At 43.6% G+C, this 110981-nt stretch overlaps 2 protein-coding genes across 2 annotated transcripts; both read left to right on the forward strand.

Moving 5' to 3' along the window:
• The first annotated feature begins 6331 nt into the window (after positions 1 to 6331).
• mvda (mevalonate (diphospho) decarboxylase a) lies at positions 6332 to 47198 on the forward strand. Its single transcript, XM_078400828.1, has 10 exons — positions 6332 to 6527; positions 10690 to 10760; positions 13907 to 14021; positions 16772 to 16918; positions 17205 to 17404; positions 20577 to 20651; positions 22596 to 22811; positions 39184 to 39299; positions 44135 to 44243; positions 45854 to 47198. The coding sequence occupies exons 1-10, from the start codon at positions 6458 to 6460 to the stop codon at positions 45926 to 45928; spliced, it is 1194 nt and encodes a 397-aa protein (XP_078256954.1). The 5' UTR covers positions 6332 to 6457; the 3' UTR covers positions 45929 to 47198.
• Positions 47199 to 54667: 7469 nt separating this feature from the next.
• On the forward strand, positions 54668 to 79003 carry cyba (cytochrome b-245, alpha polypeptide). Its single transcript, XM_078400829.1, has 6 exons — positions 54668 to 54931; positions 55996 to 56065; positions 66328 to 66402; positions 66625 to 66708; positions 68022 to 68103; positions 75611 to 79003. The coding sequence occupies exons 1-6, from the start codon at positions 54874 to 54876 to the stop codon at positions 75782 to 75784; spliced, it is 543 nt and encodes a 180-aa protein (XP_078256955.1). The 5' UTR covers positions 54668 to 54873; the 3' UTR covers positions 75785 to 79003.
• Positions 79004 to 110981: the final 31978 nt, after the last annotated feature.

Here is a 110981-nt window from a genome sequence, read left to right on the forward strand (position 1 = left end):
GTCTATAATAAAGCAAATGGTCTGGCACCCGGACTACAACATTTTTCTTGAATGAGGGGTGGATGATTTTTTGTACAGCGTAGAGTGCCTCCCGGAAATATCTCCCAAAAGTATATAATTTCTGAAAAAAGACATAATAATAAAAGTTAAATCTAAAAAAAAAATCAATATCTAAAAGGTTAAAAGAGTGCAGGAAAAAAGAAGAGACAACTAAAGCTACAACTACAATTAGTGCAGTTAGTGTTAGCCACCCTAAGGTGGCAAAAAATCTAAGGACTTCCGTAAGATGTAAAAAAAAATTAATACTAGCTCCGTTTGTTAACACAGTTATTATTTGTTTTTTGTTTTTTAAAAAGAGAGATAAACGGGGCAGGCCCGAAACTAATTAGTCTATATTAAATCAATTTTTCTATCTAAAGTGTATTAATTAAGTATTCAAAGTAAGGTTTACATAAATCAAATATTACTTATACTTCTTATTAGTGATGATTAATAAAAATATACATGTTTTTTTTTAAATTAATAATTATTAGTTACGGTTAATATACGTATAGTATATACACTAAACTTAAATCTTTGAATTTTCATATTTTTAAAGTCCAATTAAATGTCTGCCAATTAAGATAGCCATGAAATCATAATCAAGCCTTCAGCGACCTTTCGATCTCCCGAGCAAATTCCAGTGCTTTATTATAATCAGTAAAAAAGGATTCTTTTTGATTGTAGGTCACTCGGAGTTTTGCTGGATACAACATACCAAATCTGAGCGCTGGGATCTTCTTAAGAATAGATCTTGTCTCATTAAACAGTGCTCTTTTCTTAACCACCTCAAAGGGATAATCTCTGAAGATACGAATCTCATCGCCTCGGAATGATAAAGCTCTGTTACTAGCAATTCTTGACAACATATCTTCTAAAACGTGAGCATTATGCACCCTCAGAATCAAATGTCTTGGAGGCGCATTAGCACCTGGCCGTGCTCTCAGTGCTCTATGGGCTCGATCCAGCAAGGGCTTTGAATCCATTTTCAAAACTTCCTGTAATAACTCAGCAGTAAAATCACGAACGTTTTTATCTTTTTCTTTGCCTTCTTTAACACCAAGGATTCTTAAATTTTGTCGTTTTGAATGACCCTCTAAGTCAGTACATTTTTCGGTTAATCTCATCACTAAATCAGAAAGACGCTGAGTCTCTGACAATACTACTTTTGTAGTTTCAGCACTCGTCTCGGCTAAAATTTCCAAGTCACCTATAGCCTCATCATGTTGTTCTATTGACGCGGTAATGTGGTTCAGCTTACCAGAAAAATCAGAGTCCAACTTTTGTAACTTGGAGGTTACTTCCTCCATGTGTTCATTCATTTCAGCCTTTGATTTATCCAACTGCTCCTTAATAGTAGATAGTATATCCCCCTTCATTCCTTTAAGGGAAACTAATTCAGCTTTCATCTCTTGTAATTCAACTGTCATATTTACCACTTTAGACTTCATATCTGAAAGCTCCTCACCCACAACGCTGCGAAATTCTTCCAATCCAATTTTTTTAGGCTGTGGATTCCGGGTTGTTCGTTTGGCAGTTTCTTCCTGACCCGCTGCTGAGGTTTGAGCTGTAGCAGAGGCTTCCATCTGACTTGGTTCTTCTTCTTCCACGGGTCTTGTTCTGACCGTTCCTTTTTTAACGATTTTTAACGGGGGGGTGCGACTTGTCGAAATTCACTTTTAAAAGTCGCGATCTGATGATGTCACCCACCCTTCGTTGAAAATTGCCGGTAAGTTGCAACGGGCCCGACCCGTTCCTCTCTTCCTAAATCGGAATATTCACGGAGCTAGTTGACGTGCGACTTGTTCAGTCCATAACGCCACCGGAAGTCCAGGATATTGAATTATGTGAGGTAAGCGAAACAAGTAGAGTAGTGATGGAAATTAGGAGGATTAAAGAAGAGGAGGTACGGACACTTTTGAAGAATATAAAAGTGGATAAGTCTCCAGGTCCTGATAGGATATTCCCTAGGACATTGAGGGAAGTTAGTGCAGAAATAGCAGGGGCTATGACGGAAATATTTCAAACGTCATTAGAAACAGGGATGGTGCCGGAAGATTGGCGCATTGCGCATGTTGTGCCGTTGTTTAAAAAAGGTTCTAAAAATAAACCTAGCAATTATAGACCTATTAGTTTGACGTCTGTGGTGGGAAAATTAATGGAAAAGATACTTAGGGACAATATATATAATTATTTGGATAATCAAGGCCTGATTAGAAACAGTCAACATGGATTTGTGCCTGGAAGGTCATGTTTGACTAATCTTCTTGAATTTTTTGAAGAGGTTACCAGGGAAATTGATAAGGGCAAGGCTGTGGATGTTGTCTATATGGACTTCAGTAAGGCATTTGACAAGGTTCCACATGGAAGGTTGATTAAGAAGGTTAAATCGTTGGGTATTAATAGTGAGGTTGCAAGATGGATTCAACAATGGCTGAATGGGAGATACCAGAGGGTAACGGTTGACAATTGTATGTCAGGTTGGAGGCCAGTGTCTAGTGGAGTGCCCCAAGGATCTGTGTTGGGTCCACTGTTGTTTGTCATTTACATTAATGATCTGGATGATGGTGTGGCAAATTGGATTAGTAAATATGCAGATGATACTAAGATAGGTGGAGTAGTTGATAGTGAGGTAGATTTTCAAAGTCTACAGAGAGACTTGGGCCTTTTGGAAGGGTGGGCTGAAAGATGGCAGATGGAGTTTAATGCTGATAAGTGTGAGGTGCTGCATTTTGGTAGGACAAATCAAAATAGGACGTACAGGGTAAATGGTAGGGAATTGAGGAATGCAGTGGAACAGAGGGATCTGGGAATAACTGTGCATTGTTCCCTGAAGGTGGAATCTCATGTGGATAGGGTGGTGAAGAAGGCGTTTGGTATGCTTGCCTTTATAAATCAGAGCATCGAGTATAGAAGTTGGGATGTAATGTTGAAATTGTACAGGGCATTGGTGAGGCCGAATCTGGAGTATGGTGTGCAGTTCTGGTCGCCAAATTATAGGAAGGATGTCGACAAAATGGAGAGGGTACAGAGGAGATTTACTAGAATGTTGCCTGGGTTTCAGCACTTAGGCTACAGAGAGAGGTTGAACAGGTTGGGTCTTTATTCTTTGGATTGTAGAAGGTTGAGGGGGGACTTGATAGAGGTTTTTAAAATTTTGAGAGGGACGGACAGAGTTGACGTGGGTAGGCTTTTCCCTTTGAGAGTGGGGAAGATTCCAACAAGGGGACATAGCTTCAGAATTGAGGGACAAAGGTTTAGGGGTAACATGAGGGGGAACTTCTTTACTCAGAGGGTTGTGGCTGTATGGAATGGACTTCCGGTGGAAGTGGTGGAGGCTGGCTCGATTTTATTATTTAAGAGTAAATTGGATAGGTATATGGATAGGAGGGGATTGGAGGGTTATGGTCTGAGTGCAGGTAGATGAGACTAGGTCAGGGAGAATGGTCGGCGTGGACTGGTAGGGCCGGACAGGCCTGTTTCCATGCTGTAGTTGTTATATGTTATTGTTATATGTTAACTGCAGATGCAGGTTAATACACAAAATGACACAAAGTGCTGGAGTAACTCAGCAGGTCATGCATGCAGTGTCTGTGGAAAACATGGAGAGGTGACGTCTCTCGGAGTGCTGGAGTACCTCAGCGGGTCAGGCAGCATCTCTGGAGAACATGGACCGGTGATGTTTTAGGTCAGGACCCTGAAGAAGGGTCTCCACCTGAATCTACAACAATAACCAGTCTGACAGCGAAGGCTGGCGTAAGATGTAGTGTGCAGGAAGGAACTGCAGATGCTACCAAAGGTAGACACAAAATGCTGGAGTAACTCAGCGGGACAGACAACATCTTTGGAGAGGAATGGGTGACCTTCATAGAAGGATCTCAACCTAAACGAAGAAGGATCCTGACCTGAATCTTCAACAATAACCAGTGTTACAGCGAGGGGGCCATCGGGCCCTTCTCAACATGGCGCCGCACCGCATTCCGCTCCAAAGATACTAGAGGAGCAAGATAGACCACTCGACTTTAAAAACCGTAGTAGGTCATGGGTAAATTTCAGCGCCATTTTAGTAGGCAGATTCTGTGTGCTAGACTGGGCAGTGTTCATAACTCTCTGCGATTTCTTCGTATATAAATTGTTTGCAAACATTTATTTTTGTCCAACTTCTTGGATAAGTTGATAGTTGACATTTATAACTATTTCTTGAAGAGTTGCTGCTTCGTGATCTTTAAACTTTGGATGTTACTGATTGAATATTTGCACTAGAGATCCACTCTGTATCAGGCCAATTGATCATATTTAATTAACTTATCAGAAAACACTGTTTTTCTTTGCTTTCTCTGTTAATTTTAATTTCACCTCCACGAGCTGTATCTCGTTTTGTTTTATTTTAAAAAGTCATGGAAGCAGAGATTAGGCATTTGCAAACAATAGAACTCTACTGTATCCACAATATAATTGAAAAGACATTTAACTTTATACTTAGAGCCAAGAAAATTTGAACTGGTTAATTGATTAGTTAAAATCCCTTGACAGCCACTAAAATGACCAATGCTGTCTGATGTGGTACAGAAGCATGAATCCAATTCAAATAGACACCGCATCTCTGGAGAAAAAGGATGGGTGATGTTTCGGGTTGGTATTATTCTTCGGACAAGGCGGGGGGGGGAGGTGAAGAGCTGGTATAAATCAGGACCTGATCTTTTCATTGGTTAGCTGATATGCGAAACAGTGCAACCTTGTATATCTTGCACACAAAATGATGTAAATCTTACCATGAATGATGCAAAATTGAAGGGAGTTGGTGCAATATACTCCTAACCCACAAATGTGTCGTTATGAGATATTCACATTTGAAAAATCCATAAATCACAAAAAAACCAGGAAGATGCCTTTGTTATTGGATCAACTTATCGGTTGAATTTAAAATAGTTTTTACAGTTTGTAGAGTAGTGGGTAAGGATCCTGTTAATGCATGTAACTAATTTTTCACAAAAGTGAGGGTTAGCACTATATTGCACCGTCCCCCTCAATTGTATGTTAAATTCAAAACTAAACTATGGTAGTAATGTACATTATTCATGTCTAAAGCTGGCACTTCTGTATCAGTGTAGGTATGTATGCATTACATTTTATTACACTAATATAGAATGAAAAGAATGAAGAAATATCTTGACATGTATTCATAGTTATTTTATTCACAATATTAGAATTCCTGGAAATAAGTTTGATGTCACTGATTGCGAATGTGTCGACCCTAATGAAATGTATGTGAGAGAACAGTGATCATGATAGGGAGAACCATGTGTTGAGAAGTGTGTGCATGACAGATTTTATATATATATATATAGAGAGAGAGAGAGAGAGAGAGAGATTGAAAGAAATTGAAAGAAAAAGGTTACTAAACAAATAATTAGAGGAAATCACAAGAAATAAACGATATATATATATATATGTGTGTGTGTGTGTATATATATATATATATATATATGCATGTATCATATGCATCATACACATATACATCATGTGATAAAATAAGATGGAAATAGAGCGTTGCATTAAATCAAAGATGCTTCTGATCCATGAGAGGGAACTTTGAGATCTATTTATCTCTACCATGCCTCTCAAACACACACACACATTCATATATATGTTACATTTGTGCAGAGTGTGTGTTTGAGCAATACAAGGGAAACTGCACAAAAGTGGGGGCTGGGGAGGAAGAATGGGAGGGAAATGGGCAGAAACAGTAAGAAACAATAAAATCAGGGAAATTAAGCAGGGGAAACATTAAAAAATAAAAATAACAAAAAAATGTGAGTTGATAGAGGAGATATTTTCTGCATTTTAATGGTATCATCATACATACTGTTCCCCCACAACACTGATTACACTGCGAGAGGCATGGCGAGCGGCGGGTTTTGCCTACTAAAATGGCGGACGTTCCGCTCCTTTGCGTGCTACACTTCAGTACACGCGCATTCAACGGAGTGGTCCATCTTGCTCCTCTAGTATCTGCTCCGCTCGACGACGATGCCCGATCAACGGCTGTAAAAAAGCCACGTGATGACGCTTCCCCGGTTCCTGATTGGTTGATAGCCGTTCCGTCCGATGAGACGTTATCGCCTATTGGTGAGTGGTCGGCATGGTGCGAGCCCTCAGCCAATCGCCGTGCAGGGAACCGGCGAGGAGGCGGGATGGCGTGACTGTGACGTGTGTGGGCGGTGCCGGGTCCCCACCGGCAGCCAGCGTGAGGAAGGTTCTCGACCCTCCCCCCCCCCCCCCCCCCCAAACGTCACCCATCCCTTCTCTCCACACAGATGATGCCCGTCCCCGCTGAGTTACTCCAGCATTTTGTGTCTATCCTCGGTGTAAACCAGCATCTGCAGTCCCTCCCTACACAGCTGTGGCTGCCGTGGTGATGGCTGAGGACGGGAACATTGCGCGGGTTACCTGCGCGGCCCCGGTGAATATTGCTGTGATAAAATACTGTGAGTATAATCCACGCTGAACCTAAGTCAGTTACTTGTTCCCAACATTTCCTATTGCTTCCTATTTTTTTTTCTTCTCGTCAGCGCACCTGCTGTGTGTTAAGGTGCTCAAATTATAAACGTGGGATTAAATGTGACACCTTTTTCAAACCGAATGGCCATCTTCCCTGCATCTGTTGCAGGAACAAGGAGCTCCAGATGCTGGCTTATTTCAACAAAAGTATTGGAGTAGCTCAGCGGGTCAGACAACATTTCTTGAAAACAGGGAGGGATAGGTGATGTTTCGAGCCGGGACCGTTCTTCAGACTGTATAAGAAAATAACTGCAGATGCTGGTACAAATCGATTTATTCACAAAATGCTGGAGTAACTCAGCAGGTCAGGCAGCATCTCGGGAGAGAAGGAATGGGTGACGTTTCGGGTCGAGACCCTTCTTCAGACTGAGGGTCTTGGGTCATGAAGAAGAGTCTGAAGAAGGGTCTCGACCCGAAACGTCACCCATTCCTTCTCTCCCGAGATGCTGCCTGACCTGCTGAGTTACTCCAGCATTTTGTGAATAAACCGTTCTTCAGACTGATTGCCTGTGCTGTGGTGAAGGAAACCTGAAGAGAAGAAGGACAGGACAAAGTCTGGCATGTAACAGGTGGATACAGGTAAAGAAGGGCGGAGGGTTGATGATGGTTGGACCAAGGCTAGAAATGGAAAGACAGAAGATGCGAGACAAAGTGATTGAAGAGTTGCGAATTGTGAAGCTAGTAGTGGACTACATTTTATCTCTGTACCGCCCACTCCCCTGACATCAGTCTGAAGAAGGGTCTCGACCCCAAACGTCACCCATTCCTTCCCTCCAGAAATGCTGCCTGTCCCGCTGAGTTACTCCAGCATTTTGTGTCATATATACACAAAAAAACAAAAACAATAATAGTGTAATAATAACAATAGTCTAGTGTAAGAAAATAACTGCAGATGCTGGTACAAATCAAAGGTATTTATTTCACAAAATGCTGGAGTAACTCAGCAGGTCAGGCAGCATCTCAGGAGAGAAGGAATGGGTGACGTTTCGGGTCAATAGACAATAGACAATAGGTGCAGGAGTAGGCCATTCAGCCCTTCGAGCCAGCACCGCCATTCAATGCGATCATGGCTGATCACTCTCAATCAGTACCCCGTTCCTGCCTTCTCCCCATACCCCCTCACTCCGCTATCCTTAAGAGCTCTATCCAGCTCTCTCTTGAAAGCATCCAACGAACTGGCTTCCACTGCCTTCTGAGGCAGAGAATTCCACACCTTCACCACTCTCTGACTGAAAAAGTTCTTCCTCATCTCCGTTCTAAATGGCCTACCCCTTATTCTTAAACTGTGGCCCCTTGTTCTGGACCCTTCTTTAGACAATACCAATAATAGTCTATGTAGTTCAGAGCGTATTTGGAGGTTGTAGTGGTGGAATATAAGGTGCTTTTCCTTCAGATTGTATATGGCTTTGCTCTGGAAATGGAGAAGGTCCAGGACGGATGAGTCAGTATGAGAATGGAAAGGGGAGTTAAAATGATTAGCAACCGTGAGATTCATTAGGCCTTTGGCAAAACGGTCACAAGTCTATGCTTGGTCTCGCTTCTGTACAAGAGGCCACATCAGAAACACCGGATGCAGTAGATGAGGTTAGAGCAGGTGCACATGAACCTCTGTCTTACCTGGAAGAACTGTGGGGGTCTCTGAATGCAGGTGAGGGAGAAGATAGAGGGACAGGTGTTACATTTGTGATTTCATGGGAAAGAATTGATTGATTCCACGTACAAATTGTATAGTGCATAATCTGAGCTTTAAACATGAGAGCAGTTTCATGGCTAACAAGAAAATAGTTGGGGTTCATGATCGATGTACTCCAATATAATCTGAAATAAAGTGAATTTATCATATGTAACATGAAAAAAAATCTTGAAAAGGTAAAGCAGTTAGTCTGTTTAATATTTGAAACTTCATTTTCATTCAAATCAGATAACTAACTTCAGTGTGCAAATTTGTTGTGTTGTTATTTTGTACAACTGACACCAACTTTGGAAATCTGCAGAAATTCATTAAAACGAAAATCCAGGTGTTATTGGTGATCTTCTGCATTTACACAGAGGTGCTGGAGCTATTTATCATAATGCTAGCTCTTGCAGCAGGATCTTGATAGCTGGACAAGTGGGCTGAGGATTGGCTAATGGAGTTTAATTCAGATAAGTGTGAGGTGTTGCATTTTGGGAAGTCAAACCAGGGCAAGATCTTCAGAGTGAATGGTGAGGCCCTAGGGAGTGTTGTAGAGCAGAGGAGTGCAAATACATCATTCCATGAAGTGACATCACTGGGAGATAGGGTCAAGAAGGCTTTGGTATATTGGCCTTCATATTGGGATATTATGTTTCAGTTGTACATGTTGGTGAGGCAGCATTGGGAATAATGTGTTCAGTTTTGAGGAAGGATATCATTAAGCTGGAAAGAGTTCAAAGAAGATTTACGAGGATGTTGCCAGGACTCGAGGGCCTGAGCTATAGAAAGGGATTGTGCAGGCTATGACTTTATTCCTTGCAACGCAGGGAGATGAGGGGTGATCTTATAGAGATGTATAAGATCATGAGGGGAATAGAAAGGGTTGCTGAATGTTTTTTACCCAGAGTACGGTAATCAAGTGCCAAGCATACGTTTAAGGTGAAATGGGAAAGATTTAATAGCAATCTGAGTGGCAGCGTTTTCAGTATTAAACAAGCTGCCAGAGGAGGTAGTTGAAGTAGGTACCTAAGCAACCCTTAAAAAGCATTTGGACAGATACATGGATAGGAAAGTTTTTAAAGAGATATGGACCAAATGCAGAAAGGTAGGACTAGCGTAGATGGGATATTTTGGTAAGCATGGACAAGTTGCGCTGAAGGGTCTGTTTCCGTGCTGTATGACTATGAAGGTACTGGCGCAACGGTGCAGTTGCTATCTCTCGGTGCCAGACACCCATGTTCGATTCGGCCTACGGGTACTGTCTATGTGGAGTTTGTACGTTCTCCCTGTGACTGCGTCGGTTTTCTCTGGATGCTCCGGTTTTCTCCCACATTTCACAGACTTGCAGGTTTGTAGGTTAACTGTTTGCTATAAATTGTCCTTGGTGTGTAGGATAGAACTAGTGTATGGGTGATAGATGGTCGGTGCGGACAGTGGGACGAAGGGCCTGTTTCCACACCGTATCTCTAAACTAAACTGAACTAAATGACACCGACAACAGAGCAGCAACTTTGTTTTTAGTGAGGTGCTAGTAAGAGACAATTGTGAGCGAATTCAGTGGGATAAAAGGCATTGGCAAGATTGATCCCTGGATACTGCAAGGATAGAATGGGAAATGTGGGTTTGGTTAGGTTGTTTATGTTCCTCCATAGTCCATGAACAGGATATTAATGAAATACTGAGGATAGTGATCAGATTATAGCCCAGGTTATTGTGGGGAGATGCAAGGAATTTTGTATGGAGCTTTTGCCCATGAGCCAGGAGGTTTGGAATTCCTATACAACCTTCCTGCACGAATGGGGATGCCTACAACCTCTTGGAGCCGTTAGTCAGTGTTTTTAGAGTACACACCATCACTCGACCAATTCCCCACCACTTAACCTGGGAAATCTGTTAGCACGACCAATGCCACATTGGATGAACAGTCAACAGCTGTAAGGGATTAGTTTAGTTTAGAGATACAGGACAGAAATTAGGCCCTTCGCTCACTGAATCCGTGCCAACCAGCGATCCCCATCTACTAGCACTCTCCTACACACTAGGACCAATTTACAATCTTTACCGAAGATAATTAACCTAAAAACCTGTACGTCTTTGGAGTGCAGGAGGAAAGCGACGCACCCAGAGGAAACCCACGCGGTCTCTGGGAGAACATATCAACTCCGTATAGGCAGCACTAGTAGTCAGGATTGAACCCAGATCTCTGGTGCTGTAAGGCGGCAATTCTACAGCTGTGCCATTGTGCTGCCCCACATAAAGTAACAGTATTTATTATTTTTTAATTGTTAATGCGTTTTTAAATGCTAAGATTCTTTTGGTATGGTCCATGGCTAAGATTTCAATACTTTTGGGGTTTTTTGATTAAAAAAATATATATCATGAGAACCTAAAACTATTTTATTTCTTGCACATAGGGGGGAAACGAAATGCAGACTTGATTTTACCAATTAATTCCTCACTGAGTGTAACTTTACATCAAGATCAGGTAAGCTTTGAGGTTACAAGGATTTTGAAGGTGGTTGAAATTTTACACGACTAAACTGAAACCATTTATATCTATATTTTTGTTCTTCACTTCATTGTCAATCAAGTGGTCCTCTGGAGATCTAACTAATGAAACTATCGCAGTGGTAAACCAGGCTGACAATTTCTTGGGTTTGGCCATGGCACGATTTTAATTGACCGCAGCTAGGGCACCAATTGAAATGCGACTATTGCTTTGTTTCCTCACTGAGACCCATTCTGTCTTCTCTGTTCTCTGCATGTTGCTTTGGGCACTCCACCACTCATCCCCTCTACTGCTCACTACTCCCTCAATGGAAGACGACTCCGGGGGAGAAGGAGAAGCTGGCGGTAGAGGTGGGAGTGGGTGGAGTGAACAAAGCGATGGCTGACATGACAAAGCGGCACTGAGCCCCACAGTGACCAAGTGTGTCCTGTCTAAGGCGGTGGCCTGAAAGCGCTGTCAGCCAGGGACTGTGAGCCTATTAGTTTTAAGGTGATTCAGTCTGAACAAGGCTCCCGACCCGAAATGTTACCAATTCCATGTTAAAGAGATGCTGCCTGACCTGCTGAGTTACTCCAGCAATTTGTGTTGTTTTGTGTATTAACCAGCATCTGCAGTTCTTTGTTTCTACATGGTCTTACGGTGATTCTGACTTGTGTAAAATCTGACTTGCGTAAGGCTTTACGCAATGTAACTCTTGCGTAACATTGGGAACTGGCAACTGGGGCCCCTGTGAGTATAATGCAAGTAATGATAGTAATAGAGCGCGTGCAGGTGAGACTTGCCAAAGTATAGCTTGGAATGGAGGGCTGTGGTTATCAGGAGACATTATATAGACTGGATTTATTCTTGCTGAAATATGAGGTTGATGGGTGACTTATAGAAGTTTACAAAATTGAGAGGAGCTAAAATAGGGTATAAAGATTTTATTTTTCATCAAAGGTTCAAAGGTCTGTTTATTGTCACTTGTACCAATTAAGGTACAGTGAAACTCGATTAGCATACAGCCATACTAAAAAAGAGCAACAAGACACACAACTACATAAAAGTTAATATAAGCATCCACCACAGCGGATTCTCCACATTCCTCACTGTGATGGAAGCCAATAAAGTCTAATGTTCTTCCCTCTTTATTCTCCCGCGTTGGAGGCAGTCGAACCATCTGCAGTCAGGGCGATCGAAGCTCCTACAGCCAGCAATCAAAGATCCCGCGATTGGGGCTGTCGAAGTTCCTGTGGCCTGCAGCAGCTGAAGCCGGTCCCAAACCAGGGACTGCAAGCTCCACGGTGTTAAGTCATCAGGCTCCCATGGTTGGAGCTCCCGAGGTCGATCCCCCACAAAGATCGGCAGCTCCACGATGTTGAGTCCGCAGACCCATGCGGTTGGAGCTCCCCGAAGTCGGTCCCCAGCATGAGGCCGCCAGCTCCATGATGTTAGGCCGCAGTGCGGATGGAGATACGATACGGGAAATAAATCGCATCTCCGTCGAGGTTAGAGATTAAAAAAAGTTTTCCCCAACCACCCCTCACCCTCCACATAAAACAAGCTAAAGAACACTAAAACATACATTTAACACATACTAAAAAATCAACAAAGAAGGAAATGGATGAGATAGACTGTTGGCGAGGCAGCCACTGTGGCGCCATCTGGTGGTCAAGGGAATCCGGAGATGGAGGGCACAGGTTTAAGGTGAGTGGAGACATTGAAAGGGTAAAATTTGTCAAACGTGGCAGTGAATATTTCTAAGGAACTGCCTGAGAAGATAGAGGCGGCAGATGCTTTTGCAACATTTATCTGGCATTTGGACAATTACTTGAATAGGAAGGGAGTAGAGAGATATCAGCCTGATGTGGGTAACTGGAATTAGCACAGATCAGTATCATATTTGGCATGGTCAAGAGGGGCTGTGCTGCATGATTCTATGAACATACACAATAAGTACTTGAAAGGTTTAAAGATAATCTTCATAATCAAAATTGTTTTTTAGAAGGTGAACACTACAATGTTGCTATCATTTCAATGAAAAAAAAAGTTTGATTTGGCAGAATTTAACTTCAAGTTGGCTGTCTCCATCAGACAGTTTCCTATGTGTGTTTGCTGCACTGATCAGTCTGAATATAATCGTTAAATGGTGCCAAAGTTTTAACACGTTTCAGTCCAACAGATTGAACACCTTCAAATAAACCCAGTTTTTGAGCAATTTAATATCTTGCTTCCTGCATTTTCTAAGATAGACACAAAAAGCTGGAGTAACTCAGCGGGACAGGCAGCATCTCTGGAGAGCAGGAATGGGTGATGTTTTGGGTCGAGACCCTTCAGACATGCATGATCTAGTCTTTAACTGTTGATATTGATTGTTGAATTCTAAATCCCAGCCTATTTTTGCAGTACTTTTATTGATGGGAACACCATACAGGCTGGTCAGATGTTAGGAATTTATTTGAAGGTGTTTAACCTATTGGACTGAAACGTTAAAACTTTGGCATCATTAAAAATAAAAGATGGTTTCAACGTTGTCATCGAGTTGGACAATACAGAAACATGAATTCAATCCACTGCATTCATGCCAAACCTTTTGCCCATCTCATCCCTTAGGAAGGTATCCTTCCATCCTTGTAACTGCCCGTTTTCTTACTAACAGAAAATGGTCATAAAAGGAGAGGATTCAATAATTCAGATTTACCTTTATACTATCACTGGTTTAACAACTCAGATCAGTTTATCGGATACTTTTATATAATGGTAATTTTCTGTGTGCAAGTTGTCTGCCACGTTTTCTACATTGCCATACCAATGCTTAAAGAAATTACTAGGATAAAATACAGTTTGAAGGTTTTGGGTTTTGAAAGCACTGTCGAAATTCAAACCTTTCCCCTGTTTTTAATGAAGGAATGATAACTGAAGGAGCCTTTAGGGATGTGTTGATCAATGTTAAACTAATTAATTCTGAGAATGAAAATCACTTGAACAAATTATTGTATTAATTGGTATGGAGTTCAACATTCTAACAAATAGCAATGTTAATATTTGCTGTAAAAATCTGTGATGGATCATATCCAGTTGAGATCTTAAATGCTGTTCAAATGATTTAATTTGCATGTCCTTTCTGATTTCTGTCATTTCAGTTGAAAAGTACGACGACAGTTGGTGCAAGTCGACATTTCAAGGAGGACAGAATATGGATAAATGGAAAAGAGGAGAATATCAGAAACCCAAGACTGCAGACTTGCTTACGAGAAGGTGTATATCAATCTAAGTAGCCTGTCACATTAGAATATGTTCTGCTGGTGCTTGCTGTGTGTTGAGTGTTGAATCTTCTACATACTACTGCTGCAATATATCTCACCTTTTCCAGTTCAGTTTTTTGGGGATAAGCAGGTATCGATGTTTGGTGACAGAAGTAAAATTATAGTTCAATTTCAGGAAGGTGGGCCTTTTTGTACAGAGAATGGAGTAGAAGTTGGAAAATTGTGCCTCAACTGTACACAACATTGCTCAGATCACAGCTGAGCTTTGGTTTTATGAATGCAGGAGGAATCAATTTAGATTGTTGTCAGGATAGCCAAAGTAAATTCCCGTGGTAAGTACTAAGGATGGCACTTCACTGTTAGATGTTCCAGGTTTAGCAACAGACCTGCCCAAGATAAGAAATTGCAGCGAGTTGTGATTTGGTCCAATCCATCGCACGGCCCAGCCTCTTTTCCCCGCTCCCATTGACTCCATGTACACTTTGCGATGTCTCGGGAAAGCAGCCATCATAATAGAGGAATATTTTAATCCGTAGCATGCATGGAGGGTTTGTTCGGTGGATTACGTAAGTGAAAGATTATGAAAGTGATAGCATCGCTCAGCAGATTCAACCCAGAAACCCAGTGGCCCGAGCTTCGAGTTCTTGTATTAGTGGCCTGTCCTGTTGGGCGGAGAATACAAAAATTTGAAAGCACGTACCACCAGATTCAAGAACAGCTTCCCCATTGTAATCACACTACTGAACAGTCTTCCCATAAGCTAGGGTGTAGTCCTGATCTTCCACCCTACCCCATTGCAGACCTTGCATTTTTTTAATGGCACTTTCTCTGTACTTGTAATGCTATAATGCTGTAATATTATAATTTACACTCTAGCATTTTTTTGCTTTTTACTTTTCTACTTGAGCATGGCTGATGTATTCCTGTATAGTTTAATTTGACTGGATAGCATGCTGGATAGCATTTGATTAAGCATCAAATCTTAAGTACATATTACAATAATAAACCAACCTTAATACCAGTGGTTATTCAGTAATTTGTATCTGTCTTCAGAGATGCGCAATATGCAGCTGCAGACTATACCCTCAATCATGGAAATCTGTAATTCAGTTGAATTAATATTTTTCAAATTGAGTGACAGTCTGCAGAATGTCTTCATTCAATCTGCACAGGTAACCTTGTGCTTTCCACTCACACTTAGACACCCCTTTCCATTGCACCATTCCAAAGAAACCTTGAATAAATTCACCAAATCGCATCCCGCATTCCCTTAGGACTCTACATTAAATTCTAAAATATAGATGTCTTTCTGGCTTGTATCGGTCTGGATGAAGAACCTGCATTCTTAATTCTGTTTCTTTTTTTTCCAGTTACACTGTGGCCTGTTGATTATTTCCAGCAACTGCTGTGACTGAATCTCATGGTTCTTGCAATTATTTTGTTCTTCTCCATCCTCATCCATCTTATACAGACAGTTCAGCTGTGATTAACAAGCCTTTACCACCTCATAGTCGACGCCATCGCCACTTTTGCCATTCAGCTTTTGTTGGTCTCTAGCCTGTCACAAGTATTCCCTTAAGGGCCTGTCCCACTTAGGCGATTTTAAGGCGACTGCCGGCGACTAGGCTGTTGCCGACAGTTAGCCGGGTTGTCACGGGCATGATCGTGAGGAGTCTTCCAAAAATCGTAGTGGATCTCAGCGCATCGCTGAGAAATCATCCGATTTGAAATTTCTTGGCGACAGCTGGCATGTCGGCAGGTATCGTTGCTTATTGCGGGCGCTGTCGCATGCTGTCCCCAGGTTTGCTAGGTTCTCTTAGATGCATTTAGAAGCACATAATATTAAAATAAGTAAAGTCATTTCAAAATACCATAAAATGCTTGTGTTTAACCAATTTATTTACCGTCAGGACATTTGACAGGTAGATTAGAGGCGACAGTTTGACGGTCAGGTAAGCGTGGGAATTTTCGCGATGTTTATGGCCATCAGCCATTACATTTAAAGTGGGCTCCAAACCCAGATATGCAACCCAGAAACCAGATATGCATCTCCCTTATATTTTCAAAGAATGCCCACACACTTTTCACAAAAATCCACTTAACCACTTTTTAAATTATTTTTTCAACTGGAAGTAAATCCAGTTTATTCCTTGTTACAGTGAAGCTTGGTTTTTAAGTAATCCATTCAAGGTGTTATAGTTCAAAACTCAAGCACTTACCGACTTGTCAGTGATTTCAGCGAAAATCAGGATGCCGGAGAAGCATTGACAGCGTGGGAATTTTCGCAATGTTTCCGAAGACGGTGTAATCTCGACCTGACTCGGCATGTCGTGGTCATTGTCGTCGGGTAAAAGAAAATTTTGGCGATCTGCTACGACTTTGACAGTCGCCGACAGTCGCCAAAAAAATCGCCTAAGTGGGACAGGCCCTTTCGTCCTCTACATGCCTCTGTCTTTGCAACCAAAACATTTTCCTGAAGAAAGGTCATTGACCTAAGAATTTGTCTCTGCTGCCTGACTTGCTAAAACATACTATATCTGACTATTTCCAGCAATTTTTTTTTTAATTCACAATTTCCAGAATGTGCCACACTTTGGTGGTTTAATTATCTCATATTTGCATGAATAACAATTTCAGACATTGTTGATTTCTGGCAAGGTTCTGAAGCCATTAAAACTCTGTAGTTGCATAATTATTTGGGTTTGCAAATATGCATGAATTTGGATTTTCTTCCTCTCCCAGTCCGTCGTCTGGCAAGAAAAAGAAGAAACAGTGGTGACGAAAATTCCAATACCTTAACTCTCAACTATAAAGTTCATATCTGCTCTGTAAATAACTTCCCCACAGCAGCTGGTCTGGCATCCTCTGCAGCTGGTTATGCTTGCCTGGGTAAGTAAGTTGGAAATTCTTTATAAACATTTTAGCATGCAGTAGTCCATTGTTTTCTGGAAATTAGATCATGGGCTTTAACTACAGTTAAAGTACAGTTACAGTAAGGCCTATATAAGAAAATTGAATTTTGGGTTGTTATCAGCCATACTAAATGCACAAACTGAGAGAAAATGATTAAATCGTGTGGTGCTTTTAATACTTTGGTACTTAAATATTGCTGACATCCATCCATTCCTAGTATATTATGTCTTGTACATTACGTCATGTTACTTTTGTTTTGCAGTTTATGCACTTGCCAAGTTGTATGGTTTAGAAGGGGAGCTATCAGAGATTGCTCGCCAGGGCTCGGGAAGTGCATGTAGAAGCATGTATGGAGGGTTTGTTCAGTGGATTATGGGAGTGAAAGAAGATGGAAGTGATAGCATCGCTCAGCAGATTGAACCAGAAGCCCACTGGCCCGAGCTTCGAATTCTTGTATTAGTGGTGAGTGCAGAAACTGAGTAAAGAACTTCTGTTTCGGGAATGCCTCTATTGACTCTAAATTTTGCTGACACTGCATCTTGTAACAACTGCATCCTAGGTATATTGCTTTATTCTTCATGCAGGATGGACTATGTCCATACAGTAAGCTGTAGGCAAGTAGGATTTCTTTTTGAAGATAGACACAAAATGCTGGAGTAACTCAACAGGACAGGCAGCATCTCTGAATAGACGTAATGGGTGATATTTCCCTTAATGTCACCCATTCCTTCTCTCCAGAGATGCTGCCTGTCCCGCTGAGTTATTCCAGCATTTTGGCTATCTTCAGTGGAAACCAGCACCTACACAAAAACATTTTTTTTTAATGTGAAACTTTTCACCCACCATGTATGAAATTAAAAGAGGCTCTGAAATAACACAACTTCAGAGCTTTAAACACTCAACCAGTCCAGAGTAGGGGGACTGGCTATATGAAGATTGGTCTGTGATTTGGTTGATGGGCAGATGCATGACAGAATCACAAAATGGTGTAAAAGGAGACAACAAGTGGAGAAGTAAAAGATAAAGTAAATGTATCACGGAGTAGCTGTTGTATATCTACAATGATGTGTGGGAGCGAGTGTTTCATTAAAGACTAAACTAGTCATCATTTCTATAGCATAGTGTAGTTCTGTTCCACATGTGTGGTGAACACAATGCAGCAAAAATTTTGTCAGAAGGAAAATGTATGATGACATCTCTGCTGTGCATTGTTATTAACATGTAGATATGTGGCACTAGAAACCATTAGCCTCTCTTTTCTATTAATTTTCTCTAAATATTTCTGTAAAAGATTGAAGTAGGACTAATTATACATTGCGAAGGATGGGGTAGAGGAGGCAAGTGTTTCTGTGCATCTCTATTAGTAAAAGACCCTTAAATGAGGCATGATATAAATTATATGTACTCTGACCATATTCTGATGAGTAACCGCAAAACATCAATATTTTTAAATGATTCAAAATTAATTAATTTGCATTTAAGAAGTTGGATTGTTACATTGCCAAGGTTTTCAAATTGGGAGATGGACCACTCTAGAGGTCATGGTAATGTTAAAAGTAAACAAGTGCACTTATGCAGACAACTGCCAAGAAATCCATCCCCAGTTGGTAGTGTCACATGCACCTTGTCGAAGAGACAATTTGCTGTACTCTGCCTCCAAAATGTCTGTTCATTTCAATAGAGTTGAAGTTTGAAAATGTTCCAATGTGTGTGCTTGTTTGGAGTTACCAACAGGTGAGGACTTTCATTGTAGTGTATTACCAATGTCTCTTCTAAAGAAACCAATAGACCTTCGAGCTACCACCACCATTCAATGTGATCATGGCTGATCATTCTCAATCAGTACCCCGTTCCTGCCTTCTCCCCATACCCCTTGACTCCGCTATCTTTAAGAGCTCTATCTAGCTCTCTCTTGAAAGCATCCAGAGAAGTGGCCTCCACTGCCTTCTGAGGCAGAGAATTCCACAGATTTACAACTCTCAGACTGAAAAGGTTTTTCCTCATCTCCGTTCTAAATGGCCTACCCCTTATTCTTAAACTGTGGCCCCTAGTTCTGGACTCCCTCAACATTGGGAACATGTTTCCTGCCTCCAATGTGTCCAATCCCTTAATAATCTTATACGTTTCAATAAGATCCCCTCTCGTCCTTTTAAATTCCAGTGTATACAAGTCTAGTCGCCCAGTCTTTCAACATACGACAGTCCCGCCATTCCAGGAATTAACCTATTGAACCTACACTACACGCCCTCAATAGCAAGAATATCCTTCCTCAAATTTGGAGACCAAAACTGCACATAGTACTCCAGGTGCGGTCTCAGCAGGGCCCTGTACAACTGCAGAAGGACCTCTTTGCTCCTATACTCAACTCCTCTTGTTATGAAGGCCAACATTCCATTGGCTTTCTTCACTGCCTGCTGTACCTGCATGCTTCCTTTCAGTGACTGATGCACTAGGACACCCAGATCTCGTTGTACATCCCCTTTTCCTAACGACACCATTCAGATAATAATCTGCCTTCCGATTCTTACCACCAAAGTGGATAACCTCATATTTATCCACATTAAACTGCATCTGCCATGCATCTGCCCACTCACACAACCTGTCCAAGTCACCCTGCAACCTCATAGCATCTTCCTCAAAGTTCACACTGCCACCCAGCTTTGTGTCATCTGCAAATTTGCTAATGTTACCTTGAATCCCTTCATCCAAGTCATTAATGTATATTGTAAATAGCTGCGGTCGCAGCACCGAGCCTTGGGGTACCCCACTAGTCACTGCATGCCATTCTGAAAGGGACCCATGTATCCCCACTCTTTGCTTTCTGTCTGTCAACCAATTTTCTATCCATGTCAGTACCCTTCCCCCAATACCATTTGCTCTAATTTTGCCCACTAATCTCCTATGTGGGACCTTGTCGAAGGTTTTCTGAAAGTCAAGGTACACTACATCCACCGGCTCTCCCCTGTCCATTTTCCTAGTTACATCCTCAAAAAATTCCAGAAGTTTAGTCAAGCATGATTTCCCCTTCGTAAATCCATGCTGACTCGGAACGATCCTGTAACTGCTATCCAAATGCTCCGCAATTTCATCTTTTATAATTGACTCCAGCATCTTCACCACCACTGATGTCAGACTAACTGGTTTATAATTTCCTGTTTTCCCTCTCCCTCCTTTCTTAAAAAGTGGGGTAACATTAGCTACCCTCCAATCCACAGGAACTGATCCTGAATCTATAAAACTTTGGAAAATGATCACCAATGCGTCCACGGTTTCTAGAGCCACCTTCAGCAGATAAATATTATAATTTGATCAAGATCATTAATATTAACCCATCATTTCGATGTTGGTAAAGAAAGGAATGTACTAATATGTAAATGCTATCATGAATATTAATTAGAAAATAGCATGTTGCTCTTTCTTGCTCTATGCTTTCTGTTTCTGTTAGTCTTTGAAAGAAACCTTCTTAATACTAAACTCAGTTTCTGAAAAAAAGTAATCCTCAAGTGTGATATTCAGGCTAGCCTATGAATGTTAGTATGAGCCTGAAACCTAATTCTTGCATTATACGTCTCCTTTTGAGTGTTTTGCTCGCTTGTGGTAGTGAATGGCTGATCTTCTGGTCCACTTTTTTCAGGTTAATGCAGAGCGAAAGATGGTTAGTAGTTCTGCTGGAATGCAAAGTACAGTCAAGACGAGTCCTCTACTGAAGGTGTGAAATTCTTACCTTGGAAGTATTCTCTGAATTTTTGTTAAACCAAAATGTTATTCCATACAAAACCATAAGGATTTATTCTGTGTCGATTGTGGCTCAATCAGTAGACAATAAAAAGTGGATGACTGAATCAATTCTGCACTCTGTATCATTCCCTTCACTCTTTAGACTTTAGAGATACAGATCCCCATTTCTTCTCCCCAGAGATGCTACCTGTTTCGCTGAGTTGCTCCAACATGTTGTGTTTATACCATATTCATCAATCCTTCTTGCAGCCAGTCATTATGCCTAATCTCAACTGGTGACTGCATCCTCCTCTCTGTCCTTTGTTATAAAAAATATTATTTTAAATTACAGAATGTAAGAACAAGGAATTTAAGTGGTACCAATGCAACATAAGCTAAATTTGTAGTACATTTAATGGTAGTTGAGGCAAACTCCAGATGACTCGTGGTGTTTGCATTATTGTATTATCAGTCCAGAGATCATGTCAAATTTTATTGTGGTAAACTGAATATTTGAATTTAATAAATCTGGCAGCATCTATGTTTGTAACAAATAGATCATTTTCACTCAATTTTCAAATTGGCATTGATTTAACCATTGCATCTTGTTGGTAAAACTGAAGTTGTTCGGCTGCACCAATGGACAAGTGGTCAGTTCAAAAGTGCAGGAGAACGACTTCAGTTTTGCTCATTGATGAATGACCTATTTGATTTAATTAACAGTTAACCTGTTGTGATTTTGTGAATGATTGGTGCTGTGGTTTATCAACTGTGTTGTGAAATGTGTAGGGAAACATGATTTGTGTTTATACGGCTCCTTCCATGGCCTAGGGTTATACTTTACAGTGAATTAGGTATTTTTGAAGGCTGGCCCAAGGTAAGAACTAAGGTGATTATTTTACACGAGGTATTACGCAACCGAATAATAATGACCAGTTTTTCTGTGTTAAATGTGAGATAAACGCTGGCCAAGGCATCAAATTTTGGCTCCATTGCTGCTCTTCAATCTCTCTGCTATGAGATGCCTTGTATCAACCTGAGAGGACACATGATTCATGCACACTTCCTCATTATGCATGCAACCATAATGGATGCACCCATCAGACTCTGAGGCAGCCACAATCCATGCAGGGTTTGTTCTGTGTCGATTGTAGCTCAATCAGCAGATAATAAAAAGTGGATAACTGAGTCAATTCTGCACTCTGTATCTTTCCCTTCACTCTTTAGACTTTAGAGGTACAATGTGGAAACTGGCCCTTCGGCCCACTGAGTCCACGCCGACTAGCGATTACCCATACACTAACACTATCCTACAACTTACAACTTGGGGATGATTTACAACTTATAGAAGCCAAGTACCCTACAAACCTGTGTCTTTGGAGTGGGAGGAAACTGGACCACCTGGAAAAAAATCCATGCAGTCACAAGGAGAATGTACAAGCTCCAATGTACCGGAGGATCTAATCTTCTGACACAGCAGCTCCTCTACTGTGTTGCACTCTACCTATTGTACATGAGTTTGGCTTAATTGTTTTTATGTATAGTATTATCTGATTTGTTTGGATAGCTTGCAAAACAAAGATTTTAATTGTATAGGTGACAATAATAAGCTTAAACTTGAGTTGAAAAATAGTGGAAAACATTTGGTAACCGAAAGGATGTGAACTTTTATATTCTATGGACCTTCAAGCTTTAAAGCTGTTTCTCTTGGAGGGTCTGGTGTGGAGGGAACACTGTGAAGGGGGGAGAACAAAGGGGGAAACTGGTGTGGGGGGGGGGGGTTGTAACCTTTTGGCAAGGTATGCACACAAAGAATTTCACTGTGACTTGTCACATGTGACAAAGTTTTCATTCATTTCATTCATTTGTTCCAAAGATGTAGTTGGTGTGTATTTCCAGTGATTGCTGGTTGATGTGTGCGTTTCTTGTTTTGCAGTATCGTGCTGAAATTGTTCCAAAACGAATGATGGAAATGAGTGAAGCGATCAAACAACGAGATTTTGAAAAGTTTGCTCAGTTAACCATGAAGGACAGCAATCAGTTTCATGCCACGTGTCTTGATACCTTTCCACCAATCTTCTATCTTAATGAAATTTCCAAATGTATCATTAATTTGGTACATAGATATAACTCTCACTTTGATGAGACACTGGTACGTTGACCACTGTTATCTCGATATTTCTGACACTGATATTTAAAAGGTACTAAACCAAGTGGGCCCATTCCGCGTAGAGGGGGGGATAGGGAAGGGGAGAGGGTGTCACTGATTGAGCCCTGAACCCAAAGCCTCTCCTGTAATGTAGCACCCTCAACCCCCCTACTCAATCCCCCTTATCCCCCTCTCCTCCCCCCACTGACTCACTCCATCCCCCCTACCCACCCCACTTGCCCCTTCCCTGCCCCCACCTCCACTTGCCACTCCCCTACCCCCACTCCCCTTAGCCCTGCCTCCACCCCCATTTCCCCCTCCCCACCCCTATTCCCCCCTTCCCCTACCCCCACTCTCCCTGCCCACACCCCACTCTCCCCCCACCGCCAATCTTCCCACCTCCCCACCCCCACTCTTCCCCACCCCCACTCTTCCCCACCCCCACTCTTCCCTTCTCCCCACCCTGCCCTCCTCCCCACCCTGCCCTCCTCCCCACCCCTACTCTCCCTCCCCCCCCCCCCCCCCCATGGATGGATGGATATAGGCCTGTGGTGAATCCAAAACAAGCATTATTATCCAAAGGTCTTTATTCATAGCAAAAACCGTAACAAGCTGCGCACTTACTTTGGACACCACTACTTAACTGCTTACATAATCTAATCTAATCTTTTGAGTTTGGCGCCAGACACAACTATACCTCGTGCTCCCGCATCCCGTGACTCGTTAGCCCAACCGAGGGTTCGAGACCCCCCCCGCTAATCCGTATGACCCCCCCCCCAGAACCCTCGAAACCACACCTCACGGGTGCCCGGACCTCCCTCCCGGAACGCGTACGGAGGGGGGAAACCGATACCGCCAATGTGACGGGAGGCGGGGAGGCCGCCGCCGCCGGAGGCGATGGATGGGCCACGTAAGCGGAGGGCGTAGGCGACGGAGAGCGCTTGATCGGGGGCCCGGGCCCAACCATAGGCGGCGGGGGCAAACAAGGCGCCGCTGGCGCCACCAGGGGGGCGGCTGGGCCACCGACACAGGGAGGTCCTGGTCCAAATGGGCCGGCTTGAGCCGGGATACTGAAATGAGCTCCTGGCGATTACCCACCTGTAAGGTAAAAGTGACAGCCCCTCTCTTAAGTACCTGAAACGGGCCCTGATAAACCGGCTGAAGAGGGGGGCGGTGGGAATCTTTCCGCAGGAACACGAAATCACAGTCCCGCAAGTCCGACGGGACGTGGACCGCCGTGCTTCCGTGCCAGGAGGTCGGGACTGGAGCCAGAGAACCTACCCGTGCCCGGAGGGAACCCAACACCGACGTAACGGGCGGCGGCAAGGCGGGGGCGGAAGGGAGGATGTCACCTGGTACCCGCAGGGGCGAACCGTAGACGAGCTCGGCCGAGGACGTGCCTAGCTCGGCCTTTGGGGCCGTACGAATGCCGAGGAGGACCCAAGGCAGCTGGTCAGCCCAATCGTGGTCGGGCACAGAGGGACGCCTTCAGCTGCCGATGGAAGCGCTCAACCATCCCGTTGGATTGGGGATGGTAGGCGGTGGTCTGCTGTAAACGAGACCCATACAACTGCCAGCGCGGCCCAGAGGGAGGAGGTGAACTGGGCTCCCCGATCTGTGGTGATGATAGCCGGTACGCCGAAACGGGCCACCCAATGCAACGCCAGGGCCCGTGCACAGGAGGCCGCCGAGGTGTCCAACAATAGGAGCGCCTCCAGCCAACGTGTAAACCGATCCACCACCGTCAGGAGATGAGTATAACCCCTGGAATAAGGCAATGGACCCACCAAATCCACGTGGATGTGGAAAAAACAGACTGGGGGAACCTCGAATCTCTGGTATGGGGGCTGGACATGGCGATGAACTTTGGAGGTTTGGCACGGAATACAGGCCCGTGCCCAGGCCGCCACCTGCTTCTGCAGGCCGTGCCAGACAAACCGGGCGGCCACCATGGCCGAAGTCGCCCTGATGGACGGATGTGCCAGGCTGTAAATGGCCTCAAAAACCTTACGCCGCAGGGCGGCAGGCACCACCGGGCGAGGGCGTGAAAGATAAACGTCACACCACAACTTGGTACCTGTGGGGCCATACGTCACCTGCTCCAAACGCAGTCCCGAGGCTGTGGAGGCGTACACCTCGGCCGTTTTTTCCAGGCGCTGAGCCTCCGCTAGCTCCTGGAAATCCGCCTACCACGGCAACGGAGGGAATGGCCGGCTGGGACAGGGCGTCAGCGACCGTATTAAGCCTACCCGCAATATGACGGACATCGGTGGTAAACTCCGAAATTAGGGTGACGTGCCGCTGCTGGCGAGCTGACCATGGATCAGAAACCTTAGCAAAAGCGAATGTCAGAGGTTTGTGATCCGTGTAGGCCACTAAAGAACGGCCTTCCAAAAAATAGCGGAAGTGGCGGACTGCTAAATAGAGGGCCAGAAGCTCCCTAGCTCGGCTCGCGAGCTGCCGGCTGAAAAACGGCAGGGGCTGCCATTGACCTTCGACCTGCTGCTCCAAAACCCCACCCACCGCCACATCTGAGGCGTCCACCGTCAGCGCCGTGGGGGCGGAGGAGCGCGGGTGCACCAGCATGGTGGCGTTGGCGAGGGCCTGTTTGACCGCGACAAAAGCCGTCTCTGCAGATGCGGACCATACCAACTCGGCGGGGTTACCCGCGAGGCATAGAAAAAGGGGGCGCATGACCCGAGCTGCTGCAGGCACGAACCGGTGATAAAAGGTCACCATGCCCACGAATTCCTGCAATCCCTTGATGGTAGGACGTGGAAAAGAGCGGACCGCCTCCACCTTAGCTGGCAAAGGGGTGGCTCCGGCCGATGTAACCCGGTGACCCAAAAAATCTACCACCGACAGGCCGAATTGGCATTTGTCCGGGTGCAGAATCAAGCCGTGGTCCTGCAGCCTCTGGAATATAGTGCGGAAGTGGACTAAGTGCTCCTGGACCGAACGGCTGGCAATCAAAATGTCATCGAGGTAAATGAACACGAACGGCAAACCTCGACCCACACGGTCCATGAGACGCTGAAATGCCTGAGCTGCGTTTTTAAGGCCGAAAGGCATGCGCAACCACTCAAACAACCCGAACGGAGTAATGGTAGCCGTCTTTGGGATGTCCGGCGGATGGACCGGGATCTGATGATATCCCCGCACCAGATCGATCTTGGAAAAAATTGTAGCCCCCTCTAGGCTAGCTGAGAAGTCCTGTATGTGCGGAATCGGGTAGCGGTCCGGCCGTGTTGCCGCGTTAAGTCGTCGGAAATCCCTACATGGTCTCCATCCCCTAGATGCCTTGGAAACCGTATGCAAGGGGGAGGCCCACGGACTACTTGAAGGCCGCACAATTCCCAGCCTCTCCAAGTTCAAGAACTCTCGAGCCATGGCCAGCTTTTCGGGTGGGAGGCGCCGTGCCCGGGCAAAAACCGGCGGGCCCTCGGTCGGAATGAAATGCACCACCCCATGCTTCTCGGAAGGTGCATCGAACCGCTGAACGAGGAACTGCGGGAACTCCGCTAGGACCGCATCGAACTGACCGGGGGCCGTGATGGCCTGGATCGCTGAACTGGGTGGGGGGGCGCTTGGAGGGGCCGTTCGTCGGCCGAGGGCTGCAGTCCGCTACCGTGGACGTCTACTACCAACGAAAACGCCCATAGGAAGTCCGCACCCAAAATGGCCTGGCCCACATCCACCACGATGAAATTCCAACGGTAGGTCCTAGACCCAAAGGACAGGGACATAGTCCTCTTACCGTAAGTGCGGATGGCGCTACCGTTCACTGCAATAAGGGGCGGCCCCTTCCCCCCCGCTTGAACTTCACAGCCGTAGGGGGGCACAATACTCACCACCGCTCCCGTATCCACCAGAAACACGATCCCGGTCTCTTGGTCCGTCACATAGAGGCGGCGATTACGGCCAATCGAAACTGCCTCTACGTTCGATCGGCCCATGCATTTCCCAGAAACGTACACGGGGCTCTGCAACTTCGGGCGTCACTGCCCCACCGCCGATGGAAGAAACACCAGCCGCTTTTATTCTGCCGTGCTGGTTGTGCTCGCGACCAATAAACATGTTCTGCAGCCCCTTCTTGCCTGGCAGACTGCGAAATAGCGGCCGAGCCGTCGCTCTACCGGCCGCTCCCCCGACTGCCGCTGGGCCTCGAGACACGATTGACCGAGTCGTCCCGGATGTTCCGCTCCCTGACGAGCACGTCGGCTTTCTCGGCGAACGTTCCCGGGTCGTCAAACGAGACGTCGGCCAACACCAGCCTGACGTCCTGGGGTAGCTTCTCTCGAAATGCCGCTTCGAAAACCATGCACGGCTGATGGTCGCCCACCAAGGTCAGCATTTCCGTCATCAACTCGGACGGCAGCCGCTGCCCCAACGCTGGTAGATGGAGCAGCTTCAGAGCCCGCTGGTTCTGGCTCCAGCCGAATTTCTTCAGTAGGAGCCTCTTGAGCCCCACGTACTGCTCCGTTTGGGGTGGACTGGTCAGATATTGACTGACCCTCGCAGCCACCTCTGCCTGCAGACAGCTCACCAGGTGGTGGTACTTCTGTTCGCTCCCCACCTTTTTTATATGGAACTGCGACTCCGCCTGTACAATCCACAGGTGCGGCTGATGGGCCCAGAACGGCGGTAGGTGAACCTCGCCCACGCTCGCTCCCACTTGCGACATTCTGCGTGTTCTTACGTTTGGGTCACCAATGTAGTGAGTCCAAAACGAGCGTTATTATCCAAAGGTCTTTATTCATAGCAAAAACCGTAACAAGCTGCGCACTTACTTTGGACACCACTACTTAACTGCTTACATAATCTAATCTAATCTTTTGAGTTTGGCGCCAGACACAACTATACCTCGCGCTCCCTCATCCCGTGACTCGTTAGCCCAACCGAGGGTTCGAGACCCCCCCACTAATCCGTATGTCCCTACAGGCCTAATCAAATACCGCCCTCTCTTTCCTAAACCAATATCAATACTTGATTTTTTTGTGTTTGGAAAATTGTTGTAACTAAAAGCATTTTACTAATTTAGTGCATGTTCTGACTGAATTGCTCTGAGAACATTTAGATGATGTTGTACTGTTCTTAAAGCTTTAGTCTGAAAACCATTGGACACTAATTGGACACTAATTGCTAACCTAGCATTAGCACAGCTGCACTCGGCCATCAGTAAGCAGCAGGATGCCCACCCCAACGGTGACTTCAATCAGGTCGACCTACGAGCCTCGCTCCACAAATTCCATCAGCATGTGCAGTGCCCTACCAGGGGCTCAAACACACTGGACAAGGTGTACACCAATGTAAAGGACGCCTACAGAGCTCTCCCCTGCCCACCCCTGGGACAATCCGATCACTTCTCACTGTTTTTACTGCCCGCATACAAACCCCTCATCCGCAAGACCAAACCCACAATAAAGACGGTCAAAATATGGCCCGAGGATGCCACCCTACAACTCCAGGACTGCTTTGATCGCACCGACTGGGACCTGTTTGCACAACAGGCCACCTACGGTTCAGAGATAGAGGTAGACTTGGAGGAATACGCATCCACTGTGCTCTCCTACATCAACTGCTGTGTGGAGAATGTCACGGAGGACAAGGTGATAAAGATGTTCCCAAACCGGAAACCCTGGATGAACAAGGAGGTACAGAACCTGCTGAGGGCACGCAACAATGCCTTTAAATCTGGTGACACTTCAGCATACAGTGTTGCCAGATCACACCTAAGCAAAGGTATTAAAAGGGCCAAAGACACCCATAGGCAACGGGTGGAAGACCACTTCAACACCACGGACACCAGAAGCATGTGGCAGGGTGTCAGGGACATCACTGGCTACAAGAGCAGCCCTGCCTGTCCCCACAGCGATATGGCACTGACCAACGAGCTTAACACCTTCTTTGCCCGCTTTGAAACTGGCAAAACCACCTTGAGTGAAAGAACCCCAGCCGAGGCGGTGGGACGGGTCTTGCAACTGAGCACACAGGAGGTACAACGCGCTCTGCAAAGGGTCAACCCACGCAAGGCTGCAGGACCGGATGGTGTTCAAGGAAGGGTACTGAAGGACTGTGCTGAACAGCTGGCTGAGGTATTCACCAGGATCTTTAACCTGTCATTATCTCTGGCTACGGTCCCCAAGTGCCTGAAGTCGGCTATCATAGTTCCGGTGCCGAAAAAAGCAAAGATCTCCAACCTGAACGACTACCGCCCGGTTGCCCTAACGCCGATAGTCATGAAGTGCTTTGAGAGGCTGGTCCTCTCACACATCAAATCCAGCATCCCTGACTCACTGGACCCACATCAATTTGCATACAGGGCAAATAGATCTACAGAGGACGCCATCTCTCTGGCTCTTCACACTGTCCTGACTCACCTAGAGAGACAGGGCACGTACGTGAGGATGCTATTCATAGACTATAGCTCCGCCTTCAACACGGTCATCCCCACCAAGCTCATCACCAAACTCCACCAGCTAGGTCTTAGCTCGTCATTATGTGACTGGATCCTGGACTTCCTGCTGGAACGACCGCAGGCAGTGAGAATGGGCCCGCACCTGTCCTCCACTATCACCCTGAGTACCGGCACACCACAGGGCTGTGTTCTGAGCCCCATGCTCTACTCCCTCTTCACACACGACTGTGTTCCTGCATTCGACACCAACACCATTGTCAAGTTTGCAGATGACACAACGGTGATCGGGCTGATCACCAACGGGGATGAAACAAACTATAGAGCGGAGGTGCAGAACCTGGCGGACTGGTGCTCGGATAACAACCTGTCCCTAAATACCACCAAGACCAAGGAGCTGATCATCAACTTCCGTAGGTCACATAACGGGGAATATGCCCCGATCTCTATCAACGGGGTCAGTGTGGAGAGAGTGTCCAGCTTCAAGTTTCTGGGCACTCACATTTCGGAGGACCTAACATGGTCCAATAACACTGCTGCGCTGGTCAAGAAGGCACAACAAAGACTGTTCTACTTAAGAACACTGAAAAAGTCTGGTCTACCCCAACAGCTGCTGACGACCTTCTACCGCTGCACCATAGAGAGCATCCTAACGCATGGAATCCCTGTGTGGTACCTCAGCTGCACGGAGGCAGAAAGGAAAGCTCTACAGCGGGTAGTCCATAGAGCTCAGAGGACCATCGGAACACAGCTACCAGACTTGGAGGGCATCTACAACACACGATGCCTCAGAAAAGCCACCAGCATCCACAAAGACTCTTCACACCCCTGCAACAGTCTGTTCGAACTCCTTCCATCGGGCAGACGATACAAGGCCTTCTATGCCCGCACCTCCAGACTCAGGAACAGCTTCATCCCCAGGGCCATAGCTGCTATGAACCGGTCCTGCTGAGCCGGATGGCCACAACGCATAGATCAACTTGCACTTTACCCTGTCCAAAACTGTTACAACTGTTCGTTTCGTTGGGTTGCTGCTGTCTAAATTACCTAAATTATTGCATCGTATGGGAGGCGCATTCCCAATCTCGTTGTACCCCTGGGTACAATGACAATAAAGATATATTGTATTGTATATTGTATTGTATTGTAACAAAAATGTCTTTGCATTCCTTTCTTCTAACTGAGCTTCAGGGCATGAAATATTAGTAGCCCATCCTAACTCCATGTACACAACTCAAACAACTGCAATTAACCGATGCAATTTAGAATTTGATCGCTGCAAAATATTTAAGACATCTGTTAATCAGATTTTCCATTGAGCAAGAAAAAACAGAATTTGTGTTATTCTTACATTCCACTTTTTGCCCTAGATTATTCCCTAACCTTTAAATAACATTGCTTTAAAGTTAAGAAAAATGATCTGAATTTGAGGATCAGTGCCAAGCTGTTCTGTTTTTCATAACTGTTCCTCATTTTATTTTAATATAGAGAAGAATCAGCATTTGCTAAATATAATGTCAACCTTTGCCAAACTCTGTCTTTCACAATGTATGCTTCCTGGGGCTGGATGACAAGACCTGTATGCAATACCCTGACTCTCAGTCTGAAGAAGGGTCTCAACCTGAAATGTCACCCATTCCTTCTCTCCAGAGATGCTGCCTGTCCCGTTGAGTTACTCCAGCATTTTGTGTTTGTCTTTGCAGTACACCAGGAATATATTGCGTTTGTCTTTGCAGTACACCAGGAATATATTGTGTGTAGAAAAGAACTGCAGATGCTAGTTTAAATCGAAGGTAGACACAAAATGCTGGAGTAACTCAGCAGGACAGGCAGCATCTCTGGAGCAAAGGAATGGGTGATGTTTCGGGTCGAGACCCTTCTTCAGACATATATATGCGTGTACAGGAATATATTGTGTACAGGTCTATAATTGAGCACGGTGCTCTTACGCTTCGTGCAATAAAGACCAACATACCACTTAGGCATGTTATGATTTGTGTGTAAAGACAATCTGATTCCTCTTAATATCAACACTTTTCTATTAAATTTAAACTTTCCATTAAATTCAAGGTTGTCTTCGCTGCTCTTGTCCTTGTCGTTGTCCTTGATGATCTATCCATTACTGGATTTAAACAAAAATTGAAATCTCCCCCTATCAATATATTTTCATGTGCTTCCGCTAGATTTAGAAAAGTATCCTGCACAAACTTCTCATCATCTGTATTTGGTGCATATATATTCATTAAAGTCCACAATTCTGAGAAAATTTGACAATGTACAATTATAAATCGACCTACTGGGTCACTTACAATATTTTGTATCTTAATTGGTAGCGTTTTCTTAAATAGGATAGCAACCCCTCTTGCTTTTGAGTTAAAAGAAGATGCGACCATACTTCCTACCCAATCTCTCTTTAACTTTTGATGCTCTTTTTCCGTTAGATGTGTTTCTTGCAAGAAAGCTATATCTACTTCCAATTTTTTCATCTGTGTTAAAATTCTCTTCCTTTTTATCGGTCCATTTAACCCATTCACATTATAGCTTAAAAAATTTAATGTGTTATCCATTCCTTCCTTTTTTTTTTGTTTCCTTACCTTGATACCTCTTCCGGTATTTACATTGTGCCGTATTTCAGTGTGCTCCCCTCCATAGTCCAGGTATAAAAACAGAAAAGAAATAAGAAAGATAGAGAAATAGACCCTCCCTCTAATGTTGTTAATAAATAGATTAGCAACATTACCCCCCTCTATTATACGAGGTGTGGTCCGCACCACACTTGTGCCCATGATTATGGTGGAGCATCCACATTCTCCAACCCCCCCCGATATATCAAGTACTTCTAAAAATTAACAATCCTTAATACAGTTAATCCCCTCTATAGTATACAGATATTATTAATAATCAATCATTCATGAATCTTCTTAAGCATTTCTCGATGGCAATTCTTCCGCATACTCTTCTGCTTTGACAAAGTCTTTAAAAAATTTATTTTCTCCAGTGTTGATCATAATCTTCAAAGTAGCCAGATGCAGTAAAATGAACCTATAGCCTTTCTTCCATAGAATATTTTTTGCCTTATTAAATGTTATAGATGTTTGGAGGAAAAGCCATCCCAAGGAAAGAGATTACTCTTTTTATTCCAATAGACATGATACGTATTCTAGAATAGATCTATTTTTGATTTCAGCTCAATTAAGCGGTAGAATAATACAAATAGATTACAAGGCTAGATTGTTATCGGATCACTCACCATTATTAATGAAAATTACGATGCCAGATAAAGAACAGTCAGTGTATAGATGGAGACTCAACTCTTTACTATTGAAAAGACAAGACTTCTGTGATTTTATTCGAGGACAAATTGAATTATATTTGGAGACAAATTTAAATTCAGTGGATGATAAATTTATTGTATGGGATGCAATGAAGGCTTATTTGAGAGGCCAAACTATAAGCTACTCATCTAAGATAAAGAAAGACTATAGGAAGGAATCTGAAAGATTAGAAAAAGAAATCACCGTATTAGAAAAAGACTTACAGAAAACTTCTTCAGATACCAAAAAAACACAACTTGCAAATAAAAAATTTCAATACAATACTTTACATACTCACAGAACAGAAAAACTAATATTACGAACTAACCAAAGATATTATGAATTAGGAGAAAGAGCGCACAAGGTATTGGCATGGCAACTGAAAGAAGAACAAATATCAAGAACAATAAATTCAATTAGAACAGATCAGAACATTATTACTTATAAACCTAGAGAAATCAATGAGGTATTTAAGCAATTCTACACTAATCTGTACCATTCTGAATCTGAAAAGGATGAAATTAAGATAAATAATTTTTTATCCAAGATACAATTACCAACAATCTCTAATGAGGAGCAGATGGGACTAAATGCCTCCTTTACTTTGAGAGAGGTGGAGGAAGTATTATATTCTTTACCAAGTAATAAATCTCCAGGGGAAGATGGTTTTCCGCCTGAGTTCTATAAAAAATTTAAAGATTTGTTGTTACCACTATTTATGGAAGTGATACATCAAGCGGAAAAAACTTCTACATTACCAGACTCCTTCTCATTGGCAATTATAACTGTAATTTTTAAAAAAGGGAAAGACCCTTTAAATGCATCTTCTTATAGACCAATATTATTGTTGAATGCAGATTATAAAATAGTTGCTAAACTTTTAGCAAGGAGATTGGCAGAATATTTACCGAAGCTGGTTAAAGAGGACCAAACTGGATTTGTCAAAAAAAGGAAAATATCTGATAATGTAGCAAGATTTATAAGTATTTTACATTTAGCACAGAAAAGAAAGGAATTGAGCGTAGCAGTTGCTTTAGATGCTGAAAAGGCGTTTGACAGGTTAGAATGGGATTTTTTATTTAAAGTATTAGAGAAGTACCGATTAGGAAATGGTTTTATTAACTGGGTAAAAGCTCTTTATAAACAACCTAAAGCCAAAGTGGTGACAAATGGCCAATCTTCTCAATCATTTAATTTGGAAAGATCTAGTAGACAGGGATGTCCCTTGTCACCGGCTTTATTTGTATTGGCCATTGAACCTCTGGCAGAGCTAATAAGAGCAGATTTAGATATTAAAGGATTTAAAGTTAATCAGGAAGATCACAAAATTACTTTATTTGCTGATGATGTCTTAATTTGTCTTACTAGACCATTGGAATCCTTAAGAAAATTATATTTCAGACTGGAAGAATATGGGAAAGTATCAGGATATAAAATTAATAAAGATAAAACTGAAATAATGCCTCTTGTTGAAGGCAATTATGATCAATGTAAAAGAGAAAGTCAGTTTAAATGGCAAAAAGAAGGCATTAAGTTTTTAGGAGTTAATGTAGATAATAAGTTAAATAATTTGTATAAATTAAATTATAAACCACTAATAAAAAGAATAGATGAGGACCTGAAGAAATGGATGAATCTTCCAATTACATTGATAGGGAGAGTGAATTGTATTAAGATGAATATTTTTCCGAGGATACAGTATTTATTTTCAACACTGCCTATACCTTTGCCAAATAAATTTTTTCAAGAATTGAACAAAACTGTGAGGAATTTTCTTTGGAAAGGTAAAATGCCAAGAGTGTCTGGAAAAATTAACATGGAAATTTGAATTAGGTGGATTGCAATTACCAAATTTTAAAAATTACTATCTGGCAGCACAAATGAGTTTTATTTCATCCTTTTATCAAGAGGGTGGAAAAACAGCATGGGTTAAAATTGAAATGGATAAAATAAAAGAATCTTGTCCAGAAGAATTTATATATAAATGGGAAGCGAAGCTATTAGTTAAGGATAAAGAGTCACCTTTGCTAAAACATTTAATTAATACATTGTTGAAAACAGTTAAAGTTAAGGATAAAAGATTTTTCTTAACAGCTAAAACTCCATTAGTAAAAAATGGATTATTGCCGTTTGCTTGGAATAATCAAATACTACAACTCTGGGAACAGAAGGGTATTAAAAATATAGGAGACTGCTATGAAGGGAATATCTTTTTGACATTTTCGCAATTGAGAAATAAATATCAAATTCCAGGGAATAGTATTTTTTTCTATTATCAATTACAATCTTTTTTAAGGGAAAAGTTAGGTAACTCAATGTCTATTTCAGATTAAAGGAATCGAATCCTTGATTCAGGGCAAGGGAATGAAAAAAATTATATCATCAATGTATAAACTACTACAGATATCTAGTCCATAGATAGGAATTCATAAAGCAAGACAAAGATGGGAAACAGATCTTAATATTATTATTGATGAACCAAGTTGGGAAAGACTGTGTTTAGATAGTATGAAAAATACTATTAATGTGAGATACAGCTTAGTACAGTATAATATTTTGCAGCAACTATATTTAACCCCGGAAAAATTAAATAAATTTAAACCAAACTCATCTGAAAGGTGTTTTAGATGCAACCAAGACGTGGGCACTTTTATACACTCTACATGGGCATGTCAGAAGGTAATTCCTTTTTGGCAAGACCTAAAAAAGTTTTTAGATCAATTGATGAATAAGATCATACCAATGGATTCAAGGTTGTTTTTGCTAGGAGATACAAAAGGAATAATACCAAAGCTAAGTTTGGATAAACATCAGGAAAGATTTCTCAAAATATCATTAGCAGTAGCAAAAAAATGTGTTGCGGTCACATGGAAAGAACAAAATGAAATAAGATTTGAAAGATGGCATGCAGAAATGCGGAGTTGTATCCCATTAGAAAAAGTAACGTATAATCTGAGAAATGGATATGACTTCTTTTTGAAGGTGTGGAACCCATTCATGGCAAAGCTAGGATTAAGAATAGGAAGTAGTTAAATTCAGGATTGCTTTGATACCTAACAAGAATTTAAAAAGAAATTACTCGGAAGTGACTCCCTCGGGACTCCAGGTTTTTCTTTTTCTTTCTTTCTTCTGCTTTTTCTTTTTCCTTCTTTTGAACTGGGGGGTGGGGGGGGTGGGGGGAGGGGAGAAAATACAGAACAATACGTGTATAATCGAAGTTATAGGTCAGTGACTATTGTTTACTAAGGAATGTAAAATGTATAACGTATGGGTTCTGTTAAAACTTAAATAAAATATTTATTTTTTTTAAATTTAAAAAAAATATCAACACTTTTCACACACTAACCATTTTGAAAAGTTGCTCTGCGGTTCTATTTTTTGTGTCAAGTAGATGACGTCACAATTACTCACATAGGACATGGCAGATGGAATACATTAATTTCACCTAAAAAAATCCCTCAAAGCATCCTATTCAGTCCATATAGCAATCTGATGCGTGCCACAAACAAACCAGATCCCTGATCACAATCCTGTTAATTGATTTAGAGGAGCTGGGGCTCAATATGGATTCCACGGTCACCCACTGCTCACAGCTTTCCAACTGAAAAATAATCTATTTATTCTTACTGTTTAGTCCATTAACCAAACCTTAAGTCTATTAACCAGTCCATGTCAGCCTATACCTCCAATATTGTGTACCCTATTTTTGTTTGGTAATCTTGAGTGCGAAGTCCAAATATACCATATCGCCTATTCACCATTCTGCCAATGACGACCTCAAATATGATTTTCATAAATATGTTAATTATCTAGTTCTTGAATATTGGATTCCAGCATTTTTCACCTTACAATGTCTTGGAATTGTTCTAGAATCTAAAGCATTTTGGAAGTTGACAACGGGACAGTTGGCACAATTCAGTTAAATGATTTAGAGCAGCTGGGGCTCAATATGGATATCTGTATCATTGCCATCTTCAGTTCCTTAAATGCAGTTCATTAAATCATGGACATTTATCACCATTTTGTCCCTTCAATTTCTCCAGGTTTTTTAAACCAATGGCAATTTATTTTGTTTCCCATCTATTATTTACCTGTAGTGCTCCATTGTTTCTGGGAATTTTGTATTGTCTTTTTTGTGAAGGTGTGTGGAGAATATTTGTTTAATTTCATTTCCCTTTCCTCATTCCCCAGTGCTGAGTTAATCAGTGGGGACAGTTAATCTTCTCCATTTTTGTATATTAATAAAGATACAGGGCAGCACAGGGATGAAGCGGTAGAGTTGCTGCCTAATAGCGTCAGAGACCCGGGTTCGATCCTGACTGCAGGCGTTGTCGGTATGGAGTTTGTACGTGCTCCCTGTGACCATGTGGGTTTTGTTTGGATGCTCCGGTTTCCTTCCACACTCCAAAGACGTATAGGTTTGTAGGTTAATTCGCTTCTGTGAATTGTAAATTGTCCCTCGTGTGTAGGATAGTGCGAGTGTACAGGGTGATTGCTGGTCGGCGCAAACTCGGTGGGCCGAAGGGCCTGTTTCCACGATGTATCTCTAAAGTGAAATAAAGAGACAGCAGGCCCTAGCTAAATAGTGTTACCTGACAAAAATAAATCAATACCCGGAAAAAAAGATACACAAAATGCTGGAGTAACTCAGCAGGACAGGCAGCATCTGGAGAGAAGGAATGGGTGACGTTTCGGGTTGAGACCGTTCTTCAGACTGATGTCAGGGGAGTGGGCATGACAGAGATAGAATGTAGTCGGAGACAGTAAGACTGGTGGGAGAACTGGGAAGGGGAAGGGGACGGAGAGAGGGCAAGCAAGGGCTATCTGAAGTTAGAGAAGTCAATGTTCATACTGCTGGGGTGTAAGCTACCCAAGTGAAATATGAGGTGCTGTTCCTCCAATTTGCACTGGGCCTCACTCTGACAATGGAGGAGGCCCAGGACAGAAAGGTCAGATTGGGAATGGGAGGGGGAATACTCCCTGAAAAGAAATGTCCTTTGTTGCTTGGAAAGAAAAGACAGTAAAGTAGTTAACTCTGAAATTCTCTTGTTTTGGAGTGAATTGAATCAAAATTTAAATATGGTGAACAACTGCAGCCCAACTAAGTTTAACATTTAGCAATAACAACTTACATTTTAACCTCTCTCTTCCACCCCCACCCTCTGTGTTTGAGAGTGTACATATGATTTGCCACTCACCGCATTTACATTGATTACTGGCAGGATCTTGTTCCTGCAAAAGCAATGTAATTTGGATTGGTATACCAAATTGTTGTAGATCCAAGATGTACTTTTTAATCAGGTATTTTATTTACTGCAGAAAAATTGGACAAAATAATTATTTTCAGAAAGCTTACAACTTTTATTTAACTCAAAGGGCTATCTATTCCATCTTCTTCTTCTTCAGCCCTTGGCTCCTCTAGGGAGCATAGGCAATTGACAAATGTCCTCCACCTCACTCGGTTGTTGGTGGTTCTTTCAAGATCTCCCCAGTTGAGCCCACTCTCAGACATTTCTGCCTTCTCCAGCTGTTCCTGGGACGACCTCTTTTCGTTTTTCCTTGGGGGTTCCATTTCAGGGCTTGCTGGGTGATGTTTGTGGCAAGTTTTCTGAGGGTGTCCAATCCAACTCCATTTTCTCTTTCGAATTTGTAAGTCAATGGGATCCTGGCTTGTTCTTTTCCACAGGTCCACATTGCTTACTTGGTCTCTCCTCCAGATGTTTAGTATTCTCCTGAGGCAGGTGATAATGAATGTTTGCAGCCTGTTGTGTGTTTTGTTCTCCGTGTCTCTGATCCATACAGCATTATCTGCTTCACATTTGAATTAAAGATGCATATTTTGGTCTTGATTGAGATGTATTTTGAGCTCCAGATCTTCCTGAGCATGTTAAACGCCACCCTAGCCTTATTAATTCTGTTTTTTATGTCTGCATCTGCCCCTCCGGTGGTGTCCACAACACTGCCTAGGTATGTGAATGTTTCTACCTTCTCCAGGGCAGTGCTGTGCATGAGGATAGGGTTGCTGGTTTTGGAGTGGATCTTCATCACCTGTGTCTTTGCTGTATTGGGTGTAAGACCAAGTTTTGTTGCAGCTTGTAAGAGTCTGTCCGTCTTCTCCTGCATTTGTATCTGTGTATGTGAAAGGAGAGCTATGTCTTCTGCAAAGTCAAGGTCATCTAGCTGTTCCCACATTGTCCACTGAATTCGATTTCTTTTCCCTTCCGTTGTTTCCATCATGATCCAGTCAATTGCCAAGGAATGGTGACAGTTCTATTCCACCAGCTAAGATATTTGTATGGAGGAATTGATCTAACAATCCAAATTGCATATGTTTCAGCATTACTGTTACCTCTAAATATAACTTTATTCCATTTATGGTGGTAAAAGGCTGCTGCCTGATTTATTAAGTATCTAATGGTAGTTTATTTCTGTTGCATTATAGCATTTGCTCAATCATTACAAACATTTGCATGTTGATGCTCCCTATTGTTACTAAAGTTCATTGAAATGAACAGCTAATAGTTGAAAGACAGCCTTCTTTATGATGTGCACGGTTCTTTAAACTGAACGTATATAGGTTGTCTATGGATTTGAAAAACTTTGAATTGCACCTGGAAATATAATCTGCTTCTGATCTACTTTTTAGGTAGCATACACGTTTGATGCTGGCCCCAATGCAGTCATTTTCACACTCGAGCAGCAAGTGGATAAGTTTGTGGAAGTTGTGAAACATTATTTTCCTCCAGAAGAAAATGGTGAACAGTGAGTTGTATGTTGTTAATGTGGATATTTGTTAATGAATGTGGCACTCTTCCCACTGTGCATGGCAGTCTTTTCAATGTACTGTCTAATATCCACTTAGAGAAACATTTACTATTTTGGGGAGGGTGGTTGTACATCTGGAAGTGAAAGCTATTCTATAGTTGGCAGTTTCAATATTTATCATATATATCTAGCTGCCTTCTTCCTCAAATGGTAAACTTTAATTTTAGTGTTCGATACACAGACAAGTAGAGTTGTCTTTGTCTTTGCATTATGTGCACAAGCTATGTTCAATTTTACTAAAATTAATGGCTTCATTTTCTACTGTATTCGAGGAAATTGAAGTTGCATGTGAGATTAGCATGGGTGTTTGGTTATAGGGAGAAGGCAGGAGAATGGGGTTAGGAGGGAGAAATAGATCCGCCATGATTGAATGGAGGAGTAGACTTGATGGGCCGAATGGCCTAATTTGTGATTTAAAAAAAGTAGTATTTCAAATTGGTTAATCTTGTTCATCTAAATTATATTTAAAGTTTCAGAAATATAAAAGGTTCCTCAATTCTAGAGGGATATTTGTAAGTGAATATCTCCAAAGACGTACAGGTATGTAGGTTAATTGGCTGGGTAAATGTAAAAATTGTCCCTAGTGGGTGTAGGATAGTGTTAATGTACGGGGATCACTGGGCGGCACGGACTTGGAGGGCCGAAAAGGCCTGTTTCCGGCTGTAGATATATGATATGATATGATATGATATTAAATGCGTAATTTGGCAAACAGCCATTTTAATTTGCCTTCACCCAAAATAAATGCGGAAATAAAGGGCTATACTACTATTCACTTCCCTGGCACGTACCAATTTTTTTTTGCTATTTGGCAACAGTTAGACAAAATCTAAAAAGTCCAGATGGCTGTCTTTTAACGGTAGATTCTTTTTGCAAATCAACAGTGTATTTAAGGAAAACTGTTCTGTAGTTTTATTTTTAATGTAGAAGGGAAGAGGCAGTTGTGAGATATGACATTACCAATTGCCAAATATGCAAGTGAAATATTTACTCTTTCTATCGCACGCTTGTCACGAAAGAAATTGTTCTATGGCCCAGATGAATACAAGAGTTGTGACACAATGTTTCAGCTGTGTAGGTTGTTGGTGAGACTGTAACTGGAATATGGAGCACGGCAACCAAAACTGCAACAAGAAGCATGTGAGGGTGCAGAAATGATTAACAAGAACGTTGTGGGGATTGGAGGGCTTGAGTTATAGAATAGGCTACAGCTAGACAAAATCTGAAAAGTCTTAACTGTCCAGGTGCTTGTCTTTTAACAGTAGATTCTTTTCCCAAATAAATACTGTTATTTAACTGTTACTGTTATTTAGCTGTACAGAATAGAATACAGAGCTTTATTTGTCATTCGGTACCAAGGTACCGAACGAAATTACATAGCAGTCACACAAAAAAAAAGAACACATGACGCATGACCCCAACACAAACGTCCATCACAGTGACTCCAAACACCCCTTCACTGTGATGGAGGCAACAAAACTTCCACTCTCTTCCCCACGCCCACGGACAGACAGCTCGTGCCCGACCGACCCGCACAGTATGGACAAATAATTAGGAAAGAACTGCAGATGCTGGTTTAAATCAAAGGTAGACACTAAATGGTGGAGTAACTCAGCGGGACAAATGATTCCTTGACTGCAATGTTTGCAAAGCAGAAACTTGCATCCATACCAGAACTCCATTAATTGCAGTAGAGTATGTAATGGGATTAGATGTACCACAAAGAATTATGCACAAAAAAACAGAACACGACTCTGAGCCAGATAGCCAATCAAGTAAAAGTACAAATCAATCTTATTGTTACATGCACAAGTACGGTGAAGTTCAGATACAATGAAGATGCAACACAACCACATAGATTCCGATAGCACACAAAAACAGAAATTATACATGAGTATCACAAATTCTACAACTGAAATGAAAAAGATTGCAAAAAAACAAGACATTTAGTGCAAAGATACATAATTAGAAAATGGGTCCATGGTAATCCAAGAGGTGTTCTGTTGCCAGGATAGGATTAGGGTCAGTGGCTGGTTGGAAAAGATAAAATATTTGAAGGAAGATAGGGTTGATGGTATTATGGTAGGAGAGAGAAAGATGCCAAAGTTTTTGTGTCAACATTGGAAGAAAAAATTGTACAGCAAGGAAACTGGCCCATAAGACCATAATCTGCCCTGTCCAACAATGACCATTTGCACTAACCCTATGTTAATCCCATTATTTTATTCTCATCAATTCCCTAAGCCTACACATGGGGACAGTTTACAATGGGCAATTTACCTACTAAATTGCATATCCTTGGTGTATGAGAGGAGACCAGAGCACCCTGAGAAATCCATACGATCACAAGGACAACAAGCAAACCACACAGACAGCATCCGACAACTGGATAGCACTATAGGCTTTGACACTGCAAGGCAGCAGCTGTACAACTTGCACCAATGTCATCCTTTTCTCTTCAGAATGTGAATATTCCATGGACAGTTATTTCACAGTCCATTCAAAAATGTCCTTGAAAGTTTTTCCTTGCCCTCCCCAAGCTTCATCTCTTATTGCCTCCTCACACTCTATTTTCATTCACCTTATTCCCTCGCTATAACTAGCTCACCTCCAAACCTCACCTTGCCATCCATCGGTCCTTTGCCTTATGCATATCATGGCAGCAAGAGTTGACGAATTTAACTAAAATCTTGGAGATTAGCAGGCCATAACTGGCAAGAGATACAGCACTTCCACCACTGAGAGGGAATGTAAGGAGTCCAAGGACTGCTTCCACACCAGTCAGACCACAAAGACTGGGGTCCAAGATTGGAGGAGTTTTAGTCCAATGGGGCTGGGTGGAGCACAGACAGTAGGGCTGGTGAGCTCGACGTCCGAGATGGCCTGGCTAGCCGAATGGTGCCCTGGCTGATAGTGGACCCATAGTTCGACTATAGCAAGACTATACCTAGGTGTTTCAGATGGATTCAAAAAAACTTGTAAATTGATGTATACTTTAATTAGGAAATTGTCTTAGTACCATGATACAAGTAGCTCGACCTTAACCGATAAGGTTACAGAAACCTAATTCTGAAATTTCTAGGGATGTCAGGGTTGTGTGTATTTGTATATATTTTTTAAAAAGCCAAATGAATCTGCTATTTCTTCCATCGAATCAACAAAATACAATATGTTGTGTGAGGTGATTTATAAAAAATTGTTTGTCATGAGAATCTTCAATTCAAGAAATTGCATCTCTTGATAGAAGAGGATGGTATAAAATCCCTTTTAATTGACTAGGTTTGTTTGAATGTAGGGATTTCTGAAAAGTACAGTAGTAAAGCAAGTCAAATCGGTGAGTTGAAGTGAATACATGTGAATAAATTGTAGATTTTGTAAATAAATGGGGCTTGATCTGAAGTAGAGGGAATTTAATGAGCTGATATTTGAAGGGATTTCGCAGTTTGAAGGAATTGGAATAATCAGCTGAGTGAACAAAATATTCTTTATCTTGAGTTGCTATGAAGAAAATTAGGAGAGGGAAAACTGCCTCTACACATAAAAACAAATTGCAGCAGAAATGATACAGATAAATTAGTTACCTGAAGTTGTAGAAATCAGTAACAAGACTGGAAGGTTACAACAATTTCAGACAGAAGTTAAAGTGCTGTTTCTCAAGCTTGCATTCGGCCTTGTTAGCCTAGTACAGGAGACCACAGACTAGTCAGTGGAATGGAGAATGAATGAATGGCAAGCTGCAGGGAGCTCTCATCTGTGTACTGAATCAGATGCTTTAAGTAGACACCCAATCTGCATTTGGCCTCCGCCGTGTAGAGGAGACCACATTGTATACACTGAATGCAGTATCCTAGATTGGAAGAAGTACAAGTGAATTGCTGCTTCACAGAAGATTTTTCAGCTACCTGAAGAGGAAAGATAGTGGGAAGCGACGAGGTAAATTATAAGGGTTGCATCTCCTGTATTGCATGAGAAGTCCTATGCTCTTCAAAATAGTGCAATAAAAACCTCCATTTGTTTGAGAGGAAAATTGTGGCACTACTTTAATGTCTCAACGGAGAGCAGACACCTATCAGTGCAACGCTTGCAAAATATTTGCTTAGCATGTCATCCTGGATTTATTGCTTAAATTTCCAATTTGGGACCTGGAGCCGGGCCTTCTGATCCAAGTGAAATTGGTTCCAGGAAGTCATAGTTGACATTATGGAAGCAGCCCTTCGACCCAACTCGCCCACGCCCCATCTACACTAGTCCCACCTGCCAGTGCTTGGCACATAACTCTCTAAACATATCCTATCCATGTACCTGTCCAAATGTCTTTTAAATGCTATAATACCTACCTCAGCTATCTCCTCCGGCAGCTCGTTCCATAAACCCCACCACCCTTTGTGTTTATATTTTTAAAAGGTTACCCCTCAGGTTCCTATTAAATCTTTCAAAAATGTATTTCCTGTTAGCTGGATATGTCTGCGTTATACATGCAAATACTAAGGAGAGAGTGGGGTACTTTTTGCATTGCGAGTTCTAGAAAAGCTGGGAACAGAGGTTTTGTCAGATTGAAGATTCATGTTTCAGCAATTGCAATCCTAACCTACAATTCACTTTCTTGAATATTTAATTTCATGCATATGGCTTTGAAAAATGCAAATAACTGAAATATGGGGTGATTACATTTTTATATAGGTGGTGGTGGGGTGGTGAGGGGGGGGGGGGGGGAGGAATACCAAGGGACGATGTTTTTTCTCTTTACATTCATCGCAACTTTTGTTTTCTAGGTTCCTGAAAGGTTTGCCTGTAAATTCAGTCCCTCTATCAGAGTCACTGAAGTTGAGCATCCCCATGGATCCAATTAAGGGTGGCATTCGATACATCATTAATACTCAAGTAACTCTTTAAAATATTACTTCCTCTCTCCTGCTTTTTCCCCGGTTTCAGGATTCTGGCTGCATGAAAATGTTTTATTTTGTCTGCTCTTTGTGTAGCAAATCCATATCTTAAGAACATGGCCTTGCCTTCTGATTTAACTGCTTCAGTCCGTGTTGAGTTGGATTCTGTGATAGCACCTTTTTGTGGTTTGCATCATTTGATTCCTTTTTTTTAAGCATTGTAGGGGGGCATGATTGTCAGTCTTAATAGTGAGGAAGAAAGTTGCAGGTAGCAGGAGCACACTAATGGACTGGTCAGATTGGCAAAAGAAGTAGCATCGGAAGTCATTGCAGGAAATGTGAGCTAATGCACCTGGGTAAGGCATGAAAGCCATGAGGATTGTGCAATAAATGGTTGGGTGCTGAACACAATACAGAATTGGGGGGAGGCTACGTCTACAGATCTCAGAGCGAAGGATGGGGTGGTTTAGAACGGATTGGTATACCATTGATTAAAACTAGGGAAATGTAAGGGGAAAAACTGAACAGTTAACAGTTGGACAACTGTTCACCTCATTGTAGGAAAAATGTGATAACGTTAGAGGGTGCAGAGAAAATTCACAATGATGTCACCTAAAATGAAGAAGTTTAATTCTAAGGTGAAATTGATTAGCAGGATTGTTTTCTATGTACACGGGTGATTTCTGCAAGGTGCATAAAAGTATGAGAAGCACAAACAAAAACCTGATTTATCTGAGCAGAAAGGGCCAAACTAGAGGCATGAATTTAAGATAATTAGCACTTGGAGTCGAGGATAGTTGAAGCAAAATATTCATGATCAGACTACTGGGTTCTGGAACTCGATCTGTGAGTACAGAAGCCCTGAATATAATTTTTTTTAAATAACCTTTATATACAAATACAAAAGGTCAGCATGTATATACAGCAATTAATTAGAAAGACTAATGGAATGTTGGCCTTAATTGAAAGCAATATGCAGCATACAAATTAGGGAAGTTTTAATGTAACTTTACAGGATTTTGCTGAGTACTGCTTATGTATTTGAAGAAGAATTTGTATGCATTTGAGGCAGCGCAGTGAAGATGCACTGTTGATTCCTAGAATAAAGGGGTTGACATTTCAAGAACATTGGACGTATACTCATTTGAGGGTGGATGTATAACATGGGTGCTAAGAGGGTGTTTGCCATATCTGGCAGAGCTAGCATCAGAGGGCGCCTTGTTCCAGAATAAGAGTTCACCGATTTCATATTACTTTACTAACTTTAGAACCAGTAGAGCTGTCTCTTTGTTGAAATGCATTTAGAATCTCCCATCTTGTTCTGAATAGATTGTTTTGTATACAATGATATAGGTTAGATGAAATAACATTAAAATTGTTTCTTTTGAGAGAATGTTTTTCCTCCTTGGGATTGGAATGAATTTCAAAACTTTCTAATTTGAAGGCTGCCGGTATTTATTTCTGGAGATGATTTAAAGTAGAATGATCTTTATACCTCCTTCAGAAGCAGAGTATCAATAGTTAAATGTTTCTTTGTCCATGACACATGACACATTGTTCTTTTTTGAATTTAATATTTGCTCTAAATGTTTGTATCTTCTTATAAAGGCAGGACCAGGGCCACAGCTCATAGAAGACATCAACCACCATCTCATTGGAGAAGATGGACTTGCCAAGCAATAGTGACTGAAGGACAGCTTTTTGCAAAAAGTGAACAAATTGCAAGACGTTCATGTTAACTAACAAACTTGACCTGTATGTACAATATAACTCATACGTTCAAGACATCCACTGCTTCCAGTCTGTATCAACAAAGTACAAATGGTTCTTGGATACAGTCCTAACACCATGTACAGGTAGAAATGTGAAGTATGGATTTCAATATATTATTTATTCATCAACTCATTCCCCTTAGAACTCGTAGCCTATTATTATAATTTAAAATTTGTATTCCCGAATCCTGGTCAAATCCACTAGTTAAAATAAAGAGCACAAAATCGCTGCGAGTACAGCAATAATAACTGCTGTGTTCAGCAATATCTTTATCCAACATTTTCTAATGTAACTTTACTTCTAATGAAATCCCAGTCAATATTCTTACTAAAACTCTCATTTGCATCCATTCAAATTCAGGATCTAGAATCAGGTGAATTCTGCTGATGTGCAAAACAATTAGCTGCACATCTGGAAAATCACTTGGCTTTAACAAGTAGGGTGACATTCCTGTGTCTAATTAGTTAACTACTGTATTTCCTTTACATACACATTGCAATAACTGATAAACTGCAGGATTTGAAATTGGAACTATAAATGGAGTAGATTTTGCTCTTTTCAAAAAGTTAAATTGCTCATATGTGCAATCATAATAACACTTTTTCCCAAACAACATACAAAACGTATTAAATGTAGAAGAGTGAGAGGTGCCAGAGAATGTTTTGAAATAGTATTACTGAACTAAATCAAAATCTAATGGTACTTTTGTGGGAAAAGCTGTGCTTGCAGAGGTGACAATTGTTATTCAAGTACATGTTTAATGGCAAATTGGTTATCTATGCCCATTTCTTTTTTTTTACAGTACACTTTCTCAGGATTATTGGCATTTTATATTTATTATTATTTCTGGTCATTTACAAAGAAATGGTTTTATTTGCCATGCTTTCTTCCCCACCCACAAGCCAATAATATATCAGTCCACTTGATGTGGCGGGATGGGTGTCAATATGTGTAACTTGAGTTCATATTCTGATTTACACCATGTTGAAAAATCATTTACCTCTTTTATTTTGTGTAAGGTGATTTATGGTGATGAGCCACCATTCTACGGTGAACTATAAAACATTGTTATTTTGGATACTTTTGCTGATTTTGTATATATCTGTGCTAGATCCAATTTTAGAGCAGCTGTACATGCCAAACAGTATTTAAATAAACTGATGCGATGCAGAAGTTACAGTGAGGAAAAACTGATTTTGTATATAATTAAATCAACAGATTATGCTATTGCATGAATAATTTTAGTTTAGTTTTTTTAGTGTTGGGATACAGCGTGGAAACAGGACCTTCGGCCCACTGCATCCGCACCGACCCCATCACACACTAGGGACAATTTAAACTTGTACCAAGCCAATTAACCTACAAACCTGTGCATCTTTGGAGTGTGGGAGGAAACTGAGGATCTCGGAGAAAACCCACGTGGTCATGGGGAAAATCCTAGTTTAATATCAAGTAAAGCACAAACTAGGTGCATTATTATTTTCAACATTTTAATCAAAATTTCTAATGTCTGAAAGGTCCCAGTATCTTGGCTTAAAAAATGAAGTGGAAATGGGTGTGTGGAAGGAATGATGGGAGAGATGAAGAAAAGTCAGTGATGGGTGATTGTGTGTGGGAGGGGAATACCAAGGGTGTGGTTTACCTGAAATTGTGCCTACTCTGCTGCTTTTCTCTCCCACACACACTCGCATATCCACCTAGGTTCCTTCCCCCTTTGTTCACCTCACCAGCTTTTCTCCTGCCACACCCCTGCCTCACCTGTTTCCATCCATCACCTGCCAGCTCTGTCCCCTCCCCACCTGGTTTCATCTGCCCATCATCCCCTATCACCTGCCAGCCTCTATCACAACTCCCACGAACAAGTAGTTGTGCTAAAATATGTTAGTTGCATTCCTGAGAAACTTTGCGTTTTAGAAAGTTATGTTATAAAAACAAATGTCAGTGGTGAAAAGAGGGTTACGGGTAGAGTTCCTGGTCAATAACTTGCTCCTTCATTTTGCTGACATTGAGAGAGAGGTTACTGTCCTGTCACGATGTTACCAAGTTCTCTATCTACTTCCTTTATTCTATTTTGGAAATGTTCATGACCTGGCCCACCAAAGTGGTGTCATTTGGAGCCTAATTTGCCCGCAGAGTTGAGAGTGTATGGGGACTGAGAACACATCCTGGTGGGGCATCAGTAGTGCAAAATATCGTGGAGGAGAGCTTGCCACCAATCCTATCTGATTGTAGTCTGTTGGTCAGAAAGTAGTGATCCATTATCAGAGGGGGAAGCTGATTCCTAGGACGATGAGTTTGGATGGGATAATGGTGTTGAAAGCGGAGCTACAGTCAATAAATAAGAGTCTTTATGTCGAGGTGTTCCAGGGATTAGAGCTGGGGAGATGGCATCTGTTGTGGAGCTGTTGTGACAGTAACCAAAGTGAATCATGGGAGGCTGGAGTTAAAGTACACTATCACCAATCTCTCGAAGCACTTCATGATGTAGATGTTAGTGCCACCGGACAGTAGGCCAGTGAAAGAGAATGGGACCCCTCAGGAATCAAAGCGGTCAACTTGTAGAGCCACAGGAGATGGGTAAGGTCCTCAGTAAGTATTTCTCCTCTGTTTTTACTATGGATAAAGATAAGAGGACCAAGGAACTTGGGGCAGTCAATGGAAGTGGCTTGAGAGCAGTCAGTATTACAGTCAGAGGTGCCGAAGTTCCTGATACATATGAAGATAGACACGTCTCCCAGGCCTGAGCCGATATATCCAAGGACATGGTGGGAAGCTAGAAAGCAAATTGCAGGTGCCCTGGCTGAGATTTGTAGGTGGCCATTAAATACGGGTAAGGTGCCCGAAGACTGGCGGGTGGCAAATGTTGTGCCTCTATTCAAGAAGAGCTGCAGGGGAAAGGCTGGGAACTACAAGCCTGTGAGCCAAACATCTGTGGTTGAAAAGTTACTAGAGAGTATTCTGGGGGATACGGTATATATTAATCGCGATGGACAAGGGAAAGTCAGGATGGTTTTGTACGTGAGAGATCGTATCTCACGCATTTCAGCAAGTCATTTGACAAGGTTCGGCATGGTAGGCTGCCCTGGAAGGTTAGATGGCAAGGAGAGCTAGCTGACTGGATAGAAAATTGGCTTCAAGAATGTGAGAGTGAAAAGTTGTTTTTTGGACTGGAGGCCTGTGACTAGTGTGTGCCTCAAGGTTCAGTGCTGGGGCCCATTACTCTGTCATCTATATCAATGATTTGGATGAAAACGTACAAGGCATAATTAGCAAGTTTGCCACTTTGGTGGTATTGTAGATAGTATAGATGGTTGTCAAAAATTGCAGCAGGATCTTAATTAGTTGGGCAGCTGGGCTAAGGAATAGTTGCTGGAATTTAACACAGGGAAAATGTGACATGTTGCATTTTGGGAAGTCTAACAAGGGCAGGACCCACACAGTGAATGATGGGGCTCTGGGGAAATGTAGAGCAGAAGGATTCAGGAGTACAGGTACATAGTTTTGTGAAGGTGTTGTCCCATGTAGATAGGGTGAAAAAAAGGCTTTTGGCACTTTGGTCCTCGTCAGTCAGAGTATTGAGTATAGAAATTGGGAGGTCATGTTACAATTATATAAGACATTGGTGAGGTCATATTTAGAGTATTGTCTTCAGTTTTGGTCACCATGTTACAGGAAAGATGGTGTCCAGCTGGAAAGGGTGCAGAGAAGATTTACAAGGATGTTGCCAAGGCTCAAGAACATGAGCTATAGGGAACTGTTGAGCAGGCTAGGAATGTATTCCTTGGAGCTCGGAAGCATGAGAAGTGTACAGAATCATGGGAGGTAAAGATCAGATAAATGCACCGAGCCTTTTGCCCTGAGTAGGGGAATCAAGAACAGGAGGACATAGGTTTAAGGTGGGGGGGGGGGGGGGGAGAAAGAGAGTATTAAATAGGAACCTGAGGGGTAACTTATTTACACAAAGGGGGTGAGTGTATGGAGCGAGCTGCTGGAGAAGGTAGTTGAGGCAGGTATCACAATGTGCAAGAAGCATTTACATAGGTATATGGATAGGATAGATTTAGAGGGAAGCGGGCCAATTGCAGGCAGGTGGGACGAGTGTAGATGGGGCATGTTGGTCTAAAGGGCCTACTTCCATGCTGAATGATTAGTTATTAAGGCATGCTGTCTTGCTTTTTGGTACCAGGATGACGGTTGTCTTGAAGCAGTGGGGACATCAGAATGGAGTAGTGAGAGGTTAAAGATGTCTGAATACCTCTGCCAGCTGATCCGTACAGAGCCAGGGCGATGACATCTGTGTGTTGTGGACCTGTTGTGATGGAAGGCAAACTGCAGAGGGAGGCTGGAGTCAACATTCACCATCACCAGTCTCTTGAAGCACTTGATGATAGCAGATGTTGGGGCCACTGAACGGTAGTCATTAAGTTTACGTCAAAGACAGTATGGAAACAGGCCCTTTGGCTCACTGAGTCCACACCTACTATTGATCATCTGTTCACTGTAGTTCTATAGTTATCTCACTTTCTCATCCACTCCAGACACATCAGGTGCGATTTATAGAATCCAATTTTGGAAAACACTTCCTATATCATTAGTTGGTCGTAGTAATGCTATAAAGATGATCTTTCTTCCACAGCTACTATACTTATTTCAAGCAATTCCGATCTATCTTCCAAAAAAGTTTTTTTTTTAAATTGATTCAATTGTTACTAATTTTATTTGGGACTACAAGACTCATAGAATAAATAAAAGACATCTATGTAAGTCTAAAATTAATGGAGGAATTGCTTTACCTAATTTTTTATTTTATTATTGGGCGGTTAATATTAAAAATATAACCTGCTGGTTGGATGATTCTGATCAACAACCGGATTGGTTAAAGATGGAGAAAGAGGATTGTTTACCATTCGATATTGGTGCGATCCTCTTAGCTCCAATAAATTTAAATAAAAAAACATATGGAGGTAATCCCATTATACACAGTGTTATCCGTACCTGGAAACAATTAAAGCTTACGCTAAAATTGAGTAAATTATCTGTTTTCCTTCCTATTGCGAATAATCCTTCTTTTAAACCGTCTGTCTTAGATAAAGGCTTTGCTCAATGGAAAAGTTATGGAATTAAAAGGGTGGGAGATCTTTATCATAAGGGAACTTTTCTTTCTTTTCAGGATTTACAGCAGAAGTACGGATTACATGTTAATAATTATTTTAGATATTTACAACTTAGAGATTATGTAAAATCACACATGCAAGAATATAAGTTTAGAGGTCCAGAAACGCTTGATGTATGCCTGAATCGACATTATAATTCAAATAAATTAATATCCTTTATTTATAATACTCTCCTTGACACTGACATTCCGTCATCAGAATCTTATAGACGAGCATGGGAGGACGAATTGAATCAATTTATAATGCAAGATATATGGGATGAAAGTTTACAACATATACATCAATGTTCATTGAATACTAGACATTCCTTAATACAATTTAAAATAATACATAGATTACATTATTCGAAGACGAAATTAAATAGGATTTTTCCTAGTATCTCTCCTATTTGTGATAAATGTCAATTTCAAGAAGCTAATTTAACTCATATTTTCGTAACTTGTATAAAAATGCAAAACTTCTGGTTGGAGATTTTTAAAATAGTTTCTAAAGTTATTAATAAAAAATTAGATATGGATCCAAAATTAATTATATTAGGATTATCAGAACATACTACAAATTTTACAGCAAGTCAGGTACATTTTCTTGATTACAGTCTAATAACTGCGAAAAAATTAATACTTAAATTTTGGAAAAAACCAATAACCCCCACAATTAAAATGTGGACTACGGAAATGACAGAGACCCTGCATTTGGAAAAAATAAGGTTTGCCTTAATCGACAAACCTGAGTTATTTTTAAAAATATGGTCTCCATTTATTGAATTTTTAGAAAAGTAAATGGGTTTGGCACAGGACTAAAATAAAAAATTTAAATTAAAAGTTGAAACTTGAGTTAGGGGTTGGATGTACAACTGTGGTTATTGTCTCCCGGATCTACTCCCTTTAATTTTTATTGTTAGATTATTGTTTTTTAACCCTCTTATTCTCTCTCCCCAAGTTTATAGTTTTTTTAAAATTTTTACTTTCTCTCTTCAAAAATTTAAAAATTGAAGCTATGTAAGAACTTTGTAACAAATGTGGTTTTTAAAAAAAAATTCTATTTGTACATATGCTTTTCAAAAATAAAAAATATTTAAAAAATAAAAAATAAAAAATAAAAAAAGAAGCCAAATAACCTACAAACCCACACATCTTTGGAATTTGTGGAAAGAAACCGGAGCACCTGGAGATCACGGGCAGAACTACACATACAGATCCTCGTGCTGTGGGGCAGCAACACTGCCAACTGCACCACAGTGCCACCCTTTTGTGTAATTTTTTAATAGATGTAAGCATATTTTTCCCAGTCTTCTAAGTGTATGATGCAGTTGAGTGTGATCTATCCCTAAAGTTTCCAATATTGCATCATGATTGCAAAGTTCCTTGTTAATATGATACTTGAGATGTTGCAATTGAAACTGCTTGTTTTAGCTAACTCATATAGAGTGATACTGTGTGGAAACAGGCCCTTCGCCCAACGCCCACACCAATATGATCTTCAGTTTCCTCCCACACTCCAAAGACCTACAGGTTTGTAGGTTAATTGACTGGGCAAATGTAAAAATTGTCCCTAGTGTGTGTAGGATAGTGTTAATGTGTGGGGATCGCTGGGCGGCACGGGCTCGGTGGGCCGAAGGGCCTGTTTCCACGCTGTATCTCTAAATCTAAAAAAAATCTAAATCTAAAGTCCGCAGGCAGTGTTGGAGCGTCGATCCCAGGCAAGGGATCGCCCACTCAGATGTTACGTCCGTGCTCCGCAGGGGCTCAAAGTCAGTCCCAGGCAAGCTCCATGATGTTAGAGCGACCGGAGATGCGATCCGGAAAACTAAGCAGGACGACAGTGAAACTAAAATTAGTAGGATGTCTAGGTTGGGGAGGGACAGAGAGGAAAAAATGCAACTGTTACTTGAAGTTATAAAAATCAGAACTCGTACTGCTGGGTTGTAAGCTGCCCAAGCGAAATATTAGGTGCTGAAATGGATTGTGGATTCACCAAAACCCATTTTGTGCATTGCACTTTTAACATTACCTCCCCAACCAAAATCGAGTCCTTTCTACATTCAGTCTACATACTTTGTAACAATCTTTAAGTTAATAAGACGGCCTCTCATTCCTCTAAACGTATTTGCCCTTATCAATCCATCTCTCATGACAAACCTCCACTTACTTAATGACAAGTGAATCCTCTTAGACAAAGGATCCAAATCTGTGCACGTTAGTCCACGTGCAAATTCACCAAGGTCCTCCTATTCAATTTGCAGTTAGACTTCCTTAGTCTGTTATTCAAATTTTATTGTTTTTTTACTTTAAAAAAAGCTCCACGTATATTTTTTCTTCCTCATCACTCGCTGCACCTGCAAATTGGCTTTCACGCTTTGAACAGCATCACATTACTATCTAATTAAAAAAATAAAAACATAGGAAAATTCTTGCAATACCCAGCAGCTCGGTCTCACCCGCGGAAAGGGAAACAACGTTTATTTTAGGTCGAACGTTTCTTTTGAACGTTCGTCTTTGGAAAAGACAGTGCTTCTCCATTTCTGACACCCAAAAGTTAATTTAACCTATTTTGCACGTCACATGATATCTCCATATTTGTCCTCACCTAACTCGCAGTTTCCTTTATCATCGTGACTTTTTTTGCATATCTTTCATTCATCTGTTCTCTATCTCTCTACATCACCTCTCTATATCTCTCGTTTCCCTTTCCCCCTGACTCTCAGCTTGAAGAAGGGTCTCGACCCGAAACTTCACCCCTTCCTTTTCTCCAGAGATGCCGAGTTACTCCAGATTTTGGTGTCTATTTTCAGGTACCCAGTGCTCGCGTAACATTGAGCCCCTTGCCCACCCCCCTCCTCCTGACTTCAGAGGGCTGCACTGGTTCACTAACCCTCACGGGTGGCAGGAGTTTGAGAGCAGACAAGTTGAACGCCATGGCGTGCAAACACCTCTGGAGCCAGAGTAGAGAGGCTGCCTGTCCCGCCGTTACTCCAGCATCTTGTGTCTGTCTCAGCTGAACGACACCCAACTCTTTTGCAAACTGGAAGACCCCTCCCCCTCCTCTGTGCTGTGCCCCCCCCTCTGTGCTGTGCCCCCCACCCTCTGTGCTGTGCCCCCCCCCCCCATGTTGCTCACCATTGGAGACAGTGTGCAATACTGAGAGGGACGACATGAGGAAGTGGCTGGGACTGAGCGGTGGCCAGCTTGGCGGCCAGCAGTGCATGTGTGTGTGTCGGTGTGTGTGGGTGCATGTATATGTATGTGGGTGGGTGTGTGTATGGGTGTGTGCATGCGTGTGAGTGCATGGTATGTGTGTGGGTGTGGGTGCATGTATATGTATGTGGGTGTGTGTGTATGGGTGTGTGCATGCGTGTGGGTGCATGGTATGTGTGTGGGTGTGGGTGCATGTATATGTATGTGGGTGTGTGTATGGGTGTGTGCATGCGTGTGGGTGCATGGTATGTGTGTGTGCTGCTTCCTCTTTCTGCTGCCTCTCGGAGCCGAGTGTTGTTGGGTTGACAACGCCCAGGTGTAGTCGCTATTGGTCACGTAGAGAGAGGGCAGAGGGGGAAATGACGCCGAGTTTCAGTGAGCTGCTGCTGTACAGCATCAATTAGCTCAGCTCCGCTCCGCACCGTCGCTACAGGGCTGCCAGCTTCAGCCCGGGATCACATCGGACCCACCTAAACCCCAGGCAGCCATGGGGCAGATCGAATGGGCAATGTGGGCGAACGAGCAGGCGCTGGCCGCCGGCCTCAGTGAGTAACGCGGACACTCCGCCAAACTTTGTCTCCAGTCGTGAACCGAGATGAGGAAAAACTTTATTTATTCACAAAATGCTGGAGTAACTCAGCAGGTCAGGCAGCATCTCGGGAGAGAAGGAATGGGGGACGTTTCGGGTCGAGACCCTTCTTCAGTCAGAGAGTTGTGAATCTGTGGAATTCTCTGCCTCAGAGGGCAGTGGAGGCCTATTCTCTGAATGCATTCAAGAGAGAGCTAGATAGAGCTCTGAAGGATAGCGGAGTCAGGGGGTATGGGGAGAAGGCAGGAACGGGGTACTGATTGAGAATGATCAGCCATGATCACATTGAATGGTGGTGCTGGCTAGAAGGGCTGAATGGCCTCCTCCTGCACCTATTGTCTATTGTGAACTTCCCCTCGCCTCTCCTCCAGCGCGGGGATCCCTGGGGTTGTTGCTGTCTGAGTGTAAAAGGGCCATGTTCCCACTGCTTTAAACAACAACACTGGCATTATTAATCTGCTCACCTTGAAAGTCAGAATTTGTCTTTTGTATGAAGCTGCCAATTCCCAGTGCAGTAATTCCATCCGTAATCTCAACAACCCCCGGGGTTTGAAGATATTTGGGTCTGCGGATGTCATCTGGCCTTTTCCCCCCATGTTTAACCCTATTTACAAAATTACAACATTCTTAAGGGGTTGGACTGGCTAGATGCAGGAAGATTGTTCCCGATGTTGGGGAAGTCCAGAACAAGGGGTCACAGCTTAAGGATAAGGAGGAAGTCTTTTAGGACCGAGATGAGAAAGTTTTTTTTCACACAGAGAGTGGTGAATCTGTGGAATTCTCTGCCACAGAAGGTAGTTGAGGCCAGTTCATTGGCTATATTTAAGAGGGAGTTAGATGTGGCCCTTGTGGCTAAAGGGATCAGGGGGTATGGAGAGAAGGCAGGTACGGGATACTGAGTTGGATGATCAGCCATGATCATATTGAATGGCGGTGCAGGCTCAATGGGCCGAATGGCCTACTCCTGCACCTATTTTCTACGTTTCTATTTTCTTTTTCATTTGCATTTCCTTATTCTAGTTCTGGTGATCGGCGGTGTGGTAGGAGTGGCCGGACAGTTTAAAGGCTGGCAGTTTGCAGCGTATGCCATGTATCCTTTTTCTCGTGAGGGGGCCACCATGCACAGCAATCTTCAAATCCTCCCGCCCCATCACCCAAATCCTTTCCCCTCCTCCACCCGCTCAATTCCCACCCCTTCACAGTTTTCCCTCCCCCCTCCTTTGTTACCCATCCTCCTTCCCTCTGCTTTTACATTTCCCTGCCCACCTCCCTTATCTCTGCCAGCCTTGGCGACTATCTCCACCCTTCTATCCCTCCCTCTGCCAATCAGCCCCTCCACCTGAATCCACCGATCCCTTGCCAATTCTTGCCTCACTCCTCCATCAGATTCCACCATTTGCACAGGGTGGCACAGCGGAAGTGGTGCCGCCTCGCAGCGCCAGAGACTCAGGTTCGATTCTGACTACGGGTGCTGTCTGTGTGGAGTTTGTATGCGGTCTCCCTGTGACCACTTCGGTTTCCACCCGCGTCCGGAGTTTTGCGGTTTACCTTCCTTCTGTAAATTGCCCCTGGTGTATAGGATGTGAAAGTGGAGGGTATCACAAAATGCTGGAGTAACTCAGCGGGTCAGGCAGGATCTCAGGAGAGAATGAATGGGTGATGTTTCGGGTCGAGACCCTTCTTGTGATACCTTCGATTTGTACCAGCATCTGCAGTTATTTTCCTACACACGGATGTGAAAGTGGGATAACATAGAACTAGTGTGCAGGTGTTCCATGGGTTTGGTGGGCTGAAGGACCTGTTTCCATGCTGTATCTCTATACTCCAATCACTTTTTTCACCTGTGCTGTATGACTACAGTCATAGTAGCAGCCCTTTAGACCTAACTCATCCACGTTGACCATCTAAGCTGGTCCTGTTTTGCCCAGATCCCTTGAAACTTTTTGTATCCATGTACCCGTCTTCTCTTCCTCCAACCTTGGTTTCTAACTTCACCACTCTCTTCCCCCTCCTCACCCCGTCCCATCTATCTTTTATACTGCCCATAAATCCCACTTGCTCTTTTTGACCTGTCCTTTTTATTTGCTCCCACATCAGTGCTCTTCCCCCCTTCAAAACGGGAATGCTTTCAACAGTAACAGCATGTTGTAGCAAAATCTGTTCATTGATTTTTTTTAAAGTTTCAGAAAAAGACCAAAAGTTCGTTTTGTCAGAATAACGTAGAAATCAAATTTACTTTGGCATAAGAGTACACTCGAGCTGATGCTGATTTCATGAAAGGTGTGATCGTTTTGGTTTCTGTTGGTATGAGAAAAAAGCTATGTAGCTGCCCCATTTATCAATCCATGTGTGATTCTTCTGGTTGCAAGCACATAAAACTGGCTAGATATTACTGGGCTTATAATTTAGAGCAAACGTATATCTACATGAAATGAAAGCTGGCAGATGATTTGAATTCCATTGTGTGTTGGAATGGAGCAGCAGGGAGTTAAAATGTTTTTGTCCCTCCTTGTAACGTTGTACACCAGGATAATGTTTACACCAAGTTTATTAACAGTTCTTCACAATGGTCCAATGAGTTACTCGCTTCTGTTAAAATCTGTGCTGGACAGTGGTTCAAGGAGGATGGATCCCAGCTTCTCATGGGCAGTAGCTGTTTGCTTTGGCAGCAATGTCCTTAGACTATATAAAATAAGACAACAGAATTATTAGTTAGGTTCCTATGATGTGTATAAAATCCTATTGTTATATTGACATTTTGAAGCAGTGACTTACATTTTAATAGCACCTGTTTAACATAGAGAATTGTTCCGAGATGATTCATGGTGCATTATCAAACAATAATTTAACATTGAGTAAGAATGATCCAGGATATGTGCGAAAAATATTGGTTACAAGGGTTACTCTAAGGAAGGCATTAAAAGTAAGGCTGAAGATTTTAGGTTTTGTTCTAAGCAGCTGAAGGCAACGGTCAGGGAGTGTATAAGCATTCAAAGTGGAGAAACCATCAACCAAAGTGCATCGATACTGGCCAAGCTGTAAACGCTGAGCATCAGTATCGGTACACCACTCGATGCCTGTGTGTTAGTGGGGACATCATGTCAAATTGACTTGCATTGCCATCTATAGGTCAATGTTTTATACCACTGAAATATAACTGTCTCTCTGTCATGCTCCAGGTTCTTTGAGATACCAGCATTTAATAAGAATTATTAGAAACAAAGAACTCCAAATGCTCATTAATAGATAAAATGACATAAAGTGCTGGAGTAACTCAGCAGGTCAGGCAGTATCTCCGGCCAATATGGATCAGTGATGTTTTGGGTCGAGATCCTTCTTCAGACTGGAGAAGGGTCACATCCCAAAACGTCACCTATCCATGTTCTCCACGGATGCTGCCTGACCTGCTGAGTTTCTCCAGCACTTTATGTCCATTTCAATAAGTATTGTTTTTATTTATTTTTTCGGTGGTTATGTAAACTTATGTTTTCTCCACAGCTCTACATTTTTCAATATTTGGAAAATGCCCTGTTTCCTCATGCCTTAATCAAAGTGATGTCAGGCTTCCTCTTGGGATCCATTTACTACACTTATCTCCTCTTGCTTAATTTGCCAGGAGATAAGAACAATCAACTTATATTTACACCATTTACTATGCGTCTCATTTTAGGATTATTGCAGCTTTGGGTATACAATAGATTTCTTCATTCATGTCATTGATAAATATTGTGAAATACTGAAGCCAGAGATTTGTGGATAGTCACACCCTGCCAGTCAGTGTTTGAATCCTTTATATCTTCTTTGTTTCTGTAGCTGAGGAAATATTTCTGTAATTCTCATCGTAATATCGTAATACCCTGCAGTCCATAGGGACTGATCTAGAGTCAAGAGAACATTGGAAAATGATCACCAATGCATCCACAATTTCTAGGGCCACCTCCTTGAGTACTGTGGGATGAATCAGGCCCTGGGGATTTATCTGCCTTCAGTCCCAACAGTTTGCCTGACACCATTTTCTGACTAATGTGGATTTCCTCCTTCTTCTTGCGTTTGAGGCAGCAGAAGTTATGAAGCTGCTTCTGCTTCTGCTTCTGCTGTCTCTGTTTGTTGTCGTTCGCCTGACTGAGGTCAGTTGACAGGGCTCACCACGGGGAGGTCGACAACGTGAGCCCCGGATTTCCTTCAGTTCCTCCCTCCCACTAGATCCTCGGTCCCCTAGTATTTCCGGGAGATTGTTTGTGTCTTCCTTAGTGAAGACAGAACCAAAGTACTCGTTTAACTGTTCTGCCATTTCCTTATTTCCCATTATAAATTCACCTGTCTCTGACTGTATGGGACCTACATTCGTCTGCACAAATCTTTTCCTTTTCACGTACCTAAAGAAACTTTTACAGTCAGTTTTTATATTTCCAGCAAGCTTTCTTTCATGGTCTTTTTTACCCCCTCTTAATGAATCCCTTTGTCCTCCTCTGTTGAGTTCTAAATTTCTCCCAGTCCTCTGGTTTGCCACTACTTCTGGTCAATTTATATGCCTTTTCCTTGGATTTAAGGAAATAGAGAGAATCTTCTGGAAATACTCAATAAGCACATGTGGAGTGGGAAATGGAGTTAAAGTTTCAGAATAACGACCCACCATTAAGAAGAAAAAAAAATGTCGGCTTGTGTACTGGTTGAGTCAGGTTTCTTCAATGTGAGTGTACAACTCAATGCTCCAAGCTGGCTATGTAAAATAATTAAAGATACTAACTCGTTATAATATTGGCACATAACATATTCTTTATAATTAACTAACCCTGCCAACCACCACATTGTCAGGCCATTGGATTTTGCAACTTACAGTGATAGTGTTGCTTCTTCTTCGTCTCACTTAATTGGTAGAGATCATTAACAATAAATTAGTGATACATTCCATTTCTCAAGCAGAGTTCCAGTGTGTTGCTCCTGCACAGAATGAAACATCGTAAAGCCGTCAATGCACATCTTGGTTGATGTGGGTGAAGGTTGGGAGAAGGCTACTGGTCTGTTCACTCTTTCTGGCACCATTGGTCAGAGCATTTTAATTTATTGCAAGTGTGGGTAGAGTTATTGAATGTGTAACTTTACCCACACTTATGTCAAGAATGGTTGCTCCATTAGTTTCCTGGTGTATGCCCTAACCTGCCCTAAAGATCCACTGTTTTACTGGTTCCTGTGAAGCTTTAGTTTAGAGACACAGCCCTGCGGCCCACCGAGCCTATGCCAACCATCGATCGCCCATTCACATTCATTCTATTTCATCCCACTTTCTTATCCGCTCCCGACACACGAGGGGCAATTTATAGAGGCCAATTAGCCGACAAACCCGCTAGTCTTTGGGATGTGGGAGGAAACCCACGTGGTCACAGGGAAAATGTGCAAACTCCATTCAGACGGCATCCAAGATCAGGATCAGCCCGCCCCACTGCGTTTTATTCTTATTTATTGGTTCGCAAGAACTTCTCTGTTTATTTGGCGGTCCCTAGTTCTCCTTTCAAGCTACATCTTTGTTGGAGAAGTGGTGATTTCTGTACAGGAAAGAGAAATTGTTCAGACTTACCAACAGTTTGAACTGACAGTGCTTTATGTAGTCAGAGTAGAGCACAGATTTAATTTATGTCAAGCATGTTTAGGGTGCGGTGGGGGGTAGATGTTAACATTACAGGGGTGGGGGGGGGACAACATTACACTTTAATTCAATGTAATTTCAATCAGGAGATCGATGGATTATTGAGATGCTTTAAGGATACGGTCTGACATGCTCTTGCATTTCCAGAGAACGCTAAAAGCTATCAGCAACGTTTGCTGACCAATGCCATCAATTACTAGGCATAATTTCTTTCATTTTAAAATTGTTGTCAGGCAGCAATAGGAACAGAATCTAGGGTGTTGGCAAATTGTGATTTAAAAAATATCAGCAGACTAGCATAGATAGCAGGTTGGCTGGGTGGTTGAAAGCAAAGATTGGCAATAAAGGGTTTATTTTGTGGCTGGCTGCCAGTGACTAGTGGAGTTCCACAGGGCTCGGTGCTGGGGCCGCTACTCTTCATGTTGTATATCAATGATTTGGACGAGGGGATTGAAGGCTTTGTGGCCAAGTTTGCGGATGATACGAAAATAGGTGGACGGGGCAGGTAGTGCAGAGAAAGCAGGGACTCTGCAGAAGGAATTGGATAGGTTTGGAGAGTGGGCAGAGAAGTGGCAGATGGAATATAGTGTAGCAAAGTGTGGAGACATGCATTTTGGTAGCAGGAATAAAGGCGTACATTGTTTTCTAAATGGGGAGAGAATCCAGGAATTGGAGGTGCAAAGGGACTTGGGAGTGGTGCTGGTGCAGGATTCCCAAAAAGTTAATCTGCAAGTCGAAACAGTAGTAAAGAAAGCAAATGCAATGCTAACATTTATTTTTGAGAGGGCTCATATGCGAAAACGTGTGTGGTGCCAAGGCTCTACAAGGTGCTGGTCAGGTCGCATTTGGAATGCTGTGAGCAATTTTGGGCACCATATCTGAAGAAGGATGTGCTGGCTCTGGTGAGGGTCCAGAGAAGGTTTACAAGAATGATCCCAGGAAGGAGTAGGTTGACATATGATGAGCGTTTGACGGCACTGGGCCTTTTTTTCGCTGAAGTTTAGAAGAATGAGGGGGGGGGGGGGGGGGGACCTCATTGAAACGTACAGAATAGTGAAAGGCTTGGATAGAGTGGATATGGAGAGTCTAGTGGGAGAGTCTTGGACTAGAGGTCATAGCCTCAGAATTAAAGGATGTTCTTTTAGGAAGGAGATGAGGAGGAATTTCTTTAGTCAGAGGGTGGCGACGCTGTGGAATTCCTTGCCACAGAAGGCAAAGTCATTGGATATATTTAAGGCAGAGATAGATAGATTCTTGATTAACACAGATGTTAGGTTATGGGGAGAAGGCAGGAGAATGGGGTTAAGAGGGAGAGATAGATCAGCCATGATTGAATGGCCGAGTAGACTTGATGGGCCGAATGGACAAATTCTACTCCTATCACATATGATCTTATGGCACTACATAGTTAACTTTTTGTACTAAATTGTTTTTTTTAAAATGTTCAACTTTTTTTGGTGCTTATTATAAAGTCTACTGAGTACAGTGTTTACAAATCCATTGTGCTGCTGCAAGTAAGACTTGTCTCCCATTTCAGGACAAGTGACAATAAAGCACTCTTGACTCTTCAAATCTACATACTAAAACTCTAGTTTGTTTGTTTGTTTGTTCCTGAACTACAGCCAAATCGGTACGCGATAGCGCGACAATTTTAGGCCCACCTTACTCACCATTGTCACTTTGGTGCTAATGGCGAGGGGTGGGGGGAGGAGAGGGTGCTGCACCAATGCAGGGGAGGTTTGGGCCCAATGGGGTCCACTTGGTCTAGTGTGATTTAAAAATAGCAGCACTTGTCATTTGTAGATCAAAAGAAAGCACATTTTGCATGAGTGATCAGAAGTGATTTAGGATCCTAATTTGGCCCTTCCACAAAACTACGTTTGTGCACTGCTCCATTGGAATCTGCATTTCATTGCTGAATTATTATAAAATCTTCGGAATTAATGCTTTAAATCAGCCCTGGTGAAGCGTGAGCGACTTCAGTCTTTGGAGGCAGAAGTTGAATTCTGTTTTGGATCTGCCATTCTGGAAGACTGAGTGAGTAGAGACCAAGTCAAACGTGTCTTGCACTGAAACGTACAGCTTCCTTGTTCACAGTCTCCAGCCTGCTTTCCACAATCCTATCTGTCTTGGGATGAAAACATTTTTCTTCTTCTTCTGACAGTGATGATGTAGAAGGATAGTCAATTACAGAGAAACCTAAAAGGTCATAAAATCAGTAGAGTAGGTTCCCTGCCCATTAAAAGATTTTGCATGCTGAGTCATTGGCAATAGATTAGTAAAAATAAACTCTATTTGTCCAACAGAGATCCAGTATCTTGTTCCAGTAAAAAAAAAACATTGCCAAGCAATCAACACACACCTTGCCAGAACTGTTTCTTGGGTGAAGGTTGGGAGAAGGATTCTGGACCATTCACTGTTTCTGGAACTATGACACTGGTCTGAGCCTTATTAAAACTTCATATGTGATAAGAGCAGAATTAGGCCATTCAGCCCATCAAGTCCACTCTGCCATTCAATCTTGGCTGATTTATCTCTGCCCCCTAACCCTATTCTCCTGCCTTCTCCCCATAACCCGTGACATCCGTACTAATCAAGAATCTGTCTCTGCCTTAAAATTTCCCATTATTGCATGTGTGGGTCAAGTTAATGACCGTGAAGTAAGATTGACACACTTTTGCAAATACTCTCTACTCCCATTTGATGTGTTGTTTCGACCGTCGTATCCAAATTGGGAATTTCATTGGGATAGAAAGAAAGAATGATCATGGGCAGAGAGCCCTTTCCCATTCATTTGTTGTACTGTTTGAAGGATCACAGTTGATTCAGTGGGAATTCCTAGTCTCATTCTATGAATGGTCGCTCCATTGGTTTCCTTGTTTATGCCGTAACCTGCTCTAAAGATCTGCAGTTATACTGGTGCCTGCGAAGTTTTATTCGTGTTAATTGGTTCACTGGCAGCTCACAGTTTGTTTAGTGGTCCCTAGCTCTTTTTCCATCTTTCTCCCAAGCTTGCTGCATTGCATTCAAAGACGTGACCCACATGTTTACAAGCCCAAGTTGTTGTTGGAGTGGAGGAGGATTGGAGATGATCCGTACAGTAAATGGTAATAGTTCCGACTCACTCATAGTTTGAAATGACGGTGCCTTTTGTTGTGAGAGTAGACTACAGATTTGATTGCGTCCAGTGTGTGTGACATTACAACATTACACTTTAATTCAATGTAATTTTAATTGGTAAATCAGTGGATATTTGAAGTGCTTTTAGGATTAGGTCTGAAGTGTTCTTGCATTTCCAGAGAATGCTAAAATCTGAAAATGATAACCAGCAACTTTTGCTGCCAAATGCCGTCAATCACAAAGTGGAATTTCTTTTATTTTTAACTTGTTGTCAGGCAGCCATAGGAACTGAATCTCGGGTGTTGGCAAATTCAAGCCTTTGAAGACTTGAAGCTCTGTTTTTGTTTTTGCACTCTATGGTTTAAAAAAAAATCTTAAACCTTTTGTTGTTTATCATGGTGCCTAGAGAGTACTTTGTTTGCATATCTGCTGTGCTGATGCAAGTAAGAATTTCATTGTTTCTTTTCAGGACATGACAATAAAACACACTTGACTCTTCAAATGTGATAAAAAATATCAGTACTTTGACGAGTGATGGCTTCAGGTTTCACTGCTGGGCCCATTGCTGCTTGTCATCTGTATCAATGATTTGGATGAGAATGTACATGACATGACTAACAAGTTTGCGCATTACACGCAAGTGGGTGGGATTGTAGATAGTGCAGATGGTTGTCAAACATTCCAGTGTTATCTCGATCAATTGGGCAGGTGGGGTGAGGAATGGTTGATGGAATTTAATACAGAGAGATGTGAGGTGTTACATTTTAGGAAGTCCAACATGGGTAGGACCTACACAGTGAATGATAGAGCTCTTTAGTTTAGCTTAGAGATACCGCGCGGAAATAGGCCCTTCGGCCCACCGAGTCCACGCCGACCAGCGATCCCCGCACATTAACGCTACTCTACACACACTAGGGACAATTTTACACGTATAACAAGCCAATTAACCTACAAACCTGTACGTCTTTGGAGTGTGGGAGGAAACCGAAGATCTCGGAGAAAACCCAAGCGGTCACGGGGAGAACGTACAAACTCCGTACAGACAGCACCCGTAGTCGGGATCAAACCCGGGTCTCCAGCGCCGCAAGCACTGTAAGGCAGCAACTCTACCGCTGCACCACCGTGCCGCCCCAAAGCCCTAGTTCTTGGGAGTTTTGTAGAGCAAGGGGATGCAGGAATGGAGGTACATAGTTCCTTGAAAGTGGTGTCGCAGGTGGTCAAAAATACTTTTGGCACTTTGGCCTTCATCAGTCAGAGGTTTGAGTATAGATGTTGGGTGGTCATAGGACAGTTATATAAGATGTTGGTGAGGCTACATTTAGAGTATTTTTTTCAGATTTGGGCATCGTGTTATAGGAAAGATGTTGTCAAGCTGAGAAGATTTGCGAGAATGTTGCCAAGATTCGAGGGCCTGAGCTACAGCGAGAGATTGAACAGGCTAGGACTCTATTCCTTGGATGAGGGGTGATTTTATAGAAGTGTGCAAAATCATGAGAGGAATGCATCGGGTAAACTCACAGAGTCTCTTGCCCAGAGTAGAGGAATCGAGAACCAGAGGACATAGGTTTAAAGGTGAGGGGGGAAAGATTTAATAGGAACCTGAGGGGTAACCTTTTTACATATGGAATGAGCTGCTGGAGGAGGTAGTTGAGGCAGGTAATATCGCAATGTTTAAGAAACATTTGGACTATGTTTAAGAAACATAGGATAGGTTTAGAGGAATATGGGCCAAAAGCAGACAGGTGGGACTAGTGTAAATGGGACATGCTGGTGGGTGCGGGCAAGTTGGGCCAATGTGCCTGTTTCCACACTGAATGACTCTATGGCTTGACATTTGTAGATCTAGAGAAAGCACATTTTGCATGAGTTCTTCAGACGTGATTTGGGATCTTCACCTGGCCCTCCCTCAAAGTAAAGTTTGCGCACCACATGTATAGAATCTGCATTCCATTGCTAAGTTACCATATAATCTTAGGAATAAAATCTTTAAATCATCTCCAGAGAATCTTGAACACCTGCAGCCTGAGGAGGCAGAAGTTGAATTCTGTTTTGGACCTTCCATTCTGGAAGACTGAGTGAGTAGAGACCAAGTCAAACAGGTTGTGTACTGAAAATATCCAAAAATCTCACGTTTTGGACTATCCGTCTCCAGCTTGCTGTTCACAATCATCCTGCTAGCTGATCTGCATTTGTCTTGCGATGAAAACATTTTTTTTCTCTTCTGACAGAGATTATGTAGAAGTATGGTAAATTACGGAGGAACTTGGCGAGTTTCTCATGTGTAGGAAGGAGCTTGGTTTAAACCGAAGATAGACAAAAAATGTTGGAATAATTCAGCGGGTCAGACAGCATCTCTGGAGAAAAGGAAGAGGGTGATGTTTTGGGCTCGGAGTCGCTGAGTTACTCCAGCTATTTTGTGTCTACCTTGGGTGAGTTTCTAACACCTGTCCTGTTGAGCAGCAAATATTTTCAGTTTAATGCAATTAAAAGGTCAGAGGGTTAGTAGAGAGACGTTGCATGTCCTTTAAAAGATTGCACCTGCTGCATCATTGTGGTTGTGCTAGTTTTCTTTACCTTGGGTCACTCAGAGCGGCTGGAGTTTTTATAATGCTGCTGGAATATCCAAGAGGGAAGAGGAGGAAGGGCACGACCTTGGAGAGACCGTAAGTGAAACATCAATAGTGAAAGTCAGACCACATCTAAAAATGACCAAGCATGAGTAAATTAAATACGGAAATGAAAATAGTTTGCACAGTACAAATAGTGATGCAACTACAGAAGGAAGTGTGGTCTGAAATAATAAGAATGCACTTTTTTAATGGGCTATGTGTAGTTTCTTGGTCTACCTGTTGATTATTTGTTTGTCTTTTTTTTGTTGCATTTAGGGGACAAAGCTATCTGGCAGCTGTTGTGAAATTGTTCGGACCGTTGACCCGGAATTACTACGTCCGAGCTGTTCTCCATGCATGGTAGAAACTGCAAATCTGCACATTCCTTTAAAACTCTGCCTAGTTCATTACTGCAGATTTCTGCTTGCGTTTGTCAGTAACCAGTCAGCAAATGTACATAATATCTTAATTTTTGACAAGATAACTATTACCTGCTGACTTTTTCTGCCTCTATCTAGGTGGCCTTGATATCTGGTTATGATAATCATTAATACTTAAGTTTAAAACATCAATTGAGGACACGCATAATTTTTAATGATGTATATTCTCATTCACTATCTTATTTGTTGTTGCCATCTTTCAAAATGTGCTGGGCTGAGGACTACCTCAATATAACGCAGATATCAGGGTCAACTTGCACCCATATTTAAAGTTACCCATGTCATGAGTGAAACTAACAATTGTCTATTTTCCTCCTTGGAAGACATGATATTGCCTGTGACATATCCAAAACCATACTGTGCATTAAAACTGAGATGGCACCGTAAATCTTTCTGGATTATTTGTGAGATGGAGTCTAATGCACTGTACTGCAACTGAAGTCTAACCAGGATTCTATCAAATTTGGACAGTAGAAATAAAAATCCCAATTGTGATCATGCAAGGCATGATTATCGCAGCACAATGGCGCAGCGGTATAGTTTCTGCCTTGCAGCACCAGAGATCCGGGTTCGATCCTGACTATAGGTGCTTGTCTATACGAAGTTTGTACGTTCTCCCCATGACCTGCGTGGGCTTTCTCAGAGATCTTCGGTTTCCTCCCACACTCCAAAGACGTGCAGTTTTGTGGGTTAATTGGCTTGGAATAAATGTAAATTGTCCCGAGGGTCTGTAGGATAGTGTTAGTGTGCGGGGATCGCTGGTCGGAACGGATGGGTGGGCCGAAGGGCCTGTTTCCGTGCTGTATCTCTAAACTCTTTAACAAAAAAAGTAGCTTCCACTCTCAATGCCTTTCTAATTTTTTTTTCTAACTCAACTGCCTTAACTGGATCTGATGCAAGGATCAATTCACTAAGCAGAAGTCAGGTCTCTGGTTTTAGCATAGATGTTAGTGACTTGATATCTGAGGGATTTTTTTTTCCAGATTTCTTTTTACAGACAAATAATGAGTGGATTTGCAACTTTCCATCACTATTCCTTAAAATCTGGTGTTTGGCTGTATAACATTCAGTATGATTAACTTTCTTACCTGGGCCATTGCCGAATCATTTAGAGAGTGTTGTTGTTTTATAAAACCTCCAGATATCAATGTCAATACCAGTTGTCAATGTCGGGATGGTGTTGCGGTTTGGTAGCAGGCTAACAGATTTAGCTCTCTATTTACTTCTCCACAGCCTCGCTGTACCTGGAGGGTTTATATTACCCACTGTTCTGGGCACCGTAAGCCTGGGCATTGCCAGCATCATTTATCTCCTGGTAGGTATTTTCATATTCCTATAGAATTTTGTCATCTGAAATGTAATCTCTCTCAATTTCCATAACGTGTTTTTTTTTTTTTAAACTGTTATTAAGTGTGATTAATTGTTTGGTGCATTTATTTTATTTTGCTCTCGTGAAATGAACATATGGTACAGTTCTCAATTGGGACTCATTGTAATGAACTAGTGACCAGTTTATATGTAAGCAGCCGTGAGTTGTGTTTCAGATTGACAAACCAAATCAAAGGCGATTCTCTACATGTTAGGCTTGCTAATACATATAGTTTCGAAACTATGTACAGATGCCCCCCAACTAGCGATGCTTCGACTTGCGATATTTCGACTTTGCGAAGGTGCGAACGGCAGCGATCCGTAGCTAGCCGCCGCCCGCTTCCGGCCACGTGATCACGTGTATTCGATGCATTTCAACGTACCATATTTTCGGTTTACAATGGGTTCCTGGGAACGTAAACCCATCTTAAGTTGAGGAGCACCTGTATAGTTTTACAGAAAGATGAAGCAGCAGAGGTATGGAATGACAAAAATAGCCAATGCTGCTCAATCTTGCACTTCTGATGTTTAGGATTTAATTTGTGAGGGTTCTGACGACTTAGTCGAGACCCGAAACGTCACCCATTCCTTCTCTCCCGAGATGCTGCCTGACCCGCTGAGTTACTCCAGCATTTTGTGTCTACCTTTGATCAATTTGGCATACTGGCTATACCTTAGCAAGTTGGAAAAATAAAGCTTCAGGGATATCTCGAAATCTCCTTGGGGGGGGAAAGTGAATTTTTCCACTGCTGCGGACATTCCTGGTCCATGCTCCTTTTTTCCATGTGGTGTGGTCATTAGGAATTGAGTTTTTCTCTGGGCCCAGGGCAGTAGAAGCAGGCAAACTCCCAACGACTCGCCCACCTGCCCAGTCAAGTACCTCCTAACCCCGTTGGAGGAGACTGTAGACTTCACATTGGCCTCGTCAGCCAACGGAAAATACACAGAGCTGGAATGGAACAACATCATCCACGACCCCCAGGGACTGCCTGAGAGAAAGGCATCAAGCGGCAGTTTGTGTCGGGTTAGGTGATATCATTAATGACTACTGGTGTGTGTGCTTCAGCCTACCTCCATACACCTCAATGGGAGAGTGATGCCCAGCCAGATTCATTCTACTTCACTACTTTATAGAAACATCTATTTGTGAATGTCAGCTTTATTAACTTACCGAGTCATGAAAAGCCTGGATAGAGTGGATGTGGAGATGTTTCCACTAGCGGAAGAGTCAAGGACCAGAGGTCACAGCCTCAGAATTAAAGGATGTTCCTTTGGGAAGGAGATGAGGAAGAATTTCTTTAGTCAGAGGATGGTGAATCTGTATAATTCATTGCCACAAAAGGCTGTAGAGACCGTCGATGGATATTTTTAAGGCAGAGATAGATAGATTCTTGATTAGTACGGGTGTGAGGGGTTATGGGGAGAAGGCAGGAGAATGGGGTTAGGAGGGAGAGATAGATCAGCCATGATTGAATGGTGGAGTAGACTTGATGAGCCGAATGGCCTAATTCTGCTCCTATCACTGATGAACTTATGTAGCTGTGGAGATGCCAGACTACATGGTTCCTTCTGAAAGATCATTTATGAATGTTAGCTTTCTGTACAAATACCATACGCCATCAGATAATGATACAAGTACAAAAGTGAAATAATGCAGCTGTCAGAAATCTGAAATAAAACAGAAAATACCGAGCTGTAAAGGTTACTACAACAAAAGCAAGGGAATTTTTTTATAACCGCTTGGCAAAGCCCTGTATGTGAGTGGGAGGTGCAGTGTGCTTTGTGGAATATCGCTGATTTAACTGTAGTAGGCAAACTAATCCACGGGCATCTTCAAATTAAATAAATATCAACAGCATTTGATTCAGTAAAAACCCACACAATAAGATAAGTTCAATGGCAGGAGATTTTATTCTTGCAGATCAAATAATGTTAGTAGGGATTAACTTTTATGAGTGGGATCCTTTGAATATAGGCATCAAGATATTTCTCATTAAAGTATCACATATTTCATCAGGTGTAATTTGAAGCAAAATAATCTTCTGCTGATAACATAATGCCATCTTATTCACATCTTCAGTAACTTTAAAACCCGTAGGAGAAACAGAAAGGCAAAGTATTATTTAAATAGTGACAGATTGGGCTACATGAATGTACAAAGGGACCTGGATGCCCTTTAATCCAGTCATTGAAAACATTCATGCTAGCAAGCAGTTTAAGAAGAAGACAAGTGGTTTGTTGGTCTGCATCGTTCCGGTTCCTATTTTCCATGTTTCCAACTATGAGAGGGGTTGTGGAGAATCCTGCTCAAAATTGTTATATATTCTGCAGCATTAAACACTAATATGCAAGCAATAATCCGAACAGGTGGGTAAATCCCAGAGCCTGACCCACTGTAGACAATAGACAATAGGTGCAGGAGGAGACCATTCGGCCCTTCGAGCCAGCACCGCCATTCAATGTGATCATGGCTGATCATTCTCAATCAGTACCCCGTTCCTGCCTTCTCCACATACCCCCTGACTCTGCTATCCTTAAGAGCTCTACCTAGCTCTCTCTTAAATGCATTCAGAGAATTGGCCTCCACTGCCTTCTGAGGCAGAGAATTCCACAGATTCACAACTCTGACTGAAAAAGTTTTTCCTCATCTCAGTTCTAAATGGCCTACCCTTATTCTTAAACTGTGGCCCCTTGTTCTGGACTCCCCCAACATTGGGAACATGTTTCCTGCCGCTAACGTGTCCAACCCCTTAATAATCTTATATGTTTCGATAAGATCGCCTCTCATCCTTCTAAATTCCAGTGTATACAATCCTAGTCACTCCAGTCTTTCAACATATGATAGTCCCGCCATTCCGGGAATTAACCTAGTAAACCTACGCTGCACGCCCTCAATAGCAAGAATATCCTTCCTCAAATTTGGAGACCAAAACTGCACACAGACCTCCAGGTGCGGTCTCACTAGGGCCCTGTACAACTGCAGAAGGACCTCTTTGCTCCTATACTCAACTCCTCTTGTTATGAATGCCAACATTCCATTGGCTTTCTTCACTGCCTGCTGTACCTGCATGCTTCCTTTCAGTGACTGATGCACTAGGACACCCAGATCTCGTTGCATGTCCCCTGTTCCTAACTTGACACCATTCAGATAATACTCTGCCTTCCTATTCTTACCACCAAAGTGGATAACCTCACACTTATCCATATTAAACTGCATCTGCCGTGCATCCGCCCACTCACACAACCTGTCCAAGTCACCCTGCAACCTCATAGCATCTTCCTCACAGTTCACACTACCACCCAGCTTTGTATCATCTGCAAATTTGCTAATGGTACTTTTAATCCCTTCATCCAAGTCATTAATGTATATTGTAAATAGCTGCGGTCCCAGCACCGAGCCTTGCGGTACCCCACTAGTTACTGCCTGCCATGCTGAAAGGGACCCATTTATCCCCACTCTTTGCTTTCTGTCTGTCAACCAATTTTCTATCCATGTCAGTACCCTACCTCCAATACCATGTGCTCTAATTTTGCCCACTAATCTCCTATGTGGAACCTTGTCAAAGGCTTTCTGAAAGTCAAGGTACACTACATCCACCGGCTCTCCCCTGTCAATTTTCCTAGTTACATCCTCAAAGAATTCCAGAAGATTAGTCAAGCATGATTTCCCCTTCGTAAATCCGTGCTGACTCGGAACAATCCTGTTACTACTATCCAAATGCTCCGCAATTTCGTCTTTTATTATTGACTCCAGCATCTTCCCTACCACTGATGTCAGACTAACTGGTCTATAATTTCCCTTTTTCTCTCTCCCTCCTTTCTTAAAAAGTGGGACAACAACAAATCAATAGACTCGAATCAATCAAGAAAAGTATCATTGCCCCCAAGGGATTTTCATTTTTAATCCCTGTTGTAATTTTGGCTCTCCTCCAACATGCTCTCCACTGTAAAGAAATTAAACTACAGGCTGCTCAAGCTTCTTCACTTCTACTGCAGAATTAAGGTCGGCGCCAACCTTGGCCATTGATTTACAGTAATCAGACGACACAGCTTCACACAGCATGAGGCTGAGCTGCAAGCAATGTTGATTCCTTCATTGAAGTGCACTAAACATCTGTGAGGTAAAATGTTGCACCTGCTGCTTTCTACAACACAGTCATCACGCTTGATGGTCGAGCTCCATGATGAGACCTGGAAAACATGCAGCCAGCTTTCAGTGAAGTCGGGCAGTCGCTGGTGAAATTCACCATCACCTTCAGTGGGCACACAGCTGCCTGCGACCGAGGTTTGGAAGAGTAAGCTGTTGGTCCATGAAGCAGCAGAGATCCCAAACTCCTACATGCTTACGAGCAATGGAGTAGGGAGGTCAAAGCACTAGAAAGGCAGCAGCACTGTCACCTCTGCAAAAACCTCAATGCCAACGTTCTCTTGCAGACCAACGAACCCAGAAACAAGACTGTGACTGTACCCATCCAGCTCCAGTAGATTAGTCATGTTGTCTGCATGCCTGACACCAGACTGAAGAAGGGTCTCGACCCGAAACGTCACCTATTCCTTTTCTCCAGAGATGCTGTCTGAGCCGCTGAGACACTCCAGCTTTTTGTGTCTATCTCCAGACTCCAGGAGCCCACCCTCTACTTCCAACTCGGTCTTTACAGCAGATTTCAAGGAGGAGGGGAAAGTGCTTGAAAAATGTGCTCAATTTCTCCTGTAAAAGGTGTAACATCTCTGCGGGAATCCTTGGGCCGAGACCACTCAAAATGCAGGGAACACCCAGAACCCTGAATGTGTCCAATGGGAGTGGACAGGGGGCACAAAGAGCTGAAGGGGTGTACGCCGCCCCTTCGCCACCCTGTTGCACCACCGGCAGTCTGCAGCAGCACCTGGCAGAGCACACTTCAGCACCTCTCAGCCCCACAGAACGAGGGTGGGTACTCCATCCTCAGCCTTGAAGCACTTCCAGTGCAAGTTTAGAGTTCTTCAGGATTTCCTAACCTCTAAGGAATCCCATTGCAGCATGTATAAGAAAATAACTGCAGATGCTGGTACAAATCGATTTATTCACAAAATGCTGGAGTAACTCAGCAGGTCAGGCAGCATCTCAGGAGAGAAGGAATGGGTGGCGTTTCGGGTCGAGACCCTTCTTCAGACTGATTGCAGCGTGTATTCATGTTCATATGTGATAGGAGCAGAATCAGGCCATTCGGCCCATCATATCTACTCCGCCATTCAATCATGGCTGAACTATCTTTCCCTCTCAACCTAATTCCCCTGCCTTCTCCCCATAAACCCTGACGTCTATACTGATCAAAAATCTATCTATCTCCACCTTAAAAATGTCCATTGACTTGGCCTCCACAGTACATGTAATGCCAAGGAACTCCAGCAAGGCATTGTGGTTTATGGACTGGTTTCCCACCTATTGCTTCTGGAGCGCAGTTTTGCAACACAAAGAATAGTTGGTGGCATGACATAAGCTGACCAGGTGTGACAGCAAGAATTATCGTTCATAACTAGGCTTCTGTATACAACAGCCTAAAATTAAGCAAATTGTTATAGGAGCTGCAGCAATGCCACGGAAACAGATGCAAACAAAGAAACTCGTTAATAATTGTCCTTTTGTTTAATGGTTAAATGCTTTAGCTGGTTATAGTCTGGTGATTACATTCATCCACTAATTGAAGATGGGAATATCATGCAAAGTATCAACACATCCATAAGCCTGTGTGCCTGTCATTTCTACACCGTGAAATAAAAATGGCCTTTATTCAAATCTGACAATGTGCACTTTAACCACATGTGGGGGTTTTTTCTGGTACAAATCTCAAATTGTGGAGTACGGAAGTGGCGGCGCCTAACGGCAGCGGCTCGCTAGCAGTCTGTTCGTCTTTTTTCCTCTTTTTTTTTTGTTGTGTGTTGGTGTTGGGATGGTTTTTGTATTTTTTTTGGTTGTGTATGTGTGGGGGGGGGGGTGGGGGAAACTTTTCTCTTCCTCACGGTGCGGGGTGCGGCTCGGCTGCGGGGCCTAACATCGCTGGTGCGGCTCGGCCGCTGGACTTTATATCGCCCGGTGCGGCTTGGCCGCTGGACTTTACATCGCTGGTGCGGCTTGGCCGCTGGACTTAAAAGTGCCCGGTGCAGCTCGGCCGCGGGACTTAACATCGCCCGGTGCGGCTCGGCTGCGGGACTTTACATCGCTGGTGCGGCTCGACCACGGGACTTTACATCGCCCGGTGCGGCTCGGCTGCGGGACTTAACATCGCCCGGTGCGGCTCGGCTGCGGGACTTTACATCGCTGGTGCGGCTCAACCACGGGACTTAGCTGCGCAAGGCTTGGTCGCTGGGCCTTTCATCGCCTGGCTCGGCCGCGAGACGTTTCAGCGCCCGGTGCGATTCGGCCGGGGGGACTTCCATCCCCTTGCGGGGACTGTGCGGGTCGGTCGGGGACGAGCTGTCTGTCCGTGGGCGTGGGGAAGAGAGTGGAAGTTTTGTTGCCTCCATCACAGTGAGGGGGTGTTTGGAGTCACTGTGATGGAGGTTTGTGTTGGGGTCATGTGTCTTGTGTTCTTTTTTTCTATGACTGCTATGTAGTTTCGTTCGGTACTTCGGTACCGAATGACAAATAAAGCTCTGTTATACTGTTATACAGAGGCAAATAAATAATTGATGGGTCTTTGTCCCAAACATTATGGAGGGCACTGTACAGGGAGAGGGTGGGCAAGCTGGGACTTTATTTCTTGGAGCGCAGGGGAATGAAGGGTGATCTTATAGAGGTGTATACAATTATGAGGGGAATAGACAGGGTAAATGCACAGTCTTTTACCTAGAGTAGGGCAATCGGGAACCATGCAACCGAGTCAGACAGCACAGAAACAGGCTCTTGGACCCAGCTTGCCCAGGCCGACCAAGGTTTAAGCTGAGAGGGGAAAAATTTATTAAGAACCTGAGGACTAACTTTCCACACACTGAGGTGGTGGGTATGTGGACTGAGCTGCCAGAGGAGGTAGTTGAGGAATGTACTAAAACTACATTTAAAGGGCATGTGGATAGGTACATGGATAGGAGAGGTTTAGTGGGATATGGGCCAAACCTAGGCTGGTGGGACTCATGTAGATGAGATTCTTGGTTGGTCTGGGCAGGTTGGGCCTAAGAGCCTGTTTCTGTGTTGTATGACTATTGCATGCGTTGCTTATAGTTCTTGTGTACAGCACACAATGCCTGTTGTAGTTACAAGGGTATTCACGAGAATCAGGGTTATCCTACTGCAATGTGACACTTTGGACTGTATTCTGTAATGATACCGGCTCAGATTGAAAACCTTGCTTTGTAATCTTTGAAGATTTATTTCCAGTGAAAGATATGGTTGAAGGCAACTTTAAACTGAGTTGTGCAAGTGTAAGAGGGGAATGGTGTCGTGCTTTCTGAAAATGCGGTTGATTATCTTTCCCCACTAGGCTGCTGTACGGAAAGAGGAATGGAGCCCCATACAGGCACAGCAGTCGAAAGAGCGGCGGCCTGGTAAAAGTATCCATCAGCCCCCCTCAAACCCTCCACCGCGACCACCTGCTGAGCGTCGAAGGAAGCCAGAGGATGATGCCACAACTGAAGACACGCCTGATCTCCAATGAGACCCAAGCCATCAACGGAGTTACTACTGTAATCACTATCCTCTTTTTTTTTTTAAGCAAAGATCTTATTCCAAGGCACTGTAGGTTTTAAGCATTACACAAGTTCAAATTGCAATGGAAAGACAAATTAACAGATATTTTTCAGCTTTGCTTTTTTTCACTTGAAGTGATTTGTTACAGTCAGAGGCAATCTGTGTTCTTATTCATCAAGTGTTGCTGTTTGTAGGGTATTGTTACCAAAAGCTTTCCTCCTGTTTTTTTTTCTAAAATTTGTACTTACAGATATTCTTACAGTATTTTGGGTCAGTTCTAAAACATTAATAAAGCACGTGAATCATTCATGTACATTATAGAATAAAAATACTCGGGTTTTGCACAAGGATAGAACGCATTTACGGTTGCTAAATCTACTCATTTGCAATTGTGGGAGCTGGTGCTTCCTCTGATCTTTCTCTGTTTAAACACTTCCTGACATTGGTGAAGAGTAGAGTTTGCCTTTCGCAGAATGTCCTGGGCCGCAGAATGACCAAAGGCTCAACACCTGCGCTCGGTCCGCGTTGGCCAAACTGATCTCCTGGTGGCCGAGCACTTCAACTTCCCCTCCCATTCCCAGTCTGACCTTTCTGTCATGGGCCTCCTCCAGTGCCATAGTGAGGCCCACCGGAAATTGGAGGAACAGCACCTCGTATTTCGCCTGGGCAGCTTGCAGCCCAGTGGTATGAACATCGACTTCTCCAACTTTAGATAGTTCCCCTGTCCCTCTCTTCCCCTCCTCCTTCCCAGATCTCTCTCTATCTTCCCGTCTCCACCTATATCCTTCCTTTGTCCCCCCCCCCTTGACATCAGTCTGAAGAAGGGTCTCGACCCGAAACGTCACCCATTCCTTCTCTCCTGAGATGCTGCCTGACCTGCTGAGTTACTCCAGCATTTTGTGAATAAACACCTTCGATTTGTACCAGCATCTGCAGTTATTTTCTTAAAGATAGAAATTAATCTTGTCACCGTCAATCTGGAAGGAATTGCGGACAAATTGCATTAAAAATTTCAGTCTTCACAGTCTTCTGGCAATGTGCCAGAAATTCAAGAGAGTCGGAAGGCAGAAGTTAGTGGGCTTGCTGTGACTAAGGAGGTGATGCTTGGGAAGCTGAAAGGTGAAGGTGGATAAGTCACCTGGACTAGATGGACTACACCTCAGGGTTTGAAAGAGAAGGTTTTAGAAATTGTGTGTAGGCATTGGCAGTAATCTTTCAAGAATTGCTAGAGTCAGGGGCAGCCCCAGAGGACTGGAAAATTGCAAATGTTACTCCACTATTTAAGAAGGGAGCGAGGCAAAAGATGGGAATTTATAGGCGGTTAGCTGGACTTCAATGGTTGGTAAGATTTTGAAGTCCATTATTAAGGATGAGGTTTTCGAGTGCACTTTAAAATGGGCCAAAGTCGGCTTGGTTTTGTGAAGGGGAAATCCTGACAAATTTGTTGGGAATTCTTTGTGGAAGTAAATAGCAGGACAAACAAAGGAGAGTAGGTAGGTAGATGTTGTTTACTTGGATTTTTCAAAGGCCTTTGATAAGATGCCATACATGAGGCTGCTAAAGACGATGAGAGCCAATGGGATGAGACAGAAGATTGGCTGAAAGGCAGAAGGCAAAGTGTGGGAATAAAGGGGGCTTTCTCTGGTTGGCTGCTGGTGACAAGTGGTGTTCCGCAGGGGTCAGTGGTGGGGCCGCAACTCTTCACATATATGAATGATTTGGATGGAATTGGCTTTGTGGCCAAGTTTACAGATGATATGAAGATAAGTGGAGGGGTAGGGGTAGGAAGCAGGGACTTGGACTGGTTGGACAAGTGCGCAGAGAAGTGACAGATAGAATACAGCATAGCAAAGTATTGTGTCATACACTTTTGGTGGTAGGAATAACAGTTTTGACAATTTTCTAAATGGAGATCTCACGACAAGGTTACTTCTTAAGTAATTGTCAGAAGAAGCAGATCAAGGTGGGCTTTCTCTCTCCCTGTCCCAGATCTCACTGCAGGAGATGATTCAGAAATCAGAGGTGCAGAGAGACTTGCAAGTGCTGGTACAGGTCTCAAAAGGTTGAATCCCACTTAGGCAATTTTAAGGCGACTGCCAGTGACTAGGCTGTCGCCGACAGTTCGCCGGGGTGTCGCGGGCATGATCGTGAGGAGTCTTCCAAGAATCGTAGTGGATCTCAACCGGAGTGAAATTTCTCGGTGACAGCTGGCTTGTCGCCAGGTATCGTTGCTTATTGCAGGCGCTGTCGCATGCTGTCCCCAGGTTTGCTAGGTTGTCTTAGATGCATTTAGAAGCACGTAATATAAAAATAAGTAAAGTCATTTCAAGATACCATTAAATACTTGTGTTTAACCAATTTATTTACCGTCAGGACATTTGACAGGTAGATTGGAGGCGACGGTTAAACAGTCAGGTAAGCGTGGGAATTTTCGCGATGTTTATGGCCATCAGCGATCACATTTAAAGTAGGCTCCCAACCCAGATATGCAACCCAGAAAACAGATATGCATCTCCCGTACATTTTCAAAGAATGCCCACACTCCACACAAAAATCCATTTAACCGCTTTTTAAATTAAATTTCTTAATACTTCTATTAGTAAACTGGAAGTCAATCCAGTTTATACCTTGTTACCGTGAAGCTTGGTTTCCAAGTAACCCGGGCAAGATGTTATAGTTCAAAACTCTCAAGTACTTACCGACTTGTCAGTGATTTCAGCGAAAATTAGGAATCGCCGGAGAAGCATTGACAGCGTGGGAATTTCGCGATGTTTCCGAAGACGGTGTAATCTCGACCTGACTCGGCATTGTCGCTGGGTAAAAGAAAATTTCGGCGATCTGCAACGACTTTGACAGTTGCCGGCAGTCGCCTAAAAAATCGCCTGTGGGACAGGCCCTTAAGGAACGGAAATGCAATGTTAGAATTCATTTTGAGTGGGCTAGAATATAAAAGCAAAGGTGTAATGCTGAGGCCTTATAGAGCACTGGTCAGACCGCACTTGTCCTGGATTGTAAGCACTAATCGTGTGTTTAGATTGGGTTGAACTCTGCATATGCTCGATACCTTTTTGTAATAGGTCTAGGATGGACATTTCTAACCTGGTTTCCTCAGAACTGCCATTTTGTTCAGTCTGCCAACTCAAATAAATCATCTCAATTTTACTTTCTGCATCACCCTTTGTAAAACTTTCTCTCTTTAAATAAATTCTCTAAACATGCCCCCACAGCCAAGTTTCTAATTCCACTTTCTCAAATTTGTTCTCTGCATTAGCATTTGTTTCCGCACAATTTTACTTGCCTTAAACCTGACAAATATGGCGACAGGTTTTTCTAGTTGGTCTAGTCAAGTTTAATGGCATCGGTACGATTTTTATGAAATGCAGGTACAATTTAAAAACTTCCCTGCAGTAGCACCACAACTACGTAAACTACGACACAGAAACAAATATTATACACAAATTATACAAGGCAGTGACTGCAAAAACAAGACATTATATGAATGCCAGCAACTATGCCAGCAAACATTAGATAGTAAAGAATGATAGCTCATATGAACCAGTTTCATTTGCTTTTCAATTCTGCCCTTGTAAATTATAGTTCAGCAGCCTGGGTCTGACCAGCAGAGGGTAGGAGATGGCAATATATTTCACCTAATCGATTCACAGTGTCTGAATTATACACCAAGAATCGTAGTAAAGTTTTTTTTTAAATCACGGTGTGCTTAAGTAACTCTGGGTCAAACTGCATCTCTTTTTTCGTAAATCAGCATCTGCAGTTCCTTGCATCTCCAGTAGTGAAAGATTAGGTGTAGGTTTTTTTAGGTTAAGGATCATCATTGTCTCGTGCACTGTGGGACAGTGAAAAGCTTTGCATTGCATGCAATCCAAACAGATCAGATACACTGTACATAAATACAGTCAAGCCAAACTCGAGAGCAATTGATAGAGCATAGGAGAAGATAAAGAGTGCAGAATATGGTGCTCAGCATTGGAGCGCATCAGTTCCATAGGCCACGTACAATGTCCACAATGTGGTAGATGTGAATCAGACAGTACCCTTGCTAATGGTACTGTTGCTAAAGCCTGATCTTCTTTCGTGTCCATCATCCATGTTTCAAATGTTACATCACTGTCATCATCCGTCCGGGAAAGAGTGCAAGCTTCCGGCGACAATCAGTGGGAGCCATCACCTGTACAACAGATGATGGTGGTAGCAGAATTAACTCAGGACACTTCAAGTTTCCAGCCCCGCGACATGGACGAACGCTTCTGCTATGGGACCAGAAGCCTGATACGGAGGGGAAGGAGCTGTTCCTGAGTCTGGCGGTGCGCGCTGTCAAGCTTCAGTATCCTCTGCCTGATGGCAGTAGAGAGAAATAGGAATGACTCGGGTAAGATAAGTCTTTGATTATATTGGCTGCCTTTCCAAGGCGGCATGAAGTGTAGATGGAGTCAATGGTGGGAAGTCTGGTCTGTGTAATGGACTGGGCCACATCTACAACTCTGCAATTTCTTGTGGTCTTGGGCAAAGTTGTTCCCAAACCCCAAGCTGTGATGCAATCCAACAATACGCTTTCTGTGGTGCATCTGTAGAAGTTTGTAAAAGTCTTTGGATATATGCTGAATTTCCTCAGTCTCCCTGGGAAGTAGGGACGTGTGCTTTGTAAGTGTCATATCAATGTAGTTGGTCCGTGACAGATCGGTGGTAATATTGATGCCAAGGAATTTGAAGCTTTCAACCATTTCCACTTTGGCACCATTGATGCTGACAGGGGCATGTACTCCGCCACACCTTGGTAAAGTTCGCTTCTTCTTAAAACAGACACACACAATGGGTTAGGTAAACCAACATAAGCTTTACCGGTTGATCAGCCAGCGGGATGGTCAGCATGTACATCAATCAAGCATGCAACAAGCACTTGACTGTCCTGAGCCACCACTCCCCAGAACAAAGACTGGACCGGATGTTTTATACAGTAAATATCAAAAAGACACATTCCTTGAGGCATTAGTCATGGTCCCAAAATGCTTTAGTTCGTTAGCACCTTCTCGTTAGTCTCAGATTGTCTCTCTTATCCGTCAGCACCACTGTGTAGATCAAGAGCAATGAGTTGATAGTACATCAAGGGAGGAACAGGAAGGACACATTTCTAAAGGCATTAGTCCTGGTTCCAATATACAGCAGCCCAAGCCCAGCAGTCTGACTTCGTCTAGCACTTCCCCACAAGAGAAAGCCTGCTAAAGAAGAATTACGAAGCTACAAAAGATAGTCCTGGATCCCCTCATGCATCCTTTATGTATTTAAAAGCTTTCACACTTGCTGAAGTTGATAACTAGCTCCTTTGTCTTCTTGAGATTGAGGGAGATGTTGTTGTCCTATCACCTTGATATTAAGTTCTCTATGTCCTTCCTGTACACTGTGTGGTTATTGTTTGTGATCCAGCCCACCACAGTGGTGACATCTGCAAACTTGTAGATAGAGTTCATGCAGCACGGTGGCGCAGCGGTAGAGTTGCTGCTTACAGCGAATGCAGCGCCGGAGACAGGTTTGATCCCGACTATGGGTGTTGTCTGTGCGGAGTTTGTACGTTCTCCCCGTGACCTACGTGGGTTTTCTCTGAGATCTTCAGTTTCCTCCCACACTCGAAAGACATACAGGTTTGTAGGTTAATTGGCTTGGTAAATGTAAAAATTGTCTCTAGTGGGTATAGTGTTAATAGACAATAGACAATAGGTGCAGGAGTAGGCCATTCGGCCCTTCGAGCCAGCACCGCCATTCCGGGAATGAACCTAGTAAACCTACTCAATAGCATGAATATCCTTCCTCAAATTTGGAGACCAAAACTGCACACAGTACTCCAGGTGCGGTCTCACTAGGGCCCTGTACAACTGCAGAAGGACCTCTTTGCTCCTATACTCAACTCCTCTTGTTATGAAGGCCAACATTCCATTGGCTTTCTTCACTGCCTGCCGTACCTGCATGCTTCCTTTCAGTGACTGATGCACTAGGACACCCAGATCTCATTGTACGTCCCCTTTTCCTAACTTGACACCATTCAGATAATAATCTGCCTTCCTATTCTTACCACCAAAGTGGATAACCTCACACTTATCCACATTAAACTGCATCTGCCATGCATCTGCCCACTCACACAACCTGTCCAAGTCACCCTGCAACCTCATAGCACCTCCCTCACAGTTCACACTGCCACCCAGCTTTGTATCATCTGCAAATTTGCTAATGGTACTTTTAATCCCTTCATCCAAGTCATTAATGTGCGGGGATCGCTGGTCGGCGCGGACTTGGTGGGCACAAAGGGCCTGTTTCCACGCTGTATCTCTAAACTAAACTAAAAAAAAAGTTAGAGCCCAATTTGGTCACACGGTTGTGAATGTAAGCAGAATACAGCAGGGGACTGAGAGAGTATTCATGCCGCGCAGTGGTGTCAAGCCTTATTGTGGAAGAGGTGTTGTCACCTATCCTCGCTGACCACGGCAATTCAGTTGTAGCTTGTTGAGAGAGCTGGGTAAGTATCTGAAAGGAAATAATTTGCAGGCTTATGAGAGGAGTGGGACCTGCTGGTTTTGTCATATTAAACCATTATAGGTTTGACAGGTCAAATGGCCTGCTTCAATGTTGTAATGATTCCGGGATTCTTTGATGTGATAACTGCAAGGTATAATTTATTTTTCAAAATTCATTTTCCATACATTGTAACAACTGTTTTCCAATAACTTGTTCAAAATAAACACACACTTAAAACTGAGGACTAAATTTTGGAATAATATATTTTTAGTTTAGTTTAGAGATATAGTGCGGAAACAGGCCCTCCGAGTCCACGTCGACCAGAGACCCCCATACTATCCTACACACACTAAGGATGATTAACTTTTTTGTTCATCAAGCCGGTTAGCCCACAAACCTGTATGTCTTTTGAGTGAGGGAGGAAACCGGAGCATCCGGAGAAATGCCACGCAGATCACAGGGAGAACGTACAAACTCCATTCAGACAGCACCCGTAGTCAGGATTGAACCCGGGATGTAAGGTGCTGTAAGGCAGCAACTCTACCGCTGCGCCACCGTGACACTATGTTTTTAAAATGTTTTAATTACGACTTTGACAATTTTTATAACTTACTTGAAACTTAGTATTCTGAAGTTATGCAGTAACTCATTTTGGGACAATGGTCCCTCCAATGATTAATAATCGCTGTGGCGTTTGGAACAGAGTAAAGAAAAATGTATGAATTTGTCCCTCTAGCCTGCTCCACCATTCTATAAGATCATAAATGATCCAATCTTGTCCTCAAAATCCTTTCCCCCTCGCTTCCCTTGTAGTTCAAATGCGTCATGTTAATTTCCCAACTAACTCCCACTCTAATTGCTCGGCACTATTGCAAAACAATCCATCGTAAGCTTGAAGGACAGCAACTCACCTTCTATCTGAGCACGTTGCAATCTTTGGGACTCAATAACAATTTTAGGTTACCGGCCTTCCTGCTTGTGTCTAGCTGGTCATTTTTGGTTATCGACAACTCAGATTCCCTCCCTCTCCATTCATGCTGTCTCATCTGCTAGGTATGTCCAGCACATTTTTTTAATATCGGCGATTGACACAAAATGCTGGAGTAACTCAGCAGGACAGGCAGCATCTCTGGAGAGCAGGAACGGGTGACGCTTTGGGTATGCTGCCTGTCCCGCTGAGTTACTCCAGCATTTTGTGTCTTTCATCGGTGTAAACCACCATCCTACACATTCTTACACATATTTGATATCTTTTGTTTCAGATATCTGGTAACCTTTATATTCTGCAACTCAGTGTTCCAACATGAGCCTTATTAGTGAAAGCAATTGTTTGCCCCACCTTGTCTCCACTCTATTATCAGCCTTCAATCTCTACTCCCCTTCTCTGCATATTAAAACACACATATTTTCTCACGTTTTCCTAATGAAGAATCATTGGCCTGAAAACATAGACCCTTAGAAGCATAGAAACATAGAAAATAGGTGCAGGAGTAGGTCATTCGGCCCATTGAGCCTGCACCGCCATTCAATATGATCATGGCTGATCATCCAACTCAGTATCCCGTACCTGCCTTCTCTCCATACCCCCTGATCCCTTTAGCCACAAGGGCCACATCTAACTCCCTCTTAAATATAGCCAATGAACTGGCCTCAACTACCTTCTGTGGCAGAGAATTCCACAGTTTCACCACTCTCTGTGTGAAAAAAAACGTTCTCATCTCGGTCCTAAAAGACTTCCCCCTTATCCTTAAACTGTGACCCCCCTTGTTCTGGACTTCCCCAACATCGGGAACAATCTTCCTGCATCTAGCCTGTCCAACCCCTTAAGAATTTTGTAAGTTTCTATAAGATCCCCCCTCAATCTTCTAAATTCCAGCGAGTACAAGCCGAGTCTATCCAGCCTTTCTTCATATGAAAGTCCTGCCATCCCAGGAATCAATCTGGTGAACCTTCTCTGTACTCCCTCTATGGCAAGAATGTCTTTCCTCAGATTAGGAGACCAAAACTGTACGCAATACTCCAGGTGTGGTCTCACCAATGCCCTGTACAACTGCAGCAGAAACTCCCTGTTCCTATACTCAAATCCCCTCGCTATGAATGCCAACATACCATTTGGTTTCTTCACGGCCTGCTGCACCTGCATGCCTACTTTCAATGACTGGTGTACCTTTTTCTCTCTCCACAAATGCTGCCTGACCCGTTGAGTGTTTCAAGCTTTTGTTTCTGATGTCCAGCATCTGCAGGTATTTGGTACATTTACAGACAAGATACTGTTCCCAAACACACTTAGGGAACACACTGTTCCTTACACTGCGATAAATACTGAACCTGTGGCCAGAAAATTCATAAACCCATCAGACTGTCTTGACTTCAGGTGAGAAATCCATTCACGGACTGGGACTATTTAGTCAACTGCCTCGTCAAATGGGATTGGGTGAAGTAGGTCACATGGGTCTCCTTGCATGGTGTCAATTTATTGTCATTTTTGCCCAATGAATTAATACTGACTGTTTAAAGATATTGCCATGAACAATCATTATTGCCACACTCATCATAAAAGTGCAAAATTGATACCCAATTGTACATTTAACATAGTTCATAATAAGTTCATAAGTCATAGTAGCAGAATTGGCCCATCAAGTCTACCTCACCATTCAATCATGGCTGATCTACCATTCTCTCTTAATCCCATTCTCTTGCCTTCTACCCGTACCCTTTGACACCGTAACTAATCAAGTATCTATCAATCTCTGCTTTCAAAATACCCCAAACTTTGAACCTCCACAGCCGTCTGTGGCAACAAATTCCACAGATTCACCACCCTGTGGCTCGAGAAGGGTTTAGATTTGGATTAAGATTTAGAGATACAGCGCGGAAACAGGCCCTTCGGCCCACCGGGTCCGCGATTCGGGGCGGGCGAACACGCTGCCTCTGCCGCTGCCGGAGCTCCCGATGTCGGCCCCCATCCAGGGGCCTGCGGGCTTCCGACGTCCACGCGGCCCGCGCCGGAGCCTCCGGAGACTAATCGCAGCCGCTCCCGTAGCATCCGCAGGCAGCCAGCGCCGCAGGTGGTGAGTCTGGGCCGCGGGCTCTGCGAACCAGAGCCCCAGGTGGTCCCAGGTGAATGGCTGATGGTAGGCCGCAGCGGGAACGGAGACACGACACAGAAACAAAGGTCGCGTCTCCGTTCGGGAGAGAGAATTTTACAGTTCCTGTTCCCTCCCACCCCCCCCCCCCCCCCCCCAAACATAACATACAAACACTACACCATATTAAAACTACAATTCATACAAAAACAACAAAAAACACAGGAAGGCCAGTTGTAGATGGAGGCCCAGTGCCAAACACAAAAGGTTTAGAGATGAGTTCACAAGTTATAGGAGTAGAATTAGACCATTCGGCCCATCGAGTCCACTCTGCCATTCAATCATGGCTGATCTCTGCCTCCTAATCCCATTTTCCTGCCTTCTCCTTAAAGCCCTTGACACCCGTTCTAATCAGGAATTTGTCTATCTCTGCCTTAAAAATATCCACTGACTTGGCCTCCACAGCGCTCTGTGGCAATGAGTTTCGCAGATTAACTACCCTCTGACTAAAGACGTTCCTCCTCACTTCCTTTCTAAAAGAGCGCTCTTTAATTCTGAGGCTATGACCTCTGGTCCTAGACTGCCACCAGTTGAAACATCCTTTCCACATCCACTCTATCTATGCATTTCATTATTCTGTAAGTTTCAACAAGGTCGCCCCTTAACCTTCTTGATTCGGTATTCTGGTGTTGGCGGCTAGGCTGTAGCATCGTGGTGTAGTGTTCTTCTTGTTAAACGATCCAGAATTGAATGAAGTGAACGCGAGATAGCGTCTTCCATAGACCTAATGTTCCTGAACACGTTCCTCTAGATAGTCTGGAAGACCGGCAGACGTGGGCCATTGTCAATTTTTCAAAGGTCAATGTTGGAGCCATTGGGCGATAGTCATTGAGGCAGGGAACTTTATCTTTCGTGGGGACTGGAATGGTGGATGAAGCAGATGGGAACAGTAGTTGATAGAAGTGAGATGTTGAAGATGGTGCACAAAGACTGTGGCCAGTTGATATGCGCACAATTTCAGAACCCTGTAACCCAGGGATTTCATTCATGCCTGCTGCTGTCCAAGAGTATACCCTCGTGACAGCCGATTTAATCTCTGCCACCGAGACTGTGGAGGAAGGGAAGAACCTGGTGGATCTTTGGTTGCCTGTTCAAAATGGGTGTAGAACCTATTGAGCTCATCCAGTAGAGACACATAGTTTCCAGAGATTGCCCGTAGTTTCAGCTTGCCACCCATGATGGTATCAGCCCCTGCCATAGTCGCCTGGCATCTGTTTGATTAAATTGAGCCTCCAGCTTGTTCTGGAATTCTCTCTTGGCATTCCCGAATGCCTTGCAGGGGAATATGCTTGGCCTTGTTGTACCATCCTTCTTGAAATTCTCCAATCTGGACAGCAGAGAGTGAATCACCTTGTTCTTCCATGGTTTCTGGTTAGGACAGATCCTAACTGTCTTCATCAGAACGCAGCCTTCAATGCATTTCTTGATGAAGCCGGTGACAACTGATGTATACTCATTCAGGCTGAATGAAATGGTCTTGAACGCATTCCAGTCCCCCAACACAAGGCAGAGCTTAGGGCAGCATGGTGGCGCAGTGGTGGCGTTGCTGCCTTACAGCGCCAGGGTCCCGGGTTCGATCCCGACCACAGGTGCTGTCTGTACAGAGTGTGCACGTTCTCCACGTGACCTGCGTGGGTTTCCTCTGGGACCTCCGGTTTCCTCCCACAGCCCAAAGTCGTACAGGTTTGTAGGTTAATTGGCCTTGTTATAAATTGTCCCTAGTGTGTGTAGGATAGTGTTAGTGTGCAGGGGTGATTGGTCTGCATGGACTCGGTGGGCCGAAGGTCCTGTTTCCTCGCTGTATCTCTAAATCTAAAAGTAACAAAACTGAAGCAGATCACTCCTGATTAGATTTAGATGTAGATTTAGAGATACAGCACAGAAACAGGCCCTTCGGCCCACCGAGTCCGCGCCGCCCAGCGATCCCCGCACATTAACACACCCTACAGGGACAATTTTTACATTTTACAATTAACCTACAAACCTGTACGTCTTTGGAGTGTGGGAGGAAACCGAAGATCTCATAGAAAACCCACGCAGGTCACGGGGAGAACGTACAAACTCCGTACAGTACAGCACCCGTAGTCGGGATCGAACCTGAGTCTCCGGCGCTGCATTCGCTGTAAGGCAGCACCTCTACCGCTCTGCCACCATGCTGCCCATCTCTTTGCCTTGGTGTCTCTGTCTGTAAGCTAGCGAGACTAGCACCACCAGCCTGACCAGGAGGGAGTAATGGGTGTATTTGATTATGAGGTTGCAGTTATCACGAGTGTTAATGACTTCTGTGGGACTGGAAGCATGCCAATGGTATTTGTAGTGTATAAGAAAATAACTGCAGATGCTGGTACAAATCGAAGGTATTTATTTTCACAAAATGCTGGAGTAACTCAGCAGGTCAGGCAGCATCCCAGGAGAGAAGGAATGGGTGACGTTTCGGGTCGAGACCCTTCTTCAGACTGATATTTGTGGTGTACATTGGTGTACATTCCTGAAGTCACCGGCTATGATGAAAAGGATTTCATGTTTCAAGCTTTCAAATTGCAAGGAGTTGGTCAACAATTGTGAGGGAAGAAACTGCAGATGCTGGTTTACACCGAAGATAGACACAAAAAGCTGGAGTAACTCAGCGGGTCAGACAGCATCATTGGAGAAAAGGAATGCGTGATGTTTCGGGTCGAGACCCTTCTTCAGTCTCAGACTCGACCCGAAACATCACCCATTCCTTTTCTCCAATGATGCTGTCTGACTCACTGTTATTCCAGCTTTTTTGTGTCTATTTTCGGTTATCAACAGTTATTATATAGAAATGAAAATAAGGTACTAATAAGTAGAAATTCCCAGTAAATGGTATTTCAAAGATAAATCTACTAATCAGATTTTCTTTCAATGTTACAGTTTGGTCTCTCCTTTCAATTATCAACTGGTAAATATGCCAGACTGAAGAAAAGGAATAGGTGACGTTTCAGGTCGAGACCCTTCTTCAGTCTGAAGAAGGAATAGGTGACCCGAAACGTCACCTATTCCCTTTCTCCAGAGATGTTGCCTGACCCGCTGAGTTACTCCAGCTTTTTGTGTCTATCTTCGGTGCAAAGGAATAATGCCTGGCTGGTAATAAGCTTGCCAATGCTGCGATCTCTCTGATCAAGAGAGAGACTGTAACTTCACCAGGAAAATTAGTGTTCTGCCTGTGCAAAATTAGCATTACTGTGCTTAACGACCTTCTGATTCTCACACAATCATTGCTCTGATCTGAGGAAGGCTTGCTGGCACCTGGAGATTTACGTCTCATTATGAGTCAGCACTTACAGGAAAAGGGGAGAATGAAAATATATTAGTTTGGTTCAAGAATACAATACAATATATCTTTAGTGTCATTGTACATTGAGATTGGGAATGCGACTTCCATACGATGCCATAAATTAATTAGCTAATTGTTGTGTTCTTTAAAAAGATACAGTGAGTCCGACTGTGTTTTTACGTGAGTGTTTATTCTACCGCCATCTGCTCCGCCGGGCTCCTCCCCGTCGCCCTCTGATGACCCCCTACCAATAGACCTGTGTAGTCTTAAAGGCACATTGCAATAACACCACATCTCCCCTTTCTAGAATCAATCGGTAGACTGCAGTTGATTCACCAGACCTTAGAGGATTATTCTGCCTCTTTAGCTGGAAGGTCTGTTCCTATCTGAACTAAATTAATTCAACATATGTACATGTAAACACATTGTCTTAGTGAAAAGGATTTTACCCTTTTCACTAAATTAGAAAAACATTTTTCTTTAGAAACTCTCTTTTTTTTTCACTTATAGTTCAACCTATCTGGTCTCACCACTCTTCTCCCAAACCTGGTTCTGGGAGTGGATGGCAGTTCTGGAATGTTCTCTTTTGGTGGTTCTGCTGAGCTCTGCTCTGGAATGCAACCCGGGAGTTGCTCTTTCATACCACCCCCACTCTGGTCCGGCAAGGGTTTCATGGGAATTAGATGGAGACGGTTTCGCCTGACCGTCCCGTGAGGTCCCTCCACGATGTAAGAGCGGGGGGCGGTGTGGCTGCCGATCACAGCTCCAGCTTCGCCTTGACCCTTGACCCACACTTCTTGTCCGGGAAAGAGCCTGTCGAGACTCCGTGCACGATGCCGCAGGTTGTACCGTTGTGCATCTCTGATTCTCTTCTCCTTTTCCTTCCACGCAACTACTTCATTGTCGGGAAGAGCAGGATTCAGCAGGGCTGGAAGTGTTGGTACTGTAGTGCGAAGCCTTCTCCCCATAAGGAGTTGGGCTGGGCTGTACCCGTTTTGCAGTGGGGTCGCTCTATATGCAAGTAAAGCGAGGTAGGGATCCGCCGCTTTCTTCAGGAGACCCTTCACTGTCTTGACTGCACGTTCGGCCTCCCCGTTACTCTGAGGATATCTCGGGCTGCTTGTGACATGGCGGAAACCATACGACTTTGCAAACGCAGCAAAGGCGGTTCCGGCAAACTGAGGCCCATTGTCTGTGACCAATGTCTCCGGAATGCCGTGACGTGCAAACATTGATTTGAGGTGGTGGATTACATCTGTCGACTTGGTGGGGCTGAGTGGAGCGATTTCCACGTATCTCGATGCATAATCCACTACCAGCAGGTAGTTCTTGCTTCCCAGCATGAACAAGTCAGCTCCCAGCTTTTGCCATGGTCGGCCTGGGTATTGTGATGGCATCAGCGGCTCTGTGTGGTTCTGTCTCTCTTTGCTGCATGTCCGGCAGTTGAGGACCAATTCGTTCAGCTGCTGACTTAGTCCAGGCCACCACACTGACCGTCGTGCACGCTCTCTACACTTCACCACTCCCTGGTGACCTTCATGTAGTCTGGTCAGCACGTCGTTCCTCATAGTTGAGGGTATGACTAATCTGTCCCCTTTGAGTAACAGTCTGTCATTTACCATGAGCAATGCTTGTTCTGCCCAGTACAGCCTGAGTGCCGGTTCACTGTTGCTATTCGTTGGCCATCCTTCCTGACACAGCTGCATTACCCGTGCGCATACACTGTCCCTTCTTAGCTCCGCTCTCAACTCATCCAGGTAGGCAGTGCTTGCCGGCAGGTTCTCTATTATCATGTCCACATAGATGTTTGTATTCTCAAACAACTCCTTTTCGTCAGGCGTTTCCCCCATTTTCACAGGAGCACGCGACAGCGTATCAGCTGTCCACAGACACTTTCCTGGCACATGAGAAATGGAGTAAGAATAGCGCATGAGGCGCATCCGGAAACGCTGAATCCGTGGAGGGAGAGCATCCAGTGCCTGTGACCCCAGCAGACTCAGGAGAGGCTTATGATCCTTCTCCATCTGGAAGTGTTTACCGATGAGAAAGTTGCGGAACCTTTCACAAGCCCAGGTCAGGCCCAAGGCCTCTTTCTCCACCTGCGCGTATCTCTGCTCCGTCTGTGTGAGCGATCGCGACACGTAGGCTACCGGTTTCCACTCCTCATCCCATTTTTGGAGAAGTACACTTCCCAGGCCGTAAGATGACGCGTCTGCTGAGACTTTGCATTCACGGTTCGTGTCGTACATGGCTAGTACAGGTGGGGATACCAGTGCATTTTTCAAATCTTGAAACGCTCTTGCCTGGTCGACGCCCCACAGCCAGCAGTTCCTCTTTGACAGGAGGTCTCGCAGAGCCTTGTCTCTCTCTGCTAGTTGCGGGATGAACTTCCCCAGCTGGTTAACCATTCCGAGAAAGCTCCTCAGCTCACTCACATTGGTCGGCTCCTCCATCTTCCTTACAGCCTCAGTCTTGCTCGGGTCAGGACTAATGCCACTGGAGGAGAGGACATGACCAAGAAAGGTCACCTCTTCCTTCGACAGGTCACATTTGTCAATGTTAAGCGTAATGCCCACCTTTTGGATCCTCGCCAGCACAGTATGCAGACGAACGTCGTGCTCCTCTCGTGTTTGGCCCCAGACCAGTACATCATCCATGTGGCAGATGATTCCCTCGAGTCCCTCCGTGACCTCTGACACCATCCTATTTTGAAAGTGTTCGGGGGCAGAGGCAATGCCGAAGGGCAGCCGCTTGAAGTAGTAACGACCGAAGGGTGTGATGAATGTTGTGTATTTTGCCGAGTCATCGGTCAGGGGTATTTGCCAAAACCCCGTGTTGGCATCCAACTTGCTGAATAATCTGGCTCCAGCCAGCATCCCCAGTGTTTCCTCCACCGATGGCAGGATGTACTTTTCTCGACACACCGACTCGTTGAGGTTAGTGAGATCGACGCATATGCGTACGGCTCCTGTCTTTTTCGGCACCACCACCATGCCTGAACACCAGTCAGTAGGCTCTTCAACCCTGGTAATCACCCCCAGGCCTTCCATGCGGGACAGTTCTCGCTCGACTTTACCCATCAGCGGCAACGGAATCCTTCTGGGTGTCTTCAATGAGAACGGTTGGGCCCCTGGTTTCAGCTTGATGGCATACTGCTGTCGTACCTCCCCGAGACCGCTGCATAGCTTCGGGTAGCTAGTCTTAAGTGTCTCTATGGTGATGCTGTCTAGCCAAACCACAAGCTCCAGCTTGCCGATAGCAGGCCTCCCCAGCAATGCAGTGTGCAGGTGTCGTGTGACGTACACATCCTCCATCACCCTTTTCTCTCCTTTCACCAGGAACAGCCCAGCGACGCCCACAACTTCTAGTGGACTCCTCCCGGGTCCCAGCAGTGGCTTGGTTGCTTTACGGAGGGTAGGTGGATCGCTGTCTCTATAGATCTCTTTAAACATGGTGTGGGGTAGGACTGTAACATCGGCGCCGGTGTCAATTTTGAATGACACGTTTTTATCATTTATGTCGATGTTTACCATCCATGGCTCTCCATCGGCTGTGACGCTGCCTAGGAACATAACATCCTCGTCCTCTTCAACTTCCTGCACGGTTTTGGGTGATCTACACACACGCTTGTAGTGTCCCTTTCTCCCACATAAATGGCATTTCGCATCCTTTGCCGGGCAATCCTGCCTTGGATGGGACGGAGAGCTGCCACATTTATGGCACGGTACACTTTTCCCCCTGCTGTGTTGGGCGCTGTGTGTTTTGAGATGGTGGCCATAAGCCTGGTGAGGTTTGTTTTTGGCACCTTTACTACTGCTCTTATACACTCTGTCCACAGATTTAGCATCACTTGTCTCTGTCCTGGTGTCACCTCGCAGAGAAGATTGTTGCCGTTTCACCTCCTCACTCTGCCTCGCCATATTGACGGCCTTTTCGAGCGTCAATTCTGCGTCAAGCTGCATACGTTCGGACAGCCGCTTATCCATCAGTCCGACAACAAGCCTGTCGCGTATCAGCTCGTCGTGTAGCACCCCCGTAGTTACAGTGCTCTGCCAGCGCATATAACGCAGTGACAAAGGCATCCACTGTTTCATGTTCTCCCTGCCTGCGCATGTTGAACTTGGCACGCTCATAGATTATATTTTCCTTTACTATGAAAAATCGTTGGAAGCCATCGGGCACCCCTATGTACGTTCCGCTTTGTGCTACTGTCAGGTTTAACCCGCGCAGAACATCGTCCGCCTCATCTCCCATGCAATAAATCAGCGTGTTAACTTGATTATCTTCGGAGCTGGCATTCAAGTTACTTGCCAGACGGAACCTTTCGAACCTCCGTATCCATTTGGCCCACTCTTGCGGCTTTGAAAAGTCGAAGGACTCCGGAGGCTGGATACTAAATGTAGCATTTGGTCCTACCGGGGCTCTCTGTGCGTTGTCGTCTTGCATGTCGCACTCTTCTTTCTCTTTTGCCGTCAACGAGCTCCAAACGATAGTTGTTCGACTCAAAGTACACTTCACGCACCCTACAGGACTTCTGACACCATGTTGTGTTTTTTAAAAAGATACAGTGAGTCCGACTGTTTTTACGCGAGTGTTTATTCTACCGCCATCTGCTCCGCCGGGCTCCTCCCCGTCGCCCTCTGATGACCCCCTACCAATAGACCTGTGTAGTCTTAAAGGCACATTGCAATAACACCACACTAATCAGCTTAAATTTAGACAACCCAGAGAAACAAAATTAGGAACAGTTTTAAAACAGAATAAAGTGCAAATAGGTCTGTGCCGGTTCACTGTGCGATGTGACCATCCGGCTCAGCAGGACCGGTTCATAGCAGCTATGGCCCTGGGGATGAAGCTGTTCCTGAGTCTGGAGGTGCGGGCGTAGAAGGCCTTGTAGCGTCTGCCCGGTGGTAGAAGTTTGAACAGACTATTGCGGGGGTGTGAGGAGTCTTTGTGGATGCTGGTGGCTTTCCTGAGGCATCGTGCATTGTAGATGCCCTCCAAGGCTGGTAGCTGTGTTCCGATAATCTTCTGAGCTCTATAGACTACCCGCTGAAGAGCTTTCCTCTCTGCCTCCGTGCAGCTGAGATACCACACAGGGATGCCATGCGTTAGGATGCTCTCTCTGGTGCAGCAGTAGAAGGTCGTCAGCAGCTGTTGGGGCAGACCCCAACAAGGTTGGGAAAAGATGAATTGCATGACTGTTCAATGCAATGGTGACCACATTCACCCATCCAACTACTTTTGCAACTCTGGTAATACCCCAGCCACTCCCTGCTTTTTCCGGTGGTTATTCTGATTGAATTTTCTGTCAAAGTAAAAAATACTTGCCCAGAAGTGATGCTCTGAAACAACATTTGCTGAATAGTCAAAACATGTTAGATAACCATCTACAGGGAAAGAATTCTTTTGTGGACACTGTTTGAGCGAAGCACTCACTGTCTGCAGATGGTGAAAAGATTGTGTCTCATTCATCAGAGATGCGGGTTCAATCTGGGTCCTGTCTGTGTGAGGTTTGCACGTTCTCTCATAGACTGCTTCCTCTACCGGCTCTGATTTCCTTCCACGCCCTAGAGATGTAGGGTGGTAGGTTAATTGGGCCACAGTACAATGGCCCTAATGTGTATGTGAGTGGTAGAATCTTGCGGGAATAATGAGAATGTGGGGAGCATTAAAAAGATGAGATAAATGTAGGATTAACGCAGTTAATTGCAGGTGTAGATTCTGGATGCAGTGGACCAAAGGACCTGTATCCATGCTGTAACTCTCTATGACAATGATTCAAAGTACCGAGGAATAAATGACACAATTTCATATATTAGTCATCTGTAAAAGAAGAGATAGTACAGATGCTCCCCGACTTACGATGCTTCGACTTGCGATATTTCGACTTTGCGATGGTGCAAACTGCAGAGACCCGTGGTGAACCACCGCTCGATTCCAGCCACGAATTCGACTTATGATATTTTCGGTTTACGATGGGTCTCTCAGAACGGAACCCCATCGTAAGTTGAGGAGCGCCTGTACCAATGAAAACAATGAATTCTGATGAGCGATCCACTTGGACAGAGGTCATTATCCCACTGATGACATGTTATCTCTGTCGAGCGGCACGGTGGCGCAGCGGTAGAGTTGCTGCCTTACAGCACTTGCAGCTCCGGAGTCCCGGGTTCGATCCCGACCACGGGTGCTGTCTGTACGGAGTTTGTACGTTCTCCCCGTGATCTGCGTGGGTTTTCTCCGAGATCTTCAGTTTCCTCCCACACTCCAAAGACGTGCAGGTTTGTAGATTAATTGGCTTGGTAAATGTAAAAAATTGTCCCTAGTGTTAATGTGCGGGGATATCTGGTCGGCGTGGACTTGGTGGGCCGAAGGGCCTGTTTCCGTGCTGTATCTCTAATCTACAACTAAATCTCTATATGCTTCGTTGTCACCTTCCCCTAGCCAGCAATGATCTATTCTACATTTTCCTTAACCTGATCTCCTTTGATGTCTCGTTTTCACACCTTACCCTTCCTTCTCTCTGTGTATTTCTCTCCCCTGACTCTCGGTCTGAAGAAGGGTCTCGACCTGAAAAGTCACCCATTTCTTCTCACCGGAGATGCTGCCAGTCCCGCTGGGTTACACCACCATTTTGTTTCTATCTTCATTACCATTCAACCTCCTTGGCATTTGTCATTCAGCTGAGCTCTCAAACTTTTATTACTCACTGTACCTACGTACATTATGTTGGCGTGGACGACTGCTTCCAGTTCATCTGAACTTGTGGGCTATTTGAGAGAGTATCAGAACTATTTTGGTGGAGATACATTTCCAGAATCTGGTGAAATGATATCATCATTGTTTATTACCTTGAACCCATAATCTCTTGTTTACATAGTGAGTTGTTACATTTTATTGTCAGACCGGGATACTGTGAGGAACAAATTCAAAATGTATGCTACAACTTAAACCGCGCTTTTAATGCCACAGAGGAAGATTTTTCTTTATTGGCCTGCATGGCGTACATGAATGAATCATAGTTACAAATGATATTGTCAGTAACTTCAATCTAGTGAACTTTACAGATACGGCACATTTCATGGTAAAAAAACAATTACAAACATTGAGGTCAGAGTGTGTTGCTTAAATTCAGGAACTCCCCACTGCAAGCCGGGCAGTGGCATTGAAACGATCTCCTAACGTGAACTCCCAGAATGATGCAGACATTGTCTTGAGGTGTCAAAAGGAGTTTCATTCGAGTCCTAAAGTCAATCGCAGAATCCATGCTGACCATCAATCACACCTCCACTCTTCATGATTTCTCCCCCCTATTACAATCAGTCTGAAGAAGAGCCCCAACCCGAAACATCACCTATCCATGTTCTCCGAAGAAGGAATGGGTGAAGTTTTGGGTCGAAACCCTTCTTCAGTCTGAAGAAGGGTCTCGACCCGAAACGTCACCCATTCCTTCTCTCCCGAGATGCTACCTGACCTGCTGAGTTACTCCAGCATTTTGTGAATAAATACGTTCAATGTTTGTATCGTTGTAATTGTAATTAATTTATTAGCTAAGTATGTAAAAATATTCAAAGCATTTGATTTGTCATACCAAAAAAGCAACAAGACACACAACTACATAAAAATTAACATAAACATTCACCACAGCGCACGTTGATGGAAGGCAATAACGTGTTATCTTCCCTCCTTTTCCCCCGCGGTTGGGGCAGTCGAACAGTCGGGGCGATCGAAGCTCCCACAGCCGGCGATCAAAGCTCCCGCGATCGGGGCGGTCGAAGCTCCCGCGATCGGGACGGTCGAAGTTCCTGTGGTTGGAGCTCCCAAATTCGATCCCTAACCAAGGGACCGCGAGCTCCACGATGTTAAGTCCGCAGGCTCCCACGGTTGGAGCTCCCGAGGTCGATCCCAAGCAAAGGGATCACCAGCTCCACGATGTTAGGCCACAGTGCGGACAGAGATACGATACGGAAAAGTCGCATCTCCGTAAAGGAAAGTGATTTAAAACAATTCCCCCCCCCCCCCCCCCCCAACCTCCACATAATACAAAACCAAAGATACACTAAAACATACATTTAACAACAGACTAAAAATGACAAAAGGACGAGGCAGACTGTTGGCGAGGCTGCCATCATACGGCGCCACCTGGTGTTGGTAAGCTGCCCAGGCAGAATATGAGATGCTGTTGCTCCAATTTGCCTGTGGCCTCACTCTAGCAGTGGAGGAGGCCCAGGACAGAAAGTCCACTGTGTAAATGGGAGGAGAAATAACATGGTTAGCACCTGGAAGCTCCAGCAGGCCTCAGTCCCTTCTTCACATTTTGTGTCTCTTCTCTCCTTATTTCCTTATCTCACGCTTTTTGTCCTTTTAGCTCTGGTCTTTGTCCAACCATCTGCCAATGAATTTAAAAAACCCTCACCAATCACTTGCCGGGCTTTATCCTTCCTTCACCTCTCTTCCAGCTTTCTTCCCCCTACCTCAATCAGTCTGACAAAGAGTCCCAAGCTCAAATGTTGCCTAGACATGTTCTCCAGAGACGCTGCCTGATCTGCAAAGCTACTCCAACACTGTGGGTCTATTTTTTAACAATAGATGAGTTTGATTTAATTTACTGTCACGTGTACTGAGGTACAGTGAAAAGCTGTGGTTGAATTGTGGTTTAAAAGGTGATATTTCCTTCGCAGGCCTGTTCTGACTGTATCACATATGAACTTATGATCTTAAGTACGGGGATCACTGGTCGGCGCGGACTCGATGGACCGAAGGGCTTGTTTCCGTGCTGTATCTCTAAACTAAACTGAACTTAACTCCGTCTTTGAAAAGCCATTGATGCAGAAGGTACAGAAAAATAAGTCACTTGGTACAATGGAACACGATATGATCATCATGAACAACATTGGCATCCATTGAATTGAGATAGCTAAGAGTCAACTACGATGGTGGGTCTGGAATTAAACATAGGCCAGTGGGTAAGAACAGCAGATTTTGTGTCTGTATACCATTAGTAAACAAGATGATTTTTTACTATAATCAGATAGACTTTTGGTTAACATTACTCAGATTAGTTTTAATTACAGGGGTGATATGGTGGCGCGGCGGTAGAGTTGCTGCCTTACAGTGCTTGCAACACCAGAGACCCGGGTTCCATCCCGACTAAGGGTGCTGTCTGTACGGAGTTTGTACGTTCTCCCCATGACCTGCATGGGGTTTCTCTGAGATCTCCGGTTTCCTCCCACACTCCAAAGACGTACAGGTTTATAGGTTAATTTGGCTTGGTGTAAATGTAAAAATTGTCCCTAGTATGTGTAGGATAGTGTTAATGTGCGGGGATCACTGGTCGGCGCGGACCCGGTGGGCCGAAGGGCCTGTTTCCGCGTTGTATCTCTGAACTAAGCTACAGATTTGTTCAATTAATCAAAAATATGTTCACCAGCTGCAATGATGGGATTCAAATGTATATCTGGATCAACAGTCTTGAACGCAGGTGGCAAGTCCATGAACTTTACCACTGAGGGGGTGGCTGGTGAATTAGATGAGCTGCAACATAGTTTGCACCACTCATCCTCATTCAAGGTGAATCTATCTCTTATTCTCAGAGGTGAATGAGCACCTAAACTCATCAGATTTGGGAGGGAACAGTCAAATGTGGAGAGCGCACAGGTTATGGTGTTGACTGACCGCAGAGTGAAAGATTTCACACGATTATATGTGTGCAGATCTATGGAGGCAAGGGGACAGAAGGAGACCATATTGGAACATGGAATGCTGGTCACACCTTGAGCTGAGGCCGCTGTGGATTGTTTCACAGTTGAGCACATCTACCATCTCATGGCTGTGGATTATTTTCCAAACTTCCCAAAAATTGATGACTTGATTCGGTCATATCTCCAGCCATCGATCACGTCATCAGATCGCCTGGATCAATGCCCCAGACCAGCTCGTAGCAGACAAAGCCCCACGTTGTCACAGATTCTGGAATGTTTGCAGCTGAGTGGCCATACACTCTTCCATCATGTCACCACTCTATCCACGATCTCTAGAAGATTGAGGGGGGCTCTTATAGAAACTTACAACATTCTTAAGGGGTTGGACAGGCTAGATGCAGGAAGATTGTTCCCGATGTTGGGGAAGTCAAGAACAAGGGGTCACAGTTTAAGGATAAGGGGGAAGTCTTTTAGGACCAAGATGAGAACGTTTTTTTTCACACAGAGCGTGGTGAATCTGTGGAATTCTCTGCCACAGAGGGTAGTTGAGGCCAGTTCATTGGCTATATTTAAGAGGGAGTTAGATGTGGCCCTTGTGGCTAAAGGGATCAGGGGGTATGGAGAGAAGGCAGGTACAGGATACTGAGTTGGATAATCAGCCATGATCATATTGAATGGCGGTGCAGGCTCGAAGGGCCGAATGGCCTACTCCTGCACCTATTTTCTATGTTTCTATGATCCAAATAAAAGCTATAGAAGACTGACACAAAATGCTGGAGTAACTCAGCGGGACAGGCAGCGTCTCTGGAGAGAAGGAATGGGTGACGGTTTGGGTCGAAACAACTTCTTCAGACTGATTCGAGTCTCAACCCGAAATGCCACCCATTCCTTCTCTCCAGAGATGCTGCCTGTCCCGCTGAGTTACTCCAGCATTTTGTGTCTACCTTCAATTTAAACCAGCATCTGCGGTTCTTTCCTACACATAAAAGCTAAAGAATGTTGTTTCAAGTAAGGCAGATAAAATACACACTGATGCTTATCTCTGACCCTCAGCATATAGAAAAACATCGACACTTCCAGCACAGAGACTTAGGAGCCACCGAACCAGAACACATCACTGGCAACAGCTGCAAGGCTTTGGAGCGTGAAGTTCCAGCAGGTGTAAGAGAGGGAAGTAAAGGGAAGCTTCCAAACACAACAGGACAGCTAAAACGTCACCTCTTAAACCACAATCCCACCATAACATCAATTATTGAGAAGGCAGAAGGTGGCAAGTTGTCACTGGTTAGATCTAATGAGATGGGGGTTGAGGGAGGTGTTGTGCATCAGAACAATGGGCATCATCTGAGAAAAGAGCTGAGAAGCTTTCACGAGCCAAGGCAGGATCCCTAAACCAGTTCAAGCCTTTCCTAACCGTGAAATCTGTCTTTACTTGATTTAGTAATAGAGTTGTGACTATATCTGAATTAAAGAGCTACCTAGAGACTATCAGAAAGAGATGACCTTGAACATTGGCAGTTTCAGAAATTACATCGCTGCACTCACTAGCCAGTGGTACCTATTGTATCATCACAAATCAATGTTCTTTCCTTTGTGGGGATGGTAGACAATGGAATAGGAAATAGCAGGCTTCTGGGTTGAATGAAACACCAGTCTGATTGATGTATCTGCTGCTTGTCGTGGTAATTGTGGTAAGATTTCGCACAAGTGTGCAGCTTGCTTTCCAATTTTGAATTAACTGTTTATTGCCTAATCTAAGAATACCTTCATTGGAGCCAGGTTTCCTGATTGCTCAGCTAAATGCAGACATTGCCCAGGCAGAGAGAGGGTCATGGGTTTGATTTTTCAGAGATACAATGTTAGTTTCTGCTGGTTTATCTGTTGCTGAACTCCAAATGCCGCAGGGCAGGCGGCTGATGGAGAGAAAACTAAAATTAGTCAGGCTCATGGCTGATTAGTTAGGTTGGTTTAGTTTAGTTTATTGTCACGTGTACCGAGGTACAGTGAAAAGCTTTTGCTGCGTGCTATCCAGACAGCAGAGAGACAATACACGATTACAATTGAGCCATTTACAGTGTATCGATACATGATAAGGGAATAACGTTTAGTGCAAGGTAAAGCCAGCAAAGTCCAATCAAGGATAGTCCGAGGGTCACTATTGAGGTAGATAGTAGTTCAGCACTGCTCTCTGGTTGTGGTAGCATGATTCAGTTGCCGGATAACAGCTGGGAAGAACCTGTCACAATCCAGTAACTGCTGATGGGAAATTCTCACATTGATGGAGACTGACTCCACTCCAAGTGTTATAATCAGGGAGATGGTGGTGGATTTCCGCAGGCGCAGCCATGCCCCCTCGACACCAGTGAACATCCATGGAGTGGACATTGAGAGAGTGGACTCTTATAAGTACCTGGGTGTTTTACCTGAACAATAACCTGGACTGGACTGATAATATTAATGCACTGTATAAGAAAGGCCAGAGCAGACTGTACCTGCTGAGGAGACTCAGGTCCTTTGTAGTGCAGGGGGCACTCCTGAGGATCTTCTTCCACACTGTGGTGGCATCAGCCATTTTCTATGGAGTGTTCTGCTGGAGCAGCAGCATCTCAACTGCTGACAGGAAGAGACTTGATAAACTGATCAAGAAGGCCAGCTCTGTCCTGGGATACCCCCTCGACTCAGTGCAGGCGGTGGGAGAGAGGAGGATGTTGGCAAAGCTATCATCACTGCTGGACAACGACTCCCACCCCATGCAGGACACTCACTGCACTGAGCAGCTCCTTCAGTGATAGACTTCTTCACCCCAAGTGTGTGAAGGAGAGATATCGAATGTCCTTCCTTCCTGCTGCCGTCAGACTGCACAACCAGCACTGCTCCCAGTAGACCAGTAAATAAAGATAATTACCATTATTTTATTTTTTAATTAATGCTTATTTATTTTTGCTATCCGCTTTGCTGCTGTAACCCTGCAAATTTCCCTGTTGTGGGACGAATAAAGGATTATTATTATTATTATTATTATTATTAATCCTTGCCAGACTTTCTACACACTTTCTACGCTCACACTTGCGCTTCAGTTGGTGTTCCGAAAGGAATACAGAGCCCAAGGAATTGAAAATCAGATGAAGTCAATGTCCACAAAGTGGACAGAAATTCATCCAAAGACTCTATTTCACATTTTATAATACTTTCTCTTGGACTATTGTGTTAAAGAGATGTTTCCCCAGTCACTAATTGCACAGTTGAGGCATTGCCATGTATATTAAGGACATTTACGTTTTAAATATGTATTGTCATAATAATTTCCATGACCCACTAAAAACAACATAAGTAATACCCTTCTTCAGGTATACTTGTTATATATTTCACCATTAAATAACACCTTGTGTTTAGTGATGTCATTTGTTCTCATAACTAGATCTAGCCTCCCACATATATACTCCAACATATATACTCCCACATATAACTAGCCTCCCACATATATACTCGATACCCAAATAAATTCACTGCCACAGAAGTAATCATTCTACAGTACAGCCCAACCATTTTCTTGCTTGTGAGTAGAATTAGCTGAATTGTTCAAATATGTTTCCAGGTATTTCTCCAATCAATTCAAGAAAAATTGAGAAAGAAAACAAGTTCAAACATCATCAAAAAGTTGAGGTGTTTCACTTTGAGGTGTCAGCAAAAACAACCTGATTTTATCTAACCAGCTTTCATGTGGTAAAATATCCTTACACAATACCAAGGGCCCTCGGCAAACAGGTTTTGATGTTGAGTAACATAAGGAGTATTGTGGCACGCAGCTGAAAGGCTGGCCAAGGTGGGAGGTTTTAATGTGCATCTTAAAGAGGAAAGGCATGGGCAAGTTGAGGGTTTCTTCTTAAAGAGGGAAAGGCAGAGGAATTTATTGAGGAAATGTCGGCATTCATGTTGGCATCAATGGTGCATTAGCTATGAGCAGGGTGTAAAAGATGCCTTCGTTGTAGAAGCATAGATATCTCAGAGAGTTGTCGGGCTGAAGGGGGTGATAGAAAGAGACAGAGAAATGTGTGAGGGAGCAGTTGAACCTACTGAGGGATTTGAAAAAAGAAATGAAAGTAAGGCCTTGTTTTACAAAGTACCAAAAAAAGGCACAAAGTTCTGGAGTAACTCAGCAGATCACGTAGCTCCTCTGGAGACCATGGACAGATGATGTTTCGGGTTGGAAACCCTTCTTCAGACTGATTGTGATCCTAGAGTCACAGTCATGGAGTCAAGCAGCATGAAAACAGGCCCTGAAAACGTAAGACGCCAATATGCCCCATCTACACTAGTCCCCACCTGGCCCTGTTTGGCCCATATCCCTTTCAACCTTTGATGAGGGGAAGAAAGCTGGAAGAAAGATGGGGGCAGGGCAAAGCCCAGCGAGTGATAGGTCGATACGGGCGAGGCGTTTTTTTTATTGTCAGATGGTTGGACAAAAGCCGGTGATGAAACGACAAAAAGTGTGACAAAAGGAGATAGAAGATCTTCTTATTGTGCAATTGTGAAGCCAGAGGAATGAATATAGATGGAAGAGGACAGAGGGAAGGGGAAAGGGAGAAATGTATGTGAATCCAGGTGGAACACAGGAAAGAGAGGGGGGAAAAAGCGGGGGGGGGGGGGGGGAGGGTTGTGGAGGAGGAGGAGGAGGAAGGTTGTTACCTAAACAAGGTCAACATGAGCATGGGAAGGGGAGTTAAAATGGTTAGCAACTGGGAGATCCAGCAGGCCTTGGCAAACCAGGCACAACTGTTTGATGCAGCAGTCAAGAAGGGTCTTGACCCAAAACGTCACCTATTCCTTCTCTCCTGAGATGCTGCCTGACCCGTAGAGTTACTCCAGCTTTTTGTGTCTGTCTTCAGTCACCTAATCTACACTTGGTTTCACAGATGCTCTACTTATGAAGAATCAATGCTGGTCAATGTCACCAAGCACAGGAGTGAACAGTGAACAACAGTGAAGGAAATTTGGCGCGCCTTATAGTTTAGGATGAGCCTAAGTTTACTGAAGGTGGAAGAGTGAAGCATTAGTGTAGAAGAACAGTTTAGTTTTGCAGGAAATATCAGTTTTTTAAAACGCAAACAATACAATACAATATATCTTTATTGTCATTGTACAGGGGTACAACGAGATTGGGAATGCGCCTCCCATATGATGCACTAAATTAATTAGATTTAGATTTAGATTTAGAGATAAAGCGCGGAAACAGGCCCTTCGGCCCACCGAGTCCGCGCCGCCCAGCGATCCCCGCACATTAACACTATCCTACACACACTAGGGACAATTTTTACATTTACCCAGTCAATTAACCTACATACCTGTACGTCTTTGGAGTGTGGGAGGAAACCGAAGATCTCGGAGAAAACCCATGCTAGTCAGTATTAATTTAAACAACCCAATGAAATAAATTAGAACAGTTTTAAAACAGAATAAAGTGCAAGTAGATCTGTGCCGGTTCACTGTGCGATGTGACCATCCGGCTCAGCAGGACCGGTTCATAGCAGCTATGGCCCCTCAAACCACTGGAGGTTGAGCAGAAAATTGAATGAATTTCAAGCTTCAGATTCAATATAGAAAGTACCAACAAGGTAGCCTTTACTAAGAATGAGAGATCTGCAAGGTCCAGATGCAAGGAAAGATGTAGGAAATGAGAGAAGAGGGTATAGTGTTGGTGATTGGAATAAAGTCACCAACACTGAGAAGATGTGATGATGTAGTGGAGAATTTATGAGTGGGATTCAGAAATAGAAAAGGAGTGGAAGAGCAGAAGGTTGCAGTGGCAAAGCAGCAGAAACCACGCATGCAGAGATTTTCAAAGCCAGAGTGGCTTGAAGAAGTAATTTTAACTTGCGTCGGCTGGGATAAGCTGATAACTTCATGTAAGGAAGAATCCATTTCTCAGGGATAGTTTTCTGCTGCAATACCTCTCCAATAAAAGCACAGTGGGTATTGGATGTTATCATGAGCATTGATCCAAATTCAGTTAACATCTTAAGGATATATGATTTGTAACAAAGAGTGTTCATAATAATGTAACTTTTGTGAGGAATGAATGAATGAATGAATGAATGAATGAATGAATGAATGAATGAATGAATGAATGAATGAATGATACTTTATTATCACATATGGCAAGTCACCGTGAGATTCTTTGTTTTGCGCACCCAAGGTATGCAAAGAGTCGCAATATATAGGGCGCTGACAGAACTACAAAGTATTCCATTTAGTCCTCAATGGCCCCCCTTTTGTTCTCAGTGCCCTTCCCCCAACCCCCCCCCCCCCCCCCCCGCGCACCGGGTCACCCTTTGTTCATGGTGGCCCCCCCCATGCCAGGGGTCCTCCTTTGTTCTTAGTGCCCCCCCCTCCATGCCGGGTCCCCCTTTGTTCTTAGTGCCCCCCCTCCACGCCGGGCCCCCCTTTATTCTTAGTGCCCCCCCTCCACGCCGGGCCCCCCTTTGTTCTTAGTGCCCCCCCTCCACGCCGGGCCCCCCTTTGTTTTTGTGCCCCCCTCCCCATACCGCCCCCCCCTTATTCTCGGCGAGCCTCCACGCCGGGCCCCCCTTTGTTCTTAGTGCCCCCTCCACACCGGGCCACCCTTTGTTCTTAGTGCCCCTCCCCTCCACTCCGGGCCTCCCTGTTCTTAGTGCCCCCCCCCCACGCTGGGCCCCCCTTTGTTCCCGGCGGTGTGTCCAACCTCCGGCACCCTCCCTTGGTCCATCATTGACCGGCAATGCCCGTGACCCATGATTAATGTGAAACCGCAAGATTCCCGATGAGACAGAGTTCCCCTGGTGAACGGGGAGAGTCTGTTGATCGGCACAAAGGCAAGAACATCTGAGGCACCAAAATAGGATCGAGCATGATGATTTTGTTGCTTCTACCTCTCAGATGTAAAGCTCCACACATCACACAGAAAAGCTAAAGAGTTAAGAGGAATGTAAATCTAAAAGGAAAAACAAAACTGATATTATAAACTCTCACACAGCCTGTTAAATGGAAGTGATACAAAGCATTTAACAAAACAGGTGACAAAATGCAGAAAACTTGCATAAAATAACTCAGAATGGCTACTAAAATAAACTTAGAAATATTTTAACATTTTTATTATAGGAAAAAGAGCATGGTCAGGAGTAATGAGGATCCTTGAAAACTGAAGTGCAAGTGATAAGCTATTATAAATGAGAATAAGGAAATGGTGGACATGTTGAATGATTATCCTGTGCCATGTGAAGTGGGGGAAGAGGATTGTGTGCTGGACATCGTAAGGAAGTGTGTTTAACCAAGGACAGGAATCCACTCAAAATAACAGGAGTTCAGCAAAATTATAGGTCTGAAGGAAATGAAGGCCTGAGATGGCGAGGATTAAATGATTTCCATTCTCTAGTTTTAAAGCATGCAACTGACAACAATAAAGATGCTGTGGTTGCAATCTACCCAAATGTCTTCATTCGTAAGTGGCCTGTGTGCTGGAATTGTGTAGCATTAAATACACCGTAAGATACAGCAGAATCTGCAGAAAATTATATTTCTGTAGAACAACTAATTACTTAGTTTGATTTGATCACACATACAATTACATCACTTGCACACAAGACGCATTAGATACTCCACAGTACTCTCGCTCATTGAGGGAACAAATGTACTGCAGTGTGTAGGAAGGAATTACAGATTCTGGTTTACACCAAAGGTAGACACAAAATGCATCTCTGGAGAGAAGGAATGGATGACGTTTCAGGTCGAGACCCTTCTTCAGATTTTGGGCTAAATTGGTTTGTCCCGTACGGGACCACCCTTGTCCCATATTAGGCCAAGGGGGTGCTGATGGCCTGGACACTATAGGCCTGGATGCTGTAGGCCCAGACAGTGTAGGTCCGAAGGGCCGGGTGCTGCCTAACCATTGGTGGAGCGGGAGCACGTGGCCGCTGGCTGGGTGGGGTCACGTGGGGTGCAGTGCGGTGATGTCACCTTGTCCCTTATTTGGGAGTGAGATAGTTGGCACCCTTCGTCATAGCGTTAGGAGCAGGTTCTGCCAATCAGTAAGATCCTGGCCAATTTAGTACCTCTGCACCATTTCTCTGCACTGTCTCCTTACGCCTTAGTTGCCTTAATGTTCAGAAGTGCATCACATTTTCAATGCCTGAGCCCTGCATTCTGTCAGGATGAAGAGCTCCAAAGATTCATCATCTTCTGAGTGATGTAATCTGTCCTCATTTCAATCCTAAGTGACCTGCCCCTTAATTCTGAAGCTGTGACCTGTGTTTCTAGATTCCTCAACCAGGGGAATCAACTGCTAACAATGAAATGGGGTGCAATTAGTTTAAAAAAAACCACAGCTACTTTCACAGAAAGTATTTCTTCTTTTGTCATAAATGGTTAATACTACTCCAAAAGATGTAGTGAATGCACACACAAGTCTGTGTACTGGTGAGAACTTCTTCCAACTGATCCAGTGAATGGGAATGAGCTGAATGCAGGAGCGTTCAGACTAACTGGTTGCAATACCAAACATCATCCAGCCAAGTAGGATGCCTCAGAGTTGAAGGCCCAACTGAGGACAAGGGGGAACCCATCTTTCAGTGGTTTGAGACAACCCTGACACAAAGGTAGCATCGGCATGATGAGACGAATAGCCTTCCCTTTTTCTAATCGAAAATATTTATTCAAATATTAAAATAATATATACAATACAATAAAACCAAAACAGAGCCCATCACCATAATACAAGACAAACAATAAACTATTATACAACTATCTTACACTCCTTGTCTAGGATGCATTCAACCCCCCGTGGTGCCCAACGGTCCCGGAAATCCTCCAGGGTGCCCGTGGACAGCGCGCAGTCCCTCTCCAACACAACCCGGGCGCGGTTGTAACCCCGGAAAAGGGGCAGGCAGCCGGCTCGGGCAGAGCTCTCTTCCGCCTGACTCGCGGATGGCCAGCTTGGCCAGGCCAATAGCCTCCCCTTGTGCTGCATGGTTTTAGGAATCTGTGACTCTAGAATAGAAGATCGAAGGGAGCCGTGGCCATTAGCAAATAATCGATGCAACCTTGGGATCATGCTGTAGACGTCCCTCAGAACAATGCCATCTGCTGCAGTTTAATCAATAACTTACCCTCCATCGTAAGGTTAGCATTGAGCAATGTCTGTTGCTTAGTCACCGGTGCTGAGCTCATTTGGAACACTTCCAACAGTGAAGCAGGTCTCAGTGCAAACCAGGTAAGCCGTGAACTTTGGCTGAGATGTCAGAACTGTAATGTGTGTGTAATGGAGGCATTCATTATTTCAAATTCAACAATGTAGAGTGTTGAGAGTGTTGTGAAAAGACACAGAACCACAGAGGCTTATGCAGCAGGTTTATTTAACTAATTATACTACATGTGTACACACATGCACATTGACATACACGACTTTTCCCTTTTTAAAATCTGTACGTTAGTTACAGATTTATACATCGGATTTTCTGAGGTGAACATAGACATAAAATGCTGGAGTAACTCAGCAGGACAGGCAGCATCTTGAGAGAAGGAATGGGTGACGTTTCGGGTTGAGACTATGACCATCGGCCATTCCTTCTCTCCAGAGATGCTGCCTGTCCCGCTGCATTACTCCAGCATTTTGTGTCTATCTTCAGTGTAAACCCTTTTCTAGAACTCCACTTCCTTCCAATTTATCAAACTATTTCCATCCCCTTGGTTCTTTAAAGCAAATGGAGTCATCCAGAGAGGAATACTTTCAAGTCTCACGTCAATAATATTAATTGATTATTGGTCGCATATTCAGCCACAGCCTAACTAGTAGTTCTAGTTGCTGATCAACCGTTGCTGGGGGTGGCACAGTTGCACAGTGGTAGAGTTGCTGCCTTACATCGCCTGCTTTCTCGACACAACCTGCCCCTCCACCTTTTTTTCGTATTATTCGCAAGCTTTGCCACAAATCCATCAATCCCCTCGTCCAAGTCATTAATGTACACCATGAATAATAGCGGCCCCAGCAACGACCTTTGCGAACTTTCCACTTGGAGTTATTCTGTTTCCTGCAGTTTCTGCTGGGAGTGTAAATGCTGCGGAAGCCCAAATCTCCTTTGGATATTTGGTTGGTTTATGTAGATTTCCATTCTGTGTATATTTCCTGTCAAAACTTCCCCTCGATAAATAAATCTTATTGCTGGAATTGTTTTAATTTATCACATTGGGTTCAAACATTTTGAGGATTTATGTATGTATTGTTTGGCAGCTAAAATATCGTCCCCTTTTCAATTGCTAAACATTGATAGCTTCATTGTGACCATAACAGCAATTCACATCTGACTCGTCCATCTTTTGAATTCTGCTTGGAACTTTAGTCTTCCCTGTCACTCCTTATGTATAAATTGTGGATACCTTTGTAGTTTGAGTCAGATGTTTCTTGATGCCATTTAACTAAATGGTGAAAACTTGCTTGCAAATTCAGGTGCGAAATTGTGTGTTTAATAACTTTGATTAATAATTTTGTTAATTAAACCTCATATTGCAACAAAGCACATTGTTTAATAAAGTGCCAAAGATGCCGTACTGAGACAGGGCTTTATGTCTTCAACGAGACAGCACTTTCAGTGACAGTGTCACTTGCAAATATAATGTATGCTTCCAAACCCATTTCAGTTAGCATGAGTTTCTAGTGTTTGGTTTTTGGAGCATTTGATGTGGGCAGTCTCAACACCATCAATTGGAGCATTTGATGTGGGCAGAGTCTCAACACCATCAATTGCCATTATGTTTCTCGCTGTTCTTTTAAAACTTCCATGTATTCTATGGAAGAGCTGAAATACTTCTGCACCAAGTTACCAACTTGAGTCTGACCAACTACTTAGGGCTGTTCCCACCCTTCTCATCATTATGATGCATTGTCCATTCCAGAACTTAGTCGCAACTCTCCTATTTCTTCTGTACTTTTTGTCTGATTGCCAATGTTTTCAGACATGCAATCTTTGCTATGGACAAATTCATGCTCGTGCAAGATCAAAGTTAAAATCAGTGGTTACCGGCTTCTAGGGTTACAACAGAAAGGTACTGCTTCCCCCCACCCCTTGTCTTTTTAATCTTTTAATTCATCTTTTATCCACAAACTGATTTGCGGTGTGCGTACAAATGTGTTCCTTACTTCAAACTAATGCCACATAATCACTAACTAGAGCATAAAAAAAAAAAAGCCCAGCAAGTCCACTTGACCTTCAATGTCTTCATCAGCGCTGAGCTAATTAACCCAGGGGGAACTATTGCTCAGATTCTCAAAACGATGAACCGTCCATACTGTGTGCATAAGGGAAAGAAAAAGGCTAGTTCATCCCATCCATAACTCAATGTTATCACAAAATGCTGGAGTAACTCAGTTGGTCAGGCAGCATCTAGGAGAGAGGGAATGGGTGACGTTTCAGGTCGAGATCCTTCTTCAGACTGATTGTACCAGCATCTGCAGTTATTTTCCTACATAACTCAATGTTGTTTCATAATCAGGACTGATATGATCACCACATACAGAATTACAAAACTTCCAACAACATCCAGCCCAGAGCAACTTGCTTGATTCTGTTCACATTGGTATGAAGATTAAAAACTGTTATGTGCAATATAAGATCTGAGATGGATAAGATAAATATTTCGAATAATTTTATCATGTTTAGAATCATGCTGCAAAATGATTAAAATCACTATAGGCAAAACATTTATTTACAATTATCAAAACCTTGAAAGACTTATTTCATTTCATATGCAACCCTTGCATGTTGCCAGTCTATGGTCTTCTACAACCATCACCATTGTCTCACCTCCAATTCCCCTCCAACCACATCAACAATGACCACCAGCCATCCTGACCCCCGCCTCAGAAGTCCATAATTGTTAATGGCAATAACTTGTAATTTTCAATCTTCAGCACGTCTGAAGTTTTGAGGCATGCTGCCAAAGATCACTGGTGCCTGCTGCTGATGCTCTCGGGGTACAGCTCAATTCAGAGGCTATCTGCTTCCTCACTGCTTTACTGAAGTGCGACTTTGCTTCTGGAGCAGGAGGGTGATGCAAGTTGAATAGATTCCTATTAGTTCCACTCTGCGGGCAAGCTTACTGGAGGTGAGGGGCAGGGTTGCAGCACGGAAGTTTAAAACACGTAGAAAGAATGATCCAGCTTTTTTGATGCACTCAGCTTGGATCCACAGTGACCTGTTGTTCAAGTTCACAATGTGCGCATTATAAAATCACTGCTGGATGGGACACATTTCTGCAGACAGCTGAACTTGGAAGGTATTGTACAGAACTTCCCAGTTGACAAATGAAGGCTTTAGAGGTTGTAAAAGGCTATTCGTAGCAGTTGGTGCGGCTCCCGACATTTCTCTTGGTCTTGATATCTCGTAGGGGACCTTGTCCATAGATAGAATCCAATGTGATGCGGAACTGGTTCTTGATCCACTGTGCCCCGTGCCCCGCCCCCCCCCCCCC

This window comes from Rhinoraja longicauda, chromosome 6, assembly GCF_053455715.1.
Source record: "Rhinoraja longicauda isolate Sanriku21f chromosome 6, sRhiLon1.1, whole genome shotgun sequence".
NCBI lineage: Eukaryota > Metazoa > Chordata > Chondrichthyes > Rajiformes > Arhynchobatidae > Rhinoraja > Rhinoraja longicauda.

Coding starts and splice junctions, on each gene's coding strand:
- mvda (XM_078400828.1), top strand. CDS start 6,458: ATGGCTGAGGACGGGAACATTGCGCGGGTTACCTGCGCGGCCCCGGTG. Junction 14,022..16,771: donor GCAGACTTGCTTACGAGAAG/GTGTATATCAAT, acceptor TTCCTCTCCCAG/TCCGTCGTCTGGCAAGAAAA. Junction 22,812..39,183: donor CTCACTTTGATGAGACACTG/GTACGTTGACCA, acceptor TCTACTTTTTAG/GTAGCATACACGTTTGATGC.
- cyba (XM_078400829.1), top strand. CDS start 54,874: ATGGGGCAGATCGAATGGGCAATGTGGGCGAACGAGCAGGCGCTGGCC. Junction 56,066..66,327: donor CAGTTTGCAGCGTATGCCAT/GTATCCTTTTTC, acceptor TGGGTCACTCAG/AGCGGCTGGAGTTTTTATAA. Junction 68,104..75,610: donor CCAGCATCATTTATCTCCTG/GTAGGTATTTTC, acceptor TTTCCCCACTAG/GCTGCTGTACGGAAAGAGGA.